Consider the following 131,847-nt stretch of genomic DNA (forward strand, 5'->3'; position numbering starts at 1 on the left):
TTGGCATTTTGTGATTTCTGAGGCATAACCTACATTTCCAGAGAGGTAATACAGGAGGGAAAGTACTTTGCCTACTCCCTCCTTTCTGAAAAAAAAACATACCAAAACCAAAGTAAAACCTAATGAAGACAATAGGAATAGGAAATAGAACATAGACACTTGGTTGCTGCCAAAACCAGTAAACACCTTACTTTACAGGTCCCTGCATGCCTATGTGTGGATCTCCATACATGCTCTCAGGATCTGTATGACCACTTTGGTGTCTTAACCTGCCAGGTCCCCTGTGAGCTTGACCTGCCAGGTCCCCTGTGAGCTTGACCTCGTTGAGGTGCTTTGACGATTCCCCATATACACAATCAGGATTTAACTCCCCACACAACACAGAGGAAACTGCTTCTAATGAATGATGAGAGGAAGGACACGGTATACCTCCCTTTCCTGTGACTCATCACTTGCCTGGGACCAAACAAGGTAGGACTTCCAAGTAGTCAGAGCAGAGATGCCCAAACCAAGAAGAGAGAAAAATTTCAGTCATATTGTCCCTGAGTGCTGTCTAACTGCTAAATGCACACTGACAATCCTAAGCATTTGCTCCAGAGATCAAATGATATGTGGTTTCTCCTGGATTCATGCCAAACAACAAAGAGATCTGTATCTTAACTGAGATACAAATGTTGATGAAAGCTTCTGCAATGGGAACCGTAACAAAAACTGCTGGGCTGGATAGATACTCTAATGAGTAACATGACATGAGATTTGCCTTCTGTTTAATTGGAATATAGTAATAAACTCCACTACCTAGCTACCTATTTTCTTAATTTTTAGGAAGATAATTGCCCCTCAAACCAGCCAACAGATACAAGAGTTCTTGTGAGGAGAGGTACAGAGGCAGGCTGGTGGTTTGATCATATGAGAATTGTTTCCAAAAGAAATCACTTCAAACTACAGACAAATTTGACTTCATATGTGCACACTTGTAAGCGTTATTTAATGAACTCAGAATAATCTTTACATTTTTTGACTAATAGAAGAATATGTTCCTGATATCACTAGTGATTGCCTGTTTTCTTGAGGCAATCTCTAGTGATATGATGCAATGTTGCATTTACATTTGATGAGTATGTTTCCTGTTACATAAAGCTGATCTCTGTAACTAAGGTTGTAGGATGGATTATTCTAATAAGTGAAATTCAGAAGGGAATTGAGAACACATCTCAGACTTATAAACTAATTAATTAGCAAAAAACTATTTAACTCAGAAACTGGTACAAAAAGGCTTGGAGACTGAAGTTACTGAATTTCAGATTACTTTTCTTAAAATGTACTGCCTTACAACCTAGTTTTCTACATGTGGAATAATTTTGGAATACTTTTTGCTTGATGAAGTTAAGTCAGTGATTTTCCCTGAGCAGACAGGACCTTAGATTTCACTTCTAACTGATGGGAAAGCATCTCACATAGTGCAAAACCTGCCACCAGGACCAGTTGCACTCCTCCCTGTAGGAAATTGGGAGTATAGAACCTCCATTGTGAAGATATTCTGTATCACAGGACTATAGCAGTAGTGGAAAGCATTATATTTAGGATGGATTTAGGACTGTTTAAAAGAAACTCTTTCCCACTGTGTAAGGAGCAGCTCTGATCTCTCTTCCAAGACTGAAAGACTTAAAGCAGCAGCATGAAGTACACATTTATGTGGAAGAGAAGTGGAAATGTGCATAAGTTATACCACAGTTCAAATAAACTACAAGAATACCCAGGGTACTTTCAAAGTTTAACAGGAAAGTTATATATCTAAACATATAAAATCTCATGTCTATGGAACACTGATACAGGGAGTTAAGACCTTCACAATAAACCTGAACAGAGGGTTGGTTAGAACAGGAGAGTGGGGTGATGGTGAATGAGACTATGCAGCACGTGAGAGCAGGCACCAGGATGGCGCTGGAGGCCAGAAAGGCACTGCAGTCATGCCTCCAGGCACAAAGTGTCTCTCCTTAGCCAACTATGTGACATGCTGAGGGAGGGATGGAAGTCTCAGTCACAAATACTTGTTATATAATTGTTAAATATGCCTGTAATACAATTCTGACAGAGGCAATTATCACTGCAGCATGGTTGCCTTGGGAAGCCTTCCTCTCCTAGACTGAATGGCAACTATCAAATCTCAGTTGGTTTGCCTCAAAAAATATCATGAAATGTTGCTTTTTCACTGAAATGGGTTGTTTCCCACTCTGTTGTAATGAAAATGAACGTAAATTAGGCAAACTGTCTTTACTAACTTATGAACTTACTAAATAGCCTGATAATTTTTATAAGAAGACAAGACTTATTTTGCTGTATTTGCAAAACTGTTTTCAAGTTTTTACATTTTCACACTTCTTTCTAGCTAAAAGTGTCAATGTTTACTTCCTGAAAGTAAATCTAAAAAAGAGATGCTGAAGCATCTAGGTAAAAATCACAAGTGAAGTCTATAACAATATATTGATTTTTTTTCCTACGTTTTTGACCAAAAAAAAAAAGGTCTTTCCAGTAATGCTAATTAGGTTTATTATTAGCATGGGAAAAGTGTGTAAAAATTTCAGCCAGCATTGCAGGTCTTCTGCTGGGTGGTCAGGTCCTGTCTACTGAAAGATAAGTAGTAAACTTTTATAGGATGATAGGTTAGGCTACCCTTCTTTGGCAAAGCTCATGTGGAAGTAACACTATTGCAGCAAGTGTCTGTTTGAGGATTTGCAAAAAGCCCAAGCACCTTTTCTGTGGGCATATTCACAGTTTGTTTCCTAAAGCACCTGGAACAAGTCAAAACGAGAGCAAGACAAGAGGGTGGAGGGCCCAAGTGAACAGCAATATCTACTTGCAGGGTAAGTAAGTGACTGACCCAGCTGAAGGTTCCCAACTGTTACATGGTTTGAGCTTTTCCATATTTCAAACTACAAACCAGATATTTCCAGCCAGACCACCAAATTACTAAACTGTGTTATGCAAGAAAATGTATTCAGCACTCTGCTGAAAATCATCTGACATTCTCAGCCTGCACCCACAGAAAAGGAACAATTCCCATAGCAAAGTGATGGATGAACAGAAGACCTGACACGTAAGGCACTCTGAAGAGGACAATCAAGGTAACCGAAATTCAGAGAAAGATAAATCTTACTGTCAAGCAAAATACATTATAATAAAATTTATAAGTTTAGATGTAAAAAATACAGAGATGAAATAAGCTTATCTTTAACAAACACAATCTGTCTTTTCAGAGATGTGATTCGAGCCTGTCTATCAATAGTCTTCCTTTTCCTCTCTTCCATCCTCCCTTCCATTTCCCTCTTGAAAGAACAGTCTGGTTTGCAATTTGTGTTTTGTCACTCCAAGTTTTTATGGGACAGTCTCTTGCCCAGTATCTCTACTGCGTTGCCCTACACTTGGCAGTGACTGCTCTCTTGCTGATATCCTGGTGTGAACAAGATCACAAAAATAGAAAGCAGGAGGTCTTTGTCATTAAATGCAAAGAGCAGTGCACACTTAGGACACTGTGGAAGGTTAGGTGCAGAAATAGATGCTGGAATGTGGCAAGAAAGAAAAGGGCAGCTGACTTGAAAGAATCTGTAAAGGTGGTCCAAGCAGTAGAAGATAAGTCATAAGAAACTGTAGTGATACCTGTCTCCAATGTGTAAGGGTAGAGGACTTAAATTTGAATGTTGCAGACATCTAGTGGTAATTCATAGAATCATAGAATTTTGGTTGGAAGGAACCTCAAAGATCATCCAGTTCCAACCCTCCTGTCATTGGCAGGACAGGACCTTCACTAGACCATGTTGTTCAAAGACCCATCCAACCTGGCCTTGAACACTTCCAGGGATGGGGCATCCATAACTTGTCTGGGCAACCTCTTCCAGGGTTTCACAACCTTCATTTGAAATGAACCTATTTTAAAAATCCCTGCCTTGTTCAAGATACACAGATTGCATGTTTTACTCAGCTTGTAATCTAGCAATAGCACTCGAAGAGGACTCTGGTGAAATAAGATTGAATGATGATGCAGGAAAAAATAAGAGGTATTTAGTGAAGATCCACAACTGGGAGCTGGATAAAAAAGACTGTAAGGAGACTTCTACCTTGTGAAAGAGGAGATAAAGGGTTACATCTGAAGTAATTGTATGGAAAACAGAAATATAAAAGGGAAAGTCTTTTGTGATCCTTTGAGTTTCACTGTGTGCAAGCTTGGCTGAAACGAGCCAGGTTTAGACTCCAGGCTGCAAAATTTTAATTGAGAGGATAACTAGCCATTGGAATTAAAACAATCAGTTTCTGGACTCATCAAAAAAGCTACAGTAAAACTCTTGCTAGTGTTAACTCTTTAACCACTTTTATTTTATAAAGGAAATAAAATGTAGTCTAGGCACAAATTAGTTTAAGGTACTCCCTGGTGCATATTTTGGAGGTAATCACAGCAGTCCCCTACAGTGAGTTTACTGTCTCTGAATCTACGTAGATGAGCCATCAAGCTACACAATTGCAAAATTATTTGACTGATGGAGACTGTAGGACACTGTAATCTGTATTTAACATTTCAAACCCTGTGAGAGCTAGAAGAGGCTGACTCTGAACTTGCGGATCTCTGCCAGTGAGGCCCATCATCATCCCATGCTGAGATATTTTTTTTGTAATTAAATTTGAGTGGATTATTCATTTACCCTTAGATGTTCGCATAATAAATTTGAAATATGTTTGATTTATTCCTTGATCATTTGGTGAAAAGATGAAGTTTGAAAAAAATCAATTTTTGGCCAGTTTTGCTGACTCATTAATTTAATTAATCAAAATATTTTTTAAATCAAATGCTGACTTCTGCTGAACTTTATTTTCATGTCACTGAAGGATCACGTTTAGCCTTTTTTTCAAGCCCATTGAAATTTATAGGAGTCATTCATTAGCTATAATGAGCTTTAAAACGAGTCTCTCGTGAAACAGACTGCTCAGATAAGAACGGATGCAATCATATTCGGATTTTTAAACCATACAGTTTGAACTCGAATTGTTTGCATTCAAGTCCAAGTGTGCTGACTTAGAAGAAGAGATAATTTAACAGTTAAATGCATCTGCCTGCTAACTTTTACTGATTGCTTTGCCATGAATCCTTTATGCTAACAGATGCATAAAAGGAATTCTGCAAGAGTTTGCCCTGGTTGTGTTATATTCAATATTTTCATTAATGACCTAGATGGGAGAAGAGCATGCCTATTAAATTTCCAGAAAATGTCAAGTTGAGAAAGACTGGATGCTGGAGGACAGGATTAGAATTCAAAATTACCTTGACTAACTGGATAAATTGTCTGAAAAAATAGGGTGATATTCAATAAGGGCATGTTCTAGGAACTAAACTCAGCGAGGTGTGACCAGTTGCACAAGTACAGGCTGTGGGCTAGCCACAATGACTGACTTGGTGGTATTTTTATGGAAAAGAAGGTATGAGTTTATGGTTAAATTAAATCTTGACACAAGTCAAGAGATTCATGCTGTTACAAAACACCCTCCTGACATACACTAGTCAGGAACACAGATTACAAAACATGGCAAATAATTCTTCTGCTCTGCTCAGCACTGTGAATGCCTCAGCTGGAGTATGCTACCTGGCTTTGGGCAAAAGACTTCATGAAGGGTGTGTGCCAGCTGGAAAATGTCCAGCAGAAAACAATGACAATGAACAGCAAAGATGATTTAGGTTTATCAGGGCACAAAACAGTCCTTTCAACAAGAAGAGTGAAGCAGAAATTGCTGATAGTTAGAAATTGTCAGCACTGGAAATCTTAAAGAGCTATTTGAACAGGCATTTTTCATGAATGACACCGGTGTAGGTGATCATGCCCTGAGGATGTACAAGGTGATCTTCTTGGGTCTTTTCCAGCCCTTTGGTTCAGGAAGGCTTATGCATGGTGACTGTCTCCAGCAGAAGTCAAGAGTCACCTCACTCACACCTCTGAGTTAGTGAATGACTTTAGATTTGTCCAAGCTCATCTGAAAAAGGGAGGATTTCAAAACTTGAATCCATGGATCTTCTTTTATGCAGAAAGTCTTCTTGGCCTGTTTTTTTCCTGATGTAAATGGTGGTTTGTTGTTTCAGCCCCACTGTGACTGTCAGCCAGGGACCACTGCTGTTGCCAGCTCTTAGGTCTTGCTTTTAGTACTACACTTTCTGGAAGTCTTCACGCTTGGTCTGAAGGTACTTTAAAGTTAGAAGTAGTTAGCAGTAATACAGATTTACACAAAGAGAAACTGAAGTACGGAATGCAAACATTTAGGGTATCCAGGGATAGACAATTCAGGAGCAGAACACAAATCTCTAATGATGACCTGTAGCAGTTTAAATAGGGACTGAAAATGGTTAAAGGACTAAATATTAACTTAAATTTGAATTAAGCCAAGCTGCAGTGTGAAACTGGAACAAACTATTTTACAGATTTTAATTTGTTAATTTGAACTTCCAAATCAGGTCAATCACTACAGACCTTAGCTCCAAGAAAAAAGTTCAGTGATTTAAACCTCCTCTTACAAAAATTAACATAAAAACTACAACAACAGTTTAAGATTATACAGCTAATTAATTATATCTGTCACTGTTAATTCTAACAGAGTCTGCTCAGTTGCATATTTTATGGAGGAGGAAAAGAGGGAGTAAGCACTTGAGTGAAAAGCTGAAAAATTGTCCACAGCCACATTCATATTTAACTCAGTGTAAAAAATATGTACTTATTCTCTGAGAATAAATATGTATTTATTCTCCACTTTATGTGGAGCTGAATGTTGGCATCATGGGAAAAACTGAAATCCTGGACATTTCTCTTACTTTGTCTCTGACAGAGTGAGGGCATTTTGACATGTGGAAGTCTTTGGGGTTTTTATATTTTGGCTCTTTCTTTTTTTTTTTTAATTTAAGGGATGACAAGTAGGATGGATAGAGGACTTGACGGCATTCCTTAAGCACTTGAAGCATATTAGGAAAAAAAAGAAATTAATTTGGCTGCCCCCTCACACCACCATATGTGAGCAAAAATACTCACCAGGTTAAAAGACTGCTGGTCCTAAATAGGACTTATGCACCATGAAAAAAATTTGTGAAACCACCAGGTCAGACAACGCCCTTTTGATACTAACTGTTCTTTTTTTTTATTCCCCTTCTGACAGCTCATTTCCAAAGAAGACCTCAAGCTACTGATGTTTTATGGCAGTGTTTGTGCATTTACTAAATTAAAATATGCTTCATGTCTTGCCATTGCTGCTGGTGAATTCTTATTATTTTTTCATTGGTAACAACAAGAAGAATAACTGTGCTCGTTGCTGGTGACGGTTGGTAAATGATCAACTTCTGGGCAAAGGTGAGAGCCTGTTTCTCCATCTGAAGAAAAATAAGAGAAGTTATAACGTGTCTACATGGTCAGGCAAGAAGTGAAATGAGTTTGGAAGCCTCTGAAAGGCAGCTTTGGATATGCAAATTTAGGCAAATTAAGACTGATAGGATCTATTTCTTTGAGTCTGCAAAGCATCTCTGTAGCATGTCTGTCATTGACTAAGGAAACAGCGTGCTTTTGTGAGTCTGCTTTACTAAGTAGGTTGCACACATTCAGTATCTTAGTATAATGCCTCTCTCACCTGATAACTCTCTGCTGGCAACATCTGGTATTTAATTGACAGCACCCTTCTACCACATGGATGGGAAGAACACAGGCTACTTCATGAAGCTGAGTCTAACAAGCCAAATCAGTTGAGTTTGATTCAAACAGTCAGTGTCTGATCCATATAAAATTGAGGTCTACAGAGCACTGAGAGGGCACAAAGCAATACCAAATAAGGTACTATTAGTCCTTTATATGATGGAACATACTGTGAAGTAAGAAACAGGCCCCCTTGCTCTTTCCCCTAAGGTTAAGCAGCTGTGTTGTCTCAGTGCTGCCACTTCATCAATTATATCTTATGAATATCAGGTCTGAAATTTCCTGTTACAGGCAAAACCTGAAGGGTTTGTCTACCCAGAGAAATTTACTGCCAGAAGTATAACTGCCTTCATGGATACACTTATTCCCTCCATCCCCATGGGGAATTACAGCGGTATAGTTAAGATGGTAAATTTTCCTATTTAGACAGGTCCAGACATCTCAAGAAACACTACTGAATTAAATATTTCTCCTGGGGGAGTAGTATATATACATACTTTCATCGGGTTTTCACTGTACCTACACAGACAACAAACAAGTCAAAGAGACCACTACCTTCAGTTGTGTTACAAGGGTATTTTTTCCTGCAATATTGTGACAGGATTCATTCATCCTGAAAACCTCAGCCCAGCTTTGAGCAGCATGACTCTCTGTGACCTTGGGCCAAATTTTGTGAAACACAAACCTCTTAGAGGAACATCTGCAAATCTTTTTCCTTCCAGAAAATCTAAGTCTATACTGTGTAGTAAAATTGCTAGGAGTGCAGGATAAAATATGGGTAGTTATCTGCTGGGAATTATTCTACCTTATCTGCAGGAGGACTAGAATCTGGTGCTAATTCCATACTCCCGTTTTTCAGCTTAGATGTGTGTTGGAGAAATACTTGTGTTTTTTTACACTATGTATGTGCTGAAAGAGAAACTTTAGACCAACAGAAGATGTAGTATTAAAGTGGCATTTTATTACCCATTTACTTCTAAAAATATTCTTAGGGGTAACAACCTATCTCACTGAAATCCACAGTAATTTTTTTTTTGTTTAGACTCTCTTGTAAAATATAAGGTATAATAAGTACACATAGGCCCATGTGTCATCAGAAACTATGAATAAAGTGCTACTCTGGGGGAATTTAGGGCTTAAGTATCTTGACTAGAACTGGGCTGTCCACCCAGGAGCAGTCTTTCAAGTATCATAGTTGGGACACACAATAATTCACACCTTGCTCTCTGTAAAACCTGCTCATATGATGGTCAGAAATCCTTGGGCCAAAAATATGGCTCTCAGGGTGTTAACTAGAGCTTCTTGATGCAAAAGAAATGGATGACTGTTTGTTCCTCTGTATTGGTTTTACCAACTTTTGCTGAATCTTAAAGGCTTTTGACATGTATTGGTTCAACCATATTTTTAAGATTTAAATACCTGTCTTAGTTCAAATAAAAGCCCCTAAATGCTCAGAAATCTTCCCTAAGTATTCAAGGGAAAAAAAAAGAGTTAAGAGTTTGTACAATATGATTTATACCCAAGACTTATTTGAACTATTGTACTGTCACAGGATAGTGGATGTGTTCAGATAAACTCTGAAACATCAAAGAATACTACTGTGAAAGAAGGTAGTGAAATACCTACTTGTATTAAAATGGCAGTTAACAGGCTCCAACAAGGTCTATGGTGGTTTAAAAAAATTCCTGAGCACTTAGTTTCATCAGTTCATAATGATATCTCAGGCTTTGGTTTGCTTTTATGAGGATGGCTGTAATGTCTCTCCATTCAAGGACATTGGTAGAGGGCTGGAAAGACAGTAAAGAATTGCCATTTTGGGAAACATTTCCTGGTTGTGTAAGACAAATTATACATCAGCAACCTTAAACACACAAAATTACAATAAAGTAGAAACTAAGGATTAAAAGAAAGCTCAGAATTTTAAAATATGAGCATTTAAAAACCAAAAGGAAAAACAGACTCAGGAAAGCTATTTTCAAACTGAAGTAAGCATGGAACTTGCAGCAAGACTTTGCATTTGCACTACAGAATATTAGACAAACAAATTTCTAAACAAGTAGCCAAGGTAATAACCTAACATAGCTGTGTACAGTGGGGTAACATAGGAAACTTGAGAACCAGTTGTTACCCATTCTGTGCTTGCACTGTAGCAAGGGCACAAGCTAGAGTTTCCATCTAGAGTATCTACACTGGATCAAATCACCCCTCTGGTCTTTGTCTTTTTCCTTTTCTTGTGTATTATTAGGGAACTCTGTACATTTTTTTGCAAGACAACAAGATTTATCTTTTCTGAGGGATTTGCAATGAAAAATCACAGGTTTTTTGTGCTTTTCCTTGGAGGAGGCAGGAAAGAATGGATGTTGAACAACAGCTGTACATGTGCCTGCCAAGCAAATCTGGTGTGATAAATGATTTTCAATGTTGGGTAACAGCAATAGGAAACACAAGAACAGTCCTGGTACATTCCCCAGTGAAGTGGAACATGGGCGAGGACAGGAGGATTCACAGAACAAGAGGATGTGACCAACTCAAGGGGGCGAAGGAGTTACCAAAATCCAAAGGTATGTCAGTTGCTGAAATTGAATCACCCTTTACTAAGTCTTCATCATCGTCCCTGATACAGAACCTGAAAGTGGCATTTCACTTCCACTTATATCAACTGGAATTATTCCTCATTAAAAGCGGACTCACACTGACATGATGGCAGTTTATCTATCTAATCTGATGCAAACTGGGATAGCTCAACTGGCATCTGTGGAGTCATGGTGAAGCAGAACAAAATAACAGGTTTCTTCTTCTTAATCTGCAGCTTGCTGATACTCATTTTTAAGATTGATAAGGAAAAACACATCCTGTTTTCTTACAGATTAGCAACATTAAACTTCATTATGTTAGTAATTAAGTAACAGTGGCAATCATCGTCCCTGTAAACCTCTCAAGACTGGATAGTAGTCCTTTCTCGAAAGCTGTGGCACTAGTTAGATAAATCATAATGAAATAATCAGTACATCAAATTGCAGTTTTAGCATGTACTCTTCTACCAGGTAACAGAGGAGAAGGGCTTTTCCCTCATTCACAGGTGTCAACAACTGCTAGTATGTCCCACTTCAACTTGAAGGGACAAGCCTTCTAGAATGGGTGAGATATATGTACAAAAGTAACATTATAGAGCTCTAAGCTTCCATCAAATGTGTCCTTTGAGATGTGATCAACAATGCTTACATTCTACTTATGTTCTGAAAACCAATAATTTCATTTAGATACTTGCCTTAAAATGCTCATGTTGGATGAAAAATCTACTGTAGCCATATGTTTTTAGGTAATTCTGTCATACTCAGATACCCTGAGGTATTGCATTCACCAAAAGATTTCTGCAATATCCTTGAAATGCTGGTGTGGGTGTAATGGTGACTAACTATTCTGAATAACCCTTATTAGCTGTTCTTCAGTTTTATTCTACCGTAATCAGTCTTTAATTTTAGGTCTGAAGCTGTATTCTTAACATTTACAGGAAAAAAATTAGTTAAGCGTTTGCATGGAAAATAATGGCAAACTAGACCACATACACCTTCATGCAGGGGAAAGTGTGATGTCCTTTCCAAACTAAAAAATGTTACTCAGAAACACTGCAGTTATAAAACTACACCAGCCTCTGGTCTCTGAAGGTCTTATTGTTTAAATACCACAGTGCTTACTTACAGTCTGAGTGCCTGTCCTCTATGATCCCTTGAAAATCATACCAAGACATGGTGATTGTGTTATCTTTTAATATATTGTAGGATTATCAGGTCTTCTTGTCACCATTAAAACTATAGTATGAGGGAGGGTTGTGTACTGTACTGTAAGCATAATTAAAACACCCACTTGAGTTGTCAACTTTGATCTGAGCTAATTTTTATAGATTATGAACTTACTGTGAAAAAGATCACATTTTCTGGTTATTGAATGCCACAATAGAATAGTCTTTTTTGACTAAGTTGTTTCTGCTTTATGTTGCCGATTGCTACAACATAAATAACTTTTTACATCACAAAAAAAAAATCTTGAAAATCACCATTTTTCATCACCAGACTCTTCATAGAAAAGTTCATGATATCTCTAGCAAACTGTTTTTGTTTGGGTTTTTTTTTTGTCCTGCCTGATAGCAGATCTTGGAACAGTCTTTATTTAATCTGATTTTCTACAGTTAAAGAATCAATGAGAAAAATAAAAGTTTTCAGTAATGTGAGGAAAACACAGTATTACTTTAAAAGGATTATCAGGCGTAATGCAGTTACTTGAGGAAATTAGATAGAAAGGCAGATAGAGAAATAAGCAGGGCATCTCACAGTAATGCAAGAATAATAAATAAAAGGAGATGTCCTGCATGGTTTATGACTGTGTATCAAGTATTTTTTTCTCTCAGACAACTTCTCTGTAAATTCTGCCTCTTGACTGAAACAACGGTGATGACCTGTTTCTGGACTAACCTGATGCAATGGAAGAAAGTATTAAGTTCGATCTCTGAGACACTGAGTTCTAAAGAAGACCAGCAGAAAAACAGTTTTGGGATGTTGACCAAAGTTTCAGAACAAATCGAATTTTTAGACTGTATGAAGTATAAAAACAAGCCTTTCTACCAAAAATATAGCCGAGCAGATATGAGTAGAAATAAACAATAACCATTAATACTTATGTTTACTTTCTAAACTCTTCAAATGAGGTAAAGCAGGGAAGAGAGTTTTCCACAGTCCAAGTAGTTTCCTTATTTTCCAGTTAAAGTGGAACTTATTTCTTTGGTATCCTGATAAAAATTTAATGAAACTGACACATTTTGACATAATAGTATATTTTGGTGAAAAACACTTCTGTCTTTTTAAAAAAGAAGCATGAAATGATATTGCTAAAATTTGCCTTCAAAGAGAATTCAGCAAACAGAAATTTTAAAAATGTCTTTTTTCCTTTGTTTTTCTTCTGGTTTTGAAGGCATAGCTGGCAAAGGGATTATTTTTCTTTTTGCTTTTTCAAACAACATACAGAAAGGTAAGTTCATCAAATATATAGATTTGCTTCTGGTTTGTATGGAAGTTGGCAGTGTGTAGGTTTAAATACACTAAAGATATCAGAGAGATTGCATACCAAGCTGTCCTCCTAAAGAGGAAAACAACAGTACACTGCAGCCCTTCTCCCTCCATGCCTTCTGTTTTGTGAAGCCCATTCAACATAGCTACCAAATCAACCTATTGCCTTTACTCATCTTCCCAGAAACCACTCGGTGCCATGCTGTTTTGTGAGCTCTATTCAGAGTCTGTTTGAATGTCTGACTTAGAAACCACTCTACAGTGGTCAGATTTATGCTTTTGAACCTTGTTTTTGCATATTTTCCCATTTTCCAGGAACACACTTAATGTAACATGCTGCATACAGTTCTGGAACCCCCAACATAAGAAGGACATGGAACTGCTGGAGCAAGTCCAGGGCCCCAAAGTTAACAAGCGGACTAGAGCACCTTCCCTATGAAGACAGGATCAGAAAGTTGCAGCTGTTCCGCCTGGAGAAGAGAAGGTTGTGTGGAGCCCTCATAGCAACCTTCCAGTATCTGAAGGAGGCTTACAAGGAATCTGGAGAGCAACTCTTTATCAGAAACTGTAGTGGTAGGATAAGGGGTAATGGCTTCAAACTGAGAGTAGGTTTAGATTAGATGTTAGGAAGAAATTCTTTAGTGTGAGGATAGTGAGGCACTGGAACAGGTTGCCTAGAGAAGTGTGGCAGTCCCATCCCTGGAAGTGTTCAAGGCCAGATTAGATGGGTCTTGGAGCAACCTGGTCTAGCAGAAGGTGTCCCTGCCCATAACAGGACATTGGAAATGGATGATCCTTAAGGTTCCTTCAAACCCAAACCATTCTATAATTCTATGATTCTATGATTATGATAAACTGCTGATGGGGACCTCAAAAACAAACACTGCACTTGTAGGAGTGGCCTTACAAGTACTGTATAGATTTTCTTCAGCTGGTGCAGTATTGTAAATGACGCCCAGCATGTGGTTAGTCTTTGTTACCAAAAGGTCATACCACCAAACATACCATCAGCCAGGATCTCCAAGGTCCTTCTGTGCAAAGCTGGTCCCCAGCCAGTCAGCTGCCAAACTGTCCTGCTACATGGCATTACTTTGTCCCAGGTATGGGGTCCTCATGAGGTTTCTGTCAGCCCATTTCTTCATCCTGTTAAGATCCCTCTGAATGGTAGCCCTATTGTCCGACATATTGATCCTTCTTCCAGTTTTACATCGACTGAAAACCCTGTTAGTTGTTATGGTGACATTTTAAAGCTGAATATATAAGTGGAAAGATAGTAAAAGATGTTGGCAAAGTGCAAACAGATTCAAGTGACAGATGAAACAACATTTTCCAGAATTTTGGTTTCCGAAGAATAGTCCAGATTAAAATATTTTTGTCACTGGTACAAGGGACAACAGTTACTGGACTGAAGTGCTGTAGTGTAGATATCACTGGTATTTGGTAAACTGCTATTTCTCAGCACCCCCATTATCTCTCAGAGAGAAAAGAAAAAAAATAAAGCTATCTTTACAATTATCCATCTCTTTCAATAAAAATTTGGAAAGGTACAGGGACATGCATTCAACACTAGATTCCACTCTGAACAGTATTTTTTTTGTCAAATGAGGGCCTCTTTGTGTCTGCTGTGTTGAACGGCTGAGTAGCATGAGGTTGAGATCCCAGTGAAGCGGCCAGGGAGCTCAGAGACTGTTATTGCCCCAGGGGCAGCCTTGCCTCTGGAACTGGGAAAGACATGGTGCCTGGGAGCCCCAGGAGGTGTTTCAGACTATGACCATGGTGGCAGAGAGCTGCTGAAACTTCCCCTGAACTAGTTTACAACCTGAATTTTACCTTGGTGACGCTGTACCTGCATCAGCACTGCTGGTGGGCAGGCTGGCAGGGAAAGGGCCTGGGATGGTGAGACCTGGAAAGCCACGTGAATCTGTGGGGAGCATGGGGTGGGGAAGGGCAAGAAACCACAGGGTTAATTTGGTCAGTGCTGATGAGAGGTCCCCCATGATAACTGCCCAGTGTGGCAGATGACTGGAGTGCTTGAGAGTCAGGGTTACAGGTGCTGGCATGGGGCTTAGTAATGCTGCCTTATCCTTTGATTGAAAAAAGGAGGAACAAAATTATTTCTTAGCCTAAATCTCCTTTTAAAACAACATATCCAACACCAGTGGACTGACTTTCAAATGAGGACAAAAAGTTTTCATTTTAATAACCAGCTACTACCAGAACATTCCTGCTCACCAGTGGCCTCTCTCTTGTGTTGAGCTGATCTGCTGTTCTCTGTCCACTGATGTAATTCTCTTCCCTTGCTCTGGGTGGTCATATTCCAGACATCTCTGTCTGGAGCAAGATATGTTTGTGTTTAGCATTTAAACCCTTTTAATACAGCAAACTTCTCTGCCAGACACTCCCCCTCTTGGGGAACTATTTAAAGTTTTTGATCATCTGCCCTTAAGATCTGTCTCACCTACATTGTCAATATCTTCCCAGATATTACTAGCATGTATGATTTGGCACAACAAGAGTTGTGGCAATAAAATACATTTTATTGCCAGCAGTATGACACCAGAATCAGACTGGATCCAGAAATGTGTCATACACTGAAAAGCCTTGGATAAAAATGCAGAGTGTGTCTGGAGTTTTAATTTCTTAGTTTAAAATAACTATCTTTCTACATATTTTACTAATTACTACTAAATGCAAAGCAGTAACAGATGCCTGAAGAGGGGATAAATAAACACTGACAAGCTGAGAAAACTTTTTTAGGTAGTTTCAATTTAACGGTAAAGTTCTTAGCAATGCGTACTTCATATTTTCCTGAAAAAGGTTCAAATCCTTTCCTCCAGCCCCCAATTTACTTGTGTGCTTGACACACTATGTGCTCTTAGAGCATTTCCAGGTATGGTTTGGTTGTGCAAATATACAGGGATCATGATTGTAGTGAGTTTAAACGTTATAGTCAGTTTGACTCCGCAAAGATCTATCAGGCCTTGACACTGCTTCTCTATCTGCCATCTCTGTCATGCGTATCATGATGTGCATGATCTTGGAGGCAGAAGTTTGGTATCAGAGACAGGGTCATTTTCCAGGTTTTCAATCTTGTAATACAATTTTGTGATAGGTCCTGGGAAAAGCCCCACAGATTTTGAACAAACAAACACCTGGTTCCAATTAAAAATGATAAGAGAATTCCTAGGAACAGTTCTTTAGTTTGCAAATTCACTGTGGCAAATCTTGGCATGTGTCACAGAATCACAGAATCACCAAAGCTGGAAGAGACCTTCAAGATCATCAAGTCCAACTGTTAACTCAGTACAACCATAATCACCCCTAAAACATAACCCTAACTGCCACATCCAAACACCTCTTGAACACTTCAGAGATGGTGATGTCACTACCTCCCTGGGCAACTTGTCCCAATACCAAACTACTCTTTCAGTGAAATTTTTTTTCTAATATGTAATCTAAACTTCCACTGGTGCAATCTAAGGCCATTTCCTCTTTTTCTGTCACTTGAGACATGGTAGAAGAGACATGTAGCCCTGCCTGGCTACAAGTTCCTTTCAGGTAATTGTAGAGAGCAATGAGGTCCTCCTGAGCCTCTTCTTCTCCATATTAAACAACCCCAGTTCTCAGCTGCTCCTTATAAGACTTGTGCTCCTGACCCTTCACCAGCTCCACTGCCCTTCTCTGGACATGCTCTAGCACCTCAATGTCTTTCTTGTAGTGAAGGGCCCAAAACTGAATACAGGATGTGAGGTGTGGCCTCACTAGTGCCAAGTACAGGGGGACAATCATTATTGCCACACTATTGCTGCCACAGGTCGGGATGCCATTGTGGCCTTGGCCACCCGGACACACTGCTGGCTCATATCCAGCCAGCTGGTAACCAGCACTGTGAAATCTCTTCCTGTTGAGCAGCTCTCAAGCCACTCTTCCCCAAGCCTGTAGCATTGCAGGGGAGGGTGTTGTGATCCAAGTGCAGGACCCTGAATTTTGCCTTATTGAATATCATGCAGTTGTCCTCAGTCCATCAATCCAGGCTGCCAAAGACTCCTTTAGGAAGCCTTAGGTGAGAGATCAATACTCTCACATAACTTGAGTTAGGTGAACTTACTGAGGATGCACTCAATCTCCTCAGCTAAATCATCAATAAAGATATTAAACATGACTGGCCCCAACACTGAGCCCTGGGGAGCACCACTAGTGACTGGCTACCAACTATGTTTATTTCCATTCACTGGGCCCAACCAGCCAGCCAGTTTTTCACCCAGCAAAGACTGCACCTGTCCAAGCCACGAACGGCCAGATTCTCCAGTAGAATGCTGTGGGAAGCGGTGTCAAACGCTTTACCAAAGTCTAGGTAGGCCACACCCACAGTCTTTCCCTCATCTACTAGGTGGATCACCCTGTCATAGGAGGAGATCAGGTTGGTAAAGCAGGCCCTGCCTTTCATAAGCCCATATTGACTGGGCCTGATTCCCTGGTTGTCCTGCTAATGCTGTGTGATGGCACTCAGGATAATCTCTTCCACAACCTTCCTTGGTACCAAGGTCGGGCTGACAAACCTGTAGTTCCCTGTATCATCCTTCTGATCCTTCTTATAGATAGGCACTACATTTGCTAATTTCCAGTCAATTAGGACTTCTCCAGATAACCAGGGCTGCTGGGAAATGGATGAAAGTGGCATGGCAAGCTTTTTTGACAACTCCCTTATTACTCTTGGGTGCATCCCATCTGGGCTTATAGACTTGTAGGTGTTTATTTGGCATAGCAGGTCACTAACCATTTCCTCCTGGATTATGGGGGTTTCACTCAGTTCCCAGTCACTAACTTCCAGCTCTGGGAGCTGAGCATCCTGAGGACAACTGGTTTTGGTACTAAAGACTGAGGCAAAGAAGGCCTTTTCCTCATCCCCTGATGCTATGCTACCCTCTGTCTCCAGCAAAGAATGGGCGCTTGCCTCAGCCCTCCTTTTGCTATCAATGTATTTATAGAAAATTTTTTCTTTAACCTCAGTGGCCAAATTAAGTTCCAATTTTATTGCAAAAGGCTGTTGCTGAAATATGGACTGAAGTGTTTTGAGAGAGTTTTTGGTGTTTCAAAGAATACAGATGTAAACTAGAATTTATTTCCTTCCACTCAGAAGGTGATTTATCTTTGTGACAGTGAAATATTTTCCAAGATATGAAGGGAGGTGTAAATCTGCACACTCTTAATAAACACATTTATGTTTATTAATTTATATGACTTGCATGAAAACACCCTTCACAGTCAGTCTCACACGAATAATTAGATACACCCTCAATCTGAGTCCTTCAGTATGGGGGAAATTCAGAAAATCCAGACTGAATCCTTATCAGGACTCACCTATCAGCTCTATTCTAAGTATTTCTATAATACTCACTATTTAGAAACATTAATCAATTGTGAAAACTCAACATCATCTTCATTTGAAGAGACAGGGAGTTCTGTAGATGTGACAACTTCACTAGTAGATGTGGTTCATATATGCAGGAAGATCCTGTGAACAGTAAGGTGCACCATACACAGACTGCACGCACAAGCGGAAACTCATAATATTGCCTAATATTTTCACTGCTTTTATCAGGCCACTTGTATAAGAAGTGATGGATTATCATTCAGGTATGAATGACTGGTTGGTGAAAACCTGAAAATACATTTTTTTTAATACAGAGCATCCACCATTACAGTTCTGCTCTTGTGAAACCCCACCTGGAGTACTGCATCCAGCTCTGGAGCACTCAGTCAGGAAAGGCATGGACACATTGGAGCAGATCCAGAGTAGGGCCACCAAAATTATCAGAGGACCAGAACACATTTCCTGTGAGGACAGGCTGAGAGAGTTGGGGGTGGTCAGCCTGGAGAGGAGAAAGCTCTGGGGAGACCTTATAGCAGCCTTTCAGTACTTAAAGGGGGCTTACAAGAAAGATGGAGACAAAGTTTTAAGAAGAGTCTGTAGCAATAAGACAGCGGAGAATATTTTTTAACTAAAAGAGGGTAGATTCAGACAAGATGTAAGAAGAAGCATTTTATGATGAAGGGGGTAAAACGCTGGAACAGGTTGCCAGAGAGGTGGTGGATGCCCTATTCCTGGAAACATTCAAGGTCAAGTGGGAAGGGGCTCTGAGCAATGTGGTCTACTTGGAGATACCCCTGCTCATTGCATGGGGATTGGACTAGATGACCATTAAAAGTCCCTTCTAACCCAAACTATTCTATGATTCTATAATTCTGTAATCCCCTGGTTGTGTCCAGACCTTGTATCACCAAAGCCACCCATCACTAGAACAAAGAGGAGGAAAGCTTTCTGGAATTAGTGAAAACAGCATCCTTCAAGCAAGGTGTCTGGGCAATGATTGCTAACAACATCAGTACTTCTTGGAAGCCTGTCTATCAGTACAATTCTAGCAGTTTTAGTGAGAGGTCAGTTACTCCGAACGCTTTTCTTTTTGCTTCTAAGAAATCAACAGGGACTTGATCTCAATCTTCTTCGGGCACCCAAAGGAAAAGATACTCCTCTCTCTCATGTACAAGAGCAGAAGTATTTGCAGGATGAAGTCACAACTACAAACATAATGTTTTCAACTGTTTTTAACAGGCCAAAATTTAACTCTGGTCAGCCAAATGTACCAGCTTTCCCACATAAGAAGTACCTAAATACCAGAAATCATGGTCACGAGAGATATTATAATTAGCTGAAAAGGGCTAGAAAATAACAGTATATGATGCCATACTCTCTGTATTTCTTCTGCATTATTTTATTTTCACTCTCAAGTTTGTATTGAAGGCTGCTTCCTCCCTAAGAAACCCCTGTGCTCATCTATACTAATACAGCTTTTTGCTAGCCTTTCCCTTCTGCTTTTCGTTTCTGTGTAGTTTCTGAATTGATTTAATATTTAATTTTGTCAACAAAATTGAAAAAGATTAAAGGGATGATTGACAAAAGGATGGAAAAGACAATGCATACAACTTCAGTGCTTCCAAGAATTACTGAGATCCCTCAGACTGATAAGACTTGATTGCTTGAATCATTTCTGACACATATTGCCTCTGTGGATTTTCTTTATTCCTTTTTTCAGAAATATTCTTTTGTTAATGAAATGCACTTCATATTCTGGTTGCTACCTTTAGTGAAACAGCAAAAACTACACAATAAAATAAGATTGTCAGTCATTCTTTCCAATGACATTTTGCATTGGCTTTTTCTTAGCAACAATTTGGACTATTTTGGTAGCTGCTGTATCAGGTACAGAAAAAGAAATGCCTTCTTTTAGGTTATACGACTGGGAAGGAAGGGAATGTGCCTCTGCATCCACCAAGAGTTACACAAGTTACCTTTGGCTTGTCTCTTAATTATCTTGTGATTTTTGTGAGTTTTAATGTGCTCTTTATAGAAAATAAAGTGTACCCCATCCAAATGGGAGACAATATTATCAAGTTTGCATAAAATACGTACACAAAATATGATAGTTATTGAGTCATTTTTATTACTGTGGTGATATTGTGCATGCATCATTGTGGTAGCTCCAAGAGCCTCATTTATAGGACCCCACTGTGATAAGTCTTGTACAGATAAAAAGGAACAAAGCTGTAAGGAAAACACATCTTAACAAGGCCACATCACAAGCACAGAGCCTTTAAATTCTGAAGATCTGAAGTGATAGTGAGTTGCCTTTCCTAATGCCTGCAAGTCCCTTTTCATCCTGGTTGTCCATGGCACTTCCATCAATTATAGCATTCCTTTGACAGGAAGCATAGATGCTATGGAAAAGACCAGCAGTTATCCATACATGAGACAAAGACAGAAATACCAAAGATAGAGATGTTTTATATTGCAGTTCCAAGTCTTGTGCCAGTAAGCTATAAGCAGGTAATTAAAAAAATAGTTTTTCATTAGGTGTTAAATATTAAATTAATTCAATATCTCATCATCTGGCTGATGGAAAGAACTATGAGAGTGGTGAAATGAAGAGGAAAAAAATAAGGGGCCATGAACATGTCAGAGAAGTCATTCTCCATGGCCTCACCTCCCTTGACAGAAATGTGTATTGTAATCTGTCAACCAGGCAGTGACCATCTTTTTTAAACACCCTCCCAGGCTGTGTGCACAGAATTGCTGGTCACACAGAGCTGGAAGTGGTGTGTTTGGAAGACGGAATCACACTACCCTTGTTAGGACACAATGAGATTACACAATTTCTCTTCTCCTATTCCAGTTTACTTTTTAACATCAGTCTGTGAAAAAGTAACACATCCCAGGATTTTATATTAGCTGGCTTCAGTTCAGACTGGAATGCAGAATTAAAGACATTGAAAATAATGGCATTTTTTTTTTCTGGCAGCTGAACCACAAAATAAGCAAATTAAATATAGTTCAAAATCAGTCCAAAACAGAAAATCAGTGTATTTTTCAGTGATTAAAAAAATTAATGGCTATAAAAGTTGTTTAATACTACCCAAAGTTATTTCTTCCCCTTTTTTGAAATACTCAGAATTCCTTGACTGATATTTGAAAAGTTGAAGTTCATCTTAAAATGAAAATACTGTTTTAAAACAAAAAATTTCATCTTGAAAACGTCAAAACAAAATGTTTTACCTTTTGCAGATTCTTCTTTTCCCTTTTCTATCCCTTGTTATTTGTTGAATTTAAGAAGTTGCTTTGATTCTTGAGAAATGTGATTGTATGGGCAGATTTACTGTTTGCTTTTTTTTTTTTGTGTGCAATCTGTTACCTGTCTGTGATGAGTTTCTCTAATGGTTCAGTTGAAATACGTTAATTCATGCATTCTGTCTCCTTCCTTCTTACTGATTCCTTGCTCTCTAGTCTGAAATCTTACCCCCAGGTACCCTTAAACTTTGGAGAACCTTTGGATTTGACATCCCTCACTGTACCAGCCTGACCTCTTAATCCAAGATCTGAGAAGACTCAACCTTTTGGAAAGTTGTGGTGCAAGCTTCTTAATTTCACATCTCAATGCCAATTGCCTCTTCATCCTTTGAGCTTAATTAGAATTTGGTTGGGTTGATATACATGCATTTTCCATTAATTTCTTGCAAAGTACTCTTTGGGTTCACTTGATTACTTTCCCGGGTCTAAAACCTGCCATTTTCTCTCCCTAGTGTGACTCATTGCTTGCTTTGCAATGTTTCACTATAGAAATATGCACATCAGTAAGTCTGATGTGATTAATATCCTTTAAAACTGACCCATATTTAATGTCAATGTAAAACTGACACAGAAATGCCAGAAACAGACACAGTGTTAGATTTTTTTTTCCTCTTTCTCTGGCTAACCTTATCCCCAGAGCTTCAGTATTATTTTTTTCTTTATTAAAGTAGGGTTTTCATATAAGAACAGACTTAAGAAGCAGAGGAAGAGAGAGAAGAAAAGAAGTTATTCAGTGTGTAAGAGGCCTCTTCTCTCCTTCCCACATTATTATTAACAAAATCTTCAGTGTCTGCAAGTGCATCTGTTTGCACATGAAAAAGCCACTCCATGCATTACTTCAATAGTGCTCTTGCTAATTGATGTGAACACTTACACATGCAAACCACAATAACTCTCAGTTTGTGCATGCAATTACTTGATTTATGCATGCAAATGTCCATCTGAGGCCAGATCTTAACCTATTGTAAACTGGAATAGCTCCACTGACTTGAGTCAAACTATGCTGATTTATATCTGCTACAGAATTATTCCATGGTACTTTTTCTGCCAATTTTCTTTCCTGGTAGAATTATAGATGCAGTTACAGACTTGCTTAAAAAAGTTGACCTTTTGTATTCTTAGTAGAGGCAGTATCTGACTCTAGTGATGGCCTGGATTTTGCATTGTCTAAAAGTTCTATATGCTGAACCTCGTCTTTCCTCCTATGAGCTCTGCTCCTTCTATAAATCTTACTGTGCCCTATAACCTACAGTCTGAAAGGAAAGAAGGCCAGCAATTAGCCTTTTCAAAATGATGGCATGTTCATGGAAGGGCTTTGGGTGGTCCAATATATCAGATTGACTTTTAGTTACCAATCAATTAAAAATCAGTTATGGGATAAAACGAGAAACTAGATAGTCTTCTGGTCCATTAGCATTAAGATAAGGCTGAATCCAAGGCTGGAGTGAAGGTAGCTGAAAAATGGAGATATGGAAAAGGCTTAATTTTTCAAATATTTCCTCAGTATAAAATTTGCTAAACAATGAACAAGCTATTTTGATGCAGGTGTTGATTTCAACTGAGATTACTTCCACTGTGTTACAGTCCATGCTACACTTGTTAAGGGAATGTTGTGGTCCAAATGACATCAACTTGGTCTGAAAAATAAGTTTTTAGAAAAATAGGCTTTTAGTTCTGGTTTTGGTTTGATTTTTTTTTTGTTTTGTTTTTTGTTTTTTTTTTTTAAGTTTCTAGTCTTCTGGATGTTTAAAGAAAGAGTTTCAAAATCATTACTAAGAGCTTTGCATGGATGTATTGCAGAGCTCATGAACTACAGAATGTCAATTTTCTTTACATGAGATAGGATTGATCTGACTCTAAAGACCTCAGAGATGCTCCATTGGCTACATTGGGTGAAGAAACAGGCCTTTTAAACAAAAGTTGGTTGTAAAATAACCAGAATATGATTTAAGCTCTCATTTGAGAATCAGCTGTAGCAAATAATTTGGTTATGGCAGACACTGCTGGGCAGTGGATACACAGGAATGCTTCTCCAGCTCCATTCACCATTCTGAGCAAGCAGTCTACATTGCTGCCCTGGCCACATTTGTAGGCACGGTCATTCACACCCAGGGAAGTGCATGCCACTGGTGTACCATGAATACCTTCTAAATGGTTTTAAGTAAAGTGTCTCCGAAAAAGCCTGCTGAACTCGGCACTGAGAATGGCCAGAAATTTGCTTCCAGAATAATCATGAGTGAAGGAATTCAAAATGGAGAGACATGTAGGTGACAGAGGTGATTCTAGAAAAACTTATTACTTTCAGCCGGGTTTGCTTACTTGATCTTAGCTAATATATTTGGCAGAAGTAAGGATGCAAGGAGCAGCATGAAAAGCAGGCAGTGACAAGAGCCTCAGAGAGACATGGAAAACAAAATCCAGGACACAGAGCCAGCAATATGTGGAAACACCTCCTATTTTCTCAAGCAAGGTCCAGATTCAAAGAGACTTGTGTCTGTGACACTTGGAAATCCTGAAAAAAACCCGGGAATCTGTGCATGCTGTAGTGAGATGTTTTCAGGAGCAACATGCAGACAAGGCCTAAGGAATAATCAGCTTGACCTTCTAAAGGATCTGATGGGAGGCAATTTTAGCATCCAGACGTGACTAAATATATCTTTCTGCTCCCTGGTAAACTAAACAGCTGTTTTGTCCATGAGCTCTGCTTCTTAAAATTACTACTTGATTTACAGCTGTTAAGTCATTTTAAGGACCTTATTAATCATTTGCTCTTGGCAGGCAGAGTTACAACTGCTAAAAATAAGAAACAATGTCTTATGTCTTAATCAGCAAAATGGGGATGGTGGCCAAGCAGTGGAGATTCTTGCAAACTTTCTGTGCACATTTGCCTATGGTGTGTGTTGTAGATAAACCTACGAACACTTAACTGCATCGCGTTTGGTTAGTTGAGCCAATTATTAAAAGGAAGCTGAGTTCTGTTCCCACTAGATTGTAGTGCCATGATTGGTCAGGGAAATTGTGTGAGGAAACAATATTTAGTTGTGGGTGTACTTAGCAAAGATCTCCTCTGAGACTGATAAGTACACCAAAAGATAGGTAATTGGCAAATGTTTCAAGTATTAATTATTTTTTATTTTTTTCTGTAGAAGTTGATACAATAACATTGAACTGGACAAGAGTGAAATGTGACTAGAGCTATTTCCTATTAATTTTTGTAATAAAAGAAAGAAGCTTTGTGTTCATCAGTGTGCTTGATAACAACACATTTAAGAAAGGTTTTAAGTTCTATACCCCTGAACAAAGTTCTCAGAATTTCTCCTACTTTTCTATAATGAAATCCTTGCAAGAAAACAACTGTGTGTGTACTATATTTCACCTTTACTCTTACAGGAACTCAGTTGCTTTTGTATGGTTTATATCAGTTAGTGCAATAGCCTTTAATAATAGAATATTACAGGTAAATACTAAAGAGACTGGATAAAGACAGTTGCATAGTCAAACACTTATCTCTCATATCATGATCCCTTGGCTGTGGAAACTAGATCTATCCAAAACCCAAGCAGAATAGAAATTGCTTCTTTGACACCTTATTCTGACAAACCTAAGAATTACCTGCAAGATTCAACTGATTAACAAAATATTACCAATGTAATGGAAAAGACAAAGGGTTCATTTAGAGTTCCCTAATTATAATTCTTTTCTGTAGACAAAAGATAAAAAGACACGGAAAAATAATATTGATTTAATAGCTCACTAAAGAGTGCTGTAGTTCATGAATTTTATACAATTCTCAGTCACAGTCTTGACAATGGAATAGGGAAGGGAGAAAAATATTATGAGTGATTATTTCCAGACTGAGAGTGAACACTTAGTGTAAAAGTTTCCAAAGCAGCTGTGTTGCAAACTCTGTAAAAGACACTGGGTTTTAATGTGCATTTTGAAAGAATATCATCAGTGTGACGATGTGGACTTCATTAGCTCCAACTGCAACTGTGGAAATAAATTTGGGTTGAAGACATAGTCTAACCTCACTATAATAAATAACCACTGGGTTTGGATAAATATTTATGATATCAAACTGTTCAGGGTAATAGAATTTGGCTATTTGCTGCTTTAGAAAAAATGGAGAAACTTGCAATTTAAATTAGACATTTATATATAGTACTTTTATGGAAATCGTTTTCCACAGATCAATATTTAGATGAAATATTAAAAAGGAAGTCCAAATGAAATGAGTATGGAAATGAAAAGGACTTTTCCAGATCATGTACAACACATACGGGGGAAATTTTTTTTAGGTTTATACTAATCTTAACTTGGCTTTTTTTTTCTAACAGACTGATCAATAAAATTCGTTCACTCTTGCTGATAGGAGAATTAAAGTAGGATGTTCTGGTGAAGTTAGGATACTGATTTTGGAAACAGATTATGTTTGCACAGAGTATTTGCATAGGAAAAACAACAATAGAAACGATTATATGTAGCTTCGTTCAAAATAGGTAGTCATTATAGTTTTGCTTAAGAATTCACATAAACATTTTGGGCTTATCTACACTGAGTATGCGTATTTAAATACACTTAGACACACATATAGGCACATATTTCAGTCATATAGAGAAAATTTTTTTATGCATATAATTTTTTCATTATACTTGTAAGGTTTCTTGGCCATGGCTTTGACTGTCGTAAGTGAGACTGTCTAACTGCCAGTTTTCAGCTTGTCACTACCGAGTCAGCAGTCTTCCTTATTTTTTAATATCTGAGGATCTTACTGGACAACATGGTGGACATGAGGAGCAGCGTGCCCCTCCAGGAAAGAGAGGCAACAGCACAAGGTGAAGGAGTACAGTCAGCAGGTTGAAGGGACATGATTATTTTCTATTCAGAAACTGGGAGCATGTCAGGAGCACTGTGTCAAACTCTGGGCTCCCCCTGCAGAAAAAAAAAAAAAAAAAAAAAAAAAAGAGAAGGAATTGGCATACTGAAGTGAGCTCTGCAGAAGGCTGCAAAGATAAAGAGGGCTCTGGAACACTGCGCGTGAGAAGCTACAGAGATGCTGAGAGAAATCAGTTTGTTCAGTTTGGAGAAAAGAAGTACAATGATTGCTGTGTACAACTAAGTAATAGGATGATACAGAGAAGTTGGAGCCAGATTCTTCTCAGAGGTTTTCCCTTCTCAGAGAAGGGACAAATTGAATTTCAAGGAGATGAGGTGATGCCCTATCCCATTCTCCAGCCCCTACAAGACTCTTGGGTTCTGGACTTGCACAGGACTCTCTGGTGCTTTCTTTCTCTCTCTTCCTTCTTCTTCTTTTAATCTCCTGTCTTAATATTTTGGGTGACTTGGGACTGAATGGGTTGGATTTTGCCAAGTTGTATGGCTTAGCATGTGCTAAGTCAGTGCTTTGTGGAATACTTTGTTTTGGTTGTATGTTACCCTTTAAACTTTTTCCAAGTTCTCTTATTTCCTAAAGTTTACCAGTAAAGTACCCCCTGAGAAAATGTGTGCAGTCTTTCTCCTATGCACTTTCTCTTAAGGTGTTCAAAGAACCAAAGGCTCTTCTAATATGTCCAGAGTGTGGATATTGTTGGAGCCTTGTATGGCAATAATATTTAATAAAGAATCAATCTAAGAAACAATAGTCCTGTTACTCCAGTCACCTTTCAAACTGTGGTCGGTCCTCACAGACCAATAAGTGATCATTCATACTCATTTAATTAATCTTCAGAAATAAGAAATTAAAAAATACTTTGAAGTTGCAGTTATTTCTACTTTTTAAGATAAACTGATCTGAATGTTGTCTTCAGCACACGCAGGAGTAATCAAACAAAAGAATCCTGAAGTAGCAGAGAACAAGGGTGAGGACACAGGTCTGATTAAATCCATAGTGCTACCTAAGGACCACGAGTAACAATGACACTAATTTTAGTAAAAGGAAACAGTCCTCCTGATCACTATGGAAATAGTTTTGATGTGTTTTTCTGAAGAAGTGATGCCAGTATGAAAGGGGAAGTGCTATGCAGGAGCTATCACTGGCACTCATAAATTCACAGAACCTTGTTGATCAGAAGGAATCTCCAGAGGTCATCCAGTCCACCCTGTGGAGCCAGCTCAGAGTCAGCTGGCTGGGGCCTCACTGCTTAAGTCTTTACCAGCTCCAAGGATGGAGAGTCCACAGTTACGCTGTTTGACAGATGTTTATCCTCTTCATTTTAGTGTTCAGTAAGACCCCTGGACCTTTTAGCCAGTGTGAATCACTACTTTCTGAGGGGCTGATTCTTCTTCTTCATGTTCATATTATGGAGCACAATTTCACATTTGCTCCATTGGGTTTCAATCTGTTGATGCTTGGTCCGCCCTTAGGATCTTCTGTGATCATTAGTTCCTCTAATAAGTAACATCCATTCAAACTGATTTATGTCATAAGACATGCAAAAATTCAATCAATCAGAAATGTATTGTGTTGGTCACTGTGGCTGTGAAAATTGGACTTGTTTCTCTTTGTAGTTTCACATAAGTACTCTGGTATTCAGTTCTACATTTATTCATCTCACTGAATGAGCTCTATTTCTAAAAGCTACTGCATATGCCACTCAGTGATCTTTTCTAACCTTAACAATTCTATGATTCTATGTAACATTAGAAACATTTTCCTTAGTTATCAGAAAATCCACATACAAGTCTACAGTATAAAAACAGGGTAAACATGTTTTTTCAAGCCCTAGGAAAATTGTACTTCTTTTCCCTCAGAGAGATTAATTCTGTGTGATTTTGAAAGGTTCCTGCAAGTATCCATTGAGTACAATGATGTAATTACTTAGCACCTCTTCAAATGACATAGTTTGCAAGCAAACAATAGATTCTTTCATTCACTGGGAACTTTTAATTTCATTTTTTTAAATGTTTTCGCAAATTCTTGAGGAAATGTGTTTGGTGGCTGCTGCAATTTGCAAGTGCATCTTTGTCAGTGTCTACAGGTTACTAAAGCTATGATCAAGGTCAAGTAGAGCAAGATTTTACCCTTAAAATTTTGCAATCATTTCCTTTGTGAATACTTCTAGTTCTATCAACCTTTCCCCCCTCCTCCCCCAAATATCTAAGTTAGCTAATTCTAGACAGTGTGCCTGAAAGATGCCCTTGCCACAGCACACTGTCAGCCGTGGCAGAACCTATTAAATGGCTTACATGGCATTCCTGGGCAGGGTCAGATAAGTATATGTTTTAAAGTAATTTTCCAAAACACAGCTTTTAAACTGTGCTTAAGTAGCCCCTGGAAATACAGTCCCCTGCTTTTATTGTCCATTTTAACTTGCTTGTGTTAAACAGAATTGTCTCAAGTTGTGATCCTACAAATAGTATGTGAACTGACAGTGTACTGGGTTAAGACATTGACTCTCTACCCCCTATCCTGTGCCAGCATTTTTCTGTCTGTAAAAGTAGCAATTGCTCAAACCTCATTAAATGAAGTGGTGGAGAATCTGCCCATACTTGGCCTCTCTCTGCCTTTCCTATGCTTTCATTTGTACTTTTCATTTTGCTGTTGGAGGCAGAGCAGCATGGGAAAAAGGTCCAAGCTGTTAATATATCTGCACAAAAAAAAGGTGCTGGCTGGCATGATTTTTGTGTCCTTCTCTTGCTTTTGTTTTCATTTTGGCTCCTACAGCACAGGTAGGGCTCAGAGTTACTGCCTCAGCTGCTGCTCTTGTCTTTACAGCCCACTCTGAACTGTGGAAACCTTCACCCACACTTCTAATTGAGATTACAAGTGTTGCCAGGACATTGCAACCTTACTTGAGAGTGAGTTGATTTTGGCAGGACTGACAGCAGAGCACCAAAGGGTTTTTCTGCTGACAGCTGTGGTCTAGCTGCTAGGTCGCTTGGTGTGTCTGCATCTGTGCTTAAGTGTCACTTTAAAGCACATCCCAGATTATGCGTGAATCATGAGCCAACTTGTCTTTTAAAGGTCATCTGAGCCATTCAGAAATAAACAAATTCACCGTGGTGCATAAAAGAAACCAGCATTTATAAAATTGCTGAGTAACAAATGCATCTATGCAGAGTCATATTTCCAGCTCCCATATCAAAAATATGGGTCAGTGGGGATTTGATCCATGATGCATCCATCCTGCATACTATGTTTGTGTAAGCAATAATAGCAATGAAAATAAATGTACCTGTGAGGTTGCAAGTGAATAACATGGCTCCTTTTTCTCCATCAGCTCTGTGTGTGTTCCCATTTCAACCACTGTGCCCACTATTACATCTGCAGTCTGAGTAGTGGAAAGCCAATGAGCAATAATAATAGTAGTTTGACCTCTCCTGGCCTGTAAATGAAATACCAAACTGTAATTCATGTCCCCTGTTGCTTGGTGGTTTGTAGTAATTCCTCCAATTTGTCATATTGATACAGCTGTTACATCCCATTGATCTCATTTACTGAATATCCTTATGATCCGTGATTGTCTCACAACTGACTTAAAATACAACCTTCTACTTTCCCTGGTAAGCTGGAGCCTGCTTTCTCTTTTGGCTTATTTTGCTGCTTCTTCTTTTCTTGGATTTATGTCTTTTTAAAATGTTGTTGAAAAGCCCTGACACGAGGTACAAAGTTGGGAGCATTTCTATAGAGACTGGCTTACTAGTGAAGGACACATGTCCACTCCTGGTGTCTCACCAGTTCCAGCAGCATGACACTAGTTATTTGCCACTGGTAAATGTTCCTCAGCATTATGTGGCTGAAGGCAATGTGTTTGCCTTAAACAGGCAGCTTTGGGCTTCCACAACCACACAAAAAATATGGAGTCTATAATTTGATAATTTATGGAGAAAAGCTATTCACCTCACATATGAGTAGGTCCCAAATTTCCAGGAATAAACAAACATAGAGGTTAGTACCTGCAGCCTGCTTCTATGAGCAAAGAGGAGAGACAAAAAACTTGTTCTAAAATGCGCCTGGCTCAGTTTTCCTCCTAGTGAACTGCTGGGAGTTAAACACTCAGAGCAGTTAAGCTGTCAGATTGTTGCATCGAGGGCTTCTCCACTTTGATGGCTATCACATGGTGCCAGCCTAGCCCCCAGCTAGATGAGCCAAGGGGAAATAGTTGTTTCGGTGGTAGTGAAGTGGAAGAGATGAGAATATTGTCACAGAAGAACAGTAGACAGCTTTTTGCCCTAAATGGGAAATAATTCTTGCTCTTGTTACAAACCTGTCGTGGAAAATGATAACTGTCACTTGTGTCTTGTCTCTGAATTTAAATTAAATGCATGATTGGAGAAAAGAGGAATGAGGGTTATATCAATGACAAAACACTTACTTTTCCTAGTCCAATGTGAGCTAGCATCTTGTTGCCTGTGTCTGGGGCAGATGCAGTGTTATCTAGCAAAAGAATTTTGGGACTGCACACTAAAGCTCAATCAATAGCCATTTCTGGTTTCTGAGCCCTGATTTCTGCAGATTTCTTTTTTCAACCAAAATGCTAGCCTATTTTGAAAAGAAGACTATAAGACCTTGCACTTTTTGCATTCTGAAAAAATAATATTTAATAGGACCTAACTGAGTGTTAAGACAAATGGCAAGATCCCCTTTGATTCTACAAAGTTCAAACTGCAAAGAAATAGGATCTAAACATAATGTTTTCTTGCTATGTGACATTTTCTCCTAAAAACTGAGTATCAGTAAAATTCACCCTAATTCAGAGTGTTTTCCCAACGACATAACTCTCCACACGTTAGCAGGTTCCCTAGCGACAGCAGCGACAATTATGAGCCTCAATGCACTTTGGTGCAGCACCTCGCTGAAGCGGGGCACCGGGCTTACAAAAACAGATTTTGAGAGCTGCAATTTCCATTTTCGACACAAGGTGGCTGCAGAAAATCAGTGTTTGGTTTAAGTTCACACACACGCACGCGCGCACACACTCCTCCTGCCTCCTGTATTTCGCTGGACTTGCCGGGAGGCAGATGTCACCCACTTGGGAATGACATATATCCCCCTTCACATCTCTGATGTCCGTTTAACTTTTCTGCTTCATTTACATTCACTCAGCCACTCTGTAGCTTTGGACTTTGTTCTTATTACCCTGTTGATCTTAATTTCTCTATATTCAGTGTGCATCTGCATCCCTTGGTTTTCATTTCATTGAGTTTACAGAGAAGCTAAATTTTAGAGATAAACTGATTTATGGATAATCACACAAAACTCCACCACATACCTGAGAAAACCCTCAATTTTCAATATTGATCTTTGTGTAAATTCATTTCCAAGGAAGAAAGATATTTGAATATCATAACAGGAGATCCATTAGGTTAACATAAACATTTTCTTGTCTTGTTTCAGTTACAACTTATTCATCCATTTTGTGGTCTTTCATCTCTGAATCACACTGATATATATGATATAGAAACCTGATATCAGACTAATCAAGTCTTTAAGTAATGGTTTGTCTGCTTTAGGTGGGTGCATAAATATGCCTGCAGGTAACAACTAGAAAGTGATTATATACATATACATACACATACATGTTTGTATGTATCAAGTGGTCAGAGGGCGAACAACTCCCTTGTGCATTTTCATGGAAGAGCACCCACCACCAGAGCTTAGGCTTGAGTGTATTTTGCCGTGTTACAGATTGATCTGCAGAAGAATACACGTGCCTATCAAATGACTTAAAATTCGTTAATTTTCTTATACTTAATCCACCTATATAAGTTTTACCCCAAATGACAGTATTTTCCATCTTTCATTAGGCATCTTTATTTTCCCTGAATTCATTACAAAAGGAGCGTAGATGACAGGTTTAGGCTAGGTATCAAAATTCTGGATGGCTAAAGCCAGGTAAAATAATGCCCACATGAGAGGTAAAAATGATGAAGCTTAAACTAAGAATGCTTTATAGGCAAAAATGTTAGAAACTGATGAATAGATTGTTTCAATATCACTCATCTCCTGTAGAGAAAAAGACAACAAGAAGGTAATTCTCTAATATTTATCAGCTTAACATAAGTATATGTTATTATCAAAAGTTTCATATTGGCTACATTGTAAAAATCATTATTTCATCTATAATCTTGCATTGACTGGCAAATCAAGCTTTGTTTATGGCTGAAAATGATATATGATATCTACTTCCAAAAATTGTTTAAAGCCTTATGTCTGTATGGTAGCCTACATTGTACTGGATGATCCATGTTTGGTGTTGTGTTTTTGTTTTTGTTTTTTTTTTTTTTGTGATTTTGTCTCTGCTTACAAGATGCAAGAGAGAAGAATTTACAAGCCTGAATGCAAGTTCCCTGTTTTGGGATTCACTTCCTTTACTCTTCACTCAGAAAGGGGAAATACTACAAATGAATCATCTTAAACAATAGGCACTTTCTACGTCACTCCTATAAAGACACACATTTCTTCCATACCAAAGAGCTACAAGCATGAGGAATCACACCATATATAGGCAGTGCAGCACAAAGTTTCAGGTGGTTTTCCAAAGGCATCTGGAATTGCCTGGGGATGAGCATAAGATGCATAGCAAATGGCAGCTACTATCATTTCAAGAGAAATATTAGTTCAACTGCAACCAATTTCCTGCCTTTTGCCATGGGAGACTACTTTGCATGAATCTATTTTTAACTTGGGTATTCTTTCTTTACTGTGTTTTGATAGCTGCAGGAATACTGTCTTCAGTTTATTAAAGCAAATGTTAACTTGGAAAAATGGACTTATTCAGACTGTACATAAAGGTAGAAATAATACTGTTGTCCTTTATTTTACAAGAAAACTCATAGCAAAAGATGTATAGAATGAACTGATGCAAAACATTGTGAGACTAAAGTCTTGGGGATTGATAAGTAAAACACAGAGAAAGACCATCTGCCTGCCACCTCCTCTGGCAGATGTAACCTGCTGTGCTATCTACGTCAGGAAATCCCAGTTTAAATCAAAGTCCTCCAGCCAAGTTGCTGACTTTGTGCATGGTGGACAAAGGGACATTGAAATAATTGCTCCCTTTGGCCCTGAACCTTCGCTGCTGATAGTAGTTGGGGATCCCACAAACATCGATGAGGCTGTCCTGTGACACTGTAAATTGGAGGGTTGAAGGATCCCTTGAAATCAACCTCTTGATACCTTTTCCACCTTCAGATCTGCATTTTCTTACCTCTGTATTTTACCTCTAGAAGCAAATAAAACCACACCAGCACTCTACATTGTTGTTTTACAGAGTATGTTTATCCAAACTGTGCTAGGAGGCCAGGTGATATCCCCAGCTGACATACCTGTGAGCTGAAAAGAACGGTCAGAGGTATGGTAGAAGGGAAGGGTGTCAGTATAAAAAATGGCAAGCACTGCAGAGTGAGAAAAACCTACACCTCTTTGCTTTCAATTCTACTGTAGGAAATGGGAATGGAATGAAATCTCCAAGATAGAGATTAAAAAGCAGTTGAAGATGCTTCAGAACCATAACGAGAGTAAAGACTGTAGTCTTGAAAAAATTTGCTTGAAATAATTTTTAGGATGATTGGCAACATGAAGTTAGCAATAGATAGGATAAGCTTTTAAAATTGAGAGACAAATGGAATCCTTTACCAACCCTCATAGTCCATTCCTCCATTGAGTTCACCTGTCAAAAGGATTGTAAGTATGTTAACTGTTAACTGAAAGAGTTTATTACAAATTTTTATTCAGCTGGATTGAATATCCAGTGAATTCAACTGGGCTATAGAGCTCAGGGATTGAATTTGAATTCTCTTTGAATTACTGTTTCGGAGCAAAAGCTATCAATCAAGATTTGAACAGGCTTAGGGCAAATATTCCTCTAAAAAGACAGAGAGATAGAAAATGAAAGGAGCAGCAGTTGCCTCCACCATGACTGCATAATGTAGGCATTATGTAACTACTAAGGTATTATCTTGTCTCAGCTTTCCAGGAAGCTGATGATGTCATGTATGTGGGAAAGGCAGAAGCACAAAAGGGTCAGACAGCAGAGAAATGGAAATGACCATGGTCAGGGAACTTGTGGGCTCAGCTTGGATAATCTCTGTTCTGGAAAGGAAATGGCATCTGTGATTCTGCCCAGAGGCAGCGAATCTGAGATGTTCTGGGTGCATCAGAGGAATGTCACATGCTTTACTTGGCAGAAAACAGATATTATGAATTTGTTTGTATATGAAGAAACTGATTAAAAATGACTCAATCATGTTTTAGTGTTGTGTGAATAGCTTAGACAATCCCGAATTTATTTTACTGAGTAAATTGCAAGAGGAATTTACTGAGTAAATATGTATGAGAAGAATCAAGGGAAATTGTAATTTGTAATCAGTAACTTAATTGAATGAACTCTTCCCACATAAAAAAAAATGAATTTTAAATCACCAGATTAGATAACAACAACCTTTAAATATGTAACTGAGTATTTGCTCAAAGTTTCTGGTGGAAATGTTTTGTGTTAGCCCAAGGATGAATATGACCTGAAATATTTCAACACCAATGCACTCAGCATGAAGAACAAAGAAGAGGAGCTTGAAGTTTTGGCCTACTCCCAGAGATTTGACCTCACTGCCGTAAGTGAAACCTGGTGGGATGAGTCCTGTGGCTGGAGTGCCCTATTGGAAGGTTACAGGCTCTTCAGGATGGACAGGCAGGGCAGAAGAGGCAGAGGGGTGTAATATTACACTGTGTGTAATAGAAGTGTTAGAATGTATAGATCTCACAGCTGGCAATGTCTCTGGTAAGAATCTAGGGGCAAATAAATAATGCAAATGTCATTGTGGAAGTCTACTTTAGACCTCCCAGCCAGGATGATGATGCCAATGAATTATTCTTTGAGGAATTAAGAGAAACTTCCAGGTCAACTGCCCTTGTCCTTATGGGGGACTTCTACTTGCCAGAAATTAATGGAGCACCACACAGCTGGTACAAAATGAGTCAGAAGATTCCTAAAAATGTGGATGACATTGTTATGGAACAGGTCCCAAGGGAAAGATGCCCTCCTTGATCTACTGCTTGTCAACAGAGCGGATCTCGTGAGCAAAGTGGAGATTGGCACGCATCGTGGCTACAGTGACCATGGACCAAATGAGTTTAAAATCTCTTTTGACAAGGGAAAAAGTGCCAGCAAAACATCAGCTCTGGACATGAGGAGAGCAGGCTTCAGGCTACTCAGGGAATTAGTAAGTAATGTCTTGTGGGAAGATGTTTTTGCAGATGCTGGGGTCCATCAGTGATGGTCACTTTTTACATATCACCTTCTAAGGGCATAGGAACAGGCAATTCCCAAATGTTGGAAGTCAAGCAAGTGAGGCAGAAGGCCAGTTTGGCTAAGAGGAATCTTCTGTTGGAAAAAAGGCAAAAAGGAACGTGTATGCCCAGTGGAAGCATGGTCAAGTGACACGGGAAGAATTCCGAGATGCTGCTTGTTGCTATAGGGAGAAAATTCGTGCAGCCAAAATTCAACTGGAGTTGAAGCTGTCAGAAATGTGAGACAATAGAAAGAGTTTTTTTCAAATACATTAATGGCAATAGGCAGTATAGAAATATCAGTAGCCCATTACAGGATGAGGATGGTCACCTCACAAACAGGGACAGACAAAAGCAGAGGTGTTTAACACATTCTTTGACTCTGTCTTCAACACAGATGATGGACCAAGGGGGTCTCAGTGCCCCGAGCTGGAGGACCATGACTGTGAGAATGATCAGCTCCAAACTGACCCTGAAATTGTGTGGGATCTGCTGCTCCTGCTGGCTCCCTACAAATCTATGGGGCCTGATGGGGTTCATCCAAGAATCCTCAAAGAGTTGGCTGATGTCATTGCAAAACCTCTCTTGATAATTTTTGAGGTGTCTTGGGAATCCAGAGGGTCCCAGCTGAGTGGAAGCTGGTGCTCTGCACTGGAGTGGCCTCACCTTGAATATTGTGCGCAGTTTTGGGCAGAGCAATATAAGAAAGATATTAAGCTTTTAGAGAGCATCCAAAGGAGGTCAATGAAGATGATGAAGGGCCTTGAGGGGAAGCAGCACGAGGAGCAGCTGAGGTCACTTGGTCTATTCAGCCTGGAGAAGAGGAGACTGAGAGGAGACCTCATTGCGGTCTCCAACTTCCTCATGAAGGGAAGAGGAAGGGCAGGCACTGATCTCTTCTCTATGGTGACCGGTGATGGGACCCAAAGGCATGGTCTGAAGTTGTGTTAGAGGAGGTTTAGGCTGGATATTAGAAAAAGGTAACAGTTTATTTTTAAATTACAAGTTTTTTCTCTACAGAATTACAAAAGTTGCTGTACTTGGATTAAGGAAAGACGCGATACATTTTGGAATAGATTTTTTATTTGGAATATTTCTTCTGTAATTTGCTTCGATCTCATCAAGACACATGGGTAAGCATTGCTAGAGGGGGACCCTCTGTCTCAATCCTTTAAAACAACATTACTTGTGAACATATTGGAAAAAACTAAAGAATCAAAAAATTACAAAAAGCTGCACGTCCATCTCTCTTTGCAATAATGTCCATCTTCAAGCAACCAGTGTCATGTGTCAGTATCTGCCAGAAGTTCATTTTAGGGACAAAACCACAGATAAGGACTTCTTCCCATGTCCAAGCTCAAACTAGTAAAACCGAGGTCGGGGGTTTGATCTCTGGATGGGCCATTCACTAAGAGTTGAACTTGATGATCCTCCTAAGTCCCTTCCAACTCAAAAAATTCTGTCGTTCTGTGAGCAGTAGTTTTGACACCCCCAGAAAAAAAAAAATTAAATTTGGAGAGAAGTAGAAAAGCTGTTGGACTACCCTTTTATTCTGTGAGTTTTTTTCCTCCTCACATTTGTCTATATGTTCATATTTCACTGCCTGGTCTCCCTAATCCTTATGCTGGTGACTGGATGGTTTTGTTGATGGCTTTGCAAGCAGCACTGCGGTGGACAGTTTTATCAAGTAAGGATATGTGTGAGAAAGAGGGCAAGGAGGAAACAAGAAGCGTTTTTCTGAACCCCAGTGTATTGTCTTTGCAGCCAGACAGTTGCAGAGACTTTTGAAGGACAAGATTATCTGTGTAACTGATGAAGAAAGCATTGCTGTTTAATGGACACTTTGTAAAGAAGCGTAGGTCATTGACAAGGTATGCTGCTGACTCTGGCTTCTTCCATTTTCTTTATGATGGTGGATCATCTAATACATATGTGTCATTGTAGCTCCTAAAACAGTGATTCAGTTTACAATTAGAATCAAGGGCCTCTAGCTTGGAGGTATTTTTTAAACCCACATGTCTGGATTCACAAATACAACCAGTTACGAGATCTGTTGAAAACACTAGAATAAAAGCAATATTTTAATTTCAATAAGAAAAGGAAGAAGGGAATGAAGCTTTGTGAAAATATCTGGAATTTGCTATCCTTTGCCTTCAGCTCTGGTTCTAGAGACTGCTTAGTGAGATGACACCTAGCAGGATGATTACTCATGGTAAGAGGGAAAAAATTCTCACCCAGGGGGCATTATTGTGTCCTGTATGCATAAAACTGTTCATCCAGGATAGCTCTGATGCTACAGGTTTCCTGACCTGACTGCTCAGTGGGGGTTTCTTGCATTGCTACATAGGAAAGCTACTCTCTTCTAAAGGCAGCATTTGTCTCTGCTTGTGCTCTATTTTATTAGTCATTAACAGTAAATGTATCAGTTACCACTTCTTGGGCAACAGCAATGACTAAGCCTACAATGGAAATCCAGTCTTCTCACAGTTCCTTCCTTCTCAGCTTTTGTTACACAAGATTTCATGAAGTTCATGATGTGCAATCTTTCTTAGCTTAGGTTTCTTTACAGACAGCTGACTTAGATGTGAGAAACCTAGAACTCATTCATTTAATAAAATTTGGCAACACTTTATTTCAAGAAACAGGTAAAATAGAAATTAATATCCATTTTGAAATCAATTATACAGGATCTCTTCTTGTTTTTCCTAGGCTTCTCTGCTGGCAAAAGGAAAGCAAACCAATATCTCTTGGTTAAAGTACATAATTCTTTAAGCTTCTCCGTCCATCTCTTCAAAGACACATGGTGCTAGGTAAATTACTTGGAACTGAAATAATCAGAAAATAATTTAAGAAGTCTTAAAAAATCATAATAAACCTAAAAAAACCAGGAGATTTAACTTGACTTAACAGTGCTTCTGAAATACTCAAGTGCACTTGATTCCAGGAACTCAGTTTATCCTCTTGCATTGAACTATGCAGTTTAGATATAATTATGGAAAAAATAATAAATCACCAGGAGTTAACAGTAGTTATTAAACCACATACTCAACTAGAATCATGATTTTGGCTCCTCAGTAAGCAGGCAGCTTCAGTTAGAAACAAACCTCAAAACACTTAAAACATGCCACTCTAAATCAGAAAAGCTGAGAGAACAATGTAATAGTAAGTAAGGGAGGGAATAAAACTACCTGCTTGTTGTCCACAGCCAAGCAAGGAGAAACAGATAAGTCTCTAATGCCCACATGTTAACTATTACCTTGACAAAAATCTCACTTACCCTCTCAGTGCACAGGTTTATTGACAAACGGATGGAGCACAGGAGCTGACTGCAAAACTCCCTGTGACTCTTTCTCAGAAAAGTTACTCCTGTGGTGTAAATTTCATCACATTTAAACGTATGGGTGTGGCAAATCAGGTAATCTAAAAACACTAACCCAGAACTTTCAAAACTCTTAAGCTGGCAATTGCTTCATGGGCTGGGAGATCTGGAGGATGAGGATCACTATAGTTCCCTGGGGCTGGACTTACACAGAGCCTCAAGGACTTTACAGCCAAAGAGAGGAACTAGTTTTACTAGCAGTTTGCTTCTAACTTTCTGATCCTTGGAGAACCACTGGGTTTTCAAGAGAGAAGAAATTCTTAAAGTCCGTTTCCCCCCACAATGCAATGTCACGGGAAAATATTTTTGCTACAAATGTTTACACAAGTATAAGTGTCTGAAAAAAACACACCAAAAAGAGGGAGTACACTGTGAGCAGGGATTGCAGAAGCATGGAGCGTCCTCAGTTCCTAATGTGCAAAGAGAATAGGCCATTCACAGTTGAGACTAAATTTCTGTGTCCTAATGGCAAGTTATCCCATAAGCTCTTTACTGGGCAGCCCTGCCAGCTTACAGAGCTGTGCCCCAGGATGGCAGTGTGCTATCGCAACAGCATGGCACACACCCTCAGGGCACTGCGAACACAGCTAAAAATATTGCCACAGAATAAACAAACAGGGATCAGTACACAGTTTGCGTACCAATAGATGTCAGTGTTGCATATCTTATGTAGCTTTACAGTTCTGGCAAACGGAGAAGGTCTGTATATGTGTCCTGTTTAATTTCATGGATTCTTGTCTATGCTTTTTTTATATCGAAGCCTGTCCATATGAAAAAAGAGCAAGTAAACTGGGGCATCTGCTGTCTAGTGCTTCATCAGTTACATAGTTATAAATAAGTTTTGTCTGTCAAATAACAGTAAAAACAGACCTTTACCATTGATCTGGTTGAATTTGCAGGCTTGACAATTAGTAATACTATCTGCAATCCAGTTGCTAATCAGACTTCAGAGAGAGCACAGAGGTGAAACGGAGGAGCCGCAGAGCTGCACAGAGCAGCCCACAGCTGCTTCAATGTCACAGTTGGTGCTGAGATACTATCTGCTCATGTGCCATATTGTTGTGGGCATATGCAACTGAGAACAGGACTTGGCATGGCTTTTTGGCAACCCCTGCATCTGACTCATGCTCTAAGAGAAATACCAGAGCACTCCTCTGCTAAAGCACTGAGAAAAGGTGCCTCTTCCACACCAGATGCATCAGCTGGAAACTCCACTCTGCAGCAAGGAGAATTTTTCTGGAGTTTTTGTTTCCTCATTAAGGGTTTGTTTTCCCTTCCTTGCCAGATCATTCTTCCTGGCCATCTCCTTTCACTGCAGCCCCGTGCTCTGGCATCTGTGGTTACGTAGCAGGGGAATCACAGAAAATGTTACTATAATTAATGTGCCACTGCAGGATCCTGCCCTGCCTGTGTTTTCATTCTTGGCTAGTGACTCATCTCCTCTTTTATTCCCCCTTATGGCAATCAACATGCATCAGTGCCTTTACCCCAAATGGTAATGTTTTTATTAGGGACAGTAAGCATAACCCCTTGCTTGGTGATGCCAGATAGAGGACAAGAGGTTTTGATCCTACCACCATCACCAGAAAATCTGAAGAGGTTTTTTTGCCTCTTGAATTTCCTGCATCTCATTAGACTACCCAGTGCACATCTGTAACAGCTCACAACCAGGCCTGTCAGCACACGGTTCATTAAAAAGCTGTGGCTGCCAGCTTCTTTTGGCTGAAATCTTTCCCCTCACAGTGTAATACAAACACCGGTCTGTGCACTGAGTACCTTCGTGGGAGCTTGAGGGGAATGAAAGCAATCTTATCTGACAGTTCTGTTCTCTGTGGGGGTCAGTGTGTACTGATGTGCAATTGCCTCTGTGCTCCTCAAGAGTGGGAAAGTGGAAAATCCCCATGGATGAGACTCTGACCTGAGGAATTTGCTTTGTAAATTACATGGAAATGTCCAAGGGGAGAGAAGGTTTTGTTCTCCTGTACTTTTTTTATTGTCATTTTCTCTCCTCCCCCTATCATGCCATATCATCATATCATATCATATAATATCTGCAACTTTCAAGGTATATACTTAAAAATAACAAAAAAAAAATAGGAAAAATATATGAGGATTTAAGTCAGGGCTGTTATTTCCAATTCCTCTTTTCTCTGCCCTAAATAAAAAACCCTTCTGGTAAATTATTAGAATTTAATTCTTGGAGCATGTGAGCTACTAAACTTACATCAAAAGCCAGAATACCTCAAACTTAAGCTGCCTTGAAACCTTTGCTATCCCAATAACAAAAGTTGGAGATGCAGACTGAGTATCATCACCTTGCTCTGCTAATACTGCTCTTCTTCAGGAATCTCAGACATTTCCTGCATTGGGGATCCAGAGAATTTCTCATGAAAACATTACTCAAGACCTATTTTGACTAAAAGCATATTAATTTATAGTGACTTAAAAATATATGACTGTCTGTTGAAGCATTAAAAAACACTGAGTGAGCCTATATTAAAGAAAGAGGAAAGGTGGCTTCTTTTTAATACTTGGAAGTTGGGTGGTTCTTTTGTATTTTTTTTTAATAGTAAAAATGTTAAGATCAGGTAATCAAATCAAATAGGGATGGAAACATAGGTGACACTTTTCCTTCTCCAGACCAAATTTGTCCCATAAGAGAGAGCATCAGAAGGGCAAGGCTTGCTTAGAAGGCCCACACAGAGTACCGCCAGTAGCCCTGGACTGCAGTGGTCTGCTTTGGGAGAAGGGACCGGAAGGGGTGTCCCATTCGAGAGAGCACTGCAAAGGATTCCCTGGGAGGGTGCAGGTGCTGGCTGTGCTGGGCAGGTGCAGAGTGGCACACACATCCTCATCATGACAAAATCAGCAAGCACTGGGAGAGGCATGTTGAGGATGGGCAGTGGCTGTGAGCTGTCACAGCCAGAGGTCAGGGCAGCACCAGACAAAGCACAGGGGACCAGAAGCTGTGGCTTCCTGTCATTGTCCTCCCTTTCCTCTTCCACACATCTGTGTCTGTCCACTTCCCATAAAACTTTCTTTCGCATCCTACCTGAGCAACTTGGTAAGTGTAGGTAGAGTGATCATCAGGGTGCGAGGTGCTCTATGGCTCTGCCTGACAAGAAGGGCAAATTGCACAAACTCTTCCCGCTGCCACCTTTAGATTTTGTGGCCCCAGCCCACGTTATTAAGCCAAGCGCTTTTCCCTCGAGGAGACAGGCACACCTGGGGACAGAGCAGTCTTACTCAGGGGGTGAGATGGCTCTATATAATGTGCTGCAGAGAATAACCAGCACATTTTACTTGTATAATTTTTTTTAAATCAAGAATTTTAAAAACAGAAATAAATCTTTCAGTTTTTACTTGAACAAAATATTCAAAATATTTGGCTTAGATGAAACGATTTTTTAGTAGTTGCATTTTCACTCTGGCTTCCCCCAAAACAGTTTGGGAGAGAATGCCTTTGCAATGTCTTTGCAATTGCAATTTGTTAGTGAAAAAATTGCCATGGGAGAATGAATGATGTCAGGTAAGACACTGAGTGAGTTTTGGAAACCTTCTGATCCACATCCTGGCACTGATCCCAATGTATCTAACAAAGTAACTGCTCCTGCAGACACAGACTGTAGTCTCCTCAAAGCTTTGGTGTGGTATGGCAGACCCTCTTACTTCAAAACTTGAAACTGGGTGGATAGATTGCTTATCCTGGCTGTTGCTGGATGAAGAAAATCCCATCCTGTGAATTGAGTGCAACGAGGCTTCTTAGAAAAGTAGGACCTTTTTAAATCTCTACTACTAATCACCTAGAAAGCAGCCATACCAAACAGAACTTCTCTGCTTTTTGGTAGTTTTTTGTAGCATTACTCACCAATTCTGGAGTTTGCTTACCCTTTTCATGTGTTTGAGACATTACTGTATTTTGTGTGCTTGAAAGTATTCAGGCAGGACTGAAGCTGGAGGTGCTAGTCATTTCATAAACAACTTTGGGAAATACCTCCCCCTCTCTTGACAGGTTTGCCATTTATTCTGGAGCAAGATAGGACAAGAGAATGTGATGAGCTTAAAGAAGGAAGGCCACATGAAAGACATTGCTAATGTCCTTGTAGAATATAATTTACGCCTTGAGCCTCATGAAATATTTCCAGAAAATACCCACATCTGACTATCACTCAGTTCAGCCTTTAATGGTTGCCAAGTTTTTTGAAGGCTAAAATAGTGCAGAGTCCTGAATAAAGATTTGGAGACATTTTTGCTTGTGTATATTCAGCTAACCATGTACTTCAAATGTTTAAAGGTTTGGGGGTTTTTCCTGTTTTATTTTGTGCTAGACTGATCTCATTTGGGAACAGGATTCTCCTTGTCTCATCAGAAAGAGGCTGGCATGTTTTAGAGGCAATTGTCCAAATAATAAATATGGTAACAATTAGAGTAAAGCCCCATCTGACTTTGACTTGCCATCAAACTAGGGTTACACACAGTAACTGCATCTCAATATTGAAAGTTCCCAAACCTTTCTAGTTCTAACAGTTGATCTGGATATTTTTATCTCTCCCCCTCAAAAAATGAAAGACAGTAAGCCACTTTTTGTATGCCTCTCTTTCCAGGGAAACATTATTTCAAGTAATACGGTCTCACTAAGTGAGGTCTTGCTGGTTTTAGTGAAGGATGGAAACACCAGGGTACTGTAGTTTCTTTCTCCATTGCAGCATCTGCAACTGAGACATTGGCTAAAATCTGGGGCAATCTGAGAAGAAGTAGCTGAGGTGAAGGAAATTCCATCAAATTTTGGGGAAAACAGAATTACTGGGCTAAAAAAAAAATAAATATATATAATATAATAGATAGTTTTTAACAGTGTACTGCTATTTATAAATCACTTGTAATCAAATAACAGAACCTGTTGTATTAACAACATTAAAAAAAATTTATCAAAGCCTGTGTGAGACACTGAAATGATATTTGGCTTAAATATTGTTAAAATCACTGAAGGACTTTTGTCCACTGTAGCAAACTGTGTAAAGAAGCAACTGCTCACCAAAGCTGTGAGACACTGGATTATTCTATGAATTATTGGTTCGAACCAACTCAAGGTGGGGAGTGGGAGAGGAGGAGGGACAGGTCAAATTTCACAGAGGTCAGGTAATGTCCTATTCCAAATCCCAGACCCTGCAAGTGTCCTGGGGCATCCCCTGGAGAGCTGTCAGTCACTGGATACCCAGAGCACTGCCCAACCACACCTCAGAGCCCCTAACCCAGCTTCAGACTGGCTAGCACACCTGAAGTCCTGCCTGGGTGCAGGGGGTGTGACCATAGGGGGGGCAAAGCAAATAAAAGCAGCAACATGTGCTTTCAATCTTTGTTCGAACCCTGCCACCTGGACACATGGAAGCTGGACTCTCACAGGACTCTGGTGGCAGCTATAATTTTCTCATTTTCTCTCTCTTTCTTTACTTCTTCTCCTAATCTCTTAATATTTTGGGTAATTTAGAACCGGATGGACTGGATTTTGCTAAATTGTATGTGTTAGCGTGTGCTAAGTCAATGCTTTGTGGAATGCTTTATTTTGGTTGTATGTTGCCCTTTAAACTTTTGCCAAGTTACCTTATTTTCTGAAGTTTACCAGTAAAAGTACCCTCTGAGAAAATGTGTGCAGCTTTTCTTCTTTGCGCTCTCTCTTAAGATGTTAAAAGAACTGAAGGCTCTTCTAATAATCCGGAGGGTGGATATTGCTGGAACCTTGTATATTTTTAAAGTAAAACCCTTTGGTGAGCTTGTAGCTTGGGTCTTACAGAAGCCTGCCTCTACTAAATTGGACTGTGAGGGGAACTTGAGGCAAGATAAAGGTGGTACTATTGTTCAGATATCCCAGGAGAAGAATGTATCCACAAGTGTGAAAGACTGGAACGCTAATGGCTCAGACAATAAAAGTGCAAGCTGACAATGTGTAAAGTAATTGCCCAGGTGTTGAGGGTGTGCACACCAGACAGCTCAGGCTATAAGCTGGGTGTTGAACAAGATAAGGAAAGAGGCAAATCCTTCGAGGTGGGGTAGTGTTTCTTTGTCCTTACACAAATGACTCAGCTGTGATAACTCCCCTGCAGGGAAACATCGAGACAATTCACGCATAGCCTGAAGATATTCATCTCCCCTCACGGGCCATAGTGGACACTGTGTGTATCTGTAACATCTTGGAAGTGTGAGAAATATCTCTAGTTAAAATTTAGAAGATGGCCAAATAGAGTGAAAAAAAGAACTTTATTAACAGTGTGCTGGGTGCACGAACTCATGACCTGGTTCGAGAGCACATCTGGATGAGCCCTTTTAAGACCCTTCGATTAGCATAACCACTTCCTCGTTGCTCCCATGCCAGGCCTCGCTCTTTTCTTCCTTAAAAGGCAATCTTTGCTTTCTGGTGCAGTCCATTGGTTGCCCTCATCCATCTGTCAGGTTGTTTCCCTGACCCCCGGCCGCATGGTTCCCTGGCAGTGAGCCCAGGCTGGTCTCACCACCTTACATTCTTCCCGGCTTGCCTTGGCACTGTAACAGTAAGCAAACAGAACAGTAAGTAACAATAAGTAGCAGTAAGCAGGCAGAACTATAAGAAGAGCAACAGGCAACCCCAAGCAAAACTGTACGTAGCAGCAAGTAGCAACTTCAAGTAGAACCATAAGCAGCCCACTCGTCCTTGACCACAAATTAGTTCTCCAATCCTTTAAATAAAATGGCTCCCAAGTGCCCCAGCACGAGGCAGCCATGAAAACTCCTGCTTGTAATAAAACCGTCTTATTTATTTCCTACAGAAGGTGTCAAAGACTCATGAAATATCCCATAATCCAGTATTACATCATCTATTGTAAGACTCCCCACCCCACAGGGTGGTACCAGGGTTGTTCTCACCTAGCCCAAACCCAATGAAAGCCACACTTGGGCTTCTTCCCTCACGGCACAGACTTCACTCGTCACATGTTCTTCTTTTCTCACACACACGAGCTTCTTCCTTCATCACGTGGACTTCTCTCATAAAATAGACTTCTTCCTTCACCACATGGGACTTCCTTCACCACCACTGGCTTTTTTCCTCACTACCCTACAGATCCAGACTTCAGCCATCACTTTGATAAGACTGGGACTCTCATCACTGAGAAGACCACATGAAGAGGATCCATGGGACGCTGTCAGAATCCATGAAGTGGTAATACTTTTTCTACTTAATCTGTCTCTCTGTCACTCTTTTTCTCTCCCCCTTTCTCTCTTTTTCCTATTTTTTCTATCTCTCTCTACCTTACATTTACTGTTAAATAAAATATGTACTATTTATTTTGGTATGTGGTCTCTTTGCACCTTAATTCAGGCAGAAGCATCTCTCTAATGTTAAAGAAACTGATCATAACAGCTTGTTTTCTTTTCCTTGTGCTTTTTTTAATTAAAAATCTGAGACTCAGCTTAAATATGACATGTTAGCAAAGTTTAATATAAACACGTGTGAATGTTTACGTGAATATGTCACTGCTGGTGGTATTATGTTTGAGTGTATTTAACAGGAAAGAGGATAAAATGCAGTTTTAGATGTACTATACTCCCCATAAAGATGAAGAGAAGCTAAAAAATGTCGTGGCAAAAGATGAACTTTAGTGAAATGCATTTTAAATGTCACCACATAACACAGCTCTTGACTGATGCTTGGCAGTAACTATGTGATAACATCTAAGGTGGGATAAGCCATGCTGCTGTTGGCTTGAGACAGTTTTTAAGGACACTCATTGTGGGGGTGTTGGCCTGTGGTGGGTGGCACTTCTGGGCTCCTTCAGTGCTGAGCATTTCCTAATACTGACTGGGGTCCTGAGCAGCAGTGGGGCACTACTGCCCCTGTTTTTCTGAGAATGATGTGCAACTGTGGGATGGCTGGGGCAGAATGAAGATCTGAAGCCTTCAAAGAGAAACTATACTTTGTGGAAGAAAGGAAGCCTCTGGTAAAGCAGTGAGATGAGGAAAGGTTTAATTTTGCTGTAAGTATTTTCAGAGAAGCTGGTTTGAGTTGTGTAGCTTCTCGTAACATCATCTCTTATAGAAGCCGGGGGGCAGCTTGTGGGGTCCAGACAGACCTGCTGCTGCTTTCATAGCCTGAGCTGTCTGAGCTTTTCAAGTGCAAGGAGTTTAATGGCTTTCGCCAGAGGTATGGCCAGAAGGCCTAGACATAAAAACGAAGGTTTATCTACTGACAAACAGAATAAATATGTGTGAGTAACTGACATCATGTGGACATGTGCAGTCTGTGAGTCGACGGCTTAAGTGTCCAACTAAGCTGAAAAGAGATACTGCATTATGATGAATGTCAGAAGAAAAAGCTACTTTCGACTCTGCAAAATGGAACTAAAACGCTGAAAGCAAATGGAATTTTCTCACGATTCATTCAACTTTTTGCTTAGATTCTTTCCAAACTTCTTATCATGAAGCAATCCCTAATGTATCTAAACATACACTAATATATATTTTATAAATATATAATTATATATCCATTTAAGTATACTCTCCTTTATATATTCAAAATTTATGCTCTCCTCTGTTCTATAAATGAGGCAGATTAGACATTTTTCTCTGAGAAAAAGCACACCTGTTACTGTGTTAATTTGTGAGAAACTGTTAAGAAGTGATGCAAAGATTAAATATTGGTGGTGGCTGCAGAAAAATTTATCAGAATCAAAATACACTGTCACACAGTACGTCTAAGTTTATGAGTGTAAAATAATTACAGCAGGGCACTGAGATATACCCTAAATAAAAAAGAAAAAAAAAAAAGAGAGAAAGAATCCATTAAAACAACACTGGAGGAGTCCCAAAAGAATTGGCATAAATACATGGAAAAAGTTGTTCCAGATCTCAAAGTACATGTGAAATAAGAAATTGAAGAAAATAGATATTTAAGTCTTTATTGGGAATCCTATTTATTCCAACTAAAACTATGTTACTGAATATTAAGAAGTAAGTCACATTACAGATATCTCTTCACATTGCTCTAGCATCATAAAAGTAACCCACTAAAATTTTGTTTTCATATTCAGTGTTGCTGATATACACTTCATTTACAGTAAATAAAACACATGTAGTGGTTTTATAACCAAGAATATTAGTGTTACATAAAGTGATAGTTGTTTGGTTGAGTTTCCTCTGAAGCAACACACACACTGCATTGCCAGGTGTATGTTCATATGAATAACAGATGTGAAAATGGGAACTCTACTTATCATTTTTAGTGTGATGTCACAAAAAACAGGCATTGTATGAGAATGTCAGAGACATAATTTATTTTGATTCCTGAAGATATTAACTCTTAGTTTAAAATTCCCCTCATGATCATCCAAGAGTGAAAAAAACCACCGGATTCTCCTAATTCACTCATTATTGTAAGCCATTTTGGATGCAACCTGTACCTTTCTTTTCTCTTTTGCACATTCAGGATAAATATTTCCTGTTTCCTTAATGTTTTTCCTTCACTCCATACCTTGCACTGCTAATACCTAGATGAAGAAACTTCACCCTCCTTTGCTTCATAGGCTCTTCCTCTTTCTTGAGAACTCCTTGTCTGCAAGGGTGGGCTCCCCAGTGCCTTTCCAGTCAGGATCTCCAAAAATTGTTTGCAGGACTGGTAAGTTAACCTAGCAACCTCTATAAAAAAGATCAAATATTCAGAGTGGAACTCCTTTCACCTGATGTAAATGTATGATCTGACTGGAAACTGAGACTTCTTATTTGAATTTATGGTAAGAACTAAGCTCTTCCCTGGTGTAGTTCACTGTCTGCTCTAACAGACATTTGGAAACAGATGAGTTGTGTCCAAGAGCATTTTAAAGGCAATCTGATTGATTGCTTTAGACCCAAATGTCTGCAGTTAAGTGGTAAATGTCCCACAGCAGTTCCTCTTTCCCCCTTGTTTCCCTCTTGGTAGAATACCATGTGCATTTTCCAGGAATGCTGTCCGTGGTGGACCAACTGAGGATATATTTTTGTAATCATGGGTGAACTTGAACAATAATTTCCACAAAAATAGCCATATTCAGGTCATTCTTTCAAAACTCAAGGACCACAACAAAAGGGTGATTGACTGCAAGGTGGTTTTGCTTTGGACAAGGCAGGAGAGAGAGGGCAGTAGTAACAGATGACGTTCGTAAGGATTAGAAAGAAATGAGAATGTTACTCCTATGGAAACAGCAGTGCAAGGAAAAATATATTGGTCAATTCAAAGAAGTCCACAAAATCTGTTTGTTGAGCTAACATGACTGTAAAACATCTTTCTGTGAATGCATTCAGCAAAGATTGGCATCTTCAGGAGAATTACAGGAAGGGTTAGTGAGTTTGCTTTGGAACATGTGATACTGATGTCACTGGGCAGGCTGGGGATAACTCCAGAGGATGTGTGTGCTTCCCTAAGGGCACAGCAAATTATTATTTCCAGATGGAAAGACATGCTTCAGAAAACAGTTTCTGGACATAACCGTTGATGAGCCAGGTAGGAAATAAATGCTGAAATGAGATAACTGTTAGGGTCTTGGGTAGATAGGAGCTGCCTGCAGTCTGGATGACAAAGTACAGCACAGAGGCAGATGGAAGCAATCCAGTGTAAATGATTAATTTACTGAGTGCAATGACCAGTCTTCTGCTGAGAAATTTTTGATAATTTTAGGAAGTAATCCTTTTGCATTGCTATTGCTTTTGGCACTTTCCTTCTCATCTCTGTCAGCCCTTTTGCATCAGATCACGTGGTGCAGCATCTGCTGTGTGTGCTAGGGAAGGTGTTTGAGGAGGAAAAGCAGTCCAGGCAACTGGAAGAGAACAGTCAGGGAGAGCTATAACCCTGGAAAATGTCAGGGCAATGGACAATCTGCAGTGAGGCTTGTTATAGGGCAGCTGGACAGTGATAAAGAATAGCAAGGTAACTGGATTATTCTACCTTTGCATGGAAAACTACAAGTCCTTTACAAGTAGCTAAGGATCAGGACTTAACAAAATAAGCTCCTCAAGCACATTTTACAAGAAGAAACTACATATATGCTGTTTGTGACCTTGTTGCCTAACTGTTTCTCTTCTTTACTATATTGATGATCTTAGAAATACCTTAATGTGTCAGACATGGAGAAGATGTGTATTACTGAAGTTTAGTTCGTCCTACATACAGCAGCATGGATACACAGAAAGAGGTCAAGTAATGTACTGACTTTCATCCACTGTCTTGTCCAGTTCATTTACAGTTTGGATACAGTTGTAGTGACTGCCAAGCCACATTTCTCCAGTATTATACAAGTCCATTTTCAAACAGAAGAGCTTGGAAATACCTTGGAAATATAGCTGCCACTATATTTCCTGCTTCGGAAAGACACAACCACATCTCCAGGTAAACTGTATGAACTCTTCTGCTCTTCATGGAATCACAGAATAGTTAGGGTTGGAAGGGACCTGAAAGATCATCTAGTCTCAATCTCCCTACCATGGGCAGAGACACCTTCCACAGACCAGGTTGCCCAAAGCCCCATCCAACCTGGCCTTGAACACTTCCAGGGATAGGGCATCCACAACTTCTCTGGGCAACCCATGCCAGTGCCTCACCACCCTCACAGTAATTTTCTCCCTAGTATCTCGTCTGAATCTATTCTCTTTCAGCTCGAAGTCATCAACCTTTGTCCTATCACTGCAGTCCTTGTAAAAAGTCCCTCCCTGCTTTCTTGTAGGTCTCCTTTAGGTAGGCTGTTTGTTTCTCCTTAGAAAAGACAAGTTCCCTGGGCAGAGTGCCCATGGTAGCAGGCAGCAGGTGAGCCCTAAATGCAGGCAGAGCTGGAGCATTGCTATGACAAAATGCTTCTTCATGGAAAGGGAGACATAAGCCTCATCCAGAGAATATATTTAACCTTTGAAATTAAAATTCCACTCCATCTAGTGATTATCATCTGTCCTACTGATATTCATATGGTAGGATCTAGCAGAACAAGACCTGGCTAGATTTTTTAATTGGTGTTACAGTGCAGCCATTTTCCTAGAACAGCCACAGTCCAGCAGAACAGTTTCACTTCCAACCCTCCAGCAACGTCAGGTGAGCAGACCTGAACAATCCCACATATTTTCTTAACATTTCCCTTACAAATTAGGTGAAATCACTAACCATTAAAATTGCCACTTGCAGACTCATAAGTGAAAATTCAGCAGTACAATGTGCAGTGATGGTAGCCAAAAGAGGACTGAGTAGGTATTGTCTGCCATAGATTGTTTTGTGGAATTTTGCAAACTCTTTAAATTTTAATGAAACTCGTAAATCTAATCCAGGTACACATTGATGTACTGGCATTTCAGCTGACCCTAAAAAACTCCAGTTGTTCTTTTCTCCCCTCTTTTCAAAAGAAGAAGATAATTACTAAAAGTACAAGGATTGTGAATTGCAATTTTAATGAAAGTTTTCCTACTTGCCATAGAGACAGCATTATTAAATACCCTCTTTATTAGGATGCGTACTTTGCAGGCTTTAGATTACCATAAATTTAAATTTTATAGATTGCAGAGCTAAGTAGATATTTTGGAAAAAAATGGGATGATAAGCATTATCTTAATTTACTGTTTTGCAAACAGCATTATTCATGAATTGCAAACAGGTATTTCAAACTGAAATAGCACATGTTTCCCACGATGTGGGAAACATTGACAGCCATGGGGAGTGGTGCACTTCATTGCACATAAAAACAGACAATTAACTCTTTTAAGGCCATGAAGACAATTGGGTCCTCTGCACTCCAGTTCAACTGCTTATTCGATCTCCAGGGCTTCAGTCTGTATTCATAATTAACATTGTAACTAGCGTAACAACGGCAGTTTCAATCAAATTTAACAGCTATGTTCCAGCTACAATAGAGTGAAGTGATTAATTTCAGTGGTTAAGAAACTGAACTAGTTACGACTCAGAAGGAGGGCAACTATTTACTTTGGCAAATTTAAAGCAAGTGTCTGGGCTAAGTTCTTCTTGTCTAGTCATGAACAAGGCCTTTGGTGTTCCTTGACAAGTATGGGCTGATGTGTTTCCTTCACAATAATAAGTGCACATTAGGTAGCATTTTTAGTGCAAGAATCAGTGAAATTCTTCTCCTGTTGGGAGAGGCTAGATTTGGTCAATAATAAAGTTAGATGCTTTCTTAATCCAGAATACTTCTTTTTTATCAAAGATTTTTAAATGTTTTGTTATTAATACTATACAAATTCAAATTAAAACTAAACAGCCCTTCTGTAGTTTAAAATACTTATTGGCAAATTAGGAATAATGCTGTTTGGAAAACAGTAAATTGATAGAATGTTTTGTCATGGTTTAGAAATGGTACTTTCCAATTTAGTGCTCCCACTGAGACTCTCCAAACCATGCTGCTGCTCGCTTGCTCTCCCTCCTTTTTCCCCTCCCCCTGTGGCCAGCTGGAGGGCAGAATTAGAGGCACAAAAGATAAAGATCATGGATTGAGATGAGAACAATTTACTGGAAACAGCAATGAGATAAGAAAACAAACAGCAACAGCAGCAATATTAATAACAAAGCTGTACAAAAGAGAGAGGGATTCACGTGCAAAATGCTCACTGAAGAGCCTGACCTGACCTGCCTGCAGTCACACCACCATGACCACTCCCTCTGGTTCTGCCACCCAACCGCTCCCTCTGGCTCGGAACCAGGATGTGGTGGTGCATTCCCCCTTTAATGTTTACTTGACTGGTAGGAACCTCTCCTCTTCAGAAGAGACTCCCCTCCCCCACCCCCATCAATGACATGAGGTGGTATAGAATAACTTCTGGCCATGCCCCTTCCTGGCTACTGCAAAAATTCCCCCTGTCCTGGCTGGAACCAGGACATGTTTATAATCACATGCTTTTGCCAAAATATTTGTTCTGTGCTGCCATATACCCCAGGTGTTAGAGTTAAAATCCTCCCCTAATCCTGCACAAGCCAGGGCTGGAGTTCTCCAAATGTGCCCACAATATGGTGGGTCGCTGCTGGTGTCGCTGTGGACCTCACCTCTAAAATGCCTACCACAAGGATAGGGGTGAAGAGAACACATTAGCCCGTTCTTGCCAAGCAACACCTAAAACCTCGTTCGTGATCAGACAAGAAGCACTTAGCTCAGACGTTTGCTTAATTCCAGCACTGATCTAAGCCTCCTATGGAATTATTAAAATATGACATCCCAGAAAAGAGAGTGAAGACTTCAGAAAAGGCACTCATGAGGCATTTGAAAGAAAACAACTGAGTGTTTACTTGGTGGGGCCAACAAATCCTCTGCTTTTAAAATGTGTCCTTATAAGATTTTCTGTCAGGGCAGGTATTGGGGATTTTACTGTTTCCTTGTTCACACTGTTGTGTTGGGCAGGACTTGTTTCTGTCTGGTATTTTTCTCAGGTTGGCAGCTGATCTTTCAAACAGGACTGTGATATGAGTGGCTTTTAGTATTGTTTGTATTGAGATAAATCAGTAAAATATGTTTGTATGTTACATAACACCTCACTTGTGAACTTTGGTAAATCAACACCATTTACTTCAATTGTGTTTTCTATTTCTGCTTCTTAATCATATCCAAGCACAGGTCGTTTCTGCAGCACAGCTCTCTCCCCACACGACTGCTGCAGCCCACAGCAGTGCACACACGCTCCTTCCATCATGCTCCTTCTGGCTCCAGCCAAAACCCATACCTGTCCTTCCATAAGGAATGATCTTTAACATAACAGAGCTGTCCAGATACTGAGGCTGTCCTGCTATTGCAGCATGAGAATGCTCTGTGTAAGCAAGTGAGATGAACATGCCAAAAGGGATGCAAGTGTAGTCACTTTTTTTCCCATGGTAGGTAATGCTGACCTCTGAAATGGCAAACAGGGGGAAACACAGTTCACAGAACTTATTTTTCTAGGCTGACCATACTGCAGCTCTTCCAGCATTCCAGGTCAAATACTACATATTTCCTCACTCCTCTTGCCCCAGAGCTAGTAAATAATTCCAACCGGGGGGAAGGAAGCATGTTCTGGATTTGTCTCCATTATCTGCATGGATGTGAACACAGTATTTTCCACAGAGATGCTCTATTAACTAGCCCCTGACATTAGAGGACTCATTATGTTACAGAGCCTAGTGACTTTTATCTCCTCTATTTATATATTTAAATTCATTTCTTTTTTACTTCATCTTACTCGTTACTGTGACAGATCATAATGAATTGCAATATTACAAAGATTTGTTATTCACATATACATCTACCCAAAAAAGTACAAAATTACTTTATTTCTCCGAAAGTTCTCCTTCTGCCTCAGGGTCACCATGAGCAGGGAACTCTCTCCCTGGTGCGGGGCCAGGGCAGGTGGGCCCAGCACGTGGACAACACATGACCATCACATGACAAGTGTGTTCCTGGGTGATTTTTGCCCAATTCTCTTTCTCATTACCACTTTCCATTCTTTTGGTGCTTCCCAGTAATACACAATGGAAACAGTTCCCCACTCTGAGGATCTTACTGGGCCTCAACCTCCATGAGTAACATCCAGCCTGATCCTTAGGGATCCTAGAACAATCCACAGATCCTCAAGGTGCCTAAGAGCTGTAAACTGGTTTGATAGTTCTTATTCTGCCTCGAGGTCACCATGAGCAGGGAGCAATTTTGGTACCATGAAAGGGAACCCTCTCCCTGGTGCAGGATCACCACAGATGCCTGTCCACTTGGCACTGCTGCAGCAGGTGGCCTGAGAGAGGGAACTGGGCAAAAATCACCCACTGCTAAGGAAAGTAGCAGATACAGCGTATGCTGAAGTTAGTTCTCTTTTTTATGTTCAAAACTGAGAATCAAAATCTAGTGCTTGTAATTTTAACTCCAGTGCAGAAACAAAACAGGGAAAAGGGATTTAATTGGAGCCCACGTTAGATAATTGGGAATGTTATAAGGGTAGCAGTTCCATAGTATCTGCCTATCACAAGAAATTGAAAAAAATCACATGAGAGGGGTGCCTGAATGAATGAAAACTCCTCTTGAAACAGTCCCTGAGGAAAACTGTGAGGGAGAGGAACTATATTTATTTTGGCAAACCTGAGATCAGAATTTGTTTTCCTTTTGAGTGTTTTATTCCCCTCACAGATCCTGACGCTGGAAAATAATAGAAATGAAGAAAGGAAATAGCAATTACTGTAAGTTTTGTTTGCTGCAATCTGGAAATTATAAAGTACTGCAGGTTGCTCCAGGCCATAAATCCTAACCCAAAGCCACGTGCAAAGCCTTGGAAAATTAAAATGCTGCAATCGAGTTTAACCAGCCAAAAAATCCCAGCTGCTGAGTCACTCTAACTACACAGTATATATTCTTCAACTGTTAAAGGATGTATTGCAGCACCCTGAGGAATAACCAATTATTAAAGTACATGGGTAAACAGGTTTTGCCAACACTTCAAACAATCTTTAAAATTATTCATAGAATCACTTTGATTGTCAGAGACCCTTTAAATTGTCAAGTCCAACTCTTAACCTGACACTGTAAAAACCCCTAAATCATGTCCCTAAGTACCATGTCTATTCAAAATAAAAGATCACAGATTGAAAACCACTTTTTTTTTTTAAAGAAAAGTTATATGTATGGCTGACATGAGTCCACTCCAAAAGAAGCTATCTTAGTTCCCCCCACAAGACTTCTAAAATTATCCTAATGGATGCAAAGAACAGTTAAACTTTGTTGAGTCAGCATTTGAAAAATACTCAGCAAAACAATGGTATCTTTTATATCAGTTTATCTTGATATGGACAGCTTGTAACTATTACAATTATTGTCTGAAATACAATATTGAATCTCCGAGAAATGTGTGAAGTACAGTAATACCAGAAATGTGGCCTAAAGCGAGGAAAAAACCCACAAACCCACATATCCAACCCCCTCTCTTTAAATTTAATACAAAGGCTTTTATTTGGAATCTCAGTTGTCAGTAAGAATTGACAGTCACCTTTAACTTCAGATGACTTCATAACTGTATCTGGCTTGTGAAGAAGAGGGCAAGCACAAGCATCAGCTTGCTGTTTAATCACTATCACACTGATATTGCCTTGGTCCATGGCAGCTGGCATGGGCCAGGGTTTGGGGGGACAGCGAGAGCAGGGTGCCCACCTCAGCTGTGGTGTGCGTGAGACTAATTCAGGTCTGGCTCCTTCCAAATCTCATGACACCCCAAGCTGCTCAGCACATTCAGCCCCTAGGACTGCCCTGTGAACCTGTTCCATCAGCACAGGCACAGCCAATGTTAATCCTCCGCGCAGCTTTTCATGTCTTCCCATAAAAAAAAATAAATTTAAAACCTCTGTAAGTAGCACTAATTAGAGACTTGTGCATTTACAAGGGCATAGTAGTGTCCTTCCTTTGCTAATAACTGGTTGTGGGTGCCCTGCTCAACCACCCTGCCGTTCTGGATCACCACAATGATGTCTGCTGTCTGCACGGTTGACAGGCGATGAGCAATGATGATGCAGGTTCGACCTTGCCGGGCATTATCCAGAGCTTTCTGGACAATCTGCATACAGATATCATGAGAATGCTGTTAGCATCTGGGAAGTCTTAACTTGTCATGGGAACTACATTTGATTCTCACTCTGTGTTATCACTTGAATATATCTCCCACAGATACACAAGTCAGTGCATACAGGAGACCCTAACTCAACAGGGTTTCTCACTAGGGCCAGTGAGCCTGATCAAACAAGCATGAGACACAGAGAAGTGGGTTCTCAGTCATCTAGCATCACTTAGAACACAAATTCAATATTTACCATCAAATACAGCTAATAGGAAGACAACTGAGGAGAATCAGCTCCACATGGTGTTTTTCCTTCTTTATTTAGCAGATGTGCACAACTTCCTAGTGTAGTTCACAACTTTCAGGCGGAAAAGCTACCATGACACACCTGCCCTCTTGTTTCACAGTTGAGCATTTGTAACATGTTTGCATTAATTTCATTCTACAGAAATCAGCTAGCCATGTGCATAGACAAATATTTTACAAAATAATCATTACTCACCTTTTCACTTTCTGTGTCAAGAGCAGAGGTAGCTTCATCCAGAAGTAGAACAGCAGGATTACGAACCAGAGCACGAGCAATTGCTATTCTTTGTTTTTGACCTCCAGAAAGTTGTGTTCCTTTATCACCCACCCGAGTATTATATTTCTGGATGTTGAAAAATAGAAAAGATCACCTGTGAATACTCTTACAGAAGGAAGATTAGAAAAGTAAAATTTTATGCTTGGCTATAAGTTATTAGTTATTTCCATCTTGAAAGAAAGGGTTAGTGCAAGTGGTTTTAATAAAGCTAGGACTTTATAAACATCTCTAGTATGAGCAGTTATATATACAGCCACACACATTTATACACAGTCTGAAAATTTATTCCTCCAAAGAGTGGCATATATCTTGAATGGTACTAGCAGTGATACAGTACCGAGGTGTCCACAGAGCATATTATCATGAGAGTAACTGGAGATTTAATGCTTACTATATACATGAAGAACTTGATCTTGCATTGCTTGTGAATAAAGAATCCTAAATATCATTAGTCATAATGAAGACAAAATATTTTTCAGCACGATTACATCATTTTCAGATACACAGAACTACAGCAAAAACAAACTATCAACGCATTTTTCCTTGTTAGAGCCAAATTCTTGGCAGGCATGAAGGTCAAATGTCATGTCATTCACTTCTTATTTATTGCCCCTTTGAATTTATCAAGAAATGCTCCTGTGCATGTCCCTTCAATTAGAAATAGACCACTTCATTTTACTAAATTATTTTAGAAAAATAAGATTTCTTTCTCAGAGTAACTTGAGAAGTTTCTGCTGTCAAAGGAAAAATATATAAAAAAAATTATGGTCCCCCTCCCCCAAAATATTCTGCTTTGTCTACCACTACATTCTGGAAATACAGGCTTTTTTTTGAACAAACTAAAAGGGGTTTTAAGCTTGAAAGACACTGACATTTTAAAACATAAATTCTATACTTTTTCTTATTAAGGGAAACAAAAATGTGCATTGTTAAGTTATCTGTGTAAGTGAGCACTACATATATTTCTCTGTATCATTCCAAAAATCTGGTTATCACACTGTTAAGAGAAGATCACTGTCTCTTACCTCTGGCAGTTTTTCAATGAAGGCATGAATATTTGCTGCCTTAGCTGCTGCTTCAATTTCCTCCTGACTAACCACCCTACTGTTGTCTCCATAACTAATGTTTTCGGCAATGCTGCAGTCAAACAAAACAGGCTCCTGTGACACCAGGCCCAGTCTGGACCTCAGCCATTGTAAATGCAGTGATCTGGTATCAAATCCATCTGCTAGCTAGAAAAAGCAACAGAAACATGATGCCAAGCTGGCTACAGAGCTCATCCACAGATACACACTGTAAACAGGAAACATGAATGGTAAGAGGAAGCCCATTACATGTTAGATTCCCAGATGAAATCAAGTCAGTTTTTTTGCATGCAAAGAGGAAAAGAACCAGCAGAATAGATGAAATATTTCCTTTCATTAGTTTTTAATTTTGTGTGGTTTTTCTTCCATTTCCCAGCAGATGGAAACAACATGCAGATCACAGGCTGTTATTGCAGTCCTTCCAGCCCTACTGACCACCAGGAAGCTCACAGGAAAGCCTGCCCCTTAAGAAGCTGAACACAACAATAATATTCTCAGCTGAAGGTCTTTACCTTAATCTTACAACCTCCAAGGAGGCTTCTTTGGACTTTCTATGCCCATTAACAGGGATTGCATCAAAATGCCCATTGTCACTTTCTGATGGTGACATAGTAACATCTCTATGAGATTACATTTGTGTTATCTGAAGCATGTTTCTATGCCCCTAATTTTTGAATTCATATCAGCAAGAAAATTCACACACTGACAAGCAAGAGACATGAATGTTATGCCCCTGTGTGACCAGGGTGTGAGCAGTTTTGGGGAGGTAATGGAGTCTCACATGGTCATGGTCATTGCTTTCCCTGATGAGATCTGTGCCCTGAGCCTGCACACCGTGCCAACATGGGTGCTGGAGCTGCTACACGTGGGTAAATGCACAAGGCAGGCAATGACAGGGGTTCTGGGTTTGCCTACAGCTGCACTGGAGCCACAGACTCAGTCATGTACACCTCTAAAAAAGGCATCCTAACAGAGATACTGCCAGGATTGTCGAATGCCTATGAAACCTCGGAAGATAAAGAGTCCTGTAGATTTAATTGTTATTAATAGCCACACAAGTCTATTTTTACCACTTGTCCTTCCACAGGGTCATAAAATCTCTCCAAGAGCTGAATGGATGTGCTTTTTCCACAGCCGCTGCTTCCTACTAATGCGAGAGTCTGTCCTTTGTTAACCTTCACACTGAGTCCTTGCAAAACTTGAACTTCTGGCCTTGTTGGATATACAAAATGGATGTTTCTGAATTCAATGTTGCCTTCAAAATGGCTCTGAAAAGCAGGAGAGAGTTCACATGCTCATATTAGTGTTTACTAGCTTTAACTATAACACTTGTTAAGACTTGATTATTAAAGTGAGAGAACTGAGAGAGTTTGGGAGGGTTTTTTCAAAAGAGCTTTTGAAGTTCTTTTAAAATTGCATATCAAACTGAACATAGTACTAGTTATACGATGATCTGCAGATGTAAGTCACTAGATCCTTATGAAGGAGTTTTCTGCATGTCTTGTACCTATTTTTCACTTCACCTTTGAAAAGAATATCAATAGACAAATAAACAACATTTGTACTTTTCATTTCTAACACATTTAGTTGAGGCTCTTCCATTTATTATATAAACTATATCACTTGCTTTTCTGATATCACACTGCAGAGGTAGCACAATTTGAGTGAATGTAACACAAGGTCAAAATCAGAGATTAAGACAGCAGAGCTAAATTCTTTGGTAGGTAATTCATGGGCATGGAGGACAAGTTGTGCTTTAAAAAGATGTGATAGTTAACTATCCATTCTAGCCAGGCTGATATTTAAGGACAAGTGAAAGAAAGGGGGCACAAGCTAAGGCTATTGCTTCTCCTATTCTTTGAGGTATGAGCCAGTCCTATGTACATACTTGCAGCATCACTGGTACAATGCTCTCACAGCAAAAGATGATCTAATTTAACAGGCTCAAAGCTTTGCTTTGCTGACGTCACCGGCATCAGTGCTATTCGAGTCCCGTCTATACCAGAAATGCTTTCACTTAAGCTTTATTTTATTGGAGACCTTCTGCCAAGTCTTTCAATGTTTGTGCCAGAGAACCTTGTTTCAAGAAGGTATGTGAGTGTGCTGAGAATTTTAAAGGCTGAAAATCCTGTATATAAGCTTAAAGTTATAGAAACTGGATTATGGCTTCCTAAGCAGAGGCTACCATCTAAAACCTACCTGGGAAGTTAATTTTAAACTTAGATGAACCTGGATGTGCAAATATAAATCTTCCAGAACATGTAAATTGAAAGCATTTCATGCAGAAATTTGACAAGTGCTGAGGTCAGCCTCCCTAATGACAATTTTGGTTTAAAGGTGAGGCTTTTTGGGGATTTTTTGAGTATGCTTTGGTTTTTTTACTTGTCATTATTGTTGGTTTTTCCTTGTTGTGTCATTTCCTACCCAACTTTATAGCAAACCAAGTTATTCATTAAGTTCACTTTGACTTCACAAGAACACACTTTTTTACTTGTAAGAGTTTTCACCATTTGAATAGGATGGATTCTGGCAAAACTGTTCTGTCTCTAAAGGAACTAGTCTCTCATTTACAAAGTAGAATAATGCATTTATATTCTATTTCTCCTATAAACTCTTACAAAGACAACAACAACTTTTATTGGAATTGACATTTATCAGTGTTTTCCTGAAATCATTTAAGATGTCAGTCAGTAGAATGAAAAGTATTTTTTTGCTTATTTAGAGAAAAACTACCTTATAGGCTACACATTTTTTTACTGAAACTCAGAAATAATGAGTAAATGCCACTATCTTATATAACATCTGTCTTTTCATAGAATCACAGAACAGATTGGATTGGAAGGGACCTTAAAAATCACCTACTTCCAATCCCCCTGCCATGGAATGGACACCTTTCACAAGAACAGCTTGCTCAGCCTGGCCTTGAACATCTCCAGGGATAGGGCATCTACAACTTCTCTGGGCAACCTGTTCCAGTGCCTCACCACCCTCACAGTAAGAATTTTTTCGTAGTATCTAATTTAAACCTCCTCTCTCTCAGTTTGAAGCCATTATCCCTCGTCCTTTCATTCTTGTAAAAAATCTCTTCCCATCTTTCTTGTAGGCTCCTTTCAGGTACTAGAAGGCCGCTATTAGGTCACCCTAACTTTGCCACGCTTTGTGACACCCTAAAAACTATGACATTAATTTAGTTTGTTACAACATCTTTTCTGAAAAAAAGACTCCCCCAAAACACCTCCCCCACCAAATCCAAAGAAAATCCCCAAATCCCCCAAAACCCCAAGCCAAAATACTCCCAATGCTTACCAATTTTTCACCTTCTTCACTGTAACTGTCAATTACAGGTTTTCTGTCCAAAAGCTGAAAGATTTTTTTGGCTGACATTTTAGCTTTGCCATAGTCTGGTGCCAGAGAAGCAGACTGACCAACATTCATAGCTGCAAATAGGACAGAAGAAAAGACTCTAAAAGGCAAAAGAAAAAGCACAATTAATTTCAGGGAGAACAATGTATTTATTTCCTTACGTGTAAAACAAATGTTCAGGATAAAGTTTTTAGCATCTTTAGGTTATGACATTTCTGGAGTTCCTCACCCCCCACAATATCATCCAGTATTAGGTAGTTCTATTTGTTCCCACAGCTACTTTACGGATGAACAGTGGTATCACGTCACTTCTCTATGTAATGCCCTCTGCCTCAAAGGAGCATCGAAGGCCAAAGGCTTCACCAGAGTAGGTATGCTGAGCTTGCTGCTCACTCTTACTGCTTCACTGCCCAAATATTCACCTTTCCCCAAAACAGCCTTTATGCACAAAGAACACTCTCAACCAGACTGAATTTCTGAATCTCTATGCCCTGTTACCTCTGTAATTTGATAAAATAATTTGCATGCATTGAAATCACTATCCCATGTACTGATTTTGGTTTTTTTACATTTTATAAAGTATACTCACATAAATACATTTTCAAAGTTGGTCAGACAATTAGCAATGAGCCATGCTCCAAATCTGAAGACTGCAGCATTAATAAAGTACTCTGCGCTTTGAGCTACTCCATAGTTAAATCCATAGAAAGGGGCTTTTTTCAGAGAATCTCTGATAAAGAAAGACACTTTCCATAAATAATTCATAAAAGAGAAACAGAAGGCACTGGGGGTTACCCAGACTTCTGGATTAAAATTTTCAGGCAATACAGTTCACCCCCTGAAAACACAACAAATCAGCCCACAACACATATGTGTTCACAAGAACCTCTGCCAGACCCTAAGTGCCCCCCCCCCCCCCCCCCTTCATGACACAGAACTGCCCTTAGGACAGAAAGCAATGAGATCCTTGATCCTCAGCTTTGTTAATTTGAATCCCCTCCCTTTGTTTTTATAGCAGGGTAGGTTACTAAAACAGTTAAAATAAAATAAATTAATAACTACCCCATATGACCCATTTTATTAAGGAAACAAGCAGGCTCCAGCTCAGCCTAAGAGCCACCTGCAGACTTCTGCCAGGTCATCCCATCTGAGCAGAAAGACCTCTCATCCTGATTCAGAGAGGGGCCATATTGCTGGGTATCCCCACAGGGATTCAGACAAAGCCACTATTTTTCAATCCATCCCTCTGGAGAAGATTCATTTTGTGTAACTAGTTGAACATGCACTGAATCAGAGTCTGGAGCACTCTCTGCCCTCATTGTTAAGGATGCTCTCTGAGGAAGAGGAAATCTTTCTAGTCTGAACTGTAAATCAGAGATCTGTGACAGCTCAGCCTAGCATCCTGGTCAAATCTGGGCTATTACCAGTTCACCAGAGATTGAATTTTAATACCATTTTGGCTCAGAACAGATTGAAATACATTTTTTCAATACCTTTGTTTACATTAGTTATTTGCAGGAGTAAAGAAACAAGTGGATTTAGGGCTATTTTGTTTAAGTAAAATGGAGCTAGAAAAACCTTATATCCCTGGTGATTCAACTCATTTCAGTGAAGACAAGTCAGTGGGATGTAGCAGGTCAAACTAGGGAAACATATGAAGTTCATTTCAAGGTTTCAAAGTCATATGAGGGGAATAAAACTGATTCATATTATAAAGTGTGTGGTGGAACTGTCAGTTCCTGACTTAAGTAGAATCAATGTATCCATTTCAATATGCTGAAATGGAGTGACCATATGTCCTATATTGTAGGCATACACATGCAAACACAATATTCTGTAACATATATTCAGTGTAAAGTGTACTTAGAAAGAATCATTAAACAAAAAAGAGTCTCACCTATATGGACCATTCAAACTAGTAACATATTTTTCATAAAATGCTTCTTCCCTGGTCAGTGAAGCCACAGTTCTTATGTTTTCAACCGATTCTGTTGAAATCTAAATGGGGAGATAAAACAATTATGACATAATCCCTTACAATTGCAATCTACAACATATCTCCTAAACACTTGATCTCTTCTCTAGCATTTATTATTTTAGATCAGAATGTGCTTGCTTAAGGGAGGAGGTTGATGTCTATTCCCAAGTGAAGGAAAGCCCCAAGTAATGAAATTATTCCCTCCATAGCTGTGAGACATGGTGGGGGCTGAAGCCAACAATATATTTGAGTTCAGAACCTTGGACCAGCATGCAGGAAGCATTCAGCAGCATCTGCTCTAATGCATGGGTTGTGGCCCTGATGAATTAAACCCAATTTAATAAAATAAGAACCAACATCAGTCATCTGGCTACAGCTTGCTCTTTTGCACGGACTACTTCTGTCTTCTGGAAAAGCTCTATCAGGTGAATGAAGACAGTACTCTGAAACTCTTGAGTGCATTAATGGTTTGCCTCTATGATAGAATAAAAAGGTACCAAATTTGCAATGCTTCTGGTTGCAGCAGAGCAGTGCAGAGCTACACTGCTCACCCCAGGCACAAGGCACAGCAGTGCTGGGGATTCTACTGCTACAGCTGTCACTACCCAGAAATCCACTGTGGAGGCTTTAAAATGCATTTCTATTGCCTAATTTACAGCTGGTTAGTGTTATCTATGTTTTGCTTTTCTTGAGGATGTATAAACATTCCCCTCAACCCCCACCCTGCCCTGTCCCCTCTTTCCCCTTCATTTATCTTGGACAATTGAGTCAGCTATAATATAACTACAATGTTGTCCTTAAAAGTGATCTCACACCATAACCCTGTAGTTAAAATTGAAGAACTTACTCTTCCGGCCTCTTCCAAAGCTTTTTGATCTTTTGCGGCATGACCAGACATGGACTTAGTACTCACAGCATTTGTAACAATAATGTAAGGAATGCAGGCCAGGATAAGCAAAGTTAGCTGCCAGCCATAAACAAATGCAATAGTGATGGCAGTCACAAGGGTAAAGACAGCCATAGTCATCAGGGCAAGTCGGCTTCCGGTTGCCTAAGAAAACCCCAGAAGCCCCCCAAATATTTGTCATTAGATTTTTCCTTTTGTTACTTATATCACCACTTCAAATTGGTTTATAGCCAAGGCCAAAGGTTCCACTGGAAAACGAAACTGTGTGTGGTAGCGTGCATGGACATTATGCACCTACTTACGTAAGCATTCCTAGACATTCTTCAAACCTGCCAGCATTCAGGCCTTCAAGGGATGTTAAAGTAGTTTAGAGAGTTAGTCATGACAGTAGTTTAATGAATTATGTATCTGGGACTTCATGTACTACGCGAGGCACGGGACACTGTGACCACTGTCACAGTAAGGCAAGTTGGTGGCTGGGTCTCCAGCATTAGGCAACAGGGGTTTGATTCTAACAACAGCCGTCCATTGACCCACCACACTAATGGTGGTGGAAAATACCCATCCTCAAGTTCTCAACTGCTGCACTTTAGGTTGGGTTCTCAGAGAAAAAAAATAAATCTGAATTTGGCCACTGCAGAAATGCTTTATCTCTGTGGGATAATGAGTAGGAAAGATTAACTACTACTGAAGAACTCCCATCTCCTCCCAGCCCATGTAACCTTTTCACCAAAAACTTTTTAAGATGAGAGATGATTAGCATCCAGCATTTGGGTGGGCTCTGATTTGCAGAAAAAAAAAGTCCTGCAAACAGCCCTGTGGAAATAGTTCATCTTCCAAAATTTGGTATGATGGAAAAAACCCAAAAATCCTTGGGCAGGAAGCAAAAGGAATCCTTGCTTTTGCCAAAGACTTTCCTGCCATGAAAAGGCTTTTCTTGTTCAATAAAATTTAAGATAGTAATACTAAACTAATGCCAGGGTGAATTGTTGCCATATGTTCTAGGAGTTGCACATAAAGATGGATTTGGAAACTTCAGCCAGTGCAGCATGAGGCATGGTACTGACTTACTGACACACTGTAGCACTCCAGAGAGAACAACAGCTGTACATGCCCTTAGGTGCTTTCTGTAGTAGGGGACCATGTGCACCCCTCCTTTCAACTGCCCTGACAGGGTGATATAGTTCAGTGCCACGGAAAAAACCAAACTTTTAAAAGATGAAAATGACTAAATTTTTTCAAAGACTCTTTTCTCACTGCAAGCCCATAATGAAGGATGACAAGAGAGAAACAAAAGTCTCTGGAGACTGAAAAATGTAGGGATTAAAGGATTTTTTAAGGTACAAATTTTAAGGGAAAAAAATAAAAAAAGATATCTTAAAATAAACTAGTAAACTTTACCCCTCAAGTCCTGCAGTGATTTCCACTATCCCATCCCCACCCCCAAAAGAGAAGGGAATACAGAGAGATGTTTGGCAGATTGTCAGGCTCTGCTGATGAGGTGAGCAGTTGGAGGAATTGTACAGAATTTGCCATGTTCTCCTACCAGTGTCCAGCTCTCCCATATCAGTGCCTTTAGTCATTCACTTCCTTGACCATCGCCCTTCCCTGGTGATCTTTATTAATGCCAGGGTATTTCTTACTGTTTGGTCTGTTTTTTGTGAAGCACATTTTGTGGGGATGGGAAGAAGAATTCTCTTCATTGAGGTCAGTAAGGGTTTGCATCGTCTGCAGGTGCAAACCTCTTTATGGCACTCAGGTGACACCCATCATGAAGTGTAAAAACCTGGGGTCCAATGACTGTGGCCCAAGCACATATGCAGATTTCACTTTGCATGGTGAAATGGTCTACAGTTATTACATACTTAGCTTAAAGACTTGCGGGGGGGGACATGAAAGGTACATGAACATCTGCTGGATTTTTGATAGTTCTCATAAATTATCAGCTGGGAAATCCCTTCCAATATGTTTGCAGCACACAGTGTAAATCCATCTGCCAGTCTGTAGGGTAGATTTACTACCCTGTGTTCTGAAATAATCCTGTGTCCCTTGCCAATCACAATTAATATTTCTAAGGAAAAAATACCTTAAAAAAGAATCAACATACCCCTTTGACTTGGGAAGCATCTGTAGCAAGACGAGTTAGTAGAACACCAACAGCATTTTTCTGATCATCATACCATCCAATATCCTGTAAGAAAAGACACTTAGTTTTGTTTCAAAAATTACAAGAAAGTACAAGTCATGATGACTAACTGAATATTCTTTCTCTGTAGTCAGCATTTCCAAGTGAACTAAAAGAAAAAGTTTAAAAAGCATTATTCTTTTGAGAACATCTAATTGTTCACAATCAAAGTGTTATTGGCTGTGATGTTTTTTCCAGTGTGCCCATTTAGAAACTTTTATTATAAATCCCTTTTACCCAGACATTCCTTGGGCCTGAAGACATTAACTATTCTCTTCTTATGAATTATCTATTCCATCAACTATAGAATCATAGAATATCCTGAGTTGGAAGGGACCCAAAAGGATTTGTACGTACTGAAAGAAAATGAGACCCTTTTACCTCCAAAGGCTACAGCAGGTGGTTTTTTCCTCACCAATTTATTGTCTTCTAGTCCCTTTCAGTTTTTTCTACGAACACACAGGTTCTTGTCCCCAGTGGATGTGTGGAGTGCCAAGTTACATATTCACATGATTATTACAAAATGAGAATTCTGTGATTCTCAAATAACAAAATTGCACAATTTAACAGGAAGGGTTTAACATAAATACTTCATTCTTCTCATGGGTAATAGGGAAATTTGATTTTTTTTTCCAGTAAAAATTAACAGATTTTTTATTTGCTATAGATTGTGTTATGCAGATCTAAATATAAATAATTAAATGGATTAGACTTACATCTATATATTATATACTTGTATCACAACCACCCAAGCAAAGGGAAGTTAAATTTTTTTGGTCATCCTTGCACACACAGATAGCTGCATACTGTGTGCATATTAGCATGCCAGAAATATGCATGTTTGCAATGACACTCCTTCAAAATTAAACTACTTGCAGTAGCAGCATTCAGCGGAATTGCACATGGATTAGGACATTTCCAGGAGAGTCGTACTTTTTCCCAAGCTAGTGGTAGAAGAGACATGCTTTTGTTTTCTTTTCTCCAGACTACACGTGGACCGTATAACAGTCTTCAAAGGACACCTAGTTCTCTTTATACCCCAGCTGTGTAATTCATACCTGCTGAAGTAATGCTTTGAAGGACAAAGAGCGCAGTCTCATTGTTAGCATTTCTCCAGACTTCCCAAACATGAATCCCTGGGGGAGCAAAAAGAGTCATATTTTCTCATCTGGTGCAGTAACTCTGTTAATAAATCTGCACAACAAAAGCAATTACACCAAAAAGCATCCTACAACCCCCTGTGAATATACATTACTCTAGGAAAAGCATCCTTCACATTCCTGGAACATAGAACTCTGTTTTCCCATAGAAAGAGAGTAACATGTCAAGGAAGGCAGGAGCTTCATTGTAATACCTTATTCCTATGCCCCAACAGCACTACAAGATAAATCAACCTAATCCAGTCACTGGCCTCCCTACTCTTGACTGCGACCAGAGACATTCTCTCACAGAAGTCAAACCATGGATTTTATGATATGGACATCAATGGGCACAAAGTATTTCCTGAAATCTGTAAAGGAGTCGTAAGAGGACAGCAAATGGAGTTTACTTGATGGTATGGAAAGCACTGCCTGGTATGGAAGGAGTCTATTTTATGCTTACTTTGGCAAGAACCTATAGACTGTCAGTGAGAAATGTCAGTATTAACTTTGACTTTTAAGGGCAGATCCTCAACTTTGATTTCAATCATGCTGAATTCACACTGCCTTCAGTGGCTTATTTAAACCAGCAGCAAATACAGACATATATCTTTAAGTAAACATAACCATAAACCCCACATATCTCAGAGAGAACTGGCACTTCTGTATACTTTTTAAGCTCTGATTGGTTTTTTGCTTCTCAGACTGCATTGACATGAGTTGTATCTGCAGCCTCATGGGGAATTAAGAACTTCTAACATTTCAGTGTAATGACACTTACTTGGATTATGTATGCTGCTAAGATAATCACTCCAAGTAAAAGAAACATCAAAGAAAGGACCAAAGTATTTTTATTCCTCTTAATTGGATCTCTTTCTTGAAAAGCCTATGCAAGAAAAATAAAAACAAACCACAAAAATGAGTACATAGACAAGTGTCAGTTACATAAACCAGCCTTCATCTCAAGAAGCTTGTCTACTTTAATTTCTCTTAGCAGGTATTCTGGATCTCGAAATCAATCTGCAGTCAACTTTCTGTTTAAGGACCAGGACAAAGTCCAGATTTCCATTTAACCTACACCACACTAATTTGTTACCTCAGCTCCATCAATGTTCCTCCTCTCCTGTGCTAGTCAAATGCAGTTCCACCACGCTGTGCCTCTAGAGGAACCCTTTAACATTTTGCAATGGATTCATTTATACAAGTTAAGCCCATCCAGAGACTTACAGAGGAAGAACTGGCTGAGTGGTTGAGCATGAGGGAAGCTCAGGATTGCAACATCCATTTGCCAAAAAAACCAAAAACCAAAGGAAAACAAACAAACCCCAAACCTGAAACACCCTAACCCCCCCGCCAAAAACCTGAAAAAACAACAGCCAAAAAACTTACCCCAATGATTTTTCCAAATATAACAGCAAATGCAGGATGGACCCCACCTATGACAGCAGCAGCAATCACTCCCACCAGTACATAGAGCCACTCAGGTTTGTTCAGAGCCAGGATTTTTAAGTAAGGCACATCAGGGAGATTTTCTTCCTAAAAGAAGAAAAGAATCAGTAAAAAACTTCAGGCTTTCCTTGGAAAGTTGCAACATAAAATTCCCCAGAAAGTGGGTGCTCATTAGACTTTGAGCAGTGAACTGTCTTGGGAAGCAGCTGAAAGCCCTCTTTGTGCACTCAGACCAAGCAAACATGCTGGAGATCTGCTGCTTTGCTGTTTCATATCCTAGAATGTCAACTGCACTGTAAAAATTTGAAGGCAAAAAACTTAACAGAAGGGTAAGTCGTGAGGGGAGAAGGGCCAGGACAGTTAATTGAAAGTCAAATAGAACTGGTCATCATGAATGGCAACTAGCACTGCAATCATTATAAAGAACTAAAAGTCTCACTGTTCAGAGCACAGAAGAGATTGCTTCAATTGAGCTAAATGTTAGTGGGCTGGTAGTGGTACAATTGGGTAGAGAGGTCATTTTTCTTTTTTGCAAACTATAGCCTATGCATCATTACCAAAAGCATGAAAGAGGCATATGTAAGAGTCAGCCTGTATTTGCTTCGAAAGCACAAAAAATGTCTTGTCCTGCTTTACAAATTTATTCAAGTGCCTATGCCTCCACAGGGGGAATTCTGGAAAAGCAAAAAGTGAAAACATCAGAAAGGAGACAAAATATTAGTCAGGATTACAAGCAAGTTGCTCTTGCTTCCTGGTTATTTTATCCCGCGTTTGAGATGCTGAATGAGGGTGGTTAACCCTCAACTACAAGAATGGGCTGATCTTTCTGAAATAATTACAACGGCTGGATGCTTGACTTCTTAATTTTTTCTGAATGTGATAAATATTGAAGTCTTGAGCATAGACACCCACTACTTCCTCTGAGGTCTTAAGCAGTATTAATACAGAGCCAAAAAGTATCTTTTGAGGTTGTGTAACTTTTTATGTGATAATAGGAATGGATCCAGCTCTTTCGTTCTACTTGAAATATGTGTTAGCTGGATGCTATATTTTAGTGACAAGGAATATGTATAGATAAAAATCATACTAAAGCTTCCACAAATATTTTAAATAATCAGATGATGCATTACAGATGAGATCTTTTAACCTTCCATAGGTTTAAAAGGATTCATAGTTTTACTTTGGAATTTAGATTTTATTTCTTCACTTCAAGAGTCCTGAAATCAGGTCAAAAAACTAAAAAAAAAAAAAAAAACTCCAAACCCACCAAAATACAGCAAACAACTCTTCCAATGCTTTTCATGAAAAAAAAAAAAGCTGTAGTTTGAGTAATAAAAAATAGAAAAAAAATCAAAATCAAGTTTATTGAGCTGCTTACTGTAAGTCTGATCCAGAATCTATTAGAAATCAGCTCTTATGGATGCCATGAGCAAGTTTTACTCAACTTTGACAAAACAAAGTTCTGTTTCTAAAACCTGAATTTCCTATATGTCTTTTATTTATATATGATATTTGTCAACTAAACTGTTTATCCGGAAAAAACCCTCTAGAACTGGAGCATACACTAAGACAGAGAGAATAATGGATCTTTTAAATAAAATGTTGTTCAAAATATTAGAGTTTTGATTCTTTTTTAAAGTTTGATATAAATGTAGTATGATACTCCAAAGTGCCTTGAATTTTGGTATGCACACCCCAGGGATAGCATTATTCACCAATATTTGCAACTGTGTGTACCAGGAAGCAAAGAATCCTGCAAATGAAATCTCACAACTAGTTTTAATTAGATAGAATTGAAACATCAATAATAGTGAAATAACACAGTTAATTGTATGAAGCGTGACAAATCAATAGCACAAATTTTTTCCAGTTCCACACTAACTCAGTAGTGTTAAAAGGAAGATTTTTGGTAAGACACAAGTGCTTGTCCCCAGATTCCTAGGACAAATACTCAGTCTGGTGTGTACTGACTGTAATAGCACCAGAGTGAAGGTTACATGGCAGCCAGTTATTTAAAAGTAGTCAAAGTTATGTGCTTTTTGGTTTTGTTGTATTTTAGTTTATTTATGTTATCATTAAAATTCTAAACTGAAATTCTAATACCAACCTCCACCTCCTTTTTTTCCTTCCTTTTTCCAAAGGACTTCTTAGATTTGCTCTTATATCTGCTGGATCTTCTTCGAATGCTGCCTCTGCCAGAGATCACAGATTCTTCAAAGTGATCTTGACGAGTCAGTTCTTCCACAAGATTTATGTTTTCCTCATATTCTTCAGCCTCTGTGCCTTCATTATCTTCTGATGTGCCATCATCTTGAACATCATTGCCACAACCCTAGTGAGAATTCAGGATATGCAATTATAAGGCATTTTGAGCAGAAAAAAGGAAGAGTAAATTTTTTTGCTCATGAATACTGCTGTTTTAATTGTGTGTTGCCTATAGGATACGTTATTTCAATCTGCAAGAGTAGACTATTCGATCCTGATTTTTTTGTTCCTCTTTTCCTTTAGCAGTCTAGGGAATCCACCTAGAATCTAACACCTCTGTGGTTAAGTACATAATTATGTAGTCTGTGCCTTCAACTCACTTATGTTTTAGACATATTGGGTTACGTAAGTGTGAAACACTTACTGGTAAAACCCCCAAGAATTGCAATTCTCTGTCTGTGCCCAGACTGGAGTGACTGAGCAGCCGCCAGCTGGACAACGTGCAGGAAGTAGAGAGAGGAAATGGCTCCACCTACCATAATTTGACAGCTTTGTGAAATGGAGAAAGAAAATAAATAAATTTGCCCTTACCTGCTGCATTACAAGAGAATAGTAGACTCCCTTCTGCAACATGAGTTCACTGTGTGTTCCTTGTTCAACCACGACGCCTTTCTCAAAACCAGCAATAGTGTCAGCAGTCCTGATGGTAGACAGTCTGTGAGCGATCACAATGGTGGTACGGCCAGCCCGAGCCTTACAGAAATACAAAAAAAAAAAATAAATCAATGTACAAATGCGCAAGAAAACAGCACAGAAATAAAACAAAGTTATTTTAGTGATTTGTAATATAAAATAAAAATCAAAGTTTCAATAATAATTTTCTTTTCTAAAAGCAAAGAATGTTTCTTCCTGGTTTCATGTCCCTTGTTTAACAGTCTAAGGACACCTTCATTTGATTAATTTAGGTAGAGAAAGCTACATTAATCTTTTTAGACAGGCAATACAGGTATTAAAGACTATAAGGTTATTTGACTTTTTATGAAACTGGAACTGTTTGAGCTAAAGTGCTCATAAAGTGTTTCCATGTGTATGTAAGGATGAGGGGGAAATGCAGTAAGAATAGTTAGATCTTTCTGAAAATAAAGCTAGGATAGCAAGTATATAAAGAATTGATATTTTCTTTATATACTGCCCATGTATATTTTTAGAAGTACAACAACAGCATGATTTCTGACAAGGCTTAGCAGCAAAGTGCAGAGGAGTGGAGCACAACGGGTGTCAGAAATGGGTTTGAGCTACTCCATAAAGCACTTTCCCAGTCTTTTGAAATAAGCTAATTTGACAATAATCCTGTTGGGATTTGGCAGAAAGAGCTGCTGAAGTCCCAGTCAGGAGGTTACATGTTCCACCCCTCTCCAGCTCCCTCCTGCAGACCAGTGGCACACACAGTCCTCATGCAGCAAAGTAGCACGTGCCAGGTTGCAACTGCTGTAGAGGTCAGCTTCCCTCATCCCTGATGCCTGGAGCAGATGGTAGCATGGAGGCAGGAGGAGAAATCCAAGGGGACCTCATGCAACAAGCATGCTCTGTGGTCCAGGGGCCTGCTGGAAGTTACTTGCTACATCATATGGGCACAGGAACAGAGGCATGAAGAAGATGAAGGTAGCTGTAGTGGATGAATGCTTCCACAGATATTCAAATTCTTTCCCTATGCCTGCCATTAAGTTGCCATGGATTTGATGCAAGTCACTGAAAGCCTGTCACAGGAGGTCTGCAGTGCAGTTTTCATGCCTGTGCCCTAATGCCTAGAGCCTTCACCACTGCAGCTGGGAGCTGTGATCAGAACAAGCAAAATACTTTAAAAGATTCAGAGTTATCTGAAAAAGAGTAAACTACAAACAGGTGTACACTACTGCCCAGAAAGACTGAGCACTCATGAGGTTAATATCTCTGCTCTTCAGCTGTAAAAATAATGAACAATATTAGCATCATTTTTTCCAGTCAGGGATGTTGAAATCTGGAAATTCCATTTGGGGACTACACTGATGGATATCAAAAAGCTGTGAAAAGATGATTAAGTTATAATTCAAGGCTCATTTTGGTGTATTCTGGGAACATGTTGAAGGATGAGGAATTCTATACAGAACAGTCCACTTAATTAAATGACCTCCCTTTTTGTTATGCACTAAATGAAGCAACGAGCTTCTAGAAAAAGTATTTGATCATGAAATTAAAGAACATGCAGAAGAAAGCTAAATTATGTCTGAAGCATCAATCATTTTAGTGTCAAATTCTGCAGCAATTATATCATGAATATAAAAATTATATATTATTTTTGCATCTACATGTTACCTCAATATTAATATCAGTAGAATCATGTGAATACAACAAACAGCTGCATTTTACCTCAGATTTAAATTGACTGGCAATGAAGATGGCAAATTCTGTATTTCCCTTGAGCCATACTAGTAATTTATATCTCTCTGCATAACTACTGTAATGAAAAGCAGGATTTTTCACTTAGTTTTTAAAAGTACATTAAAATAAATATTAACAAAAGAAAAAACACTAGAGCCCAATTGTGAAGTTCTTTTTCAGTCAAACCCTTTAGGTTGCACTACATGTTGTTGGAAATTGCTGATGAAAGAGGGCTGTGAGGAAGGTATTGTGTGCTTATCAGAGACATGGGTATAAGCTCTGACAGCTCTCTCTGCAGCAGCACCAACCCTAGAGCTGTGGGGCTGATAAAAAGAGGTGTGGGGCAGAGACTCAAGTATTTGTAACTTTCTGCTTTTGTCCTCTGGTTTGCACTGTCTCTGAAAAGAAAGAAAATGGCTAAATCCCAAATGCTGTCTGAAAATTATGAAGCAACTATTCAATGAAGAACAAATACTAGGAATATCATATATAAATGTCTATATATCTACATGAAAAAGGCTATTCAGTCCTCATACCTTGCCTTGATAAGATGCCATCAATATTTGACCAGCAAATGAACAACTATTATTTGAGAAAGAGAGGGGAGGTCCACAGTCAGTTTCTCATGTCTAAGTGTCTTTGTAGTTAGTAATAATGCAAAGCCAAAAATCCTAAAAAGCAAACATGATGCCCATGTAAATTTTTGATAGTTCAAACTCCCTGTTAAAACACTGAAATTGATTGTCCATCCAAATTTTATTTTCCAGTGTCCTCAGTTCCAGTGGAAACCTGCACTGAAAATCAAACATTGATTTTTCTTAAGTGCTCTTGCACCTTTTCATGGCAGCTGGTAGTTTCAGTAACATGAGTCCTACCTTATCAAGAGCTGCTTGTACTATGGATTCACTCTGAGTATCTAATGCAGACGTAGCTTCATCCAGAAGAAGAATCTTGGGATTTCTTGCTAGGGCACGAGCAATAGCTATTCGCTGCTTCTGTCCTCCACTCAGCTGAGCCCCTCTTTCCCCTACCATGGTGTTAAATTTCTGAGAAAGGAGAGAACAAAACAGAAGTTGTGGGACATCTCAAATGAAATCCTCATTCCTCTGTGCAATGTAAATACTCGGCTTCTAGACAGGAGACAGCTTGATCCATGTGACTTGAGCATCGGCAGAGCAAACACGGAACTATATCCATCCAGCTAACCCTTAGCCAAACCCTCCTACCCCCACTGCACACTTAGGTGCCTAATTTTGAACTTATGGTTCTTTAAAAACATGATCTTTCTTGCTCACTCAGAGAGTGCTCCAAACCCTGGGCTTTCTCCAGGTGAGCCTGTAAAAGACATCTCTGTATTTACTGAGAACTGTCTACCTTTCCAAAAGGGTTGGAATGATAGGAACAAACCAGGACCTATAAAGTTGCCTCCTGAACCTGAGACATCCCACTTGGAGCCATTGCTTGGTTCTTACTGACTGTGTCACTTACTCTAAAGTGGTAAGTCTCAAAGTCCAGTCACTCCACCAATTTGCTATTGAATGTACAGACAGCTTCTGACAAAGGGTTTTGGATTTCTGGATCTTCTCTTTAAAAGCCCAACTCTTCCCATGCCTCATGAGATGATTAAGGATGGCAATATAGCTGTGAAGCTCTCTTTCTCCTCAGTTAAGGCATCAACATTTTTTCCCAGACTTCAGCAGAAGTCCTTTGAGAGCAACCAAAGGTACAATATCTAGTGGAAAAACTCCCTAAACTGAAAGCTGTTGGAGGCTATAAGAGTATTTTGAGAAGTTGTAGTATATCATAAATTTCCATGCTGTCCTTCTCAGAAACAGGACAGCAGCCTAAATGGACCTTCCATTCTTACACTCAAAAGAAGTTAATGAACTTACATCAGGCAGTCTAGATATAAAGTCAAAAGCATTGGCTTCCTTGGCTGCTCGCTCAATTTCAGCATCAGAAATGTCTTCTCTGCCGTAGCGAATGTTCTCAGCTATTGTGGTTGCAAACAAAACAGGCTCCTGACTCACAATTCCAATATTTTCTCGTAGCCACTTTACATTAAGTGTCCGAATATCCTGACCATCTAAGGTAATCTAAGAGGAAAAGAGTATGTTAAAGAAGTTGAGGAAATGCATTGTGTTCCTAATTAAGCAACTAATTACCATTACTTGACTTGAGTATCAGTTACAAGGTCAAGAAAGAAAAAAATGTTTTCTTTAGTAGAAAACTATGTTGGGGGAGAAGCTACAACTGCAGCTTTTCTATCCACTGTACAAGCCGGCAAATGATGAGTAGCAGCATAAACAGAGAAGATATTGGGGTTTTTGGTGGGTTTTTTTTGGTTGTTGTGGTGGGGGTTTTTTTGGTTTTTTTCTTTGTTTGTTGGTCTGTTTGTTTTCCCCCAATAACCATCCTATCTGAGCTGGCTTAAGACTTTTCCAGCTTCTTTGCATACTTTTTACCCAGTTCTCATGCCCCTGTGTCAGTTTGTTGTCCTCACAGTTGTGGCTACAAAATCGCCTCTGTGGCTGTGCTTTACATCAGACCAAAGAAATAATCCAAGTTGATTAAAAAGAAAGGGAAAGTTATTTTTAACCTAGATAATTTGCAGTGTGGTCATATGAACATTGGCACAGCAAAATCAGGCATGGGGCAGAAATGAACAGCCACAGAAACACTAAGAAACATGTCGATAACAGTTGTTCTGGTACATTATGCACTGATAGTTCAATGTTTAATATTTAAAATGTTTACCTACTTTTAACTAGCAGTAGCAACTAAGTAGCATTCTTCAAATATCTAGAATAAAAACTACATTTTCCTTAAAAATATATGGTTTATTTTCCCCCTTTTCTTTTTCCTTTGGAAATTTCTTATGAGAAGTATTTACCATTTACTGACTGGATTTAGTGTTTAGTGATAAAACATACATACAAAGCGTAACGATGGAAACTTTTGCTGTGGGTTAGCAGATAGAGGAAAAAAAACTAGCCAAGCAAACAACCATTTAAAATAGGAAAATTCTCTCCGGGTTTTAGTTAACATGCAATGAAAAGGAAGCAAAATACAGCAGAACATTGTTAGATTATGCTTTGCTTAAAAAAAGCGTACAGAATTTTAGAAGTCAACTGTTAATAAAAATTATTAAAAGACTTGTGGTATTTGCTATTTGTGGCATAGTACTGTAAGAATGAGCAGAATAACAAAAGTTAAGCCAACAGGAGAAGATATTTCATTCGAAATTTAAATTGTGGAAATACAGATGATGCAGACATATGCTCAAATTCAGCACAAATAGAAACTGAGGTTCAGTCAATATGGGAAACTCATGCTTGTCCTAATAGCTCTCAGTTTTTACAGTTCACATACAGACACTCACTTCTCCCTGGTCAGGATCATAGAATCTCTGCAGCAACTGAATAGTAGTGCTTTTACCACAGCCACTGGAACCAACTAAAGCAATGGTCTTCCCAGTTTGAACTTTCAAGTTTAGACCTTTGAGGATCTGGGAATAAACAAACAAACAAACATATTTATTTGACAAGTTTGGTTAGAGAACAGTTTGTCAAGATAACTTCAGTAATAATCAAGGCAGTAGTAAGGGCCATAGTCTAAAGGTATGGTAATATTAATAAGTTAATTATACCTGAGAATATTTTGAAGTGTATTAGCCTTTGAAACAGGATGGCTAAAAGCAATCTGTCTTTTGGGAACAGTCCCTGCATCCTTCTGGCTACCAAACCAAGCCTGTGAATTATTTGAGAAGATTGATAACTGGAACAGGTCAAGTTCATGCCAAGAAACATTTTAAGAGTTGCCTTGCATAGACCATTGCATTCCAGTTCCTGGGAAAATTCCCCAGCACACTCAAATCAACAAATACAAAGTTAGCCACAATACTCTAAACTTGATAGCTCATTTTCTCCAGTTTGTGTGATCTGATAGCAGGCTTGGGATCTTCTATTTTCCTGCTGTCCTTCATTTTCCAGCGCTTAGCCAATGGCATAACACTCAATTATGAATATCACAGAAAAATATTTTTCAGGTGCTAAACATGATAGCTGAGAAAGAAACTTGCCTTCTTCTATTTTTAGAATATAAATGGCTGTTTTGACCAGGTAACTGCTGGAAAGCCCTTAGTAAATCTTAAATCTCATTCCTTATTGTTAACAGACTCAGCAACCTGGGGAGTAGTTACAGATTAATGGTATATTTGTTGCTATTTTCACATTAAGGAACATTTTACCTCAAAAGATGTCCATGTCATATACAAGTAATGCTGTGTAGCTGCCAAAATATTTGGCTGCTATGGGAACTCCTCATGTTTATACCAGGCTGATTTATAATTTTGCCTACAAATGTTTTTGCAATGAGAGATTAAAACAGTTGCAATATTCCTCTCCTTTCCCTGTCTTACATCCAGCAGGGTTTGCATCTCCAAGAAGCTGATATCCTGGTGCCTGCATTATTAAGAAAGAACCATATTCTGGATACCATAGTATCTCCAGATGCAAATAGTCACAACCACATAATAGGCTATTTCTAACTCATCAGACAAGGTGTTGCCAAGATTAAAACTAGCAATATCTAGACTCCTTAGATCTCTTTGATTTGGTTTAATGTGGACAGGGGAGATTATACTGTATTGCATCAATTGCTTGAGAGATTGTGGATAACTTCTACACACCTTTGTTGATTCCTTTTGGATATATTAAATAACATTGATGCTCTTAGTATGGAGAGCTGCTGACTTAGATCAGAAGTATGAAGTGACAGAGCAGAGTCTTCATACTTCTTCCTAAAAATGCTGTTCAGGCTGATAAGCTATATTATGGGTCTGCATGCCAAATGGGAGGGAAGTAAGAATTCTTCCCAAACCTAAGAGGGACAGAAGATGCATTGCACCAACTTAGAGTTAGGGAAGGAAGGCCAGCTCCGAGTCTGCCCTTCAGCTGCCCCAGTGTCCTGGAAACACACTTGATACCCAATGGGACAGACCTCAGATGACTGAGGTAGGAAGAGCCATCTAAAGAAATAGCCACAGTGATATGAAGCTCCCCATTCTCACCACTAAATCAGCACATCGAGCTTTTAATTGTTGGCATTTGAAAGCTCTATTCCAATCTCTTTCTTCATCAAGTAAGCAACAACAGCAGCAAATTCCTTTTTCTTTTATCTTTATCAAGGTGTTCAAAAGATTATAAACTGTTGAATATGGCAAAGAGGTCATACTAATTGTGTCACCAAAAAAGTAATTAATCACCATGAGATGATGTACATAGGTCACTAACGGAAATTGAACTGGCAAAGAACAGGGACAACAGTTTATCAAACAGCAATTTTAATATCTGCTCAATATAACTTTTGACTTCCAAATCTATATTTAGGATGATACATTTCAATCCATTTGATAACATATTGTTGTAAAGCCTACCTCACAGATCAGTTTTCACATGGGATATCATAGCAACTCTGAACCACCAAGGAACTGGAAAAAGCCACTTCCTGACTTAACTGTTTAAAGTCTGGAAGTTTTAATTTTGAAAAATCTTTTTTGATTTATCGGAGTGCTTGTTCACAGAAATTCAGACTAGGAGCAATACATACTCTAAGATTTTTCCTGCAGAAGAGAATTGTGAAGAGATAGACAGTGACAGTAGATCTAGAGCTTTGTGCACTATTGAGGGAAAAATAATGTCCACCCCCCCAAACAGGAATGCATTTGGCATTCTAGAACAACAAGATTAGACAAAAATATGGACATAGGCTGAAGAATTTCAGTACAGCAATCTAAACCAAACACTTACTTTAACATCAGGTCTCGCTGGGTAACTGAAATGGATGTTTCTGAATTCAATTTCTCCTATGAGTTTGTCTGGTTTGTAGCCTTCCTTAGAACTGCTGTCTATGAGCCGTTTCTGGAAAGAGGTTTTTAAAATCTATTAATGTTACGTCACTTTTAGAACTGTTATTTCTGGTAGCCACATTGTTGTTTACTCTCTCAGCTGCTGGTTTACACTGCAGTATACCATTGCAGAGTTCCTGCATTTTACTCAGTAGATGTTGATTACAGGGGAACATGTAACTGTGAATTCTACTTTGACAAATACAGAAGATTTTCAAATGCAACAAAGTCCACAGCAGAAAATCTGTAATTGCAGAACTTAACTGCATTAACTTGCAGGCAAAAAACAGCCCTCAGTAATCTGTACAGGAAGATTTTATACTCACATCAAGAACAGTGTAACCATTTCTCTATGAACTTTTTAGTCCTACTTGCTTAAAATACTTTACATATACAGACATGCAATTGCTGCATAGCACAGCAAGACCAAGATAATAATGTGGAAAACTTTTTCATACCAACATCAGCATCACAGATTATTAATACTGTAACTTCCAATAGCAATACTAATCCCCTCCTCATCAACTCCTTCCACAATAAACCACAGCTCAGCTGCAATTTTGCACATCTGCATTTTTTAAAAATTAATACAGCGCCTTACCATTTTCCCTCTGGATCTGAAAGTCTAATACTAGAGAAAGACCTCAACCATATAACTCAGATAAACATGCTAGGTTTCCCAGCATTCATTACAACAAATAAAGAGGTTGTGTCCTTCATATGAACTATTATGGGTTTCTGTGGTAGGCGTCTATCAAGTTTATGGTTTTGGGGCTTTAGAGTGCTTTTGTTATATCTCAAGAGGAAAAAAAAAAAAAAGAGAGGGAGGGGAAATCAAGTGTGGTTGAAAGCCTTGTATTCTACTTACTTAGATATTTACCTTATTGATAATCTTATATACTTCATAGGCAGCTCCACGTGCCTTAGCCACACTCTCCAGGTTGGGAGCTGCCTGGCCCAAGGAGAAAGCTCCAACAAGCACAGAGAAGAACACCTGTGGGAGATGGAGTGAGCATCACACTTAATGCTTACAAAGTCACCAGTGCCCACATGTGCACTCAAAAGACTTTGGCATTTAACCCTTTTCAGGAAAATTAAATACAAAAGTGAAAGGTGCATTTCACAGTTGCTTGTATGTACACTCCATTCTCCTGGAGTAAATTATAACTACTGACACATGCCTTTGTGGCATGAATTACTTTTCTTTTTAACGTTCTTGCATTTTCTATTATGTACAAATATCTTTCTCTGTTGTTTTTCAGATGTTCCCAAAGTTAAGAGGTTCACAAAATTTAATCCAGATTTTCTTAACACACAATTCACTTAACATGCTGTGAGGAAGCATACTGAGGAGAGTGTGAAAGTTCAGCATGTAGCCAAACTTTTGATGATAATAAGATAGCTAAATATCCCCAAACCATTACCAACATAAGACATATTGGTAAGGTACTGTTAAAAACACATAAGTAAACAACAACAAAATGCACAGAAGATGTTGTGGCTAAATGAGATCTTGAGAACTTCCCCATACACATTTAGCACCCCAGTGAGATCCATTTCATCTCTGTTTAGGTAGAATTTTGTTGGCAGTCCAGATTACTTGTCTTCACTTCTTAACCACCAGCTCTTGGTTGTTCATCCTACTCTACAAATAGAGTCCAAGACAAGTGAGAAAAGTGCAGATACTTTTGCCTCTGCATTGATTAGAGTGGGAATACAAGGTGTCCTGTTCAAGCTTGTTATATCAAAAGCTAGGCAAGATGAATACCTTGCAGTTCTTTTATACCAAGTGAGTCTGTAACAGCTAATTTAGCAAGCACGAGGCAGAAAATAGATACACCACTTGTATAACTATTTTCCTGAAGTTACAGAACACTTTTCAAACCTGCATTGATGTACTTACAATTAAGAGACGGCCAATGTCATAATGTTCATCCTCAGCAATGAGCTTGGTTCCATACCAAAATGCAAGTGCATAGGACCCAAAGATAACAAACTGTGAAACACCCAGACATGTGTTGGTGGTAATGGATTTTTTCACTCCAACACGTTTAGCCGTCTCTAAGTTAGCATTGTATCTGAAAGTGGATAAGGAAAAATTTGACAGGTACTACATGCCATTCTGATTGCTATTTCCCAGTGCCCTTTTCTTAATTAAAAAGATTTATGTAATAAAACTAAAATCTCAAAGAGAATACAGATTATTTTTTTGACAGAAGACTATTAGGGATATAATTCATCTGAATAAATCTACTCTGACATATGCTGGCAACATTGGCATACTTATGTGTTATGGAAGACAGATTAAGAAAACAATTGAGCATCATGACTTTGTTATCATGACGGAAGACACAATACCTGTCTTGAATCACTTGTTTCCATTAATCCTGAAAGAAAACCTTGAAAAAGTTTTATCAATGTTATCTGCCAGAGGAAAGGTTTAGTCTTCCATGTTTTAAAAAGGCAAAATAAAAATAACCCCCCCCAACAACCCCAGGCACTAGGGAAGGAGGTAAATGAGAGAGAGCTCCCTCTGATACCAGAGTTGTTCTCTTACTAGCCATTCTGGGAAGTCAAGCATCTTTCCCTTAGGTTAGTTTACTGATTAATATGGCAAAACAGGAAACAGAAGCGGACACAGAAGATCAGTATAAAGACTGACAAGTTCAGTGTGAGAATGATTTCTTCTAAGGATACTTCAAATTCGTTAATCTATAGTTTACAGCTAGTAGTTTTCATTTACTCAAGTTCATTATGGAAAGTGTAATCTAGGAATTGTGTATTGTTTTACTTCCAGTGACATGCTTGGCAGCTTGCACTTTTTTCCTCAATATGTATTTTCTATACAATATATTCCCATACTAGGAAGACATACAATTCAGTCAGCTGAGAAGTAATCTTTAAAAACTGCATTAATTTTGTTCATGTAAATGTCTCGCATGTCATCAATACTGCATTTCTTAGTCAAATACATTTAAGTGTTCTGACTTGGTTGTGCTCTTCAAACCAGGCCCTACCTTTGAGTCAGCAGCATCACAAGGTCTTCCAGGAAAATGGGTACTGGGTTTAAGCAGTGTGACAAATACATGTGATCACTCAGCTACAGAGGAAAAGCCAAGCCACTGCCACAAAGAAAGATGACTGAAGGTCCCTTGCAAGAGTAAACATTTGTGGTCAGTAGAGACACTGTGCAGCAAAAGGATGCTTTTCCATCTCCAAGACCAGCATTCAAGAGTAGCATAGGAGTCACAAACCCATATCTGCAAAATGCCCTAGTCAGTCCCTGATAGGAGTTTGTCTGTTCCTAGTAGAGCCACCATGGGGTTTTTTGATTTGGTGGGGGTTTTCTGTTTGCTCTTTTGTTTGCTTTTACATAGCTTTAGAAGAGGCTGACCAGTCAACCACATAAAGGAAAGGCCTTACTGTCATGGAGTTACTCAGGTATCAGTTATTTTGTCTTTAGACAAAGTAGTCTGGAGTAGCTCCTACCATTAGATTTTCAGACACTGCTAATTGCAGAGGATGGAGAGGAGGGGGGACAACTGATCTAGATCATCTTAAGGGTTTTTTTTGCCTTTACTGTGTAAGCAGAAAGTGCTGCATCTTAAGGATAATTCCCAGTAAGCAGGATACAGACCTCAGTCCTTAGAAGTAGACAAATAAAGGCTGTAGGACACTGAGCTAGGGCTGACATCACTTTAGAAATTTTGCACGAGACCAAGGCGAACTTAAGAGTTGAAAAAGATACAAGAGTTTCATGAATCAGGTCTTCTGGGTTGCCTTTCCCAGCTGCATGGAATCAATGATGCCCTTTATTTGTATACTGAATGTTATTGTTTACGCTTGTTGAGTTATCTGATATATATGTGAATAAGTTCATGGCCAGCCACAACCACCTTACCTTTTACATACGACTAGGGCCAACACTGATCAACTACAAGTGGTATTTGCAAATCATGAAAGTAGTAAAAATCAACAATGTGATTTTACTTAAGGTTGTTATCCAGTGTAGCTTAAATATAAGTTCAAATATCAGAACAGAGCACTCGTGCTCTATAAGATAAGCAACTGATCATCGCTCTGCTATGTCAGACTACTAGGTGAAGACAGCCCTTCCACCACTTCCACATTAAGTTCAACTCCAGATCTCAATCAGAGGAGAAATTTTAATCTATGCTGCAATGACAGCACAAAGTAGCCTGTATTCACTGACTAGGTCTACTTACGCATCTTTGTTTTCAGGTGATTGTTCCATTGACAGAAAGATAAAATTATTCTAAGGAGAATGTTATTCCTTTGCCTCTCCCAAAAAAAATAAAAAAACCCACCCAAACAAACCAAATCCTCACAAATTCCCTTTCCATATTTTAAATATAATTATTAGTTAAAAACTTACTTTTCTAATGCCTTCTGCTGTCCATTGAAAGCCACAACAGTCCTGATTGCTGTCAAAATTTCTTCTGCCACAGCTCCTGCTTTGGCGTAAGCAGACAGCTCTTTAGCAGTAAGGGACGCCAGGAGCTGGAAAGTTGAAAACCAGACGTTATTGCAGCCTACTGAAAGGATGAGATTTTAGGAAAGTGGAGGTCAACTCCTCTGAGTTCCCCCCAAATCCAGCTCAATGTATCATTGTATCCTCATTACAGTCACATGCTACACAGGCATCAGATGAGCTTCATGACTGATTTGCTTTTCTCCCAAGCTGAGGACAGAGAGCCTATGAGCTCCACTAGGATGTGTGTAGGAGCAGAGAGGTGTGCCACAGCTGCTCTGGAGCGTGCCAGCAGACATTGGAGTAAGCAAGTCAATCGCTTTACAGCCTCTAACATTCTTCTTCCTAGCTTATTTGAAATGCTTTAATGAGGAAAATAAAACCCCATAGAATCATATATAAGCCACTTATGAATATGAGCCATACCCATTAATGTGGCTACAACAGCACAAAATGAGAAAATGTTTTCCTATCTGGAAGGGAACCCTCTCAGATATTTTGCTGATTTATATCACTACAGTCTACAGCAGCTGTATCTATGTCCTAGGATCTACTCTGTACGCAGCATGCAACTTGGTAAATCATTTGCAAGAGACATGGTACATGTAAGTGCTGATTGAAAGAACTTGAAAAGTATGGGTTGGGAGGGAAAAGTGAGGGTCACAGGCACGTGCTTGGGCTTTCCCAATGCTCTGCATGAGGAAGTCCCTGCACAAGGAAGATTCTCTGATGCACATTACCCTCCTGTAACATGGCATAAGGACAGAATATGCAGGCAGAAGGAACAAGACTTACAAGTATGTGCTTGGGAACGCAGAGAAGGGCTACGGAAAGAATAGAAATCATAAAGTAAATGTGGGGCCAATCTCACAACTTAGAAACCATACTACTTTTCTTCCACTCTCTCCCCCTTTCCTGTGCATAAGACTTGTAATGTTTTTCTAGTATTTGTTTATTAATCCACACACACTTACAGTTGACCAAATTCCTGCTGATGCAGCAAGAAGAGGGCTGACTGCCAAAATCACCAGTGTGAGCTTCCACCCATAGATGAATCCTATAATAATCCCTGCCAGAAACGTGCTAAAAAACTGTAAAAATATACAGATCTTGTCTCCGATGCCTTGGTGGATGGTGTTGATGTCCCTTTAAATAATAATAAAAAAAGATTTGTTAGCTTGGAATGCCTTTCATTGTGAGTCCCTCCCCCTCCTTTTCATGCTGTGTGGCCTAATGTCAGAAGCTTTGTCATTTCCTAACTGGCACAGTCAAATTTCTAACCACAGCTACTGGACTGTACCATTAGGCTCTTCTGTAGCCAAAACACAGCAGAAACCTCCTATTTTAAAGGGCTCATTTACTGTATTTTCATTTACTGTACTTTTCATCATTCTCTGCTGTTTCTATGCCCTGTCACTGGGTCACGAATGACCTAGCTCCCTTATCAGGTATCCAAATGGAACAGTACAAGTAAACAGTCAAGGAGCCTCCTCATCGAACATGACCATCTCCAAACGATTTCTTCTGTTCGGCTCTGATGCATTTCATGTTCTGAGTTTTAGCTACAGACTGAGATGAAGGGTTACCTCCATTCCATCAGAAAATTATTTGGAATAACTGCCATTTTTCATAATTTCCATTTTCTCTTTCCAGAACATATAAATACTAGAGTTGAGAGTGGTTTTATTTAAGTTTCTCTTACACCTTTCAGGACACAGTTCTGTCCAAAGCTACTTTAAAATCCAGAAAAAAAAATTTTAAAAAATTCTGCTCACGCATAGCATCTTGAGGCTTACAGTACTTATCCCTAAGTCTATTTAAGTTTATGGAAAAGCTCCAAAGACTAACTGCTTGGACAGAGTTCAGCCTGAGATCTGACTGGATGCAAGTACAAGCTCATTTTCATTCAGTAAAATGTCAGAGCTTTCAGTGTTTGTAAACTAGGTGGAGACAGTAGAGGTGTTTATCTAGCACTGACTGCCACATACTTCATAGACATTAGAAAGCCAGTGTCAGGCATTTCACAGCAAAAACCCTTCCAATGCATGTATCACAGATACTTCACAAATGAAGCTGAAAAGGATATTTTTTTTTTTCTTAACTCTCTGTAGGCTATTCCACAGAGATAAATGGCAGTTTTCTTTTTAGATGTATGTATGCATGGGGGTGTGTGTATGTGTGTAAAAAAAGAGCAGAGCCCTCACTCTGTCAGTCTGGTGTTCAGCATTCCTATCTGGGTAGTATCAAACCAAGCCATCTCCTGATGGAGCACCGCAAAAAAGAACTTCTGCCGGATCCTTGCTGTTTGCCTTGTAGCAGCAACCAAAAACGTCCATACTTGGATGGTGCTCAGGATCAACACAGCAAAGCCAATTCCCACGTAATAGTAAGCAAACCTGGAATATGGGAACAAAAGCCCATGTGATCCCACTGTATCTTGCGAGACAAGTTAGACACACAAAGCAACAACTAGTCTTGATTTATCATACTAAATTAAATACTGAAGCCTGTGATGCATTATTGGGAAATCTTTTTGAGAAGGCAAACATTTGGCTTCTGCTCAAAGAGATAACACAGTAAAAGAAAATTCTCCGATACTCTACTAACAGGAAAACTACAAAGACTCTTACTTTGTCATGTCACCTTCTATATCCACACCTGGAACTGATGGGCAGCTGGAACTGTTTACTGAAGTATCTGTTAAGGGGAAATAAAAAGCAGTAACGTTTGTGAACGTGCTATATGTAGAAGATAATTCATGGCAATATGGGGTCATCAGTTTGGCAATGTTTTGTATTTTGCAAGTGGGGTCTTGCAAATACAAAATGATTTGGCAAATATACATTTACTTTTAAGCAATTAATGTCTGATAACTGATGATACAGAAGTTGGCCACGGTCCTTACTATCTCACCGAAGCTGAAGTTCATTAATAAAGAGCACATCCAATGCTTTGATTCTGTCCTGGCCTTGGCATAAAAGATTGATTAAAATGACTGGATTATTTCCATCAGGATGAATGTTTCTCATTATATATTTGTTAGATATGTACAAGTGCATAGTCTGGGGGAAAAAAAGCATCTTAGCCCCTGTAGCAAAACATAAGCAATATGCAGAGAATTCTAATTTTAACTTTTTACCGTTTGATTCCACACCACTTAGCACAAAGCTGTTCGTCATCTCTCCAAAGATAATGATCATAAGTGGCATTCCAGTACCATTTGCAGCAGCTGCGATCAAACCAACTATCATCAAAAGGACATCCATCCAGTCAGCATAGCAAAACTATGTGAGCATTAAAAAAGAGAGAAAAAAAGAGTGACATTGCACCTGACAGTTCATGTATTTGCTACAGTACAGCACACCTACAGAACAGCTTTGTTTCTACCAACATGTTCTAAAGTAACAACGTTCCAACTGAAAGTAAACTCAGAATATAAGAATATTGTAGTAGTTCAACACATCTTTAAACCAGTACTGAGTAAGACTGCTAAGAGAATATTGGCAGAACATGGATTCTCCATTTAGAAAAAACTACATGTTTGTAAGTGATGATGACCTTTGTACAATAACATTTTGTGTTCCATTAAGTTACATATTTACTAAGATAATGCCTTTACAATGTAAACAAGAGTGAGTTATTGACCAGAACTTGACTTATATCTACCAGTAGAAAATTATTTTAGCAGAGATAGGTTGTATCTTCAGGTTCATCTACCCTTGAATATTTGTTTGGTTTAAAGAAGGATGTGAATTTAAACTGCCATAGCTATCCTAGGATGTGGTTAATCTGAAATCAGAGCATTTTATTCCTGACTGTCCTAACCCTCTTAACAAGGTGTAAATGGACATGGAATAAACCAGAAAAGAATAAAACTTCTCTCTTCCGGAATAAGCAAGTCCACATATAAGAGCTATTTGGGAACAGCTGCTGTATAGAAAACTGGCACAAAACTGTATTACTGGTTCTCAGAGAGCAGATCCCTCAGATGGCAGACACAGGATAAACCATTTGTAACTAGAGGTAAGGCAAGGGCCTGTGCAGTCCTAGAACAGCCTCAGTAGGGGTGAGCTTCATCTTCCAACAGCACTAAGGTTGAACTGCTGTCGGTGCCACCAATCCACCAAGAGGGGAATCTGACATAACAGTGCAAAACTTAAGGAGATTTAGAATCAGTAGGTCTCATGCTTTTTCTCAGGTTTTTCTTTGCCTATTAATTGCACTTCATAACCAACTCACAATGACAAATAAAGAAAAAATAAAACAGACCATTAAACTGGACACTAACCAATTCAAAAATGCCAACCATTTGTCTTTCTGACTTCTCATTTTCTTTCCTAGAGGAAAAGACAAAACACTAATTAAGGTAAGGGTTTGGTTTTGTTGTTTTGTTTTTTTTTTTTTTTTTTTTGTAAAGCTGTACTAAACTCTTCTTTTCCTTCCCCTGCCCCCATAAAACAAGTTTACCAGCAGCCAACGTCTTGAGTTCAAATAATACCTACTTTTTTCTCTTGAGCTTTAATTTGTCACTTTGTTCAAGATGTTCTTCATGTTGGAAAGAGGGATTGTCATATCCCTTGCTTGCAGATTCTGTTAAATAAAAAGCAGACTTTTTTAAACTTAATAATCTAACTATTGCACCAATTTCCTGCATCTTTCACTGCTGAGACTTTTGCATTTAAAGAGTTTTCCTCATGTCCTTGAAAGAGCCTGGTGAATTTTTCTTGAAACTTCCTTTCTATTCAGTTCTTCTTTACTCCAGAAAAAAGCTTCCACTTCCATTTCCAAAAGCGAAACAAAAGCAAGAGTTAATTAATTCTTCAAACGCTTACAGAAGTGAATGCGAATGAGAAGAAGCCCTGATGAAATGAGTGGATTTCCTTAGAGTGAAGGTTATAACCACACAGAAGAGATGGAAGTTAACTGAAGAAACATGACTTTGCCTGTAATAATCATCATTTTTTCTTTCTATTGCAGTAGTTGCCACATGTTCCACTTTCTTTGTGCCAGAGGCTTCAGAAACTAACACAAAAGACAAGTCCTTCCCTGGGAATCTTATAATTATAAATTCATATAAAATGAGATGTAATAAGTATCTAAAGAAACTGATGAGCAACCACAGTAGGAAACCAGCTGTAAAACGTGGAGAGAAAACGGGCTCCCCACAGCAGCAACTCCCTATTTAATTTACATTTACCTTAACTTTAACTGCTGATTCACTATGAATAGAATTTTCTACACAGTGTTTTTAATGTCAGTCAGTCTATAATGACTGGTTTAGACAAGCATTTAAAAACAACAATGTGCTTCCATCTTAGCTTAGCTCAGCAGCATTTTCATGCCAAGGCTAGGACCCTCCTAAATAGTTTTACTCACATAAATGACTTTTGTTGAACTTGATGGAATGATTCACGCAGAAACGCTTTACAGGTGTGGCTTTAGTTCAGTGGAAACTCATCATGTTATCTCCTACAAAACCACTATAACATTAAGGAAAGCTTTATAGTGCATCTTTGGATTCAAAGCTGTGGAATATATTCCTCAAACACGCCTACAAGTGTTCATGCCTACCAGCATCAGAGACGTCCTTTTCTGTGGAATTTACAAAATGGTCCTTCATTGTTCTCCTTTGTTGTATGCTTATGAGGAAGTCACATTAATCAAAACCTGCATTTAAAAATCAACATTTAGAGTTAGTAAATATTTAAAGACTTCACATTTGTGGATTTTTCCATGACTCATTACATCTTGGTCTCAACTTTATTCTATTTAAATACAACAACTAAAAAGAAAATAAAATATAAAAAAGCATGACAAAATAACTACTATTAATGAGATATTAGGAACAGTGCACACTTTTACAAGCAGACCTAGCTCAGTAGCCTGCTTTAGTAGTCTTTTTTGCTAAATCCTGAGGTCATACAGAAATTACTGTGGATGATCTATTACAGAATCGAGGATTTCCCTCATTACTTTATGTTTGATTAGAACTAATGGAGCAGTCATAATATGACCATTATTACAATGATAAAGACATGCACTCATTATACCATACGGTACTAGGAGAGATTTAGAGGCAGCAAATGACTGGTGTTTTAAGTCTCCCTAGACTTTTCTTCTTGATCTATCAAATATGCTGGTTAAAAAACACCAAACAACAACAAAAACCTCCAAAACCCCAAATGAAAAACCACACATGAATTTGATGAAGGCTAAAGTAACAATGATAACAAAATGCCTAATCGACTTCGGATTTTAAAAATAAATAAATAAAAAATTACACCGTTTTTGTTCGACTGCTGACTGTGCTTTCTCCGTCAGGTTATTTCAGCTTACCTTCACAGCCCACGCTGCGCACACACGGATGGGCTGGTGGCTGTGGCCACCGATGGCCACCTCAGACCCTGCAGGGCGGGTCGGCCGCCGCCCGCCCGGGTGTTATAGCGGCGGGCACCGCCCTCCCTCCCCCGGCTCGGGTTTCAGGTGAAGGTCGGCGCCGCAGCCGGGCTGAGCCCCTAAGGAGATACCGCCCTGCGGCTCCCGCCCTCTGCAGGTCCCTCGGAAACTGGCCGCCGCCTCCGGCCCTGCACACCGCGCACGGCGAGCAGCTTGGCCCCCTTACTGGGGCATCGCTTCCACCCTGAGTCCCGCAGAATGGTTAATGTTAGAAGAGACCACTGGAGTTCAGCCAGTCCAACCTCCCTACTCAAGCAGTCTCCTAGAGCACGTTACTCAGTTTTGATCCATCCAGATGGATTTTGAATATCTCCAGGGAAAGAGACTCCACAACCTTTCTGGGCAACCTGTTCCAGTGCTTGGTTACCCACAGAGTACAGAAGTTCTTCCTCATGTTCAAGTGGAATTTCCTGTGCATCAGTTTCTGCCCATTTCTTCATGTCCTGTTGCTTGGCACCACTGAGAAGAGCCTGGCTCCATCCTCTTGTCAGATACTTAAAGACATTGATAAGATCCACTCTTGGTCGTCTCTTCTCCAGGCTAAACATGCTCAGCTTCCTCAGCCTTTCCTCATAAGTGAGGTGCTCCAGTACCCTCATCATCTTCATAGCCTTATGCTGAACCCACTCCAGGAGCTCCATGTCTCTCTTGTACTTAGAAGCACAGAACCAGACACAGAGTCTCTCATTACTTGAACTGAAAGAATTTTAGTTTAGAAAACTCTGCTGCTAAGCAGAGGTGAGGGATTATTTGAATAAGTCTCTTGTCCAAGGAAACATTCAGGCTTGCAAAAGCCATCTGCAAGGTCATTCCTCATTTTCAGAATTGCATCACTGCATCTGGTGAATTTCAGCTAAGAATAAAAATATACTGATGAATTTGAACGGAGAAAAGTTATTAAAAGCAGTGTTTTCATTTTTCTACTTCTTAATGGCATGAAGAGCAAAGCCAGCTAAATTCATTATTGTTTTCAGAGAAGCTAAGCAACATATTTCACTCATTTAGTTCCCGCCTCTTCCCCACAATTTGTGTGGGGTTTTATTTTATCAAAAGTAAGACTGTTTCTTGTTTAGGTTTAGCTCAGAAGGTGATTGGCTTTTTTTTTTTTTTTCTTTCCTCTGAAGAAATCAGGTAACCAAACTAGATTTTCTGCACTATCCTAAAAATAACAGTTCATCTTCCCCACTGGCACATGTTATAGTCTATATAATTTGCTTCCAGTAATGCCTCTAATGTTTATGAAAAATAAACTCCTAGTTGTTTTTCCATCCACTCACATACCATTATCACAGAGCCGAGTCCCAAATAATTTACTATTTACTCAGTTGAAGTAACTAGTTCAAGTAATGAGTTCAGGACTCAGCCTAACTTAAGCTTCCCTTTTCTACCTTCTGCACAGGATTGAGAATATGTTTTATACATTGGTTGTGATGCCCTGGGAGAACCTCAGAAGAAAAGGCATTATTAGGTATCATTGTCTCCTGCCCATCGGGACCCTACATGTTCACTTAGAGTCAAACTCCTACATGTCAGACCTATGACTTTTTTAGTGCTTTCTTATCTCATTAGCATTACCAGGGGTTATATTACTGACTTATATTACATATATATATGTAATTTTTATTGGCCTGGAGAAAAGGAGGCTTAAGGGAGCTCTTACTGCTCTTTACAACTACGTGAAAGGAGGTTGTAGCCAGGTGAAGGTCAGTCTCTTCTCCTGAGTAACAAGTGACAGGATGAAAGGAAGTGGCCTCAAGTTGCTGTAGAAGAGGTTTAGTCTGGATGTTATGAAAAATTTCTTCACCACAGGCATTGCCAAGCATCGGAACGGGCTGCCCAGGGAAGTTGTTATGTCACTATCCCTGAAGACATTTAAAAGGCATTAAGCTGTGGCACTTAGGGATGTGGTTTAGTGGTGGACTTGACAGTGCTGGGTTGAACTCAATGATCTTAGATTTTTTCACACCTAAATGGTTCTATGATTCTGTAACTTAGTGTTAAGCCTGCATTATGCACATACACATCTGTGTTCTCTGTTCCAAAAAATTACTGAAAGGCTTTGACTTCTACTGCTGAGAAGAATATGAATTTACAGATTTTTAAAAGAGACAGAACAGCTAAAGTAGTTCATTGTCCCAGCCCCAAATTTCAGAACTGTATGCAGTATTTCTTTCCCCAAAGGCAACTGTTTTATTTCTTGTTCATCTCAAGAAGAGTGAGAATATCTCCTCACAGCATCTCAGTTTTTTGTTAAAAAAGGCAATAAACTGTTATTTTCAAAATAAACTGTCTTTGCATTTAAAATATATAAGACATAGGGACATCTCACCTAGAAAGCAAATGCCTGTTGTGGGACTGAGAGCACACAGATAGCGAAGTAGAGGAATATAGGTAGCATGAACCAAAAAAGTCACTTAGACCACTTTTCAGAACTGCTAGATACACATCTCAGTTGGCATCACTGGCACTTAGGGAGTGATTTGTACCTTCAAAACACAGACACTTTCAGTTTTCAAAGCTTCATTATCAGTTACTCACACACAGTAACTATGAAGTGTCAATTACAATTCAGATCCATTGCTCTGCACACCACGGGCCTGATAGGAAAGAGCCTCAGGATTCCCCTGCATAGAAAAGTCTGTCCAAAAAAGGTGTGTGAGATGAGCAGAGCTAACTGATCGTACAGAAGAGAGAATCGTGGGGTGTCGAGAAGAAATTTGTTGTCTTTTCTTTCTCTCCTCTCTCCATTTCTTCCTTTGGAAGTGATGCTGTACTCCATACAAGTTAATGAGTGTCTTCAAAGGGGAAAAAATCCCATCCAAACTATAAACGAACAGATTAAAATAGAAAACAAACAAAAGGAGGAGTAAGAAACTGTCTCCTGGAAAAAGATTCCCCATCAAAACTACTGAGGAACATGGTCTTGTAGTCTAATTATTATTAATTATTATTAATTATTATATGGTCTTGTAGTCTAACTATTCTGTGCTTCAGTACAAAATAAATTAGCATATTTTGCAGAAGCAAAAATTCTGGATTAAAACACATGTGCTAAACAGAGAAGACTTCCATCAATAAAAGAAATTGGAGAAACAACATAAAAAATTGTAGTTTACAATAATGCCCTTGTAATTTTGGGGGAAATACCTTATAATAAAATATCATAATGCAATTTGGAGAGAAAACACTGTTTCTTCTTCTATCAAAAATATTTCTGTATCTTTGGAAAATACTAGCTGCATCTGAAAAGTATCCTATTCCAAACAGCCAATGTACACCCATGCCTCCATGTGTTTTGTTCCTGTGTCCAAAAGTGGTCACTGACAGGAAGAGCAAAATTAAACACAGTCAAGTATCATTAATTAACACCAGCCATAACTGACGGTATTAAAAAACACATCTGCTTTAAAGACGTATTAACCATAAGCACAACATTATTAAAAAAAAATCAAATAAAACACCCTACCATAAAAATCCCGTAATGCAAGCTAGAAATGAGAACTCATTTCCCAAGAAAAGCATTAACCCTGAAAAGAATGCAATACGTGGTATGCAAAACCAGTAGACACCCAACTTTACTGGAATGTTTCCTCAGAGTAAGAGTCAAATACAAAACAGGTGTAGTGTGTATTTCACAGGTGTTATAGCTCCTTACTGTTTTTTGGCTTCTGCAACAGACCAGAAGAACATCAGAAAGACACCTAGCCTGCACCTAGAAGCCACACGTGGGGAGTCAGGGCTAGTATTTGACCTGTTACCTTAATTACAGCTGATCACCAACATGTTTTATGCAGCTGGGTTGTAATTCACAGGGTGGAGCTGCTATAAAAGACCTTTTTCTTTCTGTATTGCACTTTAGTCTTAGTTGCTTTGTGATTTTTGCATATGTGTTCTACCTGTGACTCAACCTGAAAAGACTTGGCACAATCACTTTAATATAAGAAAGCCCCATTTTCTTATTTATTTGTCAGAAATCAGCTCAAAAATGGAAAACTGGTATTGTAGGTTTGGGAGGCTAGTCACCATTAGCTGTTACCAAATCCCATACACCTATAACCGTTCAAGGACATACATATTGTACTCAAGCTCAACAGTACTGTTATTAATATCATTAGTAGTAGCTGTAGTTAGGAGATTGGGTCATATTTTCGTGGACACAAAAGGAACAGCTCATTAAAGGGGGCAGCTAAACTAAAACGTTGTAATTCTCCAAACCAAACCGGTGTTTTAGGTATGCTACTATGACATTGGTAACTGCAGAGCTATTGGAAATTTGGTGAAGTGAATGAAGAAAGTCTGGGTAGAAGTAAGTGTTGGAAGAATTAAAAATAAGGTAAAGAAATATGTCCCAATACTTGAACTTTCTGAGAAAGACTGAGCTATGTTGTCCAGAAGTCCTAATGCTGTTGCAAAACCATTGTTTGTGGTTTCCAAGAAATTAGGGAGCAGGAACACATATGATTCTTTTAACTGAACTGTGACATCAAAGATAGCTATTTAATTATAACAGTTTCTAACCAGAACAACATGTAAAACTATTTTAGCCTCAATAAATTCTTGCAAGTTCTCTGTAGTACCCATTTTCTCAAAGTACAAAACCAAAGAAATGCATCTTATTCTGTCCTATGAAGTTCGTGGGTCTGTTTTAGGAGACACTTAAGTGATAAGTATGAAGAATTTGGCAGAATTACTATAATCCTTCTTGCCTTTAAAAAAAAAGATCAAGTCAATGAGGCTCATTTTTTTATGAAAGAGAGCTAATACCATTGTTTTTTCCTCTTCTAAGTAATAGAGTGGTAGAAGTAGTAAGATCATAGTAAGCACAGAAGGCAGTCATTCTGCTGAACAATTTGTGTACCCTAAGCAGGAAAATTGATAAAGCCCTATAGGAATAATTTAGAGGACTGGATGCCATTATACACCTGTTTCAGAGAGACATTGAGAAAGAAGGGAAAAGGGTGAAGGAACTGCCTTATGTAAGCAAGTTCTTAACTCTAGGACCTTTCCTCTGTGTCAGGAGAAAGACAGCCAAGCAGTTTTGGTCCATCAGACCAGGAGTATTAGGTGGTCAACACGGACAAGAAGTAAAAAATGCCTCTTAAATTCTTAGAGAGTGCCAGAAACAGAATTTTCTTTCAAGAGGTGAGAGAAGTAACTTGAGATGGGCTTTTCTACATTTCAGCCTAAGAAGTAGAGAGAGATCAAGGAAGAAGATCTACATGAAAATGTCAGTGACATTATGAAGTTCATGATTCTTTAGAAAAAAGAGAGGATCGATAACTGAATAGAGAAAAGTATAGGATTGTTGTCAGTCATGGAAAGGTAGTCTAAAGGCAAAGGGGATAAAAAATGCTGACAATTAATACAAATTTGTTATGGACTTGAAACACAAATAAGACATCATTCTTTCATGCAGAAGCACAAGATCCCTGTATGGGAATAATCTTTCAATAAGTAGAAGTTGGGAAAGACTTTGTAGGCAGTTTTTCTTCAGAATAGCATCTAGGAGATATACTGAAAGGAAAATTGAACAGAAGCCAACAGTGTCAAACTGCAGTGAAAAAAAGAATATTTCACAAAAGCACAGAAGAATCATATGTAGAACACATGGAGTAGTGTTTTCTCTATGTAGCACTGTTAAGTCCTCAGCTGAAGTGCTGTGTCTAATTTTGGTTGTTTCAAGAAATATGTGGGTGATAGGAATTAGAGAAGAAAGCAAAATTGAAGGCCTATAAAAGACATGACCTCTGAGGAAAGACAGATGGAATTGGGTTTGGTGAGTGGAAAATGTTCAAATCATTTAAGAAAAGTCCAAGAGACTGCTGCAAAACAAATATAATCCAGTGTCTTCCTTATCTCCTCTGGTACTGAATTACATTAAGAAAGACAAAATCCCCAGATATTAGGAAAATGGCATTAACTCTATGGATAGTTAAACACTACACCAAATTACTGATGAAACTGTTGGCATCTAAATTGTTGAATTTTTTACTTTTTTTTTTCTTTTCAAGTCAAGCAATTGCCTACAAGGTAAAATTTAGTATAGATGATTTTGCCTTGAAGATTGGGGAAAGATGAAGTTGTCATCTGAGATCTTCATCAACTCTATTTTCTCTGTTGTGGTGAAAAAGATAATGAAGTGCAAAACGGAATAAAAGTGGTATGTCTTGTATTGTGATTAAAGACATGAGGTTAGGTATGAACTGAGTCTGTGGAAAAGCTGGCAACAGTTTTGGTGAAGGTTTCTTCTGGTGAAAGATGGTAAAATAGACAAATGACAGAATGACTATACAAACACCTCTGTATCCTGGGATGAGTCATTGACATGGAATATATATTAATTTCCAGGCTTCTTTTTGGAGTTCACTTTCAGATGAAAATGGGATTTGGTTTTGATAATAGTTTATTTCTGAGTTTTCTCCCAAGAACTAATTTTATAGAACAGTTTTGATTCTTTTCACCTTCTTCTGTCCTGGAACATTTTCCTCATGCCTTCATTTCTGCACTGTCATTAAATATCCTGGAGCATGCGATGCTTATCCTGAACTTTAGTCTATAGAAACATTTCTCTGTGTTTTTGCTTTTCATATAACTTCACTATGATACAGCTCTGCACTCATACACAGCACTATGGATGGTTAAAAGACAAGAAGTAAACAGTATGTTTTAGGATTTTGGGTGTACCGCCTTGAGATGCCAAGGAAACTCAGATGAAGTGTAGTCCATAGAAATGTGGCCATCCAGAGGGGCTATCTCTGAGCAAAAGAGATAAAAGCTCTTGAAACATGAAGGCCATGAACCTCTTCTGGAGTTAGATATTTTTAGCAGTGTAGACATAGCTACTGATATGGTTTGTTCACTGGTAGGATTTCATATTGTTTTACAAACATAACCCTGGAATGAACAAAGACTCAGTCCTATCTCACATCAAAAAATTAGGTAGTGGTGAATTGCCAACAGTTCACATACAAAAATGTGAAGAAAATCAGATGTTTTGGTTACAAGGGTAGCACTAGCCAAGCTCCTTTCTTTGATCTGAATAACATTTTGAATGTGATGCACAGTGCTAGACAGGGTGTGTGAGCAGCACAGAGAATTTAATTTAACTTATTTTTTAATCTCAGACTTTCAGAAGGAATTATCAAATGACAACTACTTTATTGAGGAAATTGATGTGCTGGAGCAGTCCAGAGAAGAGCAACAAGGCTGGTGAAGGGACTTGAACGCAAGTCCTATGAGGAGAGGCTGAGGGAACTGGGGTTGTTCAGCTTGGGGAAGAGGAGGCTCAGGGGAGACCTCATCACTCTCTACAACTACCTGAAAGGAGGTTGTGGCCAGGTGGGGGTTGGTCTCTTCTCCCAGGTAACTATCAGTAAGACAAGAGGGCATGGTCTTAAGCTGTGCCAGGGGAGGTTTAGGTTGGATATTAGGAAGAAATTCTTTACAGAAAGGGTAATCAGGCATTGGAATGGGCTGCCCAGGGAAGTGGTGGATTCTCTGTCCCTGGAGATTTTTAAGATGAGTCTGGATGTGGCACTTAGTGCCATGGTCTAGTAACCATGGCAGTGTTGGATCAAGGGTTGGACCTGATGATCTCGGAGGTCCCTTCCAACCCAGCTGATACTATGATTCTATGATTCTATGATTTTAAATATTTGTGTATCTCAACACAATGCCAAATCTCAAGGGGAAGGACCTCTTTCTTTTTTGCTCTAGCCTCCCCCCCTCCAATACTATAACATTTTGTACATATATATAATGTAAAAACCATGACTGATTCAAATAGGTGTTATAAAAACCACGACTGATTCAAATAGGTGTTATTCATACAGGTAGTATGAATACTGAACAATGTTCTGATCAATTGTTTATATGTTCTCAAGGGTCAGTGAATGCAATCGTTTTCATCTAGAGGAACCAGCATAAACATCTCTGCTCTCTGAGCATGAACTTCATGACTCTAATGAGTACACTGTTGAGTGTTTCTCTTGCTAGGGCAAGCCATGGTTAAAATGGAGATTTGGTTTGTTTTTTCTTCCTAAAGGTATGTGCAAACAGTGACCTTTCACTGATCCTATTTAATCTAGAAAAAGGAAAGTTGAAAAGCAGAGGCGGAAGAAAAGTGTTTGAAAATATATATATATGGCATTTAACCCTAACTGAAATAAAACACTTAAGACAAATAAAAATGGGCTTTCTATTTAAATAAAGTATATGGACACTTCCTCCCTGATGGAGAGGATAGGTATATCAGGACTGGGCTGGTGCTGATGCCATGCAGTTTGGAGCACAGTTTCTCCTAAATCACCTGCTCCCCCATCCAGCTCCACACCATGGTTGTCCTCTCTTCTGAGAGATGCAGCACTTGCCTGTGCAGTTGGTATCACCACTTCCCTCACTCCAAACCCATATTTTTCCTTTGTTTAGAAGTTCCAAAACTTTTTCCATGCCTTGAGTGTTGAAAATCCTAGCTGTCTCCTACCATTACATTTCATAGTCACCTCCAAGTTATGTGGTCCCTGAGTGCACAAATGGTAAAAGGTATCCTGGAATTAATGAGAAATTGTCTTGGAACAGAGGACATGGGGAAATTTTTGAAGGCAGCTGCCTTGTACTGCTTCTGTGCAAACAATTGATCACCAGAATAAATTACCCTGATTATAAACCTGGCTCAAATCTCTTGGGTTGGAGAAGATGTTACTTCAGCTCATAAAGTTGCATTATGCAGTCACGATATTGTTTTGCCTTGGAGTAGTTTAGTTTTTTCCATGACAGACCATTCACATGTACTTGGCTGTACTCTCTATTGAGAAAAATATTTTGGCACTTCAGTCAAAAGCAGTAGGATTTCTGCCAGCTGGTGACTCCTGCATTTCAGACTGCAGTGTCTGGTGGCTAGTTCTGATGCTGGCTACCATGGCACTGAGTTCTGGTTCAGAGGGAACAAGACTGTCTGAAAGGGCTGGGGTGAGGAACACAGTACTACACTCATCTGTCACACAGATAACTCGTGATGAGAGGCAGAGTGAGAACTCCATGTCCCAAAGCTGATTTAGTCAAACTCCAGTGCTTAAGAGGAAGATACTGGCATCTTCTAAATTTCCTTCCCTTTTGAGAAGGTAGGCTCTCAGTTATCACTACAATCTCCTTTTTCTACTTTTTTCTCCTTCCACTTTGAGAAGTGATAGTATTCACTGACCTTAGTTATCTGCATACTCTGCAGACTGGGAGCTAAAACTACATCCTTTCCCTGTAAGTCCCTGATCCAGTCCTTCAACTGAGCAGAGTTTAGGAGCAAGTTTTGTCCAGTGTAATGTTTAAGAATTTAAGAATGTACACTCCCAAAGGTGAAGGAAGGCCTTCATGTGGACTGGGGAGTGCTTAGTTAAATAAGGGGGCTAGTGAAATACAGATCCTGGGGTTTGTCATGTTGGTGTAAACTCTAGAACAGGACTCTCTGTACTGTTTTCATGCAGTGCTGAACTTTTAGCTCTGTGTTTGCAATATTAAATTAGTTATGTAAGTGTACATTTCTGTATGCATCACTGCACAGTCATTCCTTTCACCAAACTTTCCTTCTGTTGTATTACTTTCTAAACATATTACAAGGACATGAACTTCTCGTTGGATCTAAATAAAGGTGGCTAACAAAAAGATCTGATGAAGGATATTTCCTTTTAAAGAGGATTTGGTGCTTCCAAGGTATGCACAAGAACATGTGTGGATAGCTCTTAAAGATTCAGGAAATTATTAGGCTTTTCAAGGTAGCAACAGCCTGCCAAAAAAGATTAGACCACCAGAGACTAGTTTTTGAAATATATTCCTTAATGTGCCTGTGATTAGAAGAGAAGGAGTAGGAACATTGAAAAATAATTGTAACTGCTGCCATGTATTTGTAATTCTTCTTTATTCTTTTCAAAAGGATGTCAAATTATCTCTACAATACTACCAAAAGGTATTTGAAGCTCCTGAATTGTCTCATAATTGCCTAATGAATGACTTAGTACAGGAATAAATTCAGGTAGTGCATCAGTTTATTAACTGGCCCATAAAATAGCTTACATGCAGAGAAGACATACTTCATTTTAAGAGATCTGTAGCTGCATTGTAGAATGATAGTAAAATAGACATTCTAAAAAATAACTATTTGAGATCAGTTTCACCAAAAGTAAACTCAAAGAAAAAGAAGAAATTCAGTTTTAAAATAGTTGCTACTCAAATATTGCTTTGATTTATTAATCAATACGAATTTTTTTAGGTCAATGAAAAAGGATAAAAAGACTTTTTCCTCCTGTTCGTCCTCATAGCAGTCTATGTCATTCACTAAGTCTCAGTTGTACCAATCTGATGATCTGATACTTATGGAAATAATTAGAAGATCCCAGCTGCACTACCCATTACTAAATATCCTTAAAGTCAATATGCACTGTATGTTTCCCTTTTTGATGTCATTCAGAAAAGCTTTTAATGAATTGCAAGTAAATTCTTACCATATGTCCAAGAGAGCAATCAGGAGGAACTTTCAGATAGTATCACTGTGAATGCATTGGATTATTTTTCTCTGTTTACATTATATGCTATCAATACCAATAAAAAGACAATCTGAACATTTATCATTCACTTTTACACCTCCAAGCCATTTGTATTGTAATACCATGAAATACAACATTTGTAATGTTGCCCTACCTATAAACCTGATAAAAATGAATCTAAGCTCAGTTATTTTTTCCTGAGAACTCAGAGACTTATGTATGATTTAATCAAGAAAGCTATTATTGTCCCTTTTCCAGCCCCAGACCCTGGCATGAACGCATTCAGCCTTAACCAGACTCCAGCAGGGAACAATCCCTCCCTCGCCAAAAGCACGTGGAAGTTCAGCCATGGAACAAAACAAAGCCAAGATTTACTGAAGGGCTAAAAACAATCAAGAGTGAGGGCAAAAAGCTCTTCTCCACCAGCAGCTCAGCACACAGTGGGATGCACAACATTTAAATTGCTGCTTTGCTGGATGTACGTCATGGGTGCGGCTCTGAATCTCCCAGAGGAAAAAGGTGCTCCAGTGGCAGGAGACAAGCCCTGCTGTCACAGGAGAGAGGAGATGCAATCATGCTAGTGGGGCATCCAGTTATCTGATGGGGCACTTTGAGTCCTGCTTTTGGTCCAGTTAATGCTGTCTAGTTAGGTAAACAGCATGGAGCAGTTTTACAGGCAAGATTAGACACCTGATGATTAGCGAATTCTCCTTGCTAGTGAGGAACGATTGAAATCATCTTGGGAAAATTACAGGTCTGCATTTGGCTCTTCTACAACCTACACTGGAAATGGGATCCAGCGGATAGACTCAGACACCTACATTTATGTGATAATATGTTGATGTCTGCATATCCAAATTCCCATTATAGCCAACAGGGGTCTAGTCAATAATGTAGACAACTATATTACGGTGAGCTGACCAGTTTTCTATCTCATTCTATAGACTAGATCTTCATTGACAGTCATGGGACTTGGATATCTTACAAGTAGACACCTAAAATGATGTATCTGAATGTGAGAACTGTGTCCCACTTTGAACATAAGCATACATCACAGCATTTCCTTTAATGTCATTCCATCTTTCCCTAGAGGACAGTCTGTAAAGTGGTTAAGGATGGTCAAAACTTTCAGTTTGCATGCTCTTTGTTTAAATAAACCAAATCTATAATCCATTTGGCTCTAGCATCCTCTTGAAGTGTTGCACTGGAGGAATCACAGTAGTCTTAGTTGACATTCCCATGGAGACTAAAATTTGAGCTTCAGATAAGTGTTCCTCTTGCTGTCTGAGACTCAGTACATAAGGCTCACCCTTCAAAAATAGAACATCTGACTTGGTTAAACTTGGCATTATAAAAAGCTGTGCTTGTGGGTGTTTCCTTCTGATGGTTTTTATTTCACGTGCCAACAAGTGTTTTGACAATAATATTAGTTTAAGGTAACCAACAGCATTGAAGAAAAAACTTGTGACTTTGGTAAGTATTATGGACTTGCACTTAGTGATTTGAGTATTTACATGCAGAAAAGTCGTGCGATTTGTTGTGTCAATGGTCAGAAATATGAAAAGAAAGTAGCTAAAATACACAATTAAAAAAAATTTAAATTCTCCTGCTTTGATGGTCTGTTTTATAAAAAGCCAGGACTATTACTGTGTTGGATAAAATTTGCTGCCACTGAAGTCTTCAATAAAATGTCCTTGTTGAGGAGAAAAGACTGCAGTATCACAGGCGAGACTTATTATACCCACTAAGATGAACTTATTACAAGAAAAGTAGAAAATTAAATTTATCTCTACCAATATACCATAATATTAACCACTGTAACTGCCAAAAAAGAGTTACTAATTGAGTAGAGAGCAAAGGAGAGAGGTATATCATGTTTTTCTTTACTTTATTTTTAAGTATCACAGTGACAGTATACAGCATGATGTAACTTTATAATTCTGCACGGGTGAATGGTAGGAAGGAGAAACCATGAAGGGTTTCTAAAATGCTGCTGATTACAGCCTCAGTATTTCTATGGCATTGAATAGAGTTCAGGTTATTTTCTGATGGTTGTCACCTTGTGAAGAAGGAATCTCTTCCTTTGGACTACAGCAGGAAAATGCAGCATGCAGGGAAATTTTCAAAATATATTTAAAATTATTTGGTGGGCAAATTAATTTTTATATGGCTACAAAAAGGCAGTGGCTTTACATATATGTTTTTTTAAAAAATAATATTTTCCAAATGGCTAGATTATTTTTATACTCTTCAAAATACTATTCCCCAAAAGCTTTCCCAAAAATATTGCATAATAAAGGTTCGAAGTACCTTCTATAAGATAGCATTTTAAACTTTGGGTACAGAGGAGACATGAACATGGAAATTAAGGAGTGTTATTGTATTACCAACATTTGCTTTTATGTGCATATGCTGAATTAAACTAAATAGAAGTCCTTTCACCAGAATCCAGAGGGTTCACAAGAGAGGCCGATCAGACACCGATGTGATTGATTCAACCTTGATTCAAGAAAGCTAATTGGGGAACTAAACTGAAACTCCACACAAAACTTTCCTTATGTTATATCCCTTATTCCTGTAAGTATATCACTGCCCTGGGCTTATAACTATGGGAACTTTGCTCTCAATCTTTTAGAAAATTATTGTTAGACATGAGGTGGTCTAGAAAGTTGTGATTTGTTTGATATTTTAATTCTTCTACCTCTAACTTGTGTGATCTTGGATAGAAAATTTTCTCCTCCCATTTATTAAAAAAAAATAAGATTTTACTGAAGTTATTAAATATTTGTCTATTTATGCAATGGAATTTATGAAATAAACCTTTCCTGATCCACAGAGGTGCTGTGAGAATACAAAGAAAGGGTGAAATGCCCAGGTTCTACACACAGAAAAGTCAGATATGTACCTGATACTAGACATCAGGCAGCAAAGGAAAAAAAAAAATCCAGTAAAATTTTATTTTCTTCAGAGAGGATGAACTGTGTGAGTTAAAGCTCAGAAATAGAAATTTTTAATTGGGAATAGCAGTTCCCCACAAGAGAGGATCTCGCACTTCTTTTGTACTAGCAAATATGTTAAAGTCAAGGTTAACTTTCCCATTTTGCAGGAGAACTTATTACTGTGAGTCATACTTGTTCAGATTTTGCTGAATGTTATGATGCATGAAAGAAACTGCTGACCTTTCTTAAGGAAGCCCAGACCTGTACCTGGCAGGTCAAGAAACCTTGGCAAATCTGGAAGGCTACAGCAGAACACACCTTTTCTTTAAAGCTCAGACGTTCTGTAAAGCATCATGTATGCTGTAGACTGTGGAGGGGCTACTACTGCGTTTGAGGAAAAAGTCACCTTCCATCCTTCATTTGCTCTCCCACATGTTGAATAATTTACTTAAAAGGGAGGGGAATATCCCAGCAGCTGTTTCTTAGCTTGGTAACAACCCAAGCTTTGAGAATACACCACTGGGAACATTGTGAGAAAAAGCTGAAGAAGTTGGTGAATTATCAGTATGCAGGGTCACGCACACGTGTGAGCGCACTCAGCCTGACTGCAGCAGCCAGCATTTGCAGGCTGGGCTCTAGCTGAAACACGTGATAAAAATGTGAAGGGCAATCTAATTAAAAACTTGATTTGCTGCACTAAGGCCATTCCTGTTTATCTCCCACTATAAAAGACATGCCCTTGGTTTTGTGCTGTACAGTAATAAACAACCCTATAGAAAGGTACTGTGGCAAACAAGGTACCTCCTCCTCTAATTCCCAGGGCTGTTTTTTCTCCCCTCTGTCCTTGACCTCAAATAACTCCTCCTTTCTTCCACCACTGACCTCACCAGCCCTCTTAGGCACTACTGGCAAGGCTCAGCTGTGCTCATCCCTGCCACGTGCCTCTCAAAGGTCACCAAGGACAGGTACCCTGCTGCTGCACTGTGTGCCACCAGTGAGTAAAGGCAGAGTCCCAGTCTTGGCTCTATAAGAACTTGCAGAACAAACCAAAAAATCCCTGGGCATCAAAGGAAAATCCAGATGTTTCTGTCCCATCTCTGATCATGCTTAGTGACCCCTGTGACCCCCTCCGAGTGTGAACAATTTTATTCCTGGAGCTGCTATTACTTAACATCCCTAAATTAGTAATATTTTGAGTTTGGTAATGACTCTCATCTGAGACTAAAGAGGTTTTGCAAGCTTTACAATATTGACTGGATTTAAACTACTGAAGTAAAAAAACCTTCTGTCTCCCTTATTTTTTATCAAAAAAATGGGAAGCAGTGTCCAAGTAGATGATCAGTTAAGTTAGTCATAGTAAAGTAAACCTAGCCAAGACGTGGAGTGCTAGCACTGAGCTCCTGCTACAAAACCAGGCATTAATATCCAGAAGACTGTGGTAAAAAACATAATTTGAAACAGACAAGTGAAATGCTGGGATATGGTGTCCTTCTCATCACAAGGCCCTTCAGGGTATTATAGATGAGATATAACTGGTGACCGGTTTGACCAATTTTCAGTCTGAACTTTGCTACTAAATCTGATCTCCATTTAATGTGATGGTTATCAGAATCAAATTACACTTAAAATTCCTAGTAAAAAGTTACTAGCAATAGACCACAACTCTATGCAGTGGGAGGCAGATAACTAGTTATAACCACTATCAGAAAGAGATAAAATGCCTTCGTCCACCAAAGGGACCATAAATAGACAGGGGAAGCACTACTTTTGTTGGAGGAGTCAGAAAATGCTGAAATAAAAATACAGTTCCTGTTACTTCTTATCACTTAGGTTTGCAATTATTCAAGAGCCATAGTACCTCACACCTCCAATTAGTTACTATTATTCTCTCCACTGTAGATTGATTTTGTATGCTGGGAGCAGGAAATTCCCTTGAACCAGAGGGGAAACTTTAAGTCAAGTTTCTTAACTGCCTGATCTGTTTTACAACTGCCTTACAAAATGCACTATCACTGCTTATCAGAGGGCGGTGTATGTTCAACATTTTCAAAGCGATAAAAGGTTATGAACCAGGAACCTGGCCCTGACAGTCATACAAGGTGACAGAAAGAGGGAGTGAGGTTCATTTCAGGTTACCTTTCAGCGTAGAAAAGCTGCTTTTTGCCATGCACATGAGCACTCAAAGCAAGACACTGTAATGAGTAGGACACATCTCTTTCTACTGTTAACTTACTAATCCAAACAAACATCACTGGCAGAGGGGCGGGGCAAGCTGCACAGATGCTTTGCTATGCAGAAGGTAAGGTTGCCTTTGTGCACAACACAATATTTAGAAGACAATCCTTGCTGGGTACAGCTCAGTAGATCTTGTATAGTACCAGGTTAATGTATACCAGCAGACAGAGAGAGTAAAGAACAATGTTCGCATTGTGTTGGGTTTGCTCTATTGTAAGTCAGCCCAGGGAAATACGTATACAGCACTCTGAGCAGAACAGAGTCTTTAACATCACAACAAAGTGATATAAGGATGCAAAAGGTGACAAAGGGATATAAAAAACTTACAGGTGTTTGTCTGTAACTCAACTGTTTCCTTTCCAAGAAGAATTTTTAGACACTTTTCTAAATTTGTGTCCACCAGAGACCACAGTTTTAGCTGTCATAGGTATGGTCTTGTCCAGCAACAGGAAAAGCAGCATGCTTTGCAAGGTGAGAAGATCAAGATTTTGGTTTTAAATTTTGGAAATTGGTATGTTTTCTCAAAAATAAAACAAACCCTCCAAAGCTACCAGTGAAAAATGGGTTTTTTTTCTTAGCAAAGTTAAGTTTTTTTTCAGGGAGGTCAAACATGATATTGGAAAGTTGACACCCATTTCATACAAAAAAAAAATTTCCATACAGTATGGAACATTTCCAGCCTTAGTGATAGAGTATGAGTGTTTTTTGGGTAGAAATGTAATGAAAATTGTAAATTAATTTCTGATAAAATCACCTGCCATGGAAGTTAAGTCGTTGTCATATAATTTACTATCTCTAAAGATAAGGATTATTGTTTACTTCTTTATGATCATATCTTCAACATATTCTGACCTGAGAAAACCATGTCCAGGAAAATTGGAATTTTTTCATGTGTCCTTAGAAGAGATCCACAATGACGTCTTCTACTCCTTAAAAAAAAAGATTGGTTCCCAGTTGTCCTTGTGACCTATCTTCTCTGAACCAGATTCCAGCCAAATTTGACATCTGCTGTATAACACTCAAAACATTTTTTCTATCAGAATGGCATTCCAGCCGGAGTTTTCCAAAAGACATTTACATTCTTTTAATTCCTTTCTCCAGTTATCCCCATGGCTAATTTCCTTGTTATTTCCAAAGTCTGGGTTGGCAGGATCTTACCTCCAAGGCAGTAAGGTTTACTTTTGTGTCAAAACAATTTTAAAATTACAGGGCTTCTAGACAGAGGATGTCTGAAATGCATGCTGCTTCCTGAAAAATAAAATATCAACAGAGGTAAATTTATTATTTTTACCTGATAGAATTTAGATGTTTTCAAAAAGCTTCTATGAGCCACTGAGATCTCCTTTATTCAATTTCAAATATATATATATATTTTTCAATTATTCTATTACTTTTATTTCAGATCTCTCTTCAGAGGCATTCAAGAGCGCATCCTTTACTATTTGTTTTTTACAGAACATGTAATAATAAAAGGCCTAAAGAAGAGGAAGACAACTGAAGGCTGTGAGAGGCTTTGCACAGGTCTCACAGACAGTTAGAACCAGTTTTTACTCCAGGGTTACATGAACTTTGAATACAGTAAATACTTTGGCAAAGGGAAAGCAGGAAAAAATACAGATCTTTCTAAAATTAATTACTTTTCTTGATTATACCACTGATATCTTACAGGAGGAAGATGCATTCATTCCAGTGTACCTGCCATTCCTTGATTTATTTGCATAATACATGGAGAAATGCAAGTCAAACTGAAGCAAGTGCAGATTTGTACAAACATTGTGAAGCAAACACTGGCCAAGCAAAGGGGATCAGTATGAAGCTTTGTCTGAAGGAAAAAAGTCTAACGGGAAGCGAAAATTTTCTCCCAGATCTGTTTTGCTTTGTGGAGGAGGCTGTTACCCAAAACTGTTATTCTGTCCTAAATAGGGCAGGATTACAAATTGACTTCATATAAGGTTGACTTTCCATCATGCAGAGTTTGGGTGAATACTTCCCTGCTGGTCAGAAACTTTCTCATTCTTCAAGATCCTTTTCCAGGTGAATCTTTATGCTCCAAACTTCATATGCAAGACTATGACTTTAGCTATAATTTGTAATGTAGTTATTGGATGCTCTGTGAGAGGTATGAACATCAGTGCTACTCAGAGATTCAATCACCTCCTGATGCAATTTACTTCATTAATGGAGGTGGTCTTGATATGTAAATGAAACAAAAAGATCTAGCTTTTTAGCTAAGCTTGAAACTCATGTGTTTGACTTCAGGTAGAGCAGGAATGTATGCCTTTTTCTCTCCCAGATATGTAGTTTACTTAATTTTTGTTCATAAGCTGCTATCACTAATCAGCATTAGTGTATTTGTCAGTTTCAGGATATCATCCAAAAATAAAATATTCACTTACCCTCAGGGAAACAAAGCAGAACCAACCATTCATATAAAGCCATTAAAACATGATTTACTCCATTTACTCTGTGAAGTTCCTGTCTCGTGGAACATTTGTTTCTTACTATTTCATGCCCTACTCGGCAGGTTAATCACGTGAGACTGCACTGGCACTGCAAAAATCATAAGGCTTTCTAACTTTGTATTTATTATGTATTCAATACCTGAAAGAAGATAAAAAACATGGAAAACAGACTCCACTGTATAAGTCACGTTAAGAGGAGATGGCCAATTCAGAGAACTTGAAGACACAATGCACACTTTCAAGAAACTAATTAAAAATGTTGATATCCAAAGGAGAAAAAAAACCCCAACCCCAAACAAATCAAAACCAATGGCCAGGAAACATTAAAGCAAATAGTACTTTTCCTGAAAATAAACTATTTACTGCTGTTACCTTCACTGAAATGCTGGTTTCCTTGTGATGTACTATTCAAATATTAGATAATGGAACTGGAAAATATAAGAGAATTTATTTGGGTTTATTCCAAACTCAGTATCCAGCAGTTTTGGAGGTTTGCTCAAGTTGGCTCTGTTCTTAGCAAAGTTTATTTTTTGTATCTGCTTATCTAAAAATTGAAGGACCCAGCTGGGACTGCAAGTAGAAAAGCCAAAATACTGTCAGAAGAAATTATGCTTATAGTGTTTCTGAATCACTGAGTGCAGTTAACTCTGTAAAGGAAGATTGACTTGGAAAAGTGTTGCCTCCATTTGGAACCTGATGATGTCCCATTACAAGTGCTTTCCAGCTTCCACCACAGCTCATGGTAAAATTCCGTAATTATACGGATTTATCCCTATGGTGACGTTAATTGTAGTGGATCAGAAAAATATAGAATATTCTTTAAAAAAAAAAAAGGTCTTCCTTCATAATTTAAATGTCCAAGACTCTAAAGTCCATGGCATAGTACATTTTGGCCAAACTAATATCTCCTACAGTACTGGAGAAAAAATTGTTGAACTTGTATCTGCAGAGTGGTCCAGCTGATAGCAGTCGAGGTATTAGAGGATACTGTTCTCTATGTGATTAACGAAAGAGGCTGAGGTTATTAATATGGTGGAAAATATTCTATTAGCATACCTGAACATTTTTTAAATACTTTGTCATATTTGGACTGACGCTTCTGTAAATAATTTTTTTTGGCTCTTTTTAAAAAGGCAGACCACCTAATCCATTAATCCTGCAGAGAGCTAATACCAGGAAAAGGTGGGCATTACAGCTGAAGGAAAGAGGAATGGAGCACTGCTGGTGTGCAGAGAGAAGAGCTGAGTAGCTTCAAGGGTAGTGGCAGCTGGTCACTGTGCCAGCTGCCTTTTCATACGAGTAGTTTTGTCAGGTTACACCTTTCCCATTGCAGGCAAATTATGCTTAGGATGCTTTTTGTGTAAGGATGCTTTAGCATCAGTTTTGTGTAGCTTGAGTTATTCCAAATACACACATCATAGATTTTTTTTTTTACATTTTTGAAAGTTTATTAAAATGACAAAAAAAAAGATCTGATGGCTTTTATACCTTGCTTAGCTTGAGATAATATTTACTCCATGTTATCTGATCTTATCAGCACTTAATGAGGAAACAAAAGTATAGAATGCTTCTAATTAGACATTATGGTATGGAAATATTTAAAGAAAGAATCTATCATTTGGTCAAATTAGTTTGACTAGTATTAACTGGAAGGCCTCCAAGGGGTCCCCAGAGGTAAAAGGGGAAAAAGAAAGTTTGCTATAATAGAAAGCTTATTTTTTCATGTTGAGTTAAGATCTCCAGATAGGCAGATAAAGTATTATGTAAAACTCAGAAGTAATTAGTTTTTTATGTTGATTGGATTTTGGGCTGTAAAAATTGATAAAGTAATTCACTGAAAGAGTGTACTGAGTATATGCCAAAATAGCTAAGCTTTTGTTGGATAAGTAACATGGAAAAAAAGTGGAAACTCTAAAAGGGGAAAATTGTGTAGCCCAAGTGTTGGGGAAAGTATAGAAAACAAACACATTTTCCATCAGAATTTCTAGTGCTGTATGAATAAGCCCACTGCAATAAACAGAAACTGTGACTTGAAAATACAAATGGGATTACAAAAGTTAAACTTTTCACCCACACTGGTGTTCTGTACTTTTTTCTTGAAGAAGTATTTGTGGCATTTGAAGCCCGGAGTTTTCCCGGAGCCTTCCAGCTTTGGGAAACCATGAAAAACCATGACAGGACTTGTGCTCTTTGATGAAGCTGATTAGAAAGCAAACTGTGCATCTGAGCAGCGAGAGGACCAAGCCTTGTGCTGTCTCTCCCAGGTTTGGACTCTTACTGTGTGGCACTGAAGTCTTGGAGTTCCATCACTGCTCTGGACTCCTCATCTGCTGATTGAACCTAAAATACAAATGCAGAAGCTGGAAGCAAAGGATAGCCCATCGGACTCTGCCTTCCTGCACTGGTAGCCTGTGGGCACAGCTGGAGATACCAGTGCTGGAGAGGAGCACTGAGGTGCAGTTCATATGCTCCCCTTACTGGCAGGGATGGCTGGGGCCGCTCCCACAACTGAGAGTGGATCCAGATTGAAAGCAACCCTCCACTTACATGGAAAAATGCAGCTTCTTGATGGACAATCCAGTTTGTCAGCTTTTAGCAAATTCTACATCTACTTCTGGCCAAAAATGGAAAGAAGGAGAGGAATTCCATTGCTGGCATTCATTCCATAATAACTTAGCAAAAACCTTTTCACTCATTGTGGAGAGCAAGGCTGAGAGTCAATTCATTGTTGAATAAGGCACTTGGTGAGTAAGAAGAGCTTTTCATGAAAACAGGTGGGGGGTTTTTTGTTTGGTTGGGTTTTTTTAAGTGCCCATTGACTAATGGCTTCTGAGTGGTGAACATTTGAAAATGTCACCTTATACTTGGGAGCAGATACATTTTCAACACTGCCACTGGTACCTGCAAGTGCATTTTGACAGGCACAGCAGACATACTGTCTGGTATGAATGGCTGGATTTTTCTTTTGGGCTCATAAATTCAGTATCAGCAGGGAAGGAGAGGAAGGCTTCTTGCAGAGCAGGTCTTCCAAACCTGCAAAGCAAACTTCCTTCAACCGTAGAAATATCTGCAATAAGAAGCAGCAACGATGTGAGAATAAACTCCACATCTGCTTGCTCTCAGCATTTAATCCACACTGAGGCAGGCAGGAACATATCTACTCACTGCCAGCAAAGCCATGTGCCTACAGCTCATCTTAGACAAGTGTTTCCTCTTGGATCTTGCCTCTCAAAACTCCATTGCTGTCTTGCCCTAATTTCCTTATTTTCTCTCCTTAAAATTAAGCACTTTCTTTTTCTGCCCTGTGCTAACAGATTTATTTAAGTTATACAGCTCTGTGTTTTGCATCTGACGTGAAAAGTTTGGATGTCAGTTAGAGCATTTTTGTGCCACTTTAACAGAAATAAAGACAATTTAGTAACACAATTCCATTGTTCCAGCAAAAGACAATTGGACTGCTAAGGAGCAGAGTTTGATCTGGTGTCACCAGTTCCCAGATCCTGCCAGATAACACTCAGCAAAAGCCTTTGTTCTAGTTTTTAAAAAGAAATTAACAGAGCATGTTAAAATATAATAAAAAAGTAAATGAATAACCAATTAAGTCACTGCAAGTTCCTAAGTCAGTGATTTTATCTCAGAAAAATCTGGCAGTGGTTCTGTGCCAATTTTATTTTACAAAAGGAGTTTTGAATTAAAAACTCCCTCAGAACTTGCACAGTCAAAATTTGCAGGGAGCAAAATTTTGTTCAGCCTGTTCCTGCACATATAATTTGTGCTAGTGACATGACAGCAGGTCCAAGATACCATGGGCAAACTGAGCCCTTAATGCTACTCTGCCCTTAAGCTTTACTCTGCCATCTCACTGCTGGTGTGATGATCAGGTCTAGCAAATGTACTGAGACTAATTACAATTTACAGGATCAGGGTGAAATGTCTATCCGAGCATAGAAGCTCCCAATGGTATGCAAGGGAATTGCAAGAGAGAAGATTCATAGCTGTGTGACGACAGAAGATATCTGCCTTTCATTCAATGCTTAATTACATTTATCCTAATTCACATGATTCTTGGTAAAAACTAATTGACTTAGGAATTCCTACAATAAGGTGAGCTAAAATTAGTATTAACCTTGCTCCTTTGTGCATGGCTTCTCTTTCTACTCTGTTGACCTCATCTCAGAAAACCTTCATCTTTTAATGCCCTTCATTTTCACATTGTATCATTCATGGTGATGAATATTCTCAGCGCTGGTGCACTCACTGCTTTTTACTAACCCAAATTAAAGCACTTTAATGTCTTAAAGCATACCTGCAGAAAAAGGCCTAGTTTTTATGTTGCTCTGCCACTGCCCTGACACAGCCTTAACTTTCTGTATGTGGTGTGACACAGTTTGTGGGGCGTGGGGTCTCTCCTCCCTGCTGGCAATCCAGCTCACACAGCTGCATGTGCCACACAGCACCATGTGCTAGCACACATCTGAACCAGAGCTGAGTAAACACAGATTACCAAGTAGCTGTAGATCTGGATGTGAACACAAAACAGCACAGCCAAAAGTAAACTTGTTGCTGCTTTCTGGTAGTTTGTTTCTGATGCTGACTCCCGGCCTGAAGCTTTAGAAATCAAAGTTGCAATTTGCACACATGCTCATTACTTGTGATTAATGAGACGGGACGAAAAGAGGTTTCACATCCTCCCCCGGGTGGTGATCACTATGAGAGAAATTAATTATCGAGAGCAATTTGTGTCACAGTAGCTCACAAATACTACTGCTGCAGAAGAACTCATAGCTGGAAGAAGACAGAGAATCATGTCTGATGATTGCCTTTGACAAAGTTTCCTTACAAACTTGATAACATGGAAATTGCTTTTTATGATTAGTGGAAATGACCAATACTGTGCCAATAAAAGTGTCCTCACAAGAGGTCACAGAGGTATGGCTGTTATATTCTGTAACAGGTAGGTCATAAATGAGGCAAATACACTGTCCCAAAGAGGATGAGCCGAACTCAGCATTGTTTTTGTGCATTAACAAAGCAGGCTCTGGAAGGTGGCGCAGGCATGTCAAAACTATCAGAGATTAGCTTTAACGTAACATGACTTCATGCTTGCAGAGCCAAGAGCTCCTTGAGAAGAATTGACATAGGCAGCCAGGCTTAGGGAGGCAAAAATGAATGGGAAAAGAGTGGGAATCATGAAAATCAAGCACATAGGAATCTGAATACAGTGAGATAATTCAAGTCACACACACACCAGTGGAGTGAAAGTTCAGACCAGTGATTGCCTCCTTGTTTGCAGGTCCAGCCCTGCTCTAACTTTGCATCAGCAGGGCAGGGTTAGGAGTCAGAGAGCTAATAATCACAGCCTTATCTCCTTGCTACTGAGATATGACTAAAAAAGCTGTGCCAAAACTTCTAGACATGTGATGAGAATGGAAAAAATATCCCTACCATAACTTCCCTTCATTTGGCTCATTATTAACTACATGGACAGGCTATTAGCCATGTTAAAGCACTAATATTGTTTTTAACTCTTGGTGCCAAATATGAGGATTACAGTCTACACACAACCTTAGGTCCTCTGCCCAGTAAAAATTCTTTGCTAGAAATTCAGTAGTGTTCCTTCAGGATGGCTCAAACTGAGGGGTTTTTTTCTCCTTCTATCTGAACCACGGTCATTGCAGCAATGCCGATCTCCTACACAAATCTGTACCCACAGCTGGCCCTAATTTCAGCTGGATTGGATCAATGGAATTCATGCAGGAGGGGTGGCAGAGGTCTGCCCAGCAGACACACATGCAGTGGGAGTTAAATAGTGACAACTGTCAGCAATTTCCTTCTTCAAAGGGCTCCAGAGCAGTGAATTATTTGTCTGACTTGAGAGGCTGGATCTTGCCCTTGAGGAGGCTTTTTTTTTCCCCACCGCAAAGATTCAAAATTGCCATTTGGCCTCCTTAGAGTTTTGCAGCTGAGGAGCTAAGAAAAATGTGGCTTGAGAAGCTCTTGGTTCTTCATTCCTCCTGACATCTTGATGATGGACTTTGTTGTTGGTTTTTAGTTTGTTTGTTTTTTAAACATTAGCTTTATATAACATTTTAGAAAAGAAAAAAAAAACAAAACCAACAAAACTGGCAGAGAAGGTCTGCATTTAGCTGTTATTCCTGTCTTTTCTGAGAATAGATTTGTATGTATTATAAATAATATAATACAATAGAATTTCTATTGTAAAGCATAGCATAAATATTATATTATATTATATATAATCTCATTTTTGAAGAGCTAGTGATATCTACAATAAAAACAACAGTATGAATCTTCTTTCCAGGTGTGTGGACACAGTGTGAACAGATGCTGTTGTGTAAACCTGAGCTATATGCATCAGGAACAAAGTATCTCAAGCAACATTTTCGAAGTGACCAGTGATTTTGCTGCCTCATGTTTAAGAAGCCTCAAAAATACTGGATTCTTACCAGTTAAGTCCCTCTTAGATTGGCCCTCTAGAAGTCAAGACACCCTCTAAATCTGTAGCCACCTTCTAAACTTCAGGTCAAGATACAATTTTGCTTAGATCAAAGGTTTTCCTTGTGGGAGAGCCTTCCTGTGTCTCTGTAGCAACAGGATTATCAGCATCTTCACTAGTCTTTGATACCACAGCATATGGCGCTGGTGTGTGGTGATTCATGTCCCCAAAAGGCAGGACAATTTCCCTGGAAGTCCTTAGCATAGGGCAATTGCTGCTTGTGTTCAAGAAAATATGTTGGGAAATACATAATCCTCAGGGGATCACACTGAGTTATAGGGATTCACATCTGTGTTGGCACTGTAGAGGAGAAGGGAGATGGGGAGGACACACCAGAATGGGGGATGGATTGGCTACTGTACCTGAAGTAGAGAGCTTTGCATGGGATTACAGAGTGGTTTTATGCTGCTCCCGGAAGGACTCCATAGCTGGACTGCATGCAGAGCCCAGAAAGCTGGAAACCTGCAATTAAACCCAAGTGAAAAAAAATGGACAGTCTATTTGTTAAAAGAGTATGCTGCCAGGGTCAGGAGAGTGCAGGGCTCTTGTATGAAAAGGAAGCTGTCCCTGTATGCTGGGACTGTGAGATGTCCCTTTTTGAGCCATACCCACAGCATGAGGCCTTCACTCTATTTTAATGATGCACTTTTTCTCCTAATGACAGCCTTTGGGATGTGCAACTCCTCTGTTCAAGGTTAGTGTTTTAAGGTCATCACCACTTGAGCAGGAAAAGGTGTCAGAGCAGTCCATCGGGATGTTTCCCTTCTACACTGTAGTACCTGTGTAGCGCTATACCTGTCTGAGCCTCTTCCTTGCCTTTTGCCTCCACTGAGCACCTTCTGCCTACTTTTTTCTTTCCCACTGTCACAACCCATGCAGTAGGGAGCATGATATTCATTATAAATTCTTGTCAGGCTGAACAAACACATCCGTCCACTTGTCAGGGGACTCCTTTCTGCTTTATTGTGTAATTGTATTAGCTCCAGCAACTAGCCCACTATTTAGTCTCAAAAGTGTTGGCTAACAAGCCCTTAACTTTTACAACACACTTCAACAAGCTCCCAACTCCCACAACAAACTTCATTATGAAGTGTGGGGAAGAATATGATAACCGTACTTTGACAAGGCAAAGTGAGAGAGGAGAGAAATAAAGGTGGAAAAGAAAGAGAAGCAAGAAGATCAGTTCTTAGACCTTGTGTCAGTCCTGCCACATGGATGATCTGGATCTAGGGTAGAGAGTAAGAGAAAGAGAGGAAAAAGAGAAAGCATGAGCGGGATCGATACACTTCCTTTTATAGTTTCCTGGTGCATGCACCTTATGTAAAATAGATTTTTTGTGCCATTTCATTGCACATGAGCAGCCACATTGTTCACACATGTGCACTCAGGCCTTTGGAGCCCTCCAGGAAGTGAGCTGGGGGAGAGCGGGAGTTGATGCAGGTACATCGAGCATGAACCTCAAGGCCAAAAAGGAAGCTGGCTCAGAGCAGTGCTGCCACACCTCCATGGGACCCTCTCTTCCAATCACAATTTTCCTGTTGCAGCAGTCACGATGTTTGAGACAAAACATCCTTACGTGCTTATGCCTGGTCCTCCACACCCAAGTGTTGCATTTGTCCAAACAGCAAGCTTCACATGGATGACGGTAAATTAATTTGCACAATGAGGCTTTCCCCCAAAACAGGCTTTTGGATCACCAACGAAATGTTGCAATCAGGGAGGTCCTTCTTCCTCAGAAGTGATCACAGTAGACTTTGGTTTGGAAATGAGGAGACATTTTCAAGTTGTGACTTGTGGCCACATTTCCCAATCTATTCAGTATAGACTCAAGCAACAAAGCCCAGATCTCACGTTATGCTCCAGAGGTTTGCTTTAGAAATAATAGTCAAGAAATGAGTGAGACATTTAAGAATGTAATCGTACCATAGGATTATTTTTCTGCCCCCTCTGACACTGTCTTTACAACAGTCAGAGAGATATTTCACGAACCAATATATAAACTCAGTTACAGTTGTTATTACAAAGAGTTATTTTGGGAACACTTCATTAAAGGTTCTGCCATGGTTCATGGTCCCAGTAGACAAACTGAGTCAAGTGCTATGTTTTTCTTCACTCATTGTTGTCAATAGTCCATGATATTTGACAATAGGATGTGTAATAACCTGTAACTTATCTCTAACTGATCCAGAAGGATATATGGCACATTTTTTACTCTTTTGGGCCTTCGGTTTTGAGCATATTAGGAAAAAAAAGTGTGAATAGAATTAAAATTTTTATTACATATATAAGCGAGATGCAGCAATGGAACTAACATTGTAAATTACAAGAATCACATGTATTTTGAGTAAGAAACAAGACACACCAAATGATCATATGGAAGGAGAAGAAATGAGTTAACCTAGCCACTGGATGGCACAATTGCTCTATTTAACTATAGCAAAACTGAGTTGTTTTTTTTCTTCAGATATAACTGAATAAACAAATCGACCCAGAGGCAAGGTAGCTATTTACAGTGTAATAAACCAAGCTGGAAAACCATCATACACCAGCTAGGAAATATAGTTTGTAATTGCACAATTTACAGTGTTCTGCAAACACGACTACTTTAATGGATCAACAAACCAAAACAACTATATGAGCAATTGTTACAACACTGGACTTTGCTTGGTGTGCTGTTTATGCAGCTCCAGTGTCTTCAAATTTGTGAAAAGAAAAACATAGTAAAATTCTTGAAAATGTACAAGTGTAAAGGCCTAACAGATGAAATTAGGCTTCCTGATCAAATACATATTGTTTTAAAAATAAAACACAATTAATGGGTTTAAACATTGAAATTATGGAAGTATCCCTAATTTCCCAGTTGATTTTTTTTCAGAATATCATTGTTTATTCTATTAAAAGGCCTGTCTCATGGTGTCAGATGTACTGTAATTACTTAATGTTTTTTCTTGCTGATACTCTTTGGATCCACACCTTTTTTTCCTCCCTTGAGGAAAAGTGGGGAAGACGTGTATAATTCATAGCATGGAAGGTTAGGACATATGATTTTTGCCCCCTGTGGGATATGTTCCTAGTTACACAGGTAGTATTTAAAAAAAAAAAGCGTATAAGGCTGATATTCAACATTGGTAGTACAATAATAATACACTGTAACAGCAGCAGAGTTCTTTTGTTAGACCTTATTGGCAGCCTACTGCCCATACTCTCCTCCCAAAATACATTTTCAGCAGCAATTTTGGCTGTTTTTTCATGGGGAGATATAAACCCAGTGAAAACTGCAAAGTGGGTGGGCACCATTGTTTGCCCAAATCAAGTACAGAAAAAAAAGTTTAAGAATTGCTGATGTAACTTTTATTGTGGTTTTCAACAATTAAGAAAAAAAAAGGCAGGAGAAAGAGAGATTTGCACGATCACATAATTTTTCAGTTGGCCACTTGCCATTAATAACTTCTAAAAGATGAGAGCAGCCTACAGTTCTTAAATGTATAAATTTCTCCCAGTTTAGGGTTGAATAAAATGGTACCCGGGGACAGAAAACTTGGAAACAGCAGTGTCCCCTTACCCTTTCCAAAAGTGAGCTATTGCTGGCCTGCTGGCACACCAGCCTGACAAAGGGCATATGCCTTGGGTTGATCTCTGATCTGCCAACTGAATAAACAGACATGAGGAGTGTTCTGGGGTTATCACAGAAAGATGGGGAGACTCTTGGTAGATGGAGAGCAACTTCAGACCTCATCAGATCCATGTCTCGTTTTGTATATTCCACAACTTTTTTTACTTGCTATAACGTCTGAAAAGCACCATCAGATGCCTAGTTTCAGACACACATCAAAAAAAAAAAAGAGAAAATAAATAAGTAACATTACCCATGAAGGCTGTCGAAGCGCAAAGCCACAGTGGAAAGGCTGAGAGTAACTCCAAGGGTTTGCATGTGGAAACCATGGCATGTGGCCAGTTCCAAATCCCAGGGACGCCTCTCTCGCAGCAAAGAAAATTCTTTAATAGGCATAATTCAATCCCAGAAGAATAAACAGTATTTGTATGAATAGCTGACCAGTTCATGTGTGGAGGAGGGATCCCCTTGATAGGGGAAAGGAGTAGTACCCCTGAGACATAAAACCACTGGATAAAACTGAAAAAAGCATGTACTTATTGTTACCAAAGACTCCTACACAAACCCAGAGTATAATCAGAGAGGAAAACTCCCTTTTCTGCAAGAAGTCCTGGCACACCAGCAGTCTGTACTGCATAAGTCAGTTTTCCTATAGAAGGTATATGAGGTAGGGATCCTAATCCTTTCCCCTCAGACTGTTTAACAAGCAGAAAGAGAGGTAAAGACGAATGTGATACACCAACAGAGAATGCAGCTGAGGCACTTGTGTGGGCACTGCTGCACTGAGCCAGGGGGGCTGTGAGGATAGGGTGCTGATTGCAGGGCCCAAATCCAGAGCCAGGGCTGGGATTCCTCTGTGAGGTCCTCCTGAGCTGGCCCTTTGCTGGCTACAGCACCCCAGCTCTGCTATGCTGCTCTCATCCCCCTCCTGGTTTATAAATCAGCTGCTACAAAAAGTGGGGAGGAAAGCATGACAGGTCAGTGAGCTGCTGGGGCAGTTGGCTGGGTGGGCCTGCTTGGTTTGTTTCATTTGGTCATGTTTCATTTGGGAAACAAGGAGAACATGGCTTCAGAGCAAAACGGGAGAGACACCAAGAGACACCAATGTGCCAGTACAGATGCACTGATAAACTGCTGTATTTACCTCCCAGAAAGCTATCACATATTTAAGCCTTCACATGAAAGATTAACACACCATGAAAAATAGTAGCTATCCCAAACATATTGCCCAACACTTCTGTTTTATAACATATTCCAATTCTCAGTCCATAGTTACAGTGCTTTCCTTAGGTAGCAGTAGAATCACAGAATCACAGAATATGCCAAATTTGAAGGGACCCACAAGAATCATTGAGTCCAACTCCTGGCCCTGCACAGGACCATCCCCAAGGGTCACACCATGTGCCTGACACTTCTTGAACTCTCTCAGTCTTGGTCCTGTGACCACTTCCCCAGGGAGTCTGTTCCAGCACCCAACCACCCTTTGCGTGAAGCACCTCTTTCTAATATCCAACCTAAACGTCCCCTGACACAACTTCACGCCATTCCCTCAGGTCCTATCACTGGTCACTACAGAGAAGAGGTGTTTTTCAATACTTCCTAGAATAATCTTTTCTATAACTTCACCAGACACTCAAGTGAGACTGACAGGCCTGTAGTTTCCGGGGTCCTCCTTCTTGCCCTTCTTGAAAATTGGGACAACATTTGCCAGCTTCCAGTCAGCTAGGACATCTTCAGATTCCCAAGACAGCTCAAAAATTGACAGACAGGTTTTGCAATGTCTTCAGCCAGGTCTTTGAGGATTCTGCATGAATCCCATCAGGCCCCACAGATTCGTAGGGATCCAGCTGGAGCAGCAGATCCTGCACAATTTCAGGATTGACAGGGAGTTGATCATTCTCATAGTCATGGTCCTCCAGCTCAGGGCACTGAGCCTCCCTTGGTCTGTCATCATGTCAAAGACAGAGGCAAAGAAAGCATTAAACACCTCTGCCTTTGTCTCTGCAGTGCATTTCTTCTAGAGGACACGTGGCCATGACAGTTACATTCAACTGTTACTTTTTCAACACATAATAACTTTGTCAAGGAAAACAAACTATTATAACATTAATAAACCAGATTCATCCAAGCATCATTCTAAAGTTACTCTAAATGACATTTATAAAACTATATGCAATAATGAATCAGGTCTCAAAGCTATGAGCTGTAAACTGATGGTTGTAACTAGATATGTTTCAATCTACAAAGGGATTTGGTGCTGTTCGTGGGTTGTGGCATCAATGAATTTCTATATACTCTGTTCTCTTGACAACTGCTTTAATTTTTTTAATGAGAAATAAGCACTGAACATACAGAATGGAATGTTTTTATCCACAAAGCTTTTAGTTCAGACACACACACACACACAGAGAAAAAAGATTTTGCTTATGGATTCAGTAGGTCCAAATAACTCCATACATATATACTTTTAAGTCTGTTCAAAATGGGGTTAAAGCAATGCCATCCTACCTCGAGGTGGAATCTTATCTTGTGGGACCTTAAACTTTCCCATATTCATTAAGGAAAGGAATTATTATGGACTGCAACCATGTGGTTTGCCACCATCGTGATCTGCTGATAAAAATGTGTGTTATTGGTCACCTCTAAGTCTTGCCCTTGCAGACCTTGCCCAAGGAATTATATATTGACCCATTACCAGGAGTACTTGCAAAGAGACCAAGTTTTGTCAGATGTAGCTGTTGAGCTCATGCTTGAAAATGTGGGAAAAATATAAGAGTGTAAGTTGATGATGTGTTTCTATATAGCCCATAAAGTAACTGAAAGCAAGTCTGGTTTACTTTATCTTTAAATGCTATAAAGTTAATTGCAATTCTGGTTTTATTAGTTCCAATCCTTACAGGTATATACTGTATTATATCTTGAATTTCAAGGAAGATTAAATGAATATGTATTGGTTTAGAATTTATTTTAAAGAATATTTTATTGGAGCTATAAAAATGCATGCTTTAAAAATGAAATTAATAGTGCATATTTTTAGAAAATATTCAGTTTGTGTCTTAATCTAGTAATTCTACCCTTCTTGTTAATTAAAAAAGTTAAAAAGCAATCTCAAAACATCAGAGAAGGCACAAATGTGAAAGTTAAGTTAAACACAATGCTACTTTTCTTTAGCCTCATTCTTGACATTTTTATGACGTAAAATGGGAAATTAACACCAGATTGAGGAATCTATTTTCCTTTTTTTTCCCTTTGAAATATCAAAATTACTGCAGTTTCACTTCAGACTGTCAATCACTCCATTTTTTGACAGAAAAAGAAAACCATTAACAAAAATGTACATACATAAAATGTCTTTCTGTCTTTTTTTTCCCCTGTGAAATCAATCTACCTTCACTGCTGTACTATTAGAGAGCCTTCCCAAAGTTATTGTGAGTGGCATTACATTTTTTCTTGTTTATAGAATCTCTCTTATATCCCTCTGTTTAATATTCAAAATAGCTCAGAGGCTGCAATTTGATTCTGAAATGGAATAAAATATTTGACAGTGGATTAATCTTTCTCATAATCACACTTTCCCCTGCCAAACTCTATTTTTTCAGCCAGTAGTTAAGGCCTTAAGTCTATTCCTCAGCTATAGCCATCCCTGCAGTTGTTTTCACCTCAAAAATTTATAAGAGTTTTACTCTTACGATCACAGTTTAATAATAAAAATATTACTGCTGCATCCCAATAGCTTAGGCAATATTAGGGATGCCCAGAGGAAGAAAAACAAACCAAAAAAGAAAAAACCCCACATTTCTATATGACCTTGACCAACACACATGCTTATTTTATGGGTTCTATTGTATCTTTCAAAGATTTTTACATGGAAAACTCAGCTGTATTTTCCTAGTCTGTTCACTGCGTGTTAGTACTGACCTATGGCCATTCAAGCCATAGAAAAATTAACAAGCCATAGGGAAATTAACACTAGCCTCCTAATATCTTAACAGGGTCATGCCTAGTTGGTGCCTCAGTGAGAAACCTCCAAGGAAAGTGAGGGTTTGGGAGGAGGTGGCCCTGGGGTCCCTGTCCCTGGCAGAGCAGGTGGGACAGCGAGGAAGAGACATGAACCAAGCACTTGCTACCACCACTGACATGACTTGCTCTCTCCTCATCTGCCTCACTATTAAATCTGAAAATGTCACCAACATTTCATCTTGTAGCATTACAATCTCTCTCATCAACTTCTTGCAGCCATTCAGCCAGGAGAGCCTTTGTTCATAGCACCTGCTCCTCACACACAGCAGTGCCCGTCTGCATTTGGTGACTGTGGAGTGTCAGGTCTGCCCATGGAAACAATCATGTCTGGACAAGTTGACACAAGCTTTGCTGTCATTATTCCACTGAAGATAGAATATGGTTGGACAGTAAGTTACCAGAGGTAAATTTTAATGTAGAGTTTTTAAATACATTTCAAGATCTTCTGTGCTGAAAATGTTGCATTTGTGAACAAGATGTTGCTGTATTTTAGCCCATGCTGCATTCACTTCTCTGTTGCAAAGCAGAGGCACTTGCCTGTTGGGTATGAGGAAAGTGATGAGATGCTAGATGGTGGGATACAGCATCTTTCTCCACTTGTGAGGGGCCATCTGACTAAAGCACAGGCATGCCCTCCCCTCCTGGCTCCTGGCTTTCTGCCCTGCCCCCAAAGGCAAATCAGACCTAATTCACACCCACTGCAAACTCTGTGGCAGACAGACAAGGCCAGAACTGGTTCAGAATGGTTCCACTTTCAAGATTTTATAGCCATATATGAATAATTATCACTTACTCCTTTCTAGAAAAAGGGCATAGATGGCAGTTGTGTCTATTTTATGACCTTTTATCTCGCTTGCTTTATGCATGCAGTCTGTACCTGACCTTGGGTGCCGCGGTCAGAACAGATGTCATGTACATGTGAGGCTTTCCTTGCAGTTTCACGGACAGGGATGACACTACCCTGGTGTAATGGACAAACTTCAGCTTAATGTGGGAAAGGGTAGATTGTGAGAAGGAACATTTTCCATAGGAAATGTGAGAATGGACTATATGAGGAACATTTGGCATTTCTCTGATGTGTCATATATATTCCACAAGCTTTTCAAACCCAACTCATGAGTGGGAAGAGAGCATGAAAAACAGAACAATTGCATAATATTTGGTCTAATATTATTGTATGACACTTTTGGCCTGATCTTGTGAATTTGTATTTCAGATTACCCACTGGTCTTTTTCAAGAAATCTAATTAAACTTCAAAGATGTTCCCACTAAATTGAACTCTATAGCTTCAGCAACAGGAATGTCATCAGAATTTTTGGAAAGGAAAAATATGAATATTGCAAGAAAAAAAAATAGTTGGAAAAATGCTTTTAGAAGGCTACTGACCATGGGCCAAACCATGCCCTCAGCTATGTGCAGGCTATTCCCACTGAAGCTAAAGGGATTTGTATATGCCTTGGAGCTGAATATGGTTTTTTACTTCAGATGGCAAAATCTTCCATGGCCAGATAAGGAATTCACAGTCAAAAATCAATGTATGCTATAAATGCCACTGTTCGGAGTTTCTTTATATAGCTGTTTCTTCAATGAAGAGTATCTACCCACTTTGTAAAGGAGTTTGACAGTCACAGCTTTTCCTTCCCAGCACACTCTTAGAAAACTGTTGCTAGCAGTACTACTGATCACTTGCATTCAGCAAGACTTTTGAAATAAATGAAATTTATTATAAAGATAATACAGAGGGGAACAACAATGTATGTTTGGGATTTAGTCAGGCTCTGCATATCTCAGACTCACAAACCTATTCAGGTTGGAAGGGACCTTGAGAGGTCTTTAGTCCAACCTCTGCTCAAAGGAGAGCAACATTGCATGAGAAGGGTTTGCTCAGGACATTGTCCAGCTGGATTCAAAAGCACTGAAGAACAGAGACCCCACAGCTTCTTCGGGCAACCTCTTACAATGCTTAATTACCCTCCAAGTGAATATTTTTCCTTGTATCCAGGCTCAATCTCCTGTTTCAACTTAAGTCTGTTATCTCACCACAAATCTTGGTGAAGACCCTGATTCCATCTTCTCAATCACCTCCCCATACACACTGGCAGGCTTTGGTGCCCTGGAGCCACCTCTTGGGGCTGAAGAAGCCCAGGTCCCTTGGACTCCTCCCACCAGACAAGTGCTGCAACCCTAACCATCGCTGTGTCCCTCAGCTGAACTTCTTCAAGGTCCTCAATGCCTATCTTGTACTGAGACCCCAAAGTGGATGTAGTATCTAGGTGTGCTCTAACGAGTGTTAAGTAAAATGAGATCTCTTCCTTCCATCATTTCACTTGCTATAAATAGAACCCAGGATGCTGTTGGCATGCTTTGGTGCCAGGACCCCCTGCTGTCTCACATTCAGCCTGTACCCTCCAGGTCTCACAGATCCTTTCCAACAAGAGTGGCTCCTCAATCAGGCAAAACCTGGTCTAAATTAGTGCAAGGGGTTAGTCTGTCCCAGTGCAGGACATGGCATCTGTCCTTGCTGAATTTCACAAGGCTCCTGTCAGTCCATTCTTTCAGCCTGTCAAGATGTCTACCTTTATCAAAATACCACATGTGGAAAAGCCTTAGAGATTCATACTGTGGAAAGTATCATAATAGAGTTCCTCTGCACTGACTCTTATTTTCAGAGTTATTCCAGTAGTCTTTACTTGTTTTTGATTTTTCCACTTCTTGGGGTTCTGCAAACATAGGAGTGCATTTTGGACTGTGCTGTGCCAAAAGCTAGAGGAATCTTTGCCAAAATTTTGAAGTTTAAAACTTTAGTCTTTGAATAAAGCCTAGGACTGAAAAAGTGATTTACCACTCCTGTCAAGAGACTATTTTTAAGGTGACAGTCATCATAGTAGAGGACATGAAAATCCTTGTTTTAACCGTTTTCAGATGCACCCTTGTTTCTGTGTCATTTTAACTTTTGTCAAAGAAACAATCCTTCCTATTGCCATAGTTGTATCTAATTAAAAATTCAGCATAGAGTTCAGAGAGCCTTGCTTACCAAATGATCTGGTTATCAGATGATATCATTTACAGCAGGATAGTTTATGGTCCATATACAAAATGTTCATCTTCTATATGACTCAGATATAACCCCTTAACTCTGGCCCCCAAACCTTAGAACCTTCTCAGATTTCTAGACCCTTTCTCTAGGATCTACCAAGTTTGAATCTAAGTTATCCAACCACAGATTAAAGTTGGGTTTAGTTTTTGCTTCGTTCAGAAGTACATTGCAGAAGTTCTGAAGATAGGAAGGGATAGATCGCAAATGTTGCAGTATCAATGCTCAGGAAACCAGGTGCTGTAATCATATCAAAATTCTAATACTGTCTTCTTTGCCAGAGCTTGAATAATTCCCTTATCTCATTGGCTCAAAGGACATTGCAGACTTCACTTTGTTGGCAAGCACCTGCATTGGCCAAGGGAAGCAGAAGGAACTGGGCAAGGACCAAGGGAGTAAAATTTGGCAAGGTAAAACCACTTGAATTCCATAGGAACTAGGTCACCAAATGCGTCAAATAGCTTAAATAATAGCAATTAGACTCTGTAAAACACTTTCCTTTGAGACACTTCAAGAGATGTTGACAGCCATTCGTTAAATTTTCATTCCCCACCAAAACAAAACAACCTCCCCCAAACAAACAAAACAAAACAAACAAAAAAGCGAACAAAAAATGTAACTGAGTACATAAACACACTTGACAAAAAGCCAGCTAATTAGCAAGCAAAATTCTTGGCCAGTACAGGAATTTACAGTAAATTATACATTGCATTATGTTCAGGTAGTTCAAATCCAAGCTATTTTTTTTGGTGAATGAAGAGGGGAGAAATAGAAAATGTAAGAGTACTCCACAATATTTGCTAGCATAAATTATTTGCGACCCAAGAGGAAACATCAGTAAGACAACAGATGAAGCTCCTTGTATTTTGGCTTGCCAAACAGGTTCTGTAAGAGACTGGGTTTTTTCAAAGAAGGTATGTACCATATTACGTTAACATTCCTAATTTGTTATATATCTGGTATAAAAGGGACCTTATGGACTTGATATTCAAAGTTGGTCAGTATGTTCACTTCTAACATAGTCTTCTGCTGAACCAGAAGAGTCCAGCAATTTCACAGAATTGAGCCTGGGACAAACTTGTTGAAAACAGTTTGTTTGCTTTTTGGCCTGGAAATTAATCTACTTGGTTTTCATTTTATACAGAACGAAAGACCTTCAATCTGTCATATGGTAATAAATCTTCCTTCTGAGAATGATACTTTTTGGGTTTGCAAAATGATCTGACATATTATCTTTTCTTTCTTTGGGCCCAATGATTTTCTCTTAAAAAATCAAGACCTTACTTTCAAAGGCATGAGCAACAAACTCACTAAAGAAACATTCATTTATTATTTTTAACATCATGATTAGGACTTATTTATGAATCAAAAATCCTTGTGTAAGCTGCTGTGTATGTCTTCCATGTTTTAGGTTTAATGTGTTAGGCAGCAGCCAAAAAAAGATAAAAGCACAAAGAATCAAGGAGAAGAACACTAGGATACATGTCAAGTCACAGTTTCAATATGACAGCAGCCTAGGCATTAACAGAAACTGGGATATATACAGGAATTTTAAAAGGAAGATCCTGCTATGTATACAAAATTAGGGAAGGAATCTCATTTTAAATATATACAAAAAAGGTATGTGAGACCATGTCTATATATAGGCTGACAGGCTGTTTAGCAATCAGAGATGGACTTCTTGAAGTTAAGGAAAAGTTAATTTGGATGGAATATGCGGACACACAAACACACGAAATTATACAGAAAGAAATATTTCCAAATGATAAAATTGTCATCAGAATGGGGATACTGGAAGGGGAATGTGTCTCTGGGATTTGTATGTTGCATACACCTTGCAGAAGCTGTGATTTAAAGCTTAAAGCAGGATAATTTCTGTGGGTATCTGAGGACTGGCTAGTTCACCAAGAAACAGCCCTGACTTTTTGACACTGGAAAGGAGCAGAGCAATGGGATTGTATCTGACCAAGTTCAGAGATGCTCTACTTAGTTTTGCATGACAGACTTTAATTCGCTCTTGTCTATCCAAGAATAAAAAACCTTTTCTCACCAGCTGTTTCCTGATGAAGCCCTCTGATTCAGTGTCTGCAATTTTTAAAGAAGGCATGGCTAAAGCTCAGTTTAGATACAGAAAGATGTACAAGAAGCTGAGAAAGACAGGAAATATTTATTTTAACTGTTGGTTATTTTTTTTTTTCCACAGGAGCCTGGGTGCAGCTGTACAATGATTCAAGGACAGAAACCAACCTTAAACATTCCTGAAGACAAGGATAACCTACAGAGCACCATGTTTAAGTTGTAGAAGTCTTTGAAATTCCTGATTTGTCTAGAGCAGAGTAAAGCAAAAGTGTGTCTATAAATACTGTGAAAAACCCATCCACTGTAACATCCCCTGTTTCCTCAGCAGTTCAACCATGTGTCTTACAGCCTCAGTGATGATTTCAGAATGGATGTGTTAAGGCTATGGTCAAAGGCTAAAGAGTCAGAAGGGGGTTTGTGGGAAAGGCTTCTCCTGTGAGTAGTTTTGAGAGCAGAGGAACCCCACTCAAAAACAGGTCCTGGGCTCTCCAGATTGCTCAGGCATAAACAAGAGACTTAGGATGAGGCTTAGAGCCCCCAAAGGGGGACTTGGCAAGCTGCAGAACTGAAAGAAATACATCACATGCACTGATTTCAATAAGTATATGTGACATAACTTGGCATCACTATGCTTTTGTGGTTAATCATTTAGTTTTATCAGCTTGCATACACATCATCTTTATTAAACAGTAACCATCCTTCATGAATCATGCAGTTCAAGGCCAAGAAAATAATCAGAGACCATGCTCTGTGCTGAGGAGATAGAATGGTTTGCAAAAAAATGAAAATACTGCTTTCTGCCATCCATCACAGTTTCCCTGGAATGAAGACCCAGATGATAATGCTGGGGCCTCTTTAGTGCTAATAAATCAGACTGTCAGCCTGTGTCTAGTTAATATGAATTCTGTACAGTCCAATTCAACCTGGATCACTCCAAGACTCCCAAGTAGAAGATGAGGAGCCAGAAGCCCCCACACCACAGTGACAGCACCTGTGCTCTAATCAAAGGGTCACACCATTTGGGCTTCTGTAAAACTAGATATTTATTTAATTCATACAATACATTAAACTGTTTGGTTTTAAACCCAGGGTATCAGGAATGTATTTCCAAGGTTTTTGTCTTTGTAGTTGACCTGAAAGAAAAGAAACTACCCACTTTTCAGATTAACTTCTTACTAATCAAAATCAGTCTGTAAACAAAGTTTTTACTCTTACTTCTCATCATCGTCTTTTGGTTGTCATCATGCATATTTGGATCTTCACTCAAGTCAACTGTCCCTAATGTCATCCTCTCTGAGCAGTGGATCAAATTCTGCACCTACCACAAAAGGAATCATGTAGGTAGAGAAATAATGTAATAAAATGCACCTACATGACTGGTGTCAAAAAAGTGGCTGAAATAAGGATCTCCTTCCTTCTCTGGCTTTAGAGGCTGTAACTTAGATTTCTTTCCCCTTTGAAGAGTCTGAGCAGCAAGTCTTTTCCTTGTCATTGGCATCTGCAACAAAATAGCAGTTACATTACATTAGAAACAAATTAGGGCACTATTGTGCCCTTGCTGACAACTTCGTAGATATGGATAAAAATTGGCTAAATAAAATGCTACTAATGTCAAAAACCCTAATTGTCATTATCTGGATATTTAAAGATATATGGGCATGACTTAATTGATGGATTTCACGATATAGGAAGAAAGAAATAAAGACTTTATACAAATCACTTACCATCATTCCACAATATGCAAGGTATGCAACACAGCTGGGGGCCACAATCACCGTGTATAGGAGACTTAAGTGTTAACAAAACCTCAGTTTCAAGATTACTATCAAATGGCAAAATGATGGCCTATGGCTCTGGCTCAAGTTGTACATTTGAATTATATGCCTGAAATTCATACCTAGGTTTATGTTTACTGAAGAGCTTTCAAGGAAAATGGGTATTTCTTTTCGTAGGAGTGGTTGCATGTGCTTGCTCTGTGTGTCACTGAAGGCTGACGACTACTGCATTGTGAAAGGAAATTTCTCAGACTGACCCTCATCAGGCGTATATTGGAATGATGTTATTTATTGGAATGATGTTATTTGCTTTGATGAAAGAAGCAACAAAGATTAACATCCTTGTGATATTTACGTATTTTTTTCTAATTTCGATGTACACCTTTTCGTTGGTTTTTCTATTTTATTGCTAAGTCATGGACACTAAGTTACGTAATGACTGAGTACACATCAGTTGTCACTTGATTCTAGCTCTGTTTCTCATTCCTAGAGCAAAAGCTAGATCATGTTAGAAGCATGGACAGATAGTTTTACCTGTGATGTCTGACAGGTGTCTTAGTGCCACAGATATCTCTTACTGAGGCATGATGGCAAATTTTGAATGTCCTTTCACAGAGCATGTCTGAAGTCCTTTTCAGGAAAGATTTCATGGCACTGTGCATAGCAAATACCATGACTGATTCTGCTCAAGAACAGAATGTGTGTCACCTTCCCCACCTAGAGATGCATTTTCAGCAGTACTCATAAAGAGACCTAAACTTTCAGAGAGTGGCATACGTGAAGCGTTACAGAGAGATTTACCCATTTCCAGAAAGCCTGTTCCTCTACCGCCCAACAAAACAAAGCTGAAGAAAGGCTATCACAACCACCTATCAATCTAGAGATTATGTTTATACAAGAAGTATCTTCTTGTCCCCTACAATATATTAACATCTCCTGGTGCATTCATGTTTCAGTTGGGTTGGGTAAGGTAAAGAAGCTCCACCTCCAAACTGATAAGTGCTGTTGTGATCCTTCCCACCTTCTCAAAGTTCATTCTGAGCATGCATCCCCCTGTTTGCCTACATCTGATAAACACAGTATTCTTTGTATTTTATTATTCTGGGCACAGTACTACAAGGAGGTGAACACCTCTTCCCTTACTTATCACAGACACATTAAACATATGAAAAAATCCACATGGATTAAATATTGATTTTATTTTTTAGAGAGCAAGTACAATGATGTTGCATTAAAATAATGCTATGTCATAGTTGTTACAGCTCTGATAGAAAAATAAACATCTCAATATACTACAGTGTCAACTCAGTAATAAATACCAAAATAGAAGTTAGTAGTCAACTGAAATTAATAAAACAGCTATAAAAGTATACTATTTTAAATAATAAAATATTCAGTATATTTCCAGACAAACAAAAGTAGTGATTTAAAAGTATCATTTAAAATGTAAAACAAACAGTAAGAAGTTATAAAATTTAAAACCTCTTCCCTTACTAATATTCTCTATGCATAAAATCTAGAGGAACATTATTTATCTTTATATACTTTTTTTTACAAAAGGTAGCATATGTTAAATAGAAACTTAAAACCTGTAGTATTATTATTAGCTGTGACACAATTGCTAAATAAGACACTTTAAAGTAGCATTATTTTTGAAGCAGCAGTAGGCAAGAGCGAAGATGTTAGCATGGTGAATTCATCCAACACTAATGCCTCTCCAAAAGACTCTTTCAACCTCTTCCTTTAAAATACAACTGAAACAGTCCAAACACAATATAGGTATCAGAATGAAATGTTAGATTTGGACAGAAGTCAT

The 131,847-nt window shown here is 39.1% G+C and overlaps 1 protein-coding gene across 2 annotated transcripts; it reads right to left on the reverse strand.

The window, feature by feature from the left end:
- Positions 1 to 35,341: 35,341 nt before the first annotated feature.
- ABCB5 (ATP binding cassette subfamily B member 5) lies at positions 35,342 to 90,723 on the reverse strand. Of its 2 annotated transcripts, XR_004358595.1 has the most exons (31): positions 90,648 to 90,717; positions 89,883 to 89,978; positions 88,814 to 88,901; positions 88,600 to 88,648; positions 87,451 to 87,595; positions 86,942 to 87,008; positions 86,516 to 86,707; positions 85,286 to 85,457; positions 84,216 to 84,340; positions 81,723 to 81,897; positions 80,700 to 80,813; positions 79,722 to 79,832; positions 77,294 to 77,419; positions 75,804 to 76,007; positions 74,787 to 74,957; positions 72,085 to 72,246; positions 71,396 to 71,620; positions 69,229 to 69,375; positions 68,621 to 68,725; positions 67,759 to 67,836; positions 66,623 to 66,706; positions 64,456 to 64,659; positions 63,528 to 63,628; positions 62,220 to 62,360; positions 61,574 to 61,730; positions 59,338 to 59,535; positions 58,208 to 58,414; positions 57,102 to 57,248; positions 56,304 to 56,599; positions 52,702 to 52,704; positions 35,342 to 35,352 (listed from the first exon to the last, which is right to left on the reverse strand). XR_004358595.1 is itself a non-coding variant. In XM_032696655.1 (29 exons), exons 2-29 carry the CDS (start codon positions 89,929 to 89,931, stop codon positions 56,402 to 56,404), a joined length of 3,942 nt encoding a protein of 1,313 aa, XP_032552546.1. In that variant the 5' UTR covers positions 89,932 to 89,978; positions 90,648 to 90,723; the 3' UTR covers positions 55,812 to 56,401. The 2 variants fall into 2 exon arrangements, 1 of the variants encoding a protein (XP_032552546.1); XM_032696655.1 differs by lacking the exons at positions 35,342 to 35,352; positions 52,702 to 52,704 and having other exon boundaries at positions 55,812 to 56,599; positions 90,648 to 90,723.
- Positions 90,724 to 131,847: the final 41,124 nt, after the last annotated feature.

This window comes from Chiroxiphia lanceolata, chromosome 1, assembly GCF_009829145.1.
Source record: "Chiroxiphia lanceolata isolate bChiLan1 chromosome 1, bChiLan1.pri, whole genome shotgun sequence".
Taxonomy (NCBI): domain Eukaryota; kingdom Metazoa; phylum Chordata; class Aves; order Passeriformes; family Pipridae; genus Chiroxiphia; species Chiroxiphia lanceolata.

Excerpts from the sequence above, each read along its gene's own strand:
- ABCB5 (XM_032696655.1), bottom strand. The coding sequence starts at position 89,931 with ATGAAGGACCATTTTGTAAATTCCACAGAAAAGGACGTCTCTGATGCT. Across the intron at positions 79,833-80,699 it reads TATATAAGATTATCAATAAG|AAACGGCTCATAGACAGCAG; the intron begins GTAAATATCTAA and ends ACCTCTTTCCAG. Across the intron at positions 58,415-59,337 it reads ACCCTGTGGAAGGACAAGTG|CTAGCAGATGGATTTGATAC; the intron begins GTAAAAATAGAC and ends TGCTTTTTCTAG.